The sequence below is a fragment of the Typopeltis vanoorti genome, chromosome 15 (assembly GCF_054136105.1).
Source record: "Typopeltis vanoorti isolate ZY-2024b chromosome 15, IOZ_Tvanoo_1.0, whole genome shotgun sequence".
NCBI lineage: Eukaryota > Metazoa > Arthropoda > Arachnida > Uropygi > Thelyphonidae > Typopeltis > Typopeltis vanoorti.
The window spans coordinates 4,616,233-4,760,411 of NC_143563.1; the positions used below are offsets into that span (position 1 = coordinate 4,616,233).

The following is a 144,179-nucleotide window of genomic DNA, read 5'->3' on the forward strand; positions in this document are numbered from 1 at the left end:
TTTTTTTTTATCAGTCAAACCATTCTCTTGTACTTTTACTTTCATTATCAACTGTATCACTTTTAAACTCACTCTCGATGCTATGTTTTGAAATATTTAATGTTTGGTCTCCCAAGCAGAGTTTCGGTTCTTTATTATTCATCCATCACCCCACTCAAGATTGGTTAACAGCCTTCTTATTCCGAATACTCCTGGCCTTTGTGTACATGAAGTGCAGAAATCCCCTAGCCCCCCCACCTCTATTTTGACGTCTTATACTAAGTAACCCATTTTGCTTTGTTATCCTTCGTCCTAACTCAGGCATATTATACACATTCTTACACTTAACTGCCTCACTTAATAATTTTCTCAAGATCAATGTGTGGATGAGAGCTAACAGTCGGATACTGATGTAGATAGCAATGATTACTTCATCAGTGGTATATTATTCTTGTAAAAAGCAAGTTGTATTCCTAAAGGGATAAGAAGTGAGTGATGTGCAAAGAATACTGAGCACTCTGGACGTCAACATGGCAGTGGAACTGGTTGATATTTTCCCATTTGTTTTAAGAGAATATGCAAAGGAACTGGCAATACCATTACATAAGGGTGTAGTGGGTAATGGATTAGGATTCATGAAAAAAAAAAGAGGAAACTTTTTGTTCCCTTGTTGCAAATACAACAAATCTGAAACAACCTCGAAACGCGTGCACCCCTTTTTTCTTGCGCTTCTTTTTAGACAGAAAGAGAGATCAATGTGTGGATGAGGTAATAGTGATGGTTGGTTGGAATGATTTAAGAACTGTAACTTGAAAAGCAAAGTTTGGGAGTAATGCTAGAGATTGCGATGTAGAAAAGTGTGAAGGGAAAAAGAAGAGTAAGTGTACTGCCTTAAGATGACACTGTAGGGTTGTGAAACTCTAAGAATAAGAGGGATGATTTTGTGAACTTGGTAGAGAGTCTGTCCGAAGTATCTCGGTACCAGTGACAGACGTTTCACGAATGATAACATGACACAAATAGAAGTTGAAGGGCAACATATTTCAGATGGATATGAAGAGGAAAGGCAGTAGAGGAGGGCTACTTATGATGGGATAGGTTCAACTTAAGATATAGAACCAGGAGAGAAATGTAACCTATGCCTTTGAGGGAATATGTGAATCTCCATCTCTTCTGTTCAGAACAGAATACTCTAACATACTACTGATCAATGAATAGAAGAGATGGAGATTTGAGAGCATTTCCCATTCTTTATTCTTATTCAAAATGCATGATCGTTATGGGGGTCTTTCAACCATGGTAATATTGATTGGAGGGAGGAAACTACATATAAAAGAATTCAATTTCTGCAATGTTCAGTGACAAATGATAGAAGTGATGAGAGGCTGAAACTTCGGATATGGTTGTAGTTAGATGGTATTAATGTGACCGATATGTTTTCAATAGGCTTAGTGAGCATTATCCTGTGGGCTCCACTTGCACAACCGCAAGGTAAGTAATTATGGTACACTTAGAAGCCATTGTAGAACAATACGGCAAATAGAAGAACTTAAGGGCTGTCAGTAGTGCATGGGATATATTTAGGGGCTCGTTAAGCAACGTTTGTTAGCAGCAGTGGAAAATTGTAAAATGAGGAGGATAAATAGATTTGGGATGGAATGAAATGAACGAAATCAACGGGGGGGGGGTGGAGATGGGAAAATACGTGAAAAAAGAGGTGAAAGCGGTTGTGTGGAATATAAAGCTCGAGTTAAGAAAGTGATAAGCAGAATCAGGAAAGATAAGATCAGAGGTAAAAGAAGATCTCCTTTCTTAGTCAGAAGAAGAAGAAATGATTGATAAATATCCTTGAGAGGTGGAGCGAACAGTCGGGTACTGATGTAGATGACAATGATTACTTCATCAGTGGTATTCCTAAAGGGATAAGAAGTGAGTGATGTGCAAAGAATACTGAGCACTCTGGACGTCAACATGGCAGTGGAACTGGTTGATATTTTGCCATGCGTTTTAAGGGAATATGCAAAGGAACTGGCAATACTATTTGCATGAGGCTGTAGTGGGTTAAATGAATGAATCAAATTATAGAGAATGTGTATTTCTTCTGTAATTGGTAAGATTTCAGAAAAATTAATAAGGAATTTTAAAATGGGGGGTGTGTAATGTAAGGCAGTGGTTCCCAAACTTTCAGTACCTACGAACTCCTTTAAAAAAATTTAATAACACCGACGTATCCCTCTTAGGCAGTCAATTTGGGAGAAATTATATTTACTAACGACAAATGCACTCGCTCGTGGCTGCAGGTTGCAAAATAGAATAAATTTTTATTTAATAAAAATGCTCTAAATAATTTTTTAATTATAAGAAAATACAGAAGAATATGCATAATATTAAAGGCTTTTCTGGTAATAAAATTTAATGTAACAGATTATATATTTCCAAAATTTCAATATTTTGTTTTTTCTTTTCCCCTTCTTACAATGGCTCACGTGCAAATGAAAGGTTTTCCAAGCAACGATGGAGCACCACTGATCACTTTGTGGATCTCATATTTATTTATTGGACATATGATAAAAAAATGGGGAGGGAGAGTTCCTAGGAGTACATTTTTTCCCTGGCGAGTGGGATTTTGCATAATTTGTCGAGTTCTGATTGCAAAAGTATTTATTGTAGAAAGTTTTTTACCTTGGATATATACTATGTTAAAGATACCAAGCAATTTTATAAGCTAGGTTTTAATCCTTTTTCCCAAGTAAGCAAACAGACAAGTAAGTCAAGTTTGCGCCTGCACGTAGTGCAAGTCTGAGGCAACTCGTGGTAAAGGTGGAGTAAGATCTGATCACTTTCCCTTGGTATTGCCCCTAATGCAAAGCACATCGCCTTGCGGAGATGTATGATGCCATGCATTGAAGGCAAGGGCCACTACCCAGATCGGTTTCGACCTTTATTGAGGTCTCATCAGTTGGAGCCAGACCATAAAAATGCCAAGGGTGAAGTAATGCAGAGCTTATAATTTTACCTAAACAAGGTGTTTTGACCTTATTAAATAAAAATCACCGGATGAGAGTAAGATGTAAAATTCTTTTTACCTTGGGTTTGGGTAGTAGCCCTTGCCTTTAATGCATAGCATCATACATCTCCGCAAGGGGATGTGCTTTGCATTAGGGGAAAATACTAAGGAAAGCGAGCGAAGCTTACTCCACCTTTACCACAAGTTGCCTCAGACTTGAATATGTGCAGGCGCAAACTTGACTTACTTGTCTGTTTGCTTACTTGGGAAAAGGGATTAAAACCTAGCTTATAAAATTGCTTGGTATCTTTAACAAAAAAAAAGGCATTTATTTTTTAACATTTGCGTTATAATAAATTACAAACAAGAGAAGCATTTTTTTTCCAATTAAATACATTTTCAGTTATACGAATCCAGTATACATATAGTAGAGACAAAAATTATGAACTGGCTACAAATAGCCTGTTTTTAGCCAGATTAAAAGTTTTAAGATATACAAAAAAATATGTCAATTAAATATTTTAATTATTATTAGACAGCATTTCACTATTTCTCAGTAATCAACTTCACAACTGATAAAAAAGTATTATCCACATCCGCGACACAATCGCGATTAAACATGCATAGATGCACGCATGGATTGTGAAACTACAATTTTAAGATACGAATGATTTCGAAATTTGGCAAAAAGTTCCGAACGCATGGTTCTAACGATTTGAATTGAAACTTTTAATGCAAATACACATAACATCCGCTGAATTGGAAAACTGTATGTAGATTTAGGTAAACATCACTTACGCAACATCTGTACAAAATACTTCATCACGTGTTCTAGACAACTGTTTAAGAATGCTGCTCGACAGCAATCAACAGCAATGATCACAGTGGAAAAAACGAAGGATCTTTCTGAGTTTGATAAAGGGCTTATTGTAGGTGCCCGTCTAGATGGAGCCACGATTTTGAAAACAGCAGAGCTGACTGGCTTCTCAAAAGAAGCGGTATCCCACGTGTTTAATCAGTGGAAAAATAACTTACTTGTATAAAAGTGGAACTGTGGTCCTAAGACAGTCTGTCAGGAACGAGATCGGCGTCGTCTGAGAGGGCATCTACAGACAAAAAGAACTTCTTGTGTGCAGCAACTGGCCGAAGCATTTAATGAACGTTGTTCCCAACCCATAGTTCACCGAACTATGCGCATGGAATTGAAGAGAATCTATACTGACCTATACGGAAACCACTAATTTCTGCAAAGACCCGGAAAGTTCATCTACAGTGGTGTCAGGAACATCGTGACTGAACACTGGAAAAAGAAAAGTCGTGATGTCTAACGAGTCACAGTATACCTTATCCTGTACTGACGTACAGGATAAGGTATACTTTTTTTTTGTTAAAGATACCAGTTCGGCAGGAGATCCATGAAACAATGAACTCAGCTTATCTTCTAAACCCAATTAAAAGTTCTACACCGTGGTGTCATGGTGTGAGGCATGTTCTGTTGGCATGGAATGGTTTTTCTGATATTGCTGGAAGGTCAGGTGTCCTTCAAGGAATATCTGAACATTTTTGCCAATCAAGTCCTTCCTGCAGTGTTGACATTTTATTCAGCAGGTGAGGGCTGTTTCATGAACGTGTGAACTGGACAATTCGCCACTGGAAAATGGTACTCTGGAGCAAGAATCAAGGTTAACTTGTTTCCTGTCTGATGGCAGGGTATGGAGGAAAACTGGTGAACACTCGTTTTCAGAGTGTGTTCTACACACATGGTAACAACTGTGTACAATTCAGTGTGGGGTACTGAATGCACTCAGCTGGTTTGGAGTGGGACCACTGGTCGTTGTCCATGGTTCCATGAAGGCAGTTCAGTACCTTGATATTCTGGCTAATCAGATGCTGCCTACACTGTGGAGTTTTTATGGAACGGAACTGTGTTACTATGAAGACGACAATGCCGTCTGTCACAAAGCTACAGCTGTTTTGGAAGATATGAAGAGATGGGTATTAAACGACTGCCCTGCTCTGTGCAGAGTTCTGACTTCTACTCCACCAAACACCTGTGGAACGAATCGAAGAGGCGATTGTGGTCCAGAGCAGCACGTCCTCGATCTGTTACTAAATTAAGAACTGCTTTGAAGGAACGGAGACAAATTCCACCTGATGTTTACCACACATGGGTAGAAAGAATCCCTCAATGGGTGTAGGAGGTGATTAAAGCCAAAGGTGGACATACCAGATATTAGGGTTTGCCTGCTGGTATCAATTGTAAATTGCTCGGACAGTTATTGGTATAGTGTATATTCTCAGCCAACCAGACAGGCAATTTTACTTAGTGCAGGCCAGGTTGGTCGAATGCTTATCGTATCCGCTCTCCAGGATACGTGTTCGAATTCTGCCTAGAGCATGGATGTTTGTGATTTTTTTTTTCTTCATGCAAACATATACACACTCTCCCACTATAGAGTTACTCACCAGGAGAGTAGACCCAAACTTCCCGCAATGGGAGAGGCCTTCAGTGGGGACGATACAGGCTGAATAATAACATTAGCAAAGGTAATCAAAATTTGAAGGGGAGGAGAATAACCCCTAAAACCCTTAGCATACCCCCAGGGATACACTCGCCATACTTTAGGAAACAGTAAAAGACTGTATAATGAATTGATCAAATGAATGAGGACATTTTTGGTTATCAGCATAAATTTGTAAAAGGACAATTTTTTTTTCATGTGTCCTATCCACGAAAAGCTTATTTGTAAACCTATAGTAGATAATAAATTACACGATAACCACGGTAATTCGCTTTAATGAAATGAAAGTACAGATATTTGACACTGTTTCCCTCTTTTCCAACATTCCATTATCTGACTGTTAATTTACCATATGATGATTATCCTCTTGATATTGTAAAGATTTTTGAATTGATTATACATTAAGGATGTTTCAGCTGGAAAAACAAGATCTATAAGTTGAAGGTACTGCCATGAATTAGCCCTCTGTCTCCACCTTTGGCAAACTAATTTTTGAACCATGTAGAAGATACCTTGTTCTCATCCATTTATCCCAACCCTCTTATTGGTTCTGTTATATTGATGATATCTTTGCTATTTGTCCTCATTCGGAAAATGAACTTACCACTTTCCTACAGCAGCCTTCACCCACACATTCAGTTCACCATGGAAAAAGAAAAGGCTGGTAGTCTACCATTCTTGGACATCCGTCTTACACACACAGCCTCCGGTGTTTATCGAAAACCTACCATTACTGGCAGATACATCCATCAAAAATCTGTTCATCACACCTCTCAAAAAAATTGGTGTTATCAAGTCCTTAATAGAGCACATAATATGTGCTCCTCTCCCTCAAGTTTACAAGAACTTCTGTCAAAAAGTTAATAGAATTTAATGGTTACAACTCCTATGTTACAACACCTCAGTAATCTTCAACAGACCGCAGGGTTCCAATCCCTTATACAGGGTGTCCGAAAATTCACGCAAGATTTAAATTTAGCGCCATTTGTGCGGTAAAGTGTTGCCAACGAGAAAAAAAAGACAGCGTGACAGCTGACAGTTCAGGGTTATTAAAAATGGAGCGCTACACGAAAGAAAAACGCTTGAATGGATTATGGAACTACAAGTGGATGCTTATTTTTCGAACAAAATCATCTTCAGCGATGAGGCTCATTTTCATCTTGATGGCTTCGTTAATCGACAAAATTGTCGCATTTGGGGTTCAGAAAATCCACGGGTGATTGTTGAGAAACAAATGCATCCACAACGTGTCACTGTTTGGTGCGGATTTTGGGCTGGAGGCAGCATCATCGGTCCATTCTTCTTCGAAAATGCGGCTTGTTAGGCAATAACAGTTAATGGTGCTAGCTATCGCGACATGATAATCCAGTTTTTTGTGCCTAAATTGCAAGATATGGATGTGGACGACATGTGGTTTCAACAAGACGGTGCGACATGCCATACAGCCCGAGAAACAATTCAATTACTGCATGAGTCATTTCCTGGTCGTGCAATTTCCCGTTTTGGTGATCAGAATTGGCCGCCCAGATCATGTGACTTGACGCTGTTGGACTTTTTTCTTTGGGTTTTTTTGAAGTCTAAGGTTTATGCCAACAAGCCAACGCCCACCAACGCCTTGAAGGAGGAAAGTGAGCGCTGTATCAATGAAATTCAGCCACATTTATGCAAAACGGTCATGGAAATTTTCGACAAAAGAGTGCGTATGTGCCAGCAAAGCCATGGAGACCATTTACCCGATATGCTGTTCCATGCATAACCCTATACTGTATACTTTATGAATCAATAAGAAATTACAATTTTTAATTAAAAACCTGTTTTCTATCAAAATTACTTCTTGCGTGAATTTTATTCCTGTATTTCTGGCATCTCGGAACCGATTGGTAGAATTTTGAAGTATCATCTCATTCCCACATTTTCCGATTAACAAATTTTCTCGTTTGTTACCATCTACAAAAGACAAACTGGCACCTCTGTCATTAGCTGGCATTTGCCAGATACCGTGTGAATGTAATCAAACATACTTTGGACAAACAGGCCGTTCTGTGGAAAAAAATAAGTAAGCAACATCAATATTATATCGATTGAATACATGAAAGCTCTAAAGTCTGGTTTGGCACAACATAGTATCGACACTAAACACAACATCCAGTGGGATAAAGCTCGTCTTCTCCATAGATGCAGGTTTAAATATGAACGCCTTTTTAAAGAAAGCTGTGAAGCCCTTTTACATCTGAAAAATCTGAATCAGAAATTCTCTCCCCCCACAAAAGTTTGGGAGATTCTTATCTTACGTAACTATCAAAAATAGTTTAACACGTTCATTGCCAATCACGCGATATCGCGCGATGCGAGTTCTCACCAAACAGCCGATCACGCGTTATCGCGTGGACGTCGCTAACTAAATGAAAAAAAAAATATAAAAAATTTGGCCACCATACGAAATTCCAATTTTCAGCTTGGCAATGAAAGTGTTAATATTTTTAATAATATTATTTATTAATACTAATTTCTAGCATGAGACAAGTTTTTAATTGGTAAACCACCAACTGTTGTATGTACTTTGTAATTCGGTTCCTTTGTTTGGATAAATTTAATATTTTGTACGCAAACACAGAAGTGGAGAAGGCATTTTCATCTGTGGCAGGCCGCTGAAGAGAGACCATTCTTAGTTTCATTATAGTAGGCAACTAGAGGAGCTTTTTTTTTTTTTTTTCAAACCTTTCTTCAACTGGTCCCCAAATTTATTTAATCTCTGATATGGACAATGTGTTTTCCTCCTAGAAATTCGATTTTTTAATCTGCATCTCGAAAGAAAATCGACCAAAGAACTCACGCTATTACGACCATGTAAGTGGTGGTATGCTTTAGGGAGGCAGTTTCCTGCAATACTCGCTCCAAGAAAGCTTTGATTTATTGATCATTCGGATTCGCTATCAGTAAATGCTTGAATTATGGAGACTAGCAGCAACTAGTCTTGAATTAGTAAGGAAGGTGCTCACACACTCTCCTTGAGGAATAAAATGCTTTTCTTTATTCATTTTGAGGAAATGAACCAATATACACACACACAAAGTGAATACACAGCAAAAATGTCCAGGCATCAATAGTCCATACAGCATTAGTGGTGGGCGAGTTAACGTGTTTACTTGCCAGTTTACTGACATGTAAATGGTGCAAAATACATGACTTATCAGAAACTGGTGGAAAGTTTAAAAAGGGATAAAGCAGCAATTCGTAATTTAGGTACTACTAAAATACTCTGGTGTCCATAAGCTAATGAACTGCATTTTCATCTGTATATGAAAAAATTTTCAACTACAGCCAAATTGGGACTTAATTTTATTGCCAGCATGCCACTAAATTATGGCAAGAGTTACAAATTTCCTAAGGATGTACTTAAGGAATTAATGTACAATGCTTACAAAAAAAAAATGTGGAGTGACATTTCATTATGGAATATGTCCACCCCGAACCAAGATGCAACTCTCACAACAGTATGCCTGACACAACACTGATTCAGTTCTTGAAGCTAACTGGCCAACTCCTCCTTCAGCGCAAGGAGGCCTTTTCTGGAGGGAAATTTTGAGGAGCAGTGCATTTACCTATTGAGTCCAAAAACATGTTCTATGGGATTGAGATCTGGAGAGCATGCTGGCCATGCAATTCAATTGATATTCATGGTCTCCAGAAGTATCTCCTGCTCATGCACAATGTGGTGTGGCATTGTTATCCATAAAAATGAATTCTTCACCTACAGCACCATGAAACAATCAACCCTGATGTTCAAGAACTTAGTTGCATTATCATTCATCACCAGTCATAATCCCTTTTTCCAGCACTTGTAGCTCTGTGAGTCTTAAGCATAATGCAACCTCACACCATGACCCCAGCACCACCATATATCTCCCTTGTGATGGTAAACAGTACTACTTCCACACTAGATCAAGTGTCATCCAGAATTAGAGGAAAGATTAAAACGAATGACCTGTAAAGAGCACATCAGCCTATTGGTGTCTTGTCCAATTTTTATTAGCTATGGATAAACGGGATATACTGTTAATCAGACACCTTTTATCAATAACACTAGTTCCCTATCCATTCCCGTTTATTACAGTTTGCATAGTAGAGTTCCATGTGGTATCCTGTCAAATGCCTTTGCAATTCAGCAGTATCATTGTGAAGCCATTCCCTTTAACTCAGTTGTTACTCTATTATAAACAGGTATCGTTTTATGTTATATAATGTTGCTCACTATGTTACTAATACGTGTTGTTTAGTTTATTTACAATGCAATTTAATAGCTTGCTAACATTAATACAGTTTGTTTTTAAGTCTCCAGGATATTTTTCTTGATAAGTAAAACACTAAAACAGATAGGCAAGGTAATTAAGAAAATAAAATTAGTTACTTATGTCTCTGAGAGCTCTTTTAAATAAAATATTTTAACTGATATGAAAATATAAAATCTTAAGCATAAAAGAATTTCCATAAACCAAATGTCAGCCAAACAAACTTTTATATATTTAGAATAGATGTTTGGATGTTTAAGATGAAAATTTGTTATCTTAAAGACATTCACAAGCATTCATGTCAGTTGGTTGGAGAGTGGATACACTATCCCCGTTAGCCAACCAAGTTGGTCATATTTATTTCCATACCTGTTTTTGAGAATAGATTCACTCAACTCATTTTTATTAAATGTTTTCTGAAAGAAATACTTTTAAAGTGAACATAAAATATAAAGAAATTTTGATCTTTTAAGTTGAGTGAATTTATTCTCAAAAACAGGTATGGACAACAATTAGTGAAGGTGCGGAGGCTTGAAAATGTGCCGTGTTTGGTCTCTAGAGAGAATTTCTAGAGGAGGACGTAACCTTAAGTCCACCTAAGGAACTGAATATATTTACCAATTTTCATGGGAGGAATTCAATTCAATTTCTTTATAATCTCTTTTCATCTCATTATATATCAAAAAACCTTTCACAAGATGCTGGCAAAGGATGTGCTCTATCAATATAAATGTAACTATCAAATTTGTACTACCAATTACATTTCTTGTAAATAGGGGGGGGGGGATACTTGAACAGAAAATTTTAAGCAATGACACAAGTTGGTGTCATTTATGAAAAGGCCTAACATGCTAGTATCAGTTATAGGAGTAATATTTTATTGTCCCACTTTATTATATAATCTAAAGAAACTTATCATTTATACACACAAACTGTGTTTATTCAACATATATATATATACAAATTTTATTACACTTTTTTTTCTCAAAAAATGATGCTTTGATTACTGCTATGTAAGATCATTACAGAGAATGAAAATACTTGATACATACATTTCAAGGATTACTATATGTGCACAAATACTTGGAATGCCACAATCAAAAATCCTTCTAGTAGTATAGTTTTTTTTTAGTAATCAGATTTCAGGAAATTTATTTACAGAGGCATCTTGAAAATGGCAAACAATATACGAACAGCACATGTTGTATACGAACCACACAAAGTCCTTATAAACAAGAAAAAAATTTGGAGTATGTACGTATACTATACATACTAACTGCTTTTCTGAACTGTGCTTAAAACAAATTTTTTTATAAACAAAGTGACAGCATGTAGATAATCGCTTTCAAAACAGTTAACCTATTGAAATTTATTGATGGGAATCTATCCAAGATATGGCAATAATATTTTTAAATACTCCAAAAAAAAAAGTACATCTGTTAAAGATTTCAAATGATACCAGTTTGCACAAACCCTGAAAATTATAAAAAATAAAACTATCTTCAAACATTAATAAAATAAGTTAAAAACTTTCTTTTATACAGCAATAAAACATAAAAAATAATTTTTTCTTTACTTACCAAATTACAGTTATATACAATCTGAATGTCCATGCATATGCAATCACTCACATACAATTACTAAATCAATAAATGCTCACAGTACATATTATGAACCACTAAACGACTATACAACTAATGAACTTCAGTGAAAAGTCCCAACTAATAGAAAGGTGACTGTTTTTGATTCCTGAAAAAAATATAAAATTAAGAAAAAAAATTACTTAAGCAACTAGTATCGCTGACACCTCACTAACATCCTCAGCATATATAAAAATTATATATGCATAGTACCATACACACTACACCATGCAAAATGCAAGCAGAACAGTTAATGGCCATAAGTCAGTTGTCAACTCCCAAACTGAGCAGTGTACAAAAATTTAACATTTGTTATGCGAGTTATAATACAATTCCACTATTCTGATTAACACATTCATTATGCTGGGGTGTCTCTCATACATTTTGCCACTGTGCACAGTGAATATATCAAGCATTCTATGATACTTCTCACAACACCATTCTTTAAAAGTGATTTGAGTTTTTTGTTTTCTTTTCTGAATCATTGCATAAATCATGACTGCCAAATTCCAATCTACTTTCAAGCAACTTTTGAGTGGTATGAAAATAAGTTTTTGGCTATAACTGATGTGAAATCTTTATTTTAACAAATAATTATTCTGACATATTTCTAATAGATCCCTTAGTGATAGTAATTTTTTTCCAGATGCAAATTTTTTAGAGCACTGAGAGCAATTAGAGTTGCACTACTGGCCAACTTCTTGCTATACTGAATTTCAAAAGATGATGGGATTTGACATGGAAATATTGCTGAATTTTTGTATACATGCAGAAGGATAAAAGGCCTGAGTGGCTTCTGAAATAATTTACAGAAGTTATAATACACATTGACAATTTAAGGAGTAATATTCAAGAATTATAATTTTAATTTTTATTTTTGCTATGTGGCAAGAACAGGAAAAATTATCATTGAAAAAACCACAGTGAATGCGGAAGGTAGAAAACTGCCAGACAAGCAATTACTTTAGTAAGACATCTCAGGGATTTAGTAAGACATCCAGATAAGTAGACAACACCTTGACGCTCTATAGAGACAGTGTGGCTGTTAAAGGCAGGTCTTACTTTATGTTTTATAATCTGTTCATGTTTTATAACAGAGTGACTGCAAAGCTGGATAAAGGAAATGAATATACTGAAATACCTCAGGATTTTGCAAAAGTATTTGATAGGATTTTAAGAGAGTGAGCTGAAGAGTTGTGATAATCACCAATAGGAATTGAGGTAGAACCATGTAACTAACACATTATTCTACATATTCTCCACGAAGTGTTATATACACTTGTTACAACACTGCTGCATCATTTGTAATCCTCTGAAAAAAAAAAAAAGAGTATTTTCCTTGTTAAACAAACCAGTCCTCAGCTGCAGATATGACTTCATCATCTGTGGTTAATTTTGTTCCTTTCAAGTGTTTCTTTAAATTTGAGAATAGGAAATAGTCAGATGAGGCCAGGTCTGGCAAACAGGGTGGGTGAGGCAGACATTGAAAGCCTAAGTTGTGTATTGTCTGTTGGATTTCATGAGCAGTGTCAGCAGGTGCATTGTCCTGCAAAAGCAACACACCTCTGCTCCATTTCCTGTGGCATTTTTCCATCAGTATCTCCTTCAATTCCTTCAAAGCTGTGGAATAAACTGCTGCTATAACAGTTCACCTTGTTTGAGGTAGTCGGCAAGGATTACACCATCCACATCCCAAAGACAATGGCAAAAACCTTCCCTGCTGACTTTTGGGTTTGGAACTTCTTTGGCTGTGGAGAACTGCTGTATCTCTACTCCACTGACTGTTGTTTGGTCTCTGGGTCATGGTGGTGAAGCCAAGTTTTAACAGCACAATACGAGCCAAAAAATGTGCACCTGATTTCTCAAAATGACCCAAATTCCCTTGAGATGATAGCACACATTTTCTCTTTTGGTCAACATTGAAACATTTGGGGGACCCACTCCACTGAGGGCTTCTGCATGTCCAGATGTTGGTGGATAATAAGCACAACCTTTTCTCTGAACATCCCCAGTCTTTTCAATGCTTTTAGCTAGTATTGATCTATCATGAAGGATCATGGCATGCACTGCATCAATTGTTTCAGGTGTGATCACTGTGAAGGTCTTCCTGATCTGAGGACAACATATATTGTCTCAGGATGCCCAGTTTTAAACTTGGCCATCCATCTGGCAACTGTTGGATATATGCTAGGGCATAGTTCCCTAAAGCCTCACACAAAGTTTGGTGAATCTCAGTTGCAGATTTTCTTGCAGCATGAAAAACTTGATGATGGCCTGTACTCTGTATCTTAGAATCTCTTCAGAAACTCTGACATGTCTTATCATCATCAATAGTGTTCTGTCTCTTGACAGGTCCAATGGTATAACTCAGTAGATTCTCTTCCTCCAATTTCCTCTGTCTCTTGCTTCCTTCTTCATTTCCTGATATCCTCTTGTGCCCATTATATCATCAAGCATCATTAGTCATCTCCTTCCTCTTGGTCACTTTCCTTCTATCATTCTTTTCAGTAGGCTGTCTTCTCTTAATACATGTTATCCAGTTATGCTTTCTTCTTCTTATGGTCTTTAGTAAATTCCTTTATTCTTCAACTCTTTGTAATACTTCTTCATTGGTGATTTTTTCAGTCCATTTTATTTTCTCCATTCTTCTTCATAACCACATTTCAAATGCCTCCAACATTTTAGCTTCTTTCTTCCCAATTGTCCATGTTTCTGATCCATATAAAGTCGTGCTCCAAATATAACACTTAATAAGCCTTTTCTTTAGATTTTTATTCATTTTATTAATAAACAAATTTTTTTTGCTATGAAATGCATATTTTTCTTTGTTAATTCTTTCTTTTATTTCCATGTCACATTTTCCATTTTCTTGTATTATACTACCAAGGTATTTATATATATCCTAAAAGAAAGAGAATAAATAATTACAATTTGATGAAACATGAGTGTTAAAGGATTTTAAGATATGTTCTTTCTTGCGGTTATATCATTTGCTTTAATAACATTTTTGTTCAAGATGTTTATCAGAATTTGTCAGCCTTATCCTCTCGTATTATAGAGGATTTGTGTACAAACTAAAAAAGGATGTATTGTTACACCTGATATCTTAAGAATGTAGAATTCTCAGCTATCATGGTGTAACATGAGGAGCAAATAAATTAAGAACCCTGCATAAAAGCTATTAGATGAATTATTTAAAAGTAAAGGAAATATTCTTGCATCCAATAAAATATATAAAATATAAAGGTGTTTGTTGAACTAACTAACAAAAAAAAGGAATATATTAATGTTGTAATATGATATAAAAGAGAAAATTTAACTAAATAAGACAGAAAAGGATTAGTCATAAGAGATGGTATGTGAGAGGCTAGAGATTAAAATATTAAGTTCGTAGAGAAATTTTGGAAAGGGGATTAAGTTAGAGGCTAGCAAAAGGAAAACAACAGACTATCGCTCAGGGCCAATTCCCGGATTAAGACATCATTATGGGCTCACCGACCAAAGGACGTTTGGCAGAAAAACGCCACCCTAATTGGTCGGTGAAGTAAAATCAAGTAGGGTGCAGAGAAACGAAGTTATAGAAGGTGCCGTTAGGAGAGCAAGTATAAAAGGGTTGGAACCCCCTTTATAATTGTGGCCCAATTTAGCTATGCCATACTTAGTTATGCTGTACTGCATACTGTGTTAGTTCATATTTCCATTTTGCCTGATGTAGTGCATTTTTTTTAAAAATATTCTGAAGAAGTTATTGAAGTGCTGATGAAACTAGTCTATTTAATAAATATAACTTATTACACTTTTAATTCCCAGTTTTCAACAAAGAAAACTGCTATGTATTTTAGTCCTAAACACCATGACATATGTAATAAAGAAATTTAATTTAGGACAAAACAAATCTAGCATGATTTGCACAGTAATGTTCAAAAGGATATAGATAAATATAATTATTTGAGAATTCTTTTAATGTCACAGCAGTGCATTGGTTGAAACATTAATAAGCATATGGACATATTTGTCCATATGCTTATTAATGTTCATCAACAGTTATCAAAAGTGAGATTGTCTGAATGACCAAGACATCCAATTCAGTCATTATCTTCAGGTGATAAGATTTCTATAGGAAGTACCATTGGTTTGGACAGTACAAACACTCCAAACATATAATAGCTAAGTCCTGCAGTTACAAAGACTGTTATAGCAAGCCACCCATTGTAGCTCATAATAATAAGCATTAGAATATATCCCATTGTAACTTGCACAGTATACAAAGAGGCCTGAATCAAATGAAATTTCATCCTGAAAGTAAAAAGAAAAATCAGTTTTAAAAACCAAACATATATATGGGCTATAAAAACATAAGGTATAAATAAATGAACTTATTATTACATTACTGTTGATGATAATATCCTGGGATTGGTCTAGGGCATTTCTAGGTCCAGGAGTTTAGGGGAATTTCAAAACAGGAAATCAGTGTCATTTTCCATTTCACATCGAAAAGGCAAATTTAAAAAAAAAAAAAAAAGATTAAAAGTCAAATGACTCCAAGATACAAATTGCAAGATAAATTAAGCATAACTGAGGAAAAAGTAATGTGAGAACAGCAATGACATTTTTAGAGATCCAGTCATAAAATCAAAAGAAAACACTTCAGATTAACAGCCAACAAAACATGAAGTTATTTGAAAGTGGGGGGGAAAAACTCTCTGTGATAGACTGAATTTAAAGAAGCAGCCTAGAAAAAGAAGAAACATTACACAAAGTTCCTGGCAAGTAAATAAGAATGTATCCTTGGAAATTGGTAAAAAATTCAGGATAGCTAGCTAATATGCAGTACTAGCTAAATAAAAAGTTTAGCTAATTACATTTAAAAACAATTGCAATTAACAATAAAGTGGGCAATAATGATGTTGAAAAACAGAGTGATTTACAGTAAGGTGGCAAGCAGGACTGACAGCAAACAAGCATGTGTGACTAGTAACAAAATAACAAGAATGAATGATAGCAAAAAAAGGATGCAAGATTAGAATGCCAAGTTGGTGAAGATGAGGTGGATGCAGTGTAAAATTAAAAGAATTGTAGATATGTATGGAAGAGTGAAAAAAACAAAACAAATGGTATGAAAGAGGTAAAGAAAGATCGGTAAGGGGGTGTATGGCAATTTGATTATTAGAGGGGTGGTAAATGAGAAGATGCACAAGGTGTGTTTTTGGGAGGTAAAATGAATAGAGTGATTGAGTCACTGAATATGAGGAATAAGTGAGCAAAAGAGTTGGCACTTGTGGTAGGCACAAACGCCTTGACTGGGAACAAGGAGAAGGTAAGATTGGATATCAGAAAGTTGTTATGAAAGATAAAATATAATAGTTGATAGGAAAGGTAGCCAGTGTATTGCCCAGGTACAACAGTTATGAGATGAGCAGAGAGCAAGAATTATGAATATGTTAGTAGGAATGTGTGAAGAGAGAGGAGTACAATTTCATTAATGTGTAGAATGAGTCTGAAGGAAGAACTGAACTGTATGATAAATTAAATAAATTAAATTTAAATGATGGACTGCATTTATATACAGGGTGTCCCAAAATTCACGCAAGATTTAAATTTAGCGCCATTTGTGCGGTAAAGTGTTGCCAACGAGAAAAAAAAGATAGCGGGACAGCTGACAGTTCAGGGTTATTAAAAATAACCACACGCAGCGAAGAGAGTTCGTTGAATGGATTATGGAACAATAACAAGTGGATGCTTATTTTTAGAACAAAATCATCTTCAGCGATGAGGCTCATTTTCATCTTGATGGCTTTGTTAATCGACAAAATTGTCGCATTTGGGTTCAGAAAATTCACGAGTGATTGTTGAGAAACAAATACATCCACAACGTGTCACTGTTTGGTGCGGATTTTGGGCTGTAGGCATCATCGGTCCATTCTTCATCGAAAATGCGGTAAGGCAATAACAGTTAATGGTGCTCGCTATCGCAACATGATAATCCAGTTTTTTGTGCCTAAATTGCAAGACATGGATGTGGGCGACATGTAGTTTCAACAAGACGGTGCCACATGCCATACAGTCCGAGAAACAATTCAATTACTGCATGAGTCATTTCTTGGTCGTGCAATTTCCCGTTTTGGTGACAAGAATTGGCTGCCCAGATCATGTGACTTGACGCTGTTGGACTTTTTTCTTTGGGTTTTTTTGAAGTCTAAGGTTTATGCCAACAAGCCCACGACCACCCACGCCTTGAAGGAGAAAATTGAGCGCTGTATCAACGAAATTCAGCCACCTTTATGCAAAACGGTCATAGAAAATTTCGACAAAAGAGTGCGTATGTGCTAGCAAAGCCGTGGAGGCCATTTACCCGATATGCTATTCCATGCATAACCCTATACTGTATACTTTATGAATCAATAAGAAATTACAATTTTTAATTAAAAACCTGCGTTTTCTATCAAAATTACTTCTTGCGTGAATTTTGGGACACCCTGTAGTTTTGGTGCAAGTAATATGAAGAGACTGCTGCTGGAAGGGAGAGTAATGAGTGCAAAGAATGAATCTGAGCAAACAAGAAGTGATGTGAAAGAGGAAGAGTAAGGAAGGCGAGATTGAAGTGGTACTTATGAAGTGGGTAGCATGAATGTAGAGAATGAGAGAATTGTGAATTGTGCTCCATTTTTTTCTCAGTAACACAAGTGTTGTTCAGTGCTTTACAGATTCATTGCTGCATACTGTATTACTTTGGGTTACCGAGAACGGGAGGTCACAGTCAGTTGGGAGTATTGGTGGCAGAAGAAAAGATAAGTGGTGCTTAAGGGTCAAAGCTGTATAACTGAGAGGAGACCTCCACATAGCCTTTAAAGGAATGTGGAGAACTGACCAGGGCTTCTGACCTAATGTGCAGTCCTCACCTTCTCGTGGTGCACCCTGTTGAGTATCTACCTGGATACTAAATGAAGGAGGATGGGCTGACAATTTGGGATTTAGCCGACTAAATTGTGTTCTTATTGGCTTAAACCAATATACAAAATGATGGTACTGGCTGGGGTGTCGCCCAGGTACACAAGGGCCCCCACTGTTTTCACCAGGGAACCAGGGCAAACAGCGAAAAGTCAGCTACTGGAACAAATCTGAAAGCACACCCCAACTCAACATCACCAGAATTAAAGATCGGTACTATCAACACAAGAAACCTGAATAGCAAAGAAATGGAGCTGGCTGAGGAATTAGATAAGTACCAGATCGACATAATAGGGGTGACTGAAACAAAAAAGACAAAAACTGGTGAGATCTTTCTGAACAATAAATACAAAATGTTACATTCAGGAAATGACAATCAAGAAAAAGGAGGAGTAGCCATAGTATTCAACACAAAATACGAGGCTAATCTTCTTGAATGGCAGGCAGTCTCAAGTAGAATGATGTGGGAAAATATCAGATTGAACAATGAGACTTATTTGTGTCTATGGTCCCACAGAGGGTTCTACTAAGGTAGAAGTGGAGGAGAGAGCAAAGCTAATAATAATGGCAAATACCTGTTGGATTTCTGCTCAGGACATGGACTGGTTATTACTAACACCATGTTCCAACATAAAAATGTGCACAAATTCACATGGAGAGAAAAGGCAAGGAATAAGAAAAGTCTCATTAACTATGTTATTGTTGATAGTGATGTTTTCTGCCTGATGTAGGACACCAGAGTATACAGGATTTGAAATTGGAAGTGATCACTATTTAGTCTTGAGCAGGATAAACCTGAATTTCACATTGAAAAGAATAACATGTAACAAAGTTTTAAAGCGAATGGAAGTTAAGCAGCTCTCAGATGTGAACTGTAGACTAAAATACACAAAGCTTATTGAAGAAAAAATGAAAGAGTTTGAGAACAGGAACCAAACCTTGAATTTTAGTGGTAATCCTTGAAGAAAACCTTGATTGATTCAGCCAGAGAGGCATGTGGTGAGGTTGTCTACAAGGACAAAAAAAATCAGAACTCCATGGTGGACACAGGAAGTTAAAGAGGCAGTGAAGGAAAAGAAGAAAGCATATCAAAAGTTCCTAGCAAATAAGTCAGCATTTGCTCTTAGAGAGTACAGAGGCAAATATTAAGAAAGCTAAACACACTGTGTAAAACTAGCTAAACAAAAGTCATGGGAAGACTTTGGTAAGAACATAGAAAAGAAATATCAAGAACGTGGCAAGATATTCTGGAGGTTGTTGAAGAAGCTCAGAAATGGAGGAAAGAGTACTGTAAAAGGAATTAGAGATGATAAAGGTTACATGAAAACAAGTGAAAAAGATATCCTTGAAGTATGGAGTAATTACTTCAAAAAATTGCTAAATGAAACAAGCAGTGATAGCACAGTGGTAAAAAACACTCAACAGGCATACAGTCAGGAATACATATCCATACTTGAAGTAGAAAAAGCCGTCAAAGGCTTGATGAAACAAGCCTGTGGAAAGGCAGCAGGAGTAGATGATATTCGACCAGAAATGCTGAAGTATGGTAGTATAAAAGCCTTACAGTAGCTGAACTGCATACTTCAGAAAGCCTGGAGAGAGGAGAGAATTCCCGATGATAGGAGTAGAGCTCTAATATTACCCATATATAAAAAGGGAAATAAAACTGAATGTGAGAATTACAAAGGTATTTCTCAAGTAAATTTATGCAAGTTTATTTGAGAAACAGTTGAGAAGAACTGTGGAAGAACAAGCTGGATTCAGGCCAAATAGAGGCTGTCAGGATCACATCTTCACTTTACAGCAAATAGTTGAGAAAGCATGGAAATATAACAAAGATCTGTATTTAAGTTTTGTTGATCAGGAAAAGGCATATGACAAGGTGACAAGAGAGAAGCTATTCAATATGCTACAGTTATATGGTGTCAATGGGGCATTATATCAAGCAATACTTAGTCTTTAATTGGGTTGTAAGTCAGCAGTTAGAAATGAAGGAAGTACAGGAAAATGGTTTAATGTTAAATCTGGTGTGAGACAAGGATGTACATTATCCCCTCTGTTATTCATTATCTATATGGATCACATTATGAAGTAAAGTGGTATTAAACATGATATCAAAATTGGAGATGTTAATGTCAGTTCTTTGCTTTATGCGGACGATGTTATACTTCTAAATAAATCCGCTACAAGTTTGCAAGATTCCCTGAATAAATTGAATAACTGTCGTAATAGATATGGTATGAAGGTCAGCAATAAAAAGACAAAGACAATGAAAATAGGTAGAATCGTTGAAAATGTCAACTGCATTGTAAACAGAGAACTTGTGAAACAAGTAAAAGATTTCAGCTACTTAGGCATGATTTTTAGTGAAGATAATAAATTAAATATGGAAATAGACAACAGAATCAGCAAAGCTGGTATGGTAGGAAGTCAATTGAATAAATTCATATGGAATAAGAGAGAAATTAGTCGGAACACTAAATTAGCTGTATACAAGACAGTGTTCAAACCAGTTTAACTTATGGATCTGAGAGCTGGGTCAGAAGTAAAACACTTGACCAAAGACTAGAGACCGCAGATATGAAAGAGTACTGAGAAAGATTAGAAGAGTGAACAGATGGCATCAATGGCAATATCATATTAAAAACAAGGATATTAGGAAAGAACTTGACATTGTCAGCATCCAGGAACGTGTTAGCAGAGCTAATTTCATGTGGTATGGTCACTTAAACAGAATGGGCAAGGAAAGATTAGCAAAACAAGTGTTCTCTGCCAGATTGGCAGGAAAACGACCCAGAGGAAGACCACATGAGATTTGGATTGATATGGTACAAAGTGCTTTAGACAATAGAAATATAAATCTGATAATGTTGGAGTCTTGACAAGTAACAGACTGATTTGGAGGAAATTGTAGATAGGAAATTAGTAATGATGTAAATTTTTCATGTAGTACTATCATATCCTGTACACCCCTTGAGGGTACATGTCAGGAATTTGATAATGATAATGAGAAAAGATAAGTTATTTGGTATAGATGAATATAGCATTTATATATATGTATATATACATTTAGCGTTTATATAGCATTCATATATAATTAACGATTACTTTAGTAGTTCTTCGGCAGTAAGGAATGATGGCGGATTCAGCTGCAATCGCAAATGGTGTGTCACCAAGTCTTCCGCACATTTAAGAACTCAATTATAAGTAATATATAAGAAACTTTGTGGCATGCAGTTCTTGAAGCATGTATGCGCCTCAGAAGTTGGATATATGACTGGTGAGAGAGGGGGGGAGGGGAGTGCGTATGTGTGCAAAATGCAGGCAGTGGGAGGAAATAAATGAAATAGATATCTCGATAACTGACCAAGTTGCTCCAGGAACGGGAAATGAATATCGGAAGATGAGTAGTGTGATAGGAGTGAATGAAGAAAAAAAATATGAATGAGAAAATAATAGTCGATAGTGTGGAAGGCGTGAGTGACTGTGAAAGTTTCGGAGATGGTTTTGTTTGGGAGAATGAATTTCGATTAAGAGTGACTGACTTGCAGAGAGAGATAGATGAGCTGAAAGAGGAGGTGGAATGTCTTGCGAATGAGATGAGCAGTATGAAAGATGAGATTAGGGCAATGGAAGAGATAAATGCAAGGCAAATCAGAGTAGGAGAGAGTGTGTTTTGGGAAGGATAGAAGAGGAGAGAATGGAAACAGTAGGGGGGGGGGAGAGAGAGAGAGAGGGGTATGGGAATGCTAGAAGAGGAGAGGAAATGAGAGAGACATATGGGAATGATAGAAGTGGAGAGAATAGATCAAAAGACTCCATATGAGTCGAAAGACTCATCATTAAAATAATTTTAATTATTTTAATACAACAAAAAAAAAAAATATATACTGTATATATATTGGAATAAAATATTTATTTCTCTATTTTGGAAAACCAAAGTTAGAAAAACAACAGATTGATTACAAACTCACAAGTTACAGGAAATGCTGGTTGATTAAAAAAAAAAAAAAAAAAAGTTAATGTGAAATTTGGCATTTTTTGGACCTCGCAATATTTTCATAGTCAAGTTCAAGGCCACTTCTTCATAGTCATGAAGAAGTGGCCAATCGCAGACAATCATCCAAATGATCATTTGTAATTTGGTTTCTTAATTGATTTTTTATGACGGTCATATTTGAAAAAGTGGATTCTGACAAGTATGTCAATCCGATACATGACAGAATTTTTCGCACAATATCAGTTAATATTGGGAATTTTTCATGTGCATACTTCCAAATGACTTCGCTGTTTATTGATTTTAAATGTAAACTATTCTGAATGTTTATTATCTCAAGTTCTACTTCAGCTTGATTTATATCAAACAGCCCACTAATTTTATTTGAAATTTCTGTGATGTTCAAGTTTTCTTGAAATGGATTATTGATAAAAGATACAATCATTTCAGTTTTATTAAAATCTTTAAATCTTGAATTTATTTCTTCCTCAACTAATTCTATTTCATGAATAAATTCTTTTAAATTATAGTGAAACATTTCTTGATTTTGTTCAAAAAATTTTAATATATATGGGAGATGTCTCAATTCACGGTCATTTATATTTTTCTTTAATAAAAGTAAGTATTGTTGGAAAGTTTTTATTGAACTTAACATGTTGACTAAATTTTTATTATTACTTTATTACATCACACCTCCAGGGAGTCCAAAGACTCATCGAGGGAGGGTATCTACTCTACAACTCCTCGTCTCACTACTCCACCAACCTTCATCTACCGCCAGTACTTTCACAGACAATCACAAACATCCATGCCCAAGGCGGAATTCGAACCTGCAGCATTTTTGGCTGGAGAGCAGATATGCTGACCACTCAGCCAACCAGATCTCTAGCTTGTAACTCTAAATTTAAATTGCTTATTTTCGTACAGAAATCTACTAAAAATGATAAGTGTAACAACTATTTTTTATCACTCAATTGTGGATAAATATCTCCTTTTTCATCAAGAAATTTTTTATATCGTTAATTAATACAAGAAATCTTTCTAAAATTTGACTTCTGCTGAGCCAGCGAGCATTATTGTACAGCAGAAGTTCCCTATCATCATCTGCCTGTAATTTAAATAACCGCCGTTGCAGGGCTTTTCCTCGAACAGAATTTATAATTTTAAATGTAATATCCAAAACATCTTTTGTGTTTAATCTTTTATTACACAGTACTTGTTGGTGAATAATAAAGTGGTATGTTAAAAAATCTCGATATTTGTCATCGTTTTAACATAAAGAAATGAAGCCTGATTTATTACTTATCATTGCAGGAGCACCACCAGTAGTAATAGACACAAGTTTAAAAAGCGGAAGTTTGTGTTGTTTCACAAATTCATCAAATGCCGAAAACATGACTTCTTCCCTAGTCCTTCACAATAATGGTATAATTTTCAAAAGTTCTTCTTTACTTGAATAATCTTGAAATACCATTAACTGAGCAATATCAGTGGTCATTTGATTCATCGAATTGTAATGAAAACGCAACACACTGGTGAATGTCAGACATTAATCTGGCCTGGAAACTTTTCTCCGGCAATTGGAACTCTTCCTTTCGGCAATTTGAAACCTTGTCTGTGGCCTAGAAGTGGTTTCTCTCTAGCGATGTCTCGAACCGAGAAGTTCCTTTCTGGAAGCAGGAAACTCCTCTCTCAAGCAACGTGGATCCGGGCAGTCTCTCTGATGCCAACTCTGGACTGGGCGGCCTCCTCTCTGACAGCAATTCTGGAAACGGGACCCCTTCTGCTTGCTTCAGTCCCTTTTTATTAGGCCTTCTCTGAGACCTCACATTTAGTTTGGCAACCCTCAAAGAATCGGTATGAGTCTTTCATCTTATGTTTCAAGTTCGGCACGCCTTTTGTTCTCCTCCGCTTTCTTTTAATTGTAAGTTGCCAGCCATCGGAAAGTGAATGTCAAACTGGTGAATGTCAGACATTAACCTGGCCTGGAAACTTTTCTCTGGCAATTGGAACTCTTCCTTTCGGCAATTTGAAACCTTGTCTGTGGCCTAGAAGTAGTTTCTCTCTAGCAATGTCTCGAACCGAGAAGCTCTTTTCTGGAAGCAGGAAACTCCTCTCTCAAGCAACGTGGATCCGGGCAGTCTCTCTGATGCCGACTCTGGACTGGGCGGCCTCCTCTAACAGCAATTCTGGAAACGGGACCCCTTCTGCTTGCTTCAGTCCCTTTTTATTAGGCCTTCTCTGAGACCTCACATGAAGTTTGGCAACCCTCAAAGAATCAGTACGAGTCTTTCATCTTAAGTTTCAAGTTCGGCATGCCTTTTGTTCTCCTCCACTTTCTTTTGATTGTAAGTTGCCGGCCATTGGAAAGTTGTTTGAACTCTTTCTGACTGACTTCGGAGAAGTTTACACTTGGAGCCTGCAAGCCTTTCTCATACATACAAGTTTCAATAACAATCTTTCTAATGTCGCCATGTACAGCTTTGGCAAAAAAACATTGACTTTGTTTTTAACACTCTAACATATTCTTATTAAAGCAGTATATACGTTAGCTTCAAAAGAGTTATTTACAAAAACATCTAATACAAACTATACCAAGTTTATTTTTTTTACAATATTCACATGGGACTTAACCTAAGTAAAAAAATGTAATGTGCTTTGGAATATTTAATATTTAAGCTTATGATGGTATTCACTCGGCTCGCTGTTTGACTTCCACTGATCCAAATTAATTCATTTACCTGGACTTATAAAGAAAATTACTGATTTGACAATTTTAACGAAAAATAAATAAACAGTAGAATACACTTAAAGCGAATTAAAAATAATACAAAATAATGATAAATAAAATATTATGTTTTCAGTTTTAATTAAATTTGTAAGTAAGGAGAAATGCACAAGAGATCGACCAAAAATCACTTTGCAATCGACCAGTCGATCGCGATCAACAGGTTGAACACCCCTGCTTTATACTAATTCAAGGAGTATTCGAAATAAAGGAGATGAATTGGTGGCACTGATAGATTCAACCAGGCGAAAGATTATTGGGATCTCTGAGACATGGTTGACAGAGGATGATATAATAACTGGAATTGAAGTGGCAGAGTACAGCATTTTTCAGCAGAATAGGAAAGGAAAACGTGGTGGCAGGAAAAAGACCCGGGGAAAGACCATGACATAGGTGGATTGATACAGTAAAAAAGAGCCTTAGAAGATAGAAATATAAGATCTGATAATGTTGGAGTCTTGACAGGTAGTAGGTTGATTTGGAGGAAAATTGTGGATAGAGGTTAGTAATGATGTATACATTTAAGAAGTACTATCATATCCTCTACACCTCTTGAGGGTAGATGTCAGGAATTTGATCATGATGATGTTCCCACAAGCTGGCCTACTATGGACAGACAAGATCAGTACTATCCACATGAGAGAACATAAAAAACTACATTTGCAGTCTATGGTCAATATTGTCCATGGTTTGCAAACCATGACTATGGTCAAGCTGGCTTTGCATACCGTGCTTTGGACAGAGCTCACAGAATCAATTGGAAAAAGACTATCATGCTCCATTGAGGTAAATTTAGAAGAGAAAGATTGCTTCTTAAAAATCAGCATAATTTGAATACATATGGTTGCATAAAACTTCCCAGAATATTGAAAAACACTAATACTTCAAGTTCCCAGTGTTCATAGAAGGCACCCTACTTCACGATTGTAGTCATTCATCCATGTGTTTCATTTAGTTTTTTGCTGCCGTGTGTGTGTGTATGTGTGTTACAAGGCTCATATTGTAATCACTGATGATGTTTCTGTAACTGAGATGAAATATAAAAATTCAATACTATTTTTAACCCTTTCTAATGCTGTGTCACTTCATTAAATTTTTAACATGAAGAATATCAATCCTACATCCTGTATATTAAAAAATATCCCATAAGTCTTGTTTCCACCTTTTACATAGATACCATTTTGAATTTGAGCACTTATTCAAAGCGAGCACCGAAGGACTTCAACTTCACTCTGGCTTGATCTGTATTGAGAGTTTCTCCACTAATCAAACATTTGGGAAAGTCTTATCCTTATTAGTTATATATGATACTTTTTTTGTATACATAAATGAAGCTATGTACCAAAGCTTTATAGATCTGGAAAAGGAACATGACAAGGAGCCAAGAGAAAAGTTGTTAAAAATGCTACACTTGCAAGGGTGGTCTGAAAAGTTCTTGGCCTAACAATGAAAAAACGAATTTAATATTTCAAAATTATTTTTCTTTTTCAACATAATCTCCCTTAAGACTAATACATTTATTCCAGCGATGCTCCAGCACCATTATCCTGTCCCTGCAGTGGTTCTCAGTTTTTGATCTGCTCTGATCAAGCAAGGCACCCATCTTGCGCAAAGCTTTTTCATTTGCAATTCTTCATGTAAGTAAGATCTGTAAAATACCCCTCTACAGCTTGATTCAAAGAAAAACACTGACCAGCGAGGAAGAGTTTTAGTTTAGGGAAGAGATAGAAGTCAGAGGGAGCCAAATCTGGGGAATAGGGCAGATGTTCCAACAATTCATAGTGCAGATCCCTTAATTTTCCCATTGCCAAAACACCTTTGTGAACAGGTGCATTGTCCTGATGAAAGTTAATTTTTTCATCCAGTCTGATTAAAAGACCAGTTACTGTTTTACCCTTTTCAAGATGATTAATAAACAAGATGCATTTAGCATTCCAAAACACCTTTGCCATGACTATTCCCGCTGATTGTATCGACTTTGTCTTCTTTGGCACTGAACAACTGGCTTCTGTCCACTGTTTTGACTGCTGTTTGGATTCTGGTGTGTAAAAGGTGAATCCAAGTCTCATCCATAGTAATAAATCAATGCACAAAATCAGTTTTATTCTTGTTAAAATGCCCCAAGCACTGTTCAGAGATTTTCATGCGAGTGCGTTTTTGATCTGCTCTGATCAAGCACGGCATCCATCTTGCGCAAAGCTTTTTCATTTGCAATTCTTCATGCAAAATATATCCTATTCTTTTGAAATGCTTATAGTCTAAGCAAATTCATGCACTTTGACTCGTCGGTCACGCAATACCATATAATGTGATCAATGTTTTCTGGTGTTGTTACACTTTTTGGACATCCTTCACGTGGATCATCTTCAAGGCTGGTACAGCAATGTTTAAACTCAGCTCATTTCTTAATTGTCAAAAACGAAAGAGAAGAGTGCCCATAAACTTTTATGAACTTGAATGAATTTCTTTTGCTATTAAACCTTCTTTTCAAAGTTTATTACCACACGATACTCAATTTTATCCATTTCAAGGGATACAGACAATGCTTTTGCTTCAGACAGCTGTATAAAACAAACTACTTGATAGAATGACTTGCAATTTCACATGGATGCTTATGATAGATGTTTCCATCTATGGTCGAAGCCGAGAACTCAGACCACCCTTGTACAAGGTGTAAATGTTTTTCAGTAGTAAGTCAATTTGCAATTGAAGTAGGTATAGGAAGATGGCCTAATGAATGGTGCACATTATCGCCACTGTTATTCATCATCCGTATGAATCATATTATGAAGAAAAGTAGCATTAAACTTGATATTAAAATTGTAGATGTTAATCTCATATGGTTCAACATCTTTCTCAGTATGCAGTATGATGTTATACTCTTAAATAAATCCAATACAAGTCTGCAGATTCTTTAACTAAACTGAACAATAGCTGCAATAAATTTTGTATAAAAAATCACAATATAAAGACAAAGACTATGAAAATAGGCAGAACACTGAAAACTTTAACAGTAAACTGAATGGTAAACATATAGAACAGGAGTGGCGAATACACTGCATGCATGCCTCAAAGTGAAATGCATATGACATCACAGTAGTAAACAGCTGTATTCATATAGTGATTTAGCTACTACGTATAATAATTCATCACAATGTGTAATTACATTTTTTATGAAGGATTTTATTTTAATAGTTTTATTAAAGACATTTCAAATTTTGACTAAACCCAAATTGCAGCTGCAACTATGGCCAACCTTAACTTTCCAAATTACATGTGTGATTTCTTTTCTTACACGGGATATACACGCATTTGTAATCAGATAAGATTTGGCATTGTTCGGACAGGAATATATCTCATCTTTCTAATGTTCTCTAGCTATTGAAGTTGAAAGTTTATTTTTCACTTGGTTAGAGTATAATAAAATTAGTTTACTCCTTTATCCAAGTGTGAGCAAACAAAGTTTGTGCCTGAAAGCATCTTCAGGACTGGGGTAAGGTGGTACAACACCAGGGAAATTCGTTGCAAAGGTGGAGAAAGATACCAACACTCCTATCTCATATGTATAATTATCCTACGTATAATAATTCATCACAATGTGTAATTACATTTTTTATGAAGGATTTTATTTTAATAGCTTTATTAAAAGACATTTCAAATTTTCTTCAGACAGCTTTCTTCAGGACTGGGGTAAGGTCGTACAACACCCCTGGTGTTGTACCACCTTACCCCAGTCCTGAAGATACTTTCAAGCACAAACTTTGTTTGTTCACACTTGGATAAAGGATTAAACTAATTTTATTATACTCTAACCAAGTGAAAAATAAACCTTCAACATCTTTCTCTAAATCCAGAGTAATTTATTAAAAAAGGGTGGCACACCATTTGGCAACTCCTATGGGTAGAGATGACCTGCTAATGCTTCTGCCTGGTATCTCCACTTGGGCCTGGCTCCCACTGAAGAGACCTCAATAAAGGTTGAAACTAGTCTGGGTAGTGGCCCTTCCCTTATCTCCACTTGGGCCTGGCTCCCACTGAAGAGACCTCAATAAAGGTCGAAACTAGTCTGGGTAGTGGCCCTTCCCTTATCTCCACTTGGGACTGGCTCCCACTGAAGAGACTTCAATAAAGGTTGAAACTAGTCTGGTAGTGGCCCTTCCCTTAATGCATAACATTAGACATATCTGCAAGGAGATGTGTTTTGCATTATAGGAGAAACTGAGATAGGAGTGTTGGTAGCTTTCTCCACCTTTGCAACGAGTTGCCCTGGTGTTGTACCACCTTACCCCAGTCCTGAAGATACTTTCAGGTGCAAACTTTGTTTGCTCACACTTGGATAAAGGATTAAACTAATTATATTATGTTCTCTAGCTAACGGTTTTCCTGATTATAGATCTTTCATCTTCTGTTTTCATTGCCCACCTTAATTTTGAAACTCATTCTAACTCTGAATACTTATTCTAAAACTTTGATTTCCTGCAAGTCAAACCACCCATACAGTGAAGTCACTTTCCTTGGTGACTAGTCCACAACTTCAAATGACCCCCCCCCCCCCGCAATACTGCCCAAATTGGAAGAGAAGCTGAAATATATGCTATAAGCAACAAATTAATGTAAATCATCCAATAAACCAGAATACCAGATAATCCATTCTGCACACCAAACCTCTCTCCTTCAAATATACTGCTGAAGTTGCCTGTCTTTGGCTTAGTAACTTGAACCATAATCTTTTACAAAATCTTTTTTCATCTCCAGCAAATGCCCATCTCAGCCTTCTGTAGTTGGAGCTAGCATTGCACTAGCCAAATGGGATGACCACTTGGATTTCTACCTCTCATTTTAACAGATTACTGTTTGAATTCTCCAGATCAAAATACCAAATTACAGAAATTATCCATGTAATTCTGTAACTTGGTGGTGACAAAAAAAAAAAAAAAGAAAGAAAGAAAGAAAGAAAAAGAGTACAACAAATTACAAGTGGTTTGAAATGAAACTCCAGCTTCATTCTCAGCCTACAACTACAACAATTAACAAGTTTAATGTGAAAGAACTAAAATCAAAAAATTTAACCTTGCCTCTTGTTAATGGCAGTCATGTTTTTAGTCCCTTGCAAAGGAAACTGAGTACAATTTCCCATCTTTCTGTCTGTAATCCCATCTCTCTTCACCACAATAGCATCACTGAAACAGCCTCTAAATCATTCTTCGCTACCATGCTTCACACAAACAACCAAGGTACATTACCCTCAGATGAATACCCTAAAATTACCATCAGATGAATTCTTGTAGCTGTTTGTAAGAAAATATCAGAAAATTATTGAACAATCTAGATACACAAAAAACTTCTGGTCTTGAACTGAATTTAAAAGGTACAGTCCAGAACTAATACCTGTTCTATATGTCTACACTATTATACTCAGCAAGCATTCTGCTCTACAGTGGAAAAAAGTCTATATTTAGCTAATTTCAAAAAAGCAGATAAATGTCTGCCATCATTTCTCTTTTTTACCACCTAGCAACCTATAGCCCTCAGTCAGTATGCTAGAAAAAAAGGAAAAAGTTATCAACAGTTAACTTATCACCTGGAAAACCACCAATACAGATTACATTGTTCAAGATCACAGCAGACTGCTCCACAATTACTATCCTAAGGTCTGCTTTTGAAACTGAGTAGCCAGTTTCCACACTGGTCATTCACTGCATATAATGGAAAGTATGCTCTTCAGATTTAACCAATGTAGATATGTCTTGAGGCTCTGTTATATTACCTATTCTCTTCCTAATATACACAAATGATTTCCCATTGCATTCAAAGTCTTATCCATAGTTTTGCTGAAGATATATTCATAAATTGACAGTTTAAATAAATTTTTTATATCAGTATATCAACAAATCACTATCTACATGCATATAGAAGGAATTCATACTACATGTGCATGTTTGGTACTATGGTAACTGTTAGCCAATGATATAGGGTTTGTCCCATAATTGTATATTTTAGTCTGAAAAAAAAATCACTATGCAACTAAGTATTATTGTCTTTATTACATAAAATGGATTTATTTAATGGTAAATTTTAATTATTATTATTATTTTTATATCAGATCCACATAGACAAGTGGTTTGTTGCACATTCACCTGAGTTTTTCAGGTGGCTTCTGACAGCAAGGTTAGGTAGTGAGGGCTAGAAGATAAGCTACAGATCAAGAGTAAAAACATTCACACTGCTAATTATTATTAGCTAATGGGTCCCTAGGATCTCCTAAAACCATCATCTATTTTTGAGAGGTCAGTCATGGTTTCAGGAGAGTGATGGGTGAGCAGAGTGATGCCAGTAAGTTAGCCTTTTCTTTGGATGATGATGTTACAAAGACATCATTTGGACGTGTGAGCAGCAAAACATGAATATGCAAAAGCTAGCTTTGGCAAGGGACCAAAAACTTATTTGAGATCACAGCCAAAGCAACTAAGGCTAAGTGTGTGTGTGTGTGTGTGTGTGTGTGTGTGTGTGTGTGTGTGTGTGTGTGTGTGTGTGTGTGTGTGTGTGTGTGTGTGTCTGGTAACTATACATGTTCTTCTGGCTAGTTTTCCTGTCACCTCTTTGTGATACAGCAAGGGACTAGAAACCATCTTCTTTACAGCAGGAAATTTTGCAGCATTTGGGTCTTTTAAAATTTCATTTAGATTTCTCAACTTTTGTGTTGTTGTAAGTTGGAATGTAGGCTTAATGCAATGTTAGGATTTTGGCCAGATGCATGCAATATGCTATTTTTTTTTTTCTTGGATTGTCTTTGTGCATTTGGAGAAATATAGATTGATTAGCAGTTATTGTGGGTTGATTAGAGATGAAGACCTTCATTCCAGTAAGAATTGTTTCTATGATATTGGTGCAATTGGAGAATTATAACATGATTAGTAGTTGTTCTGAGTTGAAGACCTTCAAGGTAAGTAAGAAGTATTTCTGTTATTCTATTTGAGCAGGTGTTATCTGTAGAATATAAACAGTAGTTGAACCATGGAAAGAAGGATAAAAGTCACACAGAATGTCACCCTTAGAATGCTGAAAGACACAAGATCAAATGACTAAGTGAAGGTTGCTGTACAGTGAAGGAAATGTGGATAAGATTGAGGCCAGAATTATGGTCTAACAGCTCCCTGCAACATAGTTGGACTTTTTCCAAGTGCAATCTGGCAGAGCAACTAGTAGTAGGATTTTTGGCTAAATGCAAATCAGGAGACATTCTGCTGGAATAACCTGGTGGTAGAATGTCTCTTGATTTGCTACTATAAGGTTCAGTCTTGAGCCCATGCTCTAAAGACAAAACATGACAGCTAATTACTTCACATGCCTTGATGAAGGAAGGTGGTGATGGTTTCATTCATTACCTAGAGAAATGTTTAAATATCTAAGACCTAAAGGTCTAGCTGGCATTTCATTTAACAAGAGAAAATATGCTTTTACAAATGCAGTAACATACTCACTGGGCTGCAAGTTCAAATCCAAAGCTTGCCTGGTTGGCTGAGTGGTTAGCATACTTGCTCTCCAACCAACAGGTCAAGGGTTCAAATCCTGCTGAAAGGATGGATGTTTGTGATTATCTTACTGATTATCTTACCTTGTGTACTGCCATAATCTTTGATATGGAACAGTATGATCTCTGCTGCCCTTGCACCATTAAAACCATAAATCATCATCACCAAATCCCAAAGTGGGTATGGATGTTTGTGAATGGCTTTAGGTGCAAGCTGAACTTCATTTCCCACCAAGACTGCCATCATGCCTATTAGATGTCTGAAATGGCTTGAAAAAGTTCCATATTTGATCTCTAGGGAAGAAGGGGTTCCTCAGCACTATGACATTACAACCTTTTGTGGATGGGATTCACATAAAATTAAAATAAAAAATAACACATTCAAATAAATGTGCTGTTTTAATGAAACAAGTCAAAGAATACCTCAAGAAGAAATTAATTTCAATCAGCAAGCAATATCTGATAATTCTGTTGTTCTCTGGTGAATTGAATCACACAAAATACTTGTCCCCTCTCCAAACTGTCAGGATACATTTCCTGTTAGAGATGTGTGTATCCAATATTTTGATGATAAAATTCTTTAGTGTTTATGTCGGGGCATACTATACAAAATATATTATTAAACTTTCTATAATAACAAACAGATTTGAGGCTTTAGTGTCAGCTATTATGTAAGTTTCCTCAGGTGCCCTAGGGATATACACACTCAAGTTTGAGAAAAACAGAAATAAACAAAATACCATCAAGTTAATTTTGTAGCTTTATAAATGTTAACAATATTTAGAGACTAAAATAACTTTCGTGTTATCAATCAATGACTTAACCCAAATCAAGAAAAATAATTTCTGGCCTGGATCACCAAGTGGATAATGTTCTCACTTCAAACAATAGGTTGTGGATTTGAATCACACTGCATGCAAAATGTTTCTAGGTGGGAAATGAATTTCTGGCTGGTGCAAGATTGCAATCCTTTCTATTGGCAGTCTGAAGTAACTTGAAAATATTGAATGTTTGGACTCTAGAACAAGGTTTCCCTAGTATGTAATTATCAGCACACCCATTGGTTAATCTTGACAGCAAGAAAAACTATTGGTTAATTCTTTTATTCTTCTCATGTGTGGAGATTATAAACAAGAAAGAATAACAGAATTAACCAAAAATAGCTTACTCTTTCATTCATATTGTAAAATAACTACTTTTTTTTCATGTACAGAGATTAATTAATACTATAGTTCAGAGAAGGGCAAACCTTTAAGGGTGCACAGAATTTTGCAATATATCATTTGTCACATATGCATTTTGACAAAAAAAAAAAAAGGATGAAATAAAAGACATTATTTCAAAGATGCTTTAAATAAAGGTATTAAAATAAAATCCTTCATAGAAAAATGCAATCACACATTTAATCACAATTTGGTTAGCACATCTCACCACTCCAATTTCAAACAAAACACTGCATGAATGAATACAGCTGTTTACTGAATGGTGTCATGTCATTACATACCTGGTAGAGAGAGAGAGAGAGAGAGAGAGAGAGAGAGAGAGAGAGAGAGAGAGAGAGAATGGGTGTGCACAGGCCATAATTCAAGGTGAATTCCTGAAGAGATGTTTCACAATTTGAATTTTTTTTTTTTTTTTTTTTTTTTTGATGTTCTGAATTTCTCATGCCCAAAAATATTTGTATGTGTGCTACTCTGGGCACAGATTTCATCACCCTGATCTAGTTTCCAATAAGTATTCATGTGCAAATAATGCAAGCCTTACTTTTTCCATTTCCAGGAAGAAAATCCTTGAACCAACAAGGAAGTTTCTGATCTTGACATGTCAGATCCACGCCGAACATGTAGCTGACCATCCTTCCTTTGCATAACTTCTGCAACACGATGCCTTAGTGTTTTAACACCTTCATATAGGAGAGTAAAGACTGCTACACCTAAGCATAATCCCAGCATTCCTTGAAAATATATGAAAGCATTCAAAGAGTTCATATTAATAAGCAAATAAAATACATCATCAATAAAATACACTCGTGCTAACTACTTAGTCAACAAAATATATTTGTGCTAACTATAATTTCGTAACATTTGCAGACCTCAGATGATAACTGAGGCTATAATAAAATAACACAAAATATGAATAATTTCTAATTAATTTTTCCATGAAGAGTCAAATAAAAAGTCTATAACAAAGTCCCTTGCAAATTTCCAATCAGAAAGTATTACTCCTATTCTCAGCAAAATAATTGAAGATAAAGATAAAAAAAAAAAAAAAAAAAAAAAAAAAAAAAAAAAAAAAAAAACTGATTAAACAACTATCTACTGACTACCAAAGGAAATAAATCTCTACACTCCGACTTTTTATCACTTGCCAAATCATTTATGATATCAATTTCCTGTTCCTGTATTAGAATATTACATAATTTTGCCTCTCAATCAATAAGCATGTATATATGTGAACACTGACAAGTATCATCATCATCATCAAATTCCTGCCATGTACCCTCAAGGGGTGTACAGGATATGACAGTACTACATGAAAAAATTACATCATTACTAACTTCCTATCTACAATTTTCCTCCAAATCAGTCTGTTACTTGTCAAGAAGCCAACATTATCAGATCTTATATTTCTATCGTCTAAGGCACTTTGTACCGTATCAATCCACCTATATCTTGGTCTTCCTTTGGGTCGTTTTTCTGCCAACCTGGCAGAGAACACTTGTTTTGCTAATCTTTCCTCTCCCATTCTATTTAAGTTACCATACCATCTGAGATTAGTTCTGCTAACGCATTCCTGGATGCTGACAATGTAAAGTTCTTTCCTAATATCCTCATTTTTAATATGATATTGCCATTGATGCCATCTGTTCACGCCTCTAATCTTTCTCAGGACTCTCATATCTGCGGTCTCTAGTCTTTGGTCAAGTGTTTTACTTCTGACCCAGCTCTCAGATCCATAAGTTAAAATTGGTTTGAACACAGTCTTGTATACAGCTAATTTAGTGTTCCGACTAATTTCTTTCTTATTCCATATGAATTTATTCAATTGACTTCCCACGATACCAGCTTTGCTGATTCTGTTGTCTATTTCTATATTTAGTTTACCATCTTCAGTAAAAATTGTGCCTAAGTAGCTGAAATGTTTTACTTGTTCACAGGTTCTCCATTCACAACACAGTTGACATTTTCAATGATTCTGCCTATTTTCATTGTCTTTGTCTTTTTATTGCTGACCTTCATACCATATCTATTACAACAGCTATTCAATTTAGTCAGAGAATCTTGCAGACTTGTAGCGGATTTATTTAGAAGTATAACATCATCCGCATAAAGCAAAGAGCTGACATTAACATCTCCAATTTTGATATCAGGTTTAATACCACATTCCTTCATAATGTGATCCATATAGATAATGAATAACAGAGGGGATAATGTACATCCTTGTCTCACACCAGATTTAACATTAAACCATCTTCCTGTACTTCCTTCAATTCTAACTGCTGACTCACATCTCAAATAAAGACTAAGTATTGCTTGATATAATGCCCCATTGACACCATATAACTGCAGCGTATTGAATAGCTTCTCTCTTGGCACCTTGTCATATGCCTTTTCCAAATCGACAAAACTTAAATACAGATCTCTGTTATATTCCCATGCTTTCTCGACTATTTGTCGTAAAGTGAAGATCTGATCCTGACAGCCTCTATTTGGCCTGAATCCAGCTTGTTCTTCACCAAGCTTTTCTTCCACAATTCTTCTCAACCGTTTCTCAAGTATACTTGTATAGATCTTGCCAGGAACACTCAGTAGGGAAATACCTCTGTAATTCTCACATTCAGTTTTATTTCCCTTTTTATATATGGGTACTATGAGAGCTCTACTCCAATCATCGGGAATTCGTCCCTCTGTCCAGGCTTTCTGAACTATGCAGTGCAGCCACTGTAAGACTCTTATACCACCATACTTCAGCATTTCTGGTCGAATATCATCTACTCCTGCTGCCTTTCCACATTTCAAGCCTTTGATGGCTTTTTCTACTTCAAGTATGGATATGTATTCCTGACTGCATGCCTGGTCAGTGTTTTTTATCACTGTGCTGTCATCACTGCTTGTTTCATTTAGCAGTTTTTCAAAGTAATTACTCCATACTTCAAGGATATCTTTTTCTCCTGTTTTCATTTCACCTTTATCATCTCTAATTCCTTTTACAGCACTCTTTCCTCCATTCCTAAGCTTCTTCAACAACCTCCAGAATATTTTGCCACCTTCTTGATATTTATTTTCTATATTCTTGCCAAAGTCCTCCCATGACTTTTGTTTAGCTAGTTTTACACACTGTTTAGCTTTCTTACATTTGTCTCTGTATTCTGTAAGAGTAAAAGCTGACTTATTTGCCAGGAACTTTTGATATGCTTTCTTCTTTTCCTTCACTGCCTCTTTAACTTCCTGTGTCCACCAGGGAGTTCTGATTTTTTTATCTTTGCACACAACCTCACCACATGCCTCTCTGGCAGAATCAATCAATGTTTCCTTCAGAGTTTGCCACTGAATCCCCAAGGTTTGATTCCTGTTCTCAAACTCTTTCATTTTCTTTTCAATAATATTTCTGTATTTTAGTCTACAGTTTACATCTGAGAGCTGCTCAACTTTTATTCGCTTTAAAACTTTCTTACATGTTATTCTTTTCAATATGAAATTCAATTTTATCCTCCTCAAGACTAAATAGTGATCACTTCCAATTTCAAATCCTCTGTACACTCTGGTGTCCTGCACCAGGGAGAAAACATCACTATCAACAATAACATAGTCAATGAGACTTTTCTTATTCCTAGCCTCTTCTCTCCATGTGAATTTGTGCACATTTTTATGTTGGAACATTGTGTTCGTAATAACCAGTCCATGTCCTGAGCAGAAATCCAACAGATATTTGCCATTATTATTAGCTTTGCTCTTTTCTCCAAATTTTCCCAAAATATTTTTGTATGTCTCACAATCATTTCCTACTCTACTATTTAGATCCCCAACAAGGACCAACTTTTCATTTTTCATTGTGTCAGTTGCTTTTTCTAAAGCCTCAAAAAATTCCTCCACTTCTACCTTAGTAGAACCTTCTGTGGGACCATAGGCACAAATAAGTCTCATTGTCCAGTTCCCCATTCTCATATTTGCCCACATTACTCTACTTGAGACTGACTGCCATTCAAGAAGATTAGCCTCGTATTTTGTGTTGAATACTATGGCTACTCCTTCTTTTCCTTGATTGTTATTGCCTGAATATAACATTTTGTATTTATTGCTCAGAAAGATCTCACCAGTTTTGGTCTTTTTTGTTTCAGTCACCCCTATTATGTCGATCTGGTACTTATCTAATTCCTCAGCTAGCTCCATTTCTTTGCCATTCAGGCTTCTTACATTGATAGTACCGATCTTTAACTCTGGTGATGTTGAGTTGGGGTTTGTTTTCAGATTTGTTCCAGTAGCTGACTTTTCGCTGTTCGCCCTGGTTCCCTGGCGAAAACAACGGGGGCCTTGTTTAACCGGGCGACGCCCCAGCCGGCATGAAATTTTGTCATGTTGTACCATCATTCTATATTTTGGTTTAACCAATAAGAATACAATTTGGTCGGCTAAATCCCAAATTGCCAGCCCATCCTCGTTCGTTCAGTATCAAAGTAGATACCCAACAGGGTGCACCACGAGAAGGTGAGGATTGGACATTAGGTCAGAAGCCCTGGTCGGTTCTCCGCATTCCTTTAAAGGCTATGTGGAGGTCTCCTCTCAGTTATACAGCTTTGACCCTTAAGCACCCCTGCCACTGACAAGTATTCATACATAATACTATCACATCAACCTCCATGAGGTCAGCAGACTCATGGGAGGTTCACCACACTAACATATTTATCATAACGAACCTTAGAATCCTTAACATTCCTAGCATTTACAACACATCCTGAAAATGTGTTGCACTCACCCACATCCCTCTTTGCCACACCTTTACACAACTTCTAGGAATAGCCTCTCTCTCTCTCTCTTATCCCACTCATTTTGTTTACTCTTTTCATAATCCCCTATGTACTGATTCAAAAAGTAAATAAATCTCGCTAACTTAGACAGCTCTATCATATATTTTCTGCTTATGCATCAAGTTCTGCAATCTATATTCTCTCTACCTCACTCTGTTATACATCCCGAGAGTCCTGATACAGAGCTTTGGTCACTTGTCTCTGAATGTTTTCCAGTGTTTCCAAATTACAAGGAAAACTATAATAAGTAGGTGACCAAATATGGGCATAGTCAATGGTTTATATCATATATTGACTATTATGCTACCGAGGGGGACATCAAAATCTGAGGTGGGGCATGATCCAAAAAACACTGCTGTATGAGGAGGAAACACTAGAGCTGTTGCACATGCTGAATAAGAATTCTGCAATTCTTATTTCACTGATGGGATATCAGTGAAATAAGAATTTGTGCAATGGTAATCCCATTGCACAAGGGTGGTGCAAAGATTGATGTATCCAACTATCAACCAATCAGTATCTCAGGATGGTAGTGAAAATTTTTGAAAAGTTATTATTATTATCATCATCCAGGTCTCCAATGGAGTCAAAAGACTCATAGTGGGAGGTCATTTTTATGAACCCCCAAAGCTTATCATACCACTCCTTGAACCTATTGACTGTTCCGGCTCCAACCACTCTCTCTCTCAGAGAATGCATTCCAAGGTTCAACCACCCTCCATGCAAAGAAACCACTCCTCACCCTCTTGCGCACAGCCTCCTTTCGTAACTTCCAGGGATGGCCCCCTTGTCAAGTTGGTTAGGGCTTTCATTCAGAAATGGGATTGCAAAGAATCTCTACTTTGCAGTGAACAGCATGGATTTCCTAAGGGAAGGTCATGTTTTAGTAACTTGCACATGTTCTGTAATAATGTTAGCACTGAGTTAGACAAGGGAAATAGATACACCATGATAGACTGTTGCATAAATTGGAGAAAATGAGTTTGGGTTATTCAATATTAGAATGGATAAGACAATGGCTGACTGATAGATATCAAAAAGTTGTATATGGGATATGTGAATCTGTAAGATTCAAGGTAACCAGTGGTGTACCACAAGGATCAGTACTTGGTCCATTGTTATTCAATATATACATTAATGATACTGGGAAGGATTTGACAAGCAACATACAACTATTTGCATGATGCAAAGATAGGTAAGAGTAATCAGGAATGCTGCTGATATGCAATACTTACAGAATGATTTGAATAGGCTGGAATTGTGGGAATGTGAAAATGGCTGTCAGTTCAATACATGTAAGGTCATCACTTTGGTGGGATAAGGTATCCAATATTGTATTATATTGGTGGGATTATGCAGACACTAACAAATAGGAGAAAGAGGACTTATTGAGACATGCACTTCTGTAAGGATTATACAGAGTTTCAGTGGATGGAGTTTTTTTGTTTTGTGGAGGGTGGGGAGGGGACGTAGGGCTGTCCTTGGGGGGGTTAAGGGTGGGTGCTGTGGGGAAGCAGTGGGGTGGGATTTTTCTCTCATGGATCGGTGCATGATTGGAATGGACTGCTGCTGTTGGGTGTTGTGTGTGTGCAGGCAGTGTGGGCGAGTTCAGGTACAGGTGTGGCAGCTGGTGTGAATAGTGTGGCCTCCCTCAATGAATTCCTAACTCCCTGGAGGTTTCTCTTAATAATAATCTAGGCGTTGATACTCCTTTGCTAACAGAAAAAACTGAAGATTAAAAGGATATGAAAAGAAAACTAAAAAAAAAAATATTTCTGATATTTTTGGAATAAGAACTGCAAATTAAGTACATAACATACAGCGTTATTAAGTTTATAACATACTATAAATTTATTGCATAAATATATAAAAAATAAGTAAAATGTATATGGTAATTTTAATAAAAATTTTAAACAAAAATATCTTACAAAAATTTATATAGCAAATATCTTAATAGATGTAGTGAAATAAATTTCATTAAATAAGTAAGCTGATTTACACACTAGATAAATGTGTAAAAGTCTGAATATTACAAATTTTTAAATGTGCCACATCTGTTTGTCAGCATAGCAGTAATGTGATGTGCAGTCTTTGCAACACTTATGTGTACTCTACACTACATTGCACTGTTAATCACCACCCCTAGATCCAAATCTCATACACTTCCTGATTCCCAGCTCCATCAATACAATATGCAGCCTTATGTTGCTGTACTCTAAAGTGCACCCATTAAAATATACAAAAATAGCAGATTCTTCTGCAATTACCACTGAATCATTCAAAATTATTTCAATAAGCTGGTTATATTTAATCATTTCTATTATCCTTCTCAAGGAGGTTTCTGTTAACTTATTAGTAGGACAAATTTTGGCATGATGATGAGTACTGAAAAGAGCTAATGATAGTAATTTGTACAAGATGCAGTGGAACAGTTCAGTGATTAATTTGCTATTTTGTATTCCTAAAGAAGTAAAAGAAACTGAATTTGGAAGTAAGTCTTCACTCGCTTCCATTCCCCCCGCCCCACAAAAAAATGAGTTCAAAATACTAGCCGGCCTGGTTGACCGAGTGGTTAGTGTATCCACTCTCCAGCCAAAAGGCTGCAGGTTTGAATCCCACTGTGGGCATAGATGTTTGTGATTGTCTGTGAAAATACTAGACTAGTGGTGTAGATGATGCAGTTCACTATAGCTGGTGGATTGAGTTGTGGAGACTGAGAGTTGTAGAGTAGGTGCCCTACCTCAATGAGGCTTTGAACTCACTGGAGGTGTCACGTAATAATAACAATACTTGTAATCTGGACACTGGATAAGAGCTGTATAAGGAGACTTCAAGTGTACCAAGAAATTGACAGTAATTTTGACTTGGTTATTTAATTACAATAACTCTGGGAAGACCAATGGAGTGGAAGGAAGATAAAATAATGCCACTGCATAATTGGTGGTACAAAATCAGATTAAATTATAGGACAATTTGCTTTTTAGAAGTAGTAATCCAAGTTTTGGATTATTGAAGTGGACAGAAGAGTAACTATGAGAAAAATTCTAGAGTATAAAAGCAGCATAAAAGATGACAGCTAAGTCTCTCAGTGCTGTGAGACACCACTTGTCAAAGATGATGCAAAGTTGAAGAGAATTATCAGAAATATAATGCTTTAGCAAGATTTGAATCAACCACTGACATGGCCAGATTATCATGGTGTTTCAATTTGATGCAGCTTTCATAGATGGAAGGCTGCATGCTGTATCAGACGAGGGATGGTGCTCATAGTTCACTTTTTTATAGCAGAAGAGATATAAGCTCTTGTAGTGGACAAATGCTGAGGGTCCACTGTCACTTTGGCAATGGACAGGTAAAAGAAAAAAAATCCTAGATTGCTTTTGCTGAAGTAGTGAAGACAACCCAGGATTTGTTTTTTTTTTTTAATCATAATTCCAATCATGAATATAAATATTTGAAACATCTGGAGTGGGAAGAGGGTTAGAGATCATACATATACAGAACTCCTACTCTTAAACAAAAGTAGCTTATTTGTTCTAGTCACCAAATGTACTATTTTCAAGCAACTTCATCAAGCCCCCAATAAAAGGTAGTTTTATACCAGATGATAAATATCCTCTACAACCCAAAATAAGTCAGCCATTTACAAGTAGAATTGAAAAGGTGATTGTTCCCTTTCGTACAATGGGCTAAGAGCATACAAGCTCTGTAGATAAAACATAACTTTTTCAGGCATCCATATATAAGGTGGTCTTACAACAGGCAAATGAAATTCATCTCCCATCTAAAGGCAATTGCAAACATCCATTCATGCCCACAGCAAGATTTTAATCTGTGAGCTACTGAATGAGAACAAATGTATTATCCACTCCAGCTAACCAAGCTGGCAAGGTAATTTCATGCTAGGGAATTCAAGTTATGAGAGTAGAGCGACAAAATGTAAATGATAAAATAAAGCACCACACATATATATATATATATATAAAACGTAACAAAAGGTATAGAGTTTGTTGCTTTGGTCAATATATTAGGACCTCATATTGCAGGCATTAGTGACTTGGCTATCAGGATCAAACATATTAACTGCCCACACACGGCAATAATGTGCTACAGGTCTTGTGGCCTTTCATCTGTGAATCAGATATATGTATGTATATATATATATATATATATATATATATATATATATATATATACATATAAAACTGGTACAGAGTGTAAAGGTTACAATATTTTTAGGAAAGATGGACAAGATAGGAGAGGAGGGGGCATGCTGCTAATGCTATCAGATGACTTGAATCCAGTTGGTGTTGAAATCTATGATTGTAATACTAGTAACAGTTTTTCATGTGGCAGCGAGTCTGATGGCATTTGGTGTGGGTGAAATCTAACAAGATCAAATATATAGCAGGGTGTTGTTGCAGACCTAGAGGATCGGTTGCTAGTGATGAAGAAATGCATCACCAAATAAAGACATTGGGTATGAAAAAAGTAATCGTAATGGGGAACTTTAATTAAATTATCCAAACATTGGGTGGGTAATAGTAGTAGTAAAATCTCACAAGAAGAATGTAACTGAATTTTGAGCTGAGGAACTCAAGGTTAAAGAGTGTTAATTTGATTATAGTGTCAGAAGTTTCAGCTAAAGATGCAACTATTCTGCCTCTAGTTTGTGACATTGATCATGCAGTACTCACTTGGGAAGTGAGTAAGTTCCATTCAGAAAAGGTTACATGCTGAACTCAAAGCAGGAAATTATGACTAACTGAGGAGTATACTGGATTCAATGCTATGGTATTGGTTGCTGGATGGGAAGAATATTATTATTAATATTACATGATACCTCCAAAGAGTCCAAAGACTTATCGAGGAAGAGCACCTACTCTACAACTCTCAGTCTCAACCACTCAATTCACCAACTACAGTGAACTGAAACTACCATCATCATCTACTACCCACCAGTGCATGAGAAGCCTTGAAAAAATATTTAATTAATGCAATATCAGAATGTGTCCTGAGAGTTCAAAGAATAAATATGGTAGGAGTCAAATGTGTAATTGTATCAAGAAAGAGAAAAGAACCTGTAATAAAAACAGAGAAGATTCCACAGGAGTGGAAAGAATGTATGGTAATTCCATACATTCCATGCATAAGGATAGTGCAAAGATAGATGTATCCAACTATCGACCAATCAGTATCTCAGGAGTGGTGAAGCTTTTGGAAAAGTTATGCAAGTTAGGACTAGCATTCAGAAATGGGAATCTCTACTTGCACTGAACAGCATGGATTTACTGAGGAAAGGTTATGTTTTAACAACTTGCTCAATTTCTATAATGTTATCATTGAGCTAGACAAGAGGAATGGATACATCATGATACTTTTAGATTTTGTTAAAGCTTTTGACAGAATGCAGCATGTAAGACTGTTACATAAATTGGAGAATATGGGATTGAATTATAAAATATTAGCATGGATAAGAGGATGGCTGACTGCCAGATAACAAAAAGTGGCATATGGGGGATGCGAGTCTGTAAGATTTAAGATAATCAGTGGTGTACCACAAGGATCAGTCCCTTCGTCCACGTGTATGATAATGTTGGATCCTACTTCTTCTCAATCTATACTTTGGATCCGACATGATTACTATTACAATGTTCTTAACTAGTTGACAGGTTGCAAGTTGATTTCTAATTCAAATATAGAGAAAATTTATATTTATAGACTGCGCCACTCTATATCTGAATTAGTTCAAGAATTGAAGATAAATCAACCCTCAACTATTTCTCCTTAATATATATTCTGGCCGAGTATATTTAATTAACTTACTTCACCAGCTTTGGTTCAAATATTTTATGAATGGTGCAGTAAAAGAGAGATTCAGGCAAAATACAACTTTTGATTAACAACAACAAACATTTAATTTTAGAATCACAAATTTTATACTTAACTTCAAATCACTAATTAAGTTATTAGAAACACTTCAGCCTTCCTGGCAATACAGTCATACAAACTCAGACAATGGTAATTCTGCTATCTCTATTACAGTTTTCTCACAGTTCTTTAAGTTCCAAATACAATAAAATTGCAGTAACACCTCTTCACAAACAAACACTTTTAATTTTACACTTCAGTTAATCCTCCACAATAGTTATTGTTAATATAAGGAAATTCTAGGATGAAACTCACACACTTCTCTGTATAGAAATATTAATGGTTGGAATAATCTTACCGATAATCTTTTTTCTTCATCTACTTATACGTAAACACTTTTTATAACTGTAAACACTTTAAACAGTATACGGCACTCATTAAATAAATCTTCTAAGCAATAACTGAATTAATCGTCGGTCACTATACACATAAACAAACGTTCTTGCATGAAATACTACTAATCACTTATGAATTAAGGCAATACACAATAATTCCTTAACTTGAGGTTTTATATGCACAGCTGATCATTCTTCCTGCATTCATTTAATTCTTTAGGCAATATATTTCTAAGCACAGCTAACGGTAAACCTCAACTTTACAGCCTCTACTATTCGCTAATAACTCTGTGCTTTGCTTCAAGGTTCTGTATGTCCTTTAAAGGTCGGCCTTGAAATTGAATCTCAACTCAAATATCGCTAGTCTATTTAGTAGTCACTCAGCTGTCTTTCGTAGCTATAATTGTTATTCTACAATTTATTAGCTAACCGCCTCTCGACTAGTAGACTTTATTAGCTGCTTGAGTGACTTGCCGACTCGCTATTATCGCACTGTGATTGCCGAATGCTCTGATTCCAACCTAATGCCAATCCTCTCCTTTCTTTCTCTAATCTATCTCTCTTAATAATCTAATTTCCAGCGTTCTTCCCTTTTATATCCATTCTTCCCACCTAAATTATTCTCATGATTTCTTTCTAAAACTCTTTTCAATAAACCTTCTCCTCACATGGTGTTCCAAAATGTGCTCGCTCACTTACATAAGTCTCCATGACAACTAAACAAAATATAATAAAATTGAGGTATTGCATAACGCTAAACTTCTATAAATAAAAATAAATAGAGAATATTAATATTTCAATTAATGTGCAGTTAATTATCAAATACAAGTTCTTATAATATTAACATAGTAATAATTAAAATAGCTTAATATTTAATACAGTGTTTTCATTATTAATACATATATCTTTGATTAAATAATTAGATATTAGACAAAATTAAAGTAGTTATATGAATATTAAATTATAAACAAGTGATTTACATTAAATAATATTTACAAATGTAGCCTTTGCCATGGCGGATTATGTTGGATTCTGAGGAGAGTATTAATAATTTAAATTTCTCTTCATTCAGAATCCAACAATAATAACGAACTGAGCAGAAGAGCGATATTATTGAATGACATATTGAAAGTTTATTTTTCACTTGGTCAGACTATAATAAATTTAGTTTAATCCTTTATCCAAGTGTGTGCAAACAAAGTTTGCGCCTGAAAGTATCTTCAGGACTGGGGGAAAGTGGTACAAAAACATTTTGTATGGTACAACACAAAAAGTGGTGTTGTACCACTTTGCCCCAGTCCTGAAGATACTTTCAGGTGCAAACTTTGTTTGCACACACTTGGATAAAGGATTAAACTAAATTTATTATAGTCTGACCAAGTGAAAAATAAACTTTCAACATCTTTCTCTAAATCCAGAGTAATTTAATAAAAAGGTGGCACACTGTTTGGCAACTCCTATAGGAGGAGATGACCTTGCTAATGCTTCTGCCTTGGTATCTCCACTTATGCCTGGCTCCCACTGAAGAGACCTCAATAAAAGTCTAAACTAGTCTGGGTAGTGGCCCTTCCCTAATAATGCATAACATTATACATATCTGCAAGGAGATGTATTTTGCATTGTGGGAGATACTGAGATAGGAGTGTTGGTATCTTGCTCCACCTTTGCAAGGAGTCGCCCGATGTTGTACCACTTTGCCCCAGTGCTGAAGATACTTACAGGTGCAAACTTTGTTTGCACACACTCGGATAAAGGATTAAACTAAGTTTATTATTGAATGACATAATAGCTAGAATGTGTGACAAGAGACGACTGGAAAATGTGGATGCTTGGAGTGCATTTGAGGACAGAGAGGAATTGTATGCAAGAGACCACTTACATTTGAAAGAGGAAGAATGTAGGCAACTGGAGAGATTGCAGTTCTGAAAAAGTCAGTGTATCCCAGGGAGGATGGTAGCAGGGCTGGCCTCTTGTGGGAATGGGTACTTGGGAGAAGGGGGACGACATCAAGTAACACGGAGCCCAGTGGAGAATAGAGGGATAATGCTGGGTATAGAAACAATGGCATTTACATGCTATATACTAATGCCTGGAGTATCCGGAATAAGGGAGAGGAATTGGTGGCGCAGATAGCATCAGTCTGGCCAAAAATTATTGAGATCACTGAGACGTGGTTGACAGAAGAGGATATAATAACAGGAATAGAAGTCGCTGGGTACAGTATTTTTCGGCAGAATAGGAAGGGAAAGCGTGGTGGTGGAGTACTGCTTATGATAAGTGACGACCTATGTCCTCTAAGAGTGGAGACTTTGGAAGGCAGTGACACTAATGATTTTGAAAGCATATGGTGTGAGGAAGAGGTAGGCAAGACAGGATATTTAGTGGGGTGTTGCTACAGATCCAGGAGTACAGAGGGTGGGGACCAGGAAATGTTTAGCCAGTTGAGTTTGGCAAGTGCAAGAAGAATGATTGTTATGGGAGATTTTAACTACAGTAGTATAAACTAGGGAGAAGAAGATGCATGTTGCAATAAGGGAATGGAATTTCTAGAATTCTTGAGGGACAAATGTCTTAGGCAACATGTAATAGAGGGAACAAGAGGTTCAAGAGTGTTGGATTTGGTTATAGCATCAGAAGAGTTGATAATAACTGAGATGACATCTCTCCGACCAGTTGGAGAGAGAGTGTCTATATGGTTTTGACTTGGAAAATGAACAGACATGCAGGAGTATCAAAGAGATGGGAACATATGTGGAATTATAAGGCAGGTGATTATAATAGTCTAAGACATCAACTTGGGGAAGTTTCATGGAGGGAGGAATTGGAAGGCTGGGATATCATTAGTGCGTGGGAAATTATGAAAGAACATTTGTTAGCAGCAATGGTAAGTTGTATACCACGAGTGAACAAGAGAACACAATTTGGAGTAAAGTGGATGACAAACAATATTAAACAGGAATTGCATGCGAAAAATAGGCTGTGGAAGAGACATAAGGAGACAGGAGAATAGAAGAGAAGATGCATGAAGAGTATAAAACACAAGCCAGAAAAGTGACTAGTATGGTAAGGAAGATGGAACTGGAATATGAGAGGAGATTATTACTAAAATCCAAAGAAAATCCGAGGGAATTTTTTAGATATGTAGCCAGTAGGAGGAGAAATGACTGTGGAAGAATGATATTGTGGGATAAAAATGGGAATAGAGTGACTGATGCAGCAGACATAGTAGAATTGTTCAATGAACACTTTCTTGGAGAATTTCATCCTGGAGGAGTCAGTTTAATGCTAGAGGGATAGGGCAGGTTCAAGGTTTAGAGGTACAGCAGGAGAGTGTGTTTCAAATACTGAGTACTCTGGTTGTCAGTAAAGCTATGGGACTGGATGGTATTTCACCACGAATTTTGAGAGAATGTGCTAGGGGAACTGACAGTGCCTTTGACCTGGCTTTTCAATTAAAGTCTGGCTGCTGGAAAGGTGTCCATGGAATGGAAGGATGGTAAGATAGTGTCACTGCATAAGGGCAGTAGCAGACTGGAAGTGTCTAATTATAGGCCAGTTTGTGTGTCATCAGTAGTTAGTAAGATCTTGGAGAAAGTAGTGAAGGACTGTATACAGCATTGGGCAGATGAGTGTAATGTTATCTGTGAGAGTCAACGTGGATTTGTGAAGGGGCACTCTTGTTTCAGCAATATGCTAGCCTTTTATGATAAAGTTACAAGAGCATTAGATGAGGGGAAAGACATATACTGCCATTTTCTTAGACTTAGTGAAAGCAGTTGACAGGGTGCCACATGATAAGCTGATATTTAAGTTGCAGCACATGGGTCTGGATGTCAGATTGGTAAACTGGATTCAGGATTGGCTGTCTGATAGGTATCAGAGAGTTGTGTATGGTGGAGCAGTTACCAGGAGGCAGAGGGTCCCACAGGGTTCAGTACTAGGACCTATATTGTTTAACCTTTATATCAATGACATAGCCAGTGGATTGCAGGGGGATATTCAGTTGTTTGCGGATGATGCGAAGCTGGGAAGGATTATTAGTAATAGTGCAGATGTGGTAGCCCTGCAAGAGGATTTAAATAAGCTAGATAGATGGGCAAATGAATGGGGGTGTCAGTTTAATGCAGCAAAATGTAAGGTCTTGAGGTTTGGGAAACATCGATGGGTTGCTGCATACTCTATGGGAGGAGTTATACTGAAGGAAGTAGGGGAGACAAGAGATCTGGGGTTGATGATTAATAGAAACCTGAAGTTTAGGGGACATATTGCAAAGGTGGTGAAGGTAACACAGAAGATTGCTGCAATACTGAGAAGGATGCTGACCTGCAGAGATAAGAGTTATCATTCCGTTGTATAAGACCCTGATCAGACAACACTTGGACTATTGCTCTTGGATTTGGTCCCCAGGATTTGAAGGAGATAAATTAACTGTTCAAAGGGTACAAGGGCGGATAACAAAGAATGTTTCAGGACTGTACATCTCTGTACAGTCCGCACATTCCTGAAACAAAGATGGTTTCAGGAATATGTGGACTGCAGAGTTTGGTGGATAGAAGAAGGAGAGGTGATATGATTGAGACTTTTAAACTGTTGAGAGGTGGTTACAGGGTTGACACTGCAGAGTTCTTTTGCTTGGTTGAACAGCAGGAAAGAGTGATGACAAGAGGCCATACCTGGAAGTTACGAAAGGAAACTGTGAGCAAGAGAGTGAGGAGTGGTTTCTTTGCATGGAGGATGGTTGAACCATGAAATGCATTGCCTGATGGAGTGGTGAGAGCGAGAACGGTCATTGAGTTCAAGGAGTGGTATGATAGACTTTGTGTTTCTTAGGAAGGACCTCCCATGATGAGTCTTTTGGCTCCATGGAGGCCTGAATAATAATAATTATTATTATTCAATCTGTACATTAATGATATTGGGAAGGCTTTGGCAGGAGATATACAGCTATTTGCTGATGATGATGATGCAAAGATAGGTGGGGTAATCAGGAGTGCTACTGATATGCAGAATGATTTGAAGTACTTGCAGATTGACTTGAATACTGGAATTTTGAGCAAGGGAATATGGATGTCAGTTCAATGTCAGTAAAGTCATTCACTTGGTGTGATTAGATATCCAATGTTGTATTATATTGCTGGGATTATGCTAGAAGAAACTGATCAGGCTATGGATCTTGGAGTGTTAGCTGGAAGTTGAAGTTCAGGGATTATTTGATGTTGAAACAAACTTTGACATGTAAAGATAAGGATGTCATTTTCGCATCTTTACAAAGAGTTGATAAGACCTCATTTAGACTACTGTGCACAGGTCTGGTCTCCATTGTGGTTCTGATATAATGGAGAGTGTTAAAAAGGATATCAGTAATCTTCATAATCAGTATTCCTCAGGATTGTGGAATACTGATTATGAAGACAGATTGAATATTTGTAGACTTCAGGCATAAGCAAACAGAAGAAAGAGGGATGATATGATTGAGACTTACAAACTTCTGAAAGGGTTAAACAGGATTTCAGTTGATGTAATTTTTCATTTTATGGTGGATGGGGAAAGGACAAGAGAGTATATTATTATATCACACCTCCAGGGAGTCCAAAGACTCATTAAGGGAAGGCATCAACTCTAGAGCTCTTCGTCTCACTACTCCACCAACCATCATCTAACACCAGCGGCATCTACTGCCAACTACCACCACTAGTGCTTTCACAGACAATCACAAACATCGATGCCCACGGCAGGATTCGAACCCACAGGCTTTTGGCTGGAGAGCGGATACACTAACCACTCGGCCAATCAGGCCGGGTATCCTTGGAAGCAATGCCACCAAGAAGGTGATGAGATCTAGATTTTTCTTTAAGAGTGGTGCATGATTGATATGGATTGCCATTGGATACAATGTTGAAGGAATTCAAGAATAAATAGCTGGTGCATGTGGTATGTGGTTTCCCTCAATGAGTCCCTGCCAACCTGGAGGTCTCTCATAATAATAATAAGCCAGCAAACCGGTTAGCATATCTGCTCTCTAGCCAAATGGCTGCAGGTTCGAATCCCACCATGGGCAAGATATTTGTGATTGTCTGTGAAAATACTAGTGGTGGTGGTGGACAGTAGATAGCAATGGTGGAATGAGTGGTGGAGATGGAGAGTTGTAGAGTAGGTGCCCTCCCTCGATGAGTCTTTGGATTCCTTGGAGGTGTCATGTAATAATAATAACATCAATCCCACACAAACACAACAGCATTACATGCATGAGCAAGAGATTAGAGAGAAGAGAAAAATCTGCTTTTCTTGAAGAGCTGGGAGTTGTATTCATTACAGAAAACAGAATGGGGAAGATTGAATCTCAGCTTCCAAAGGACAGAAATATAAAAAATGAAGAAAGATAATGCTTACTAATTAACTTAAGGAAATTACAACGTACAATAGAATATACATTAAATTAAACTTTAATATATTTCCAATATTTCGGCAATGTCACATTGCTATCCTCAAAGGGAACTTACAATAAAGACAGGTGCACGCAGGCACTAAACACAGTAAATGAGAAACGAAGCGAGGAAGCTATGGTTTTCCTAAAAGTCCTGATGGTGCCCCCTAGCGGGCTATGTAGGTATTCTTGCTTGGCTGTTGGGCTGAAGGTCTCCTGATGCAAGCCTCCCAAATTTGGGGCAGTCTCATGCAACCAAATTTGTTGAGGTTTGGCATGTTTCTTAGGGCTGAGGCTGATTCCATGAATAGTCTTTCAAATTTAAACATGCTACGGTGTATTATTGTGGCTTTCTTCCACCATATTCTGTGGCGTGTATCCAGAGCATGGTCTGCAAGACCTGAGTGGTGTACTGGTGAAACTGGATGTAGTCCTGTGTTCTGAAATTCTGATATTCGCTGTCCTGCCTGTTTGGCCAAAGCAGGACAACTTACAGCTGCAAGGGACCTGGTATACACCAGGTAAATATTGGAAATATATTAACGTTTAATTTAATTAATGAAATAAAGAGCCAAAAGGCTTCACTTTGGCGATGTTAAAATTATTTAAATTAAGGGGATATTTAATCCCACATTATTTCAAAGCTGAATAAGAAAACTCTAAGATAGAAATCAATGAGTTTCATGCCGAATATAGCAAACTATAAAAGGTCGGCGAGTCCAAGAGTGAGCAAACACCTGGGTGGTACAATACTGGGCAACTCATTGTAAAGTGGATAAAGCTAGGATCACTATTCTTAGTATTTGCCCTAATGTAAAACTCATCCCCTAGGAGATGTATGTTGTTTTACATTAAGGGAGATAGGTCACTACCCAGACTGGTTTCAACCTTTGAGGTCTCATCAGTGAGTAGGTAGACCAAATAATACCAAGATTATAGTGATAATAGCTTTAATACTTTGCAATATGAGTTGTCAAAAAGGTGCACAGATAAATTAATGAAATAAAGAGCCAAAAAGGCTTCACTTCAGCAATGTTAAAATTATTTAAATTAAGGGGATATTTAATCCCACATGATTTCAAAGCCGAATAAAAAAACTCTAAGAGAGAAATACTCTAGATAGAAAAACTCTAAGATAAAATTCGGCATGAAACTCTTTGATTTCTATCTTAGAGTTTTTTTTATTCGGCTTTTAAATAATGTGGGTTTAAATATCCCCTTAATTTAAATAAGTTTAATTTAATGTATATTCTATTGTACGTTGTAATTTCCTTAAGTTAATTAGTAAGCATGTATAACGAACATTTAAGCCTTTCTATGAGACTTACTATCATCCACGGAGATTCCCTCACATGCAAGGCCCACCAATATGGTAAAATGAAGCTGAAGCTATCAAGACAACTGAATCGTCTGACTTTCCTAAAGCGCTGCCAGGATAATCAGGTAATCCCAAATTGTGTTAAATTCAAGCACCATTTCTTTTCACAAAAGGCTCTCCAAATTTATAACAGTGCGAGCCAAGCTCTGCTACGAGAACAAATTGCAGCCACACGCATTCTCCTGGCTGATGCTAACACAGCTATTCAAGCGCTTGATGGAGAGCTTTCCAGCATGTTAAATCACGAGCTTTGGTCAATTTCATATGATGTCTCATGCACTGTGGCGAATAAAGAATTCGAGAAAATACGGGGTCGACATATCAAGAAATTTGAGAAATTAAAAAGAACTCGATCTCCGAATCAAAACTTCCAACCAACACGGTACTCAACCTTTCTTCAGTTACTCTGAAGCATGAAGCACTCAACGCGCTTTCACGTGGCCACAACTTCGCCATTGCTCCCAGAAAAATACCGCCGAGGATATTACGATCCAAATTGAACACGGGATCTGCCACCTTCCAAACCACATCACCAACAATATTAGACTAGATGTATCTTGTGTTCTCTCCAAAACAAGATCGCCAAAAACCAACATATCCAATAAGGAATATAAAGCATTGCAGGAAATGAGGAAAAACAAAGAAATAATAATCACCAAAGCAGATAAAAGAAATGCCACTGTAGTACTCAATCAAACAGACTACACAGGTAAGCTTAATACTCTATTATTAGATCGGGCTACTTACCTCCCCATTGAATACAATCCCACCAACTCACAATTAGAAAACTCCACAGGCTCCTTAAGAAAGTCACTTCTTGGCCTGTAGAAGTTACTAACAAATTAAAACCATATAACTCTAAACCCCCACCCCCCATATATATGGACTCCCAAAAATGCATAAAGAAAATGTGCCATTACACATAGTGGATAGTATTGGCAATACACCATCACACATAAAAAAAAAAACTCAGCCCACTTCAAAGCCAACATAGAAAACCTTACACTCCAACATACTGACATAATGGTCAGTTTTGACATCTCCTCCTTATTCACAAATTTCCCACTCAAGGAAACCTTAGAACTAATCCAAGCTAATTTCCTCCCGATATCTCAGCCCTATTTCAGTTCACAATGAACTCAGGCTATTTTATTTGGCAGGGAAAATTCTACAAACAAATAGAGGGAACAGCCATGGGTTCACTACTCTCTCCACTCCTGGCCAATTTCTTTATGGAGATCTTTGAAGAGAAAGCCTTAAACTATGCCCCACAAAACCAACCATATGGCTTCACTACGTCGATGATGTGTTCGCTATTTGGCCACATGGCTCTGATACACTCCTCTCCTTAACACACTTAAACAACCAACACCCCAGAATCAAGTTCACCCTGGAAAAAGAGGAAAACAACAGCCTCCCTTTCCTAGACACACTAGTCACCAGCCAGCCTGATGGAACCTTGGTTTTCTCAGTTTATAGAAAACCCACCCATAGAGGCAGATACATTCACCAACAATCCCACCATCCCCACCTCACAACAATATGGAGTTGTTAAGCACTATAACAACAGGGCTAAACTAATCTGTTCAAATGACAATGCCCTAACCAATAAACTAAATCACATCCTCAACACTTTCTCAGCCAATGGCTACCCCCCCAAAAAAATCCAAAAAAATACTGAAACCAGTAAACAACACCCCCATCCCCCTCACAACAAGGATTACTCTAAATCCATCACCATTCCCTACATCTGAGGCACCTAAGAAAAAATTACCAAAATCCTAAAAAAACATGACATGACCTCCTGTTACAGACCATATAGAAAATTGGCATCCCTTATCCACTCCACTAAAGACCAACCACTCCCCCTAGACCTACCTGGTGTATACCAGGTCCCTTGCAGCTGTAAGCTGTCCTACTTTGGCCAACTAGGCAGGACAGCGAATATCAGAATTTCGGAACACAAGGACTACATCCAGTTTCACCAGTACAGCCACTCTGGTCTTGCAGACCATGCTCTGGATACACGCCACAGAATATGGTGGAAGAAAGCCACAATAACACACCGTAGCAAGTTCAAATTTGAAAAACTATTCGTGGAATTAGCCTCAGCTCTAAGAAACAAGCCAAACCGCAACAAATTTGGTTGCATGAGACTGCCCCAAATTTGGGAGGCTTACCTTCAGCCCAACAGCCAAGAATACCTACATAGCCCACTAGGGGGCACCATCAGGACTTTTAGGAAAACCATGGCTTCCTCGCTTCATTTCTCATTTACTGTGTTTAGTGCCTGCGTGCACGTAATTTCCTTAAGTTAATTAGTAACAATATATAACCAAACGTTTAAGCCTTCCTATGAGAAGAAAGATGATGAGAAGCTGATTCAGTGAGAGCTTGGAGCTGAACTATACATGGCATTGTTCATTAGAATTGCTTATAAGACAAAATCAGTGATGTGACAGATATAAATACACCAAGAGGACTTGATCAGTTTTGATCAGAGGATGGTGATAAGCAGGAAATGCTTAGAGACAAATTAGTTTGGCAAGTGCAAATCGAGTAATCATTATAGGAGACTTCAATTATAGTGATATAAACTGGGTAAAGAAAACAGCATATAGTAATAAGGGAAGTGAATTTTATTTCTTTTTGACATCAAACCCACAGCCTAAAGGACAATTGTCTTAGGCAGCATGTGGTGGATGAAACATGAGGAGTTATTTGGGATTGGGTGACAACATCAAAAGATCTGATTGTGACTAAGATAACATACTTGCCCCCTGTCCCCATCATACAAAGCTTTGATTTCTGTACTCAGATCTGGTCAATGGGATTTGCAGGGGAAGAAAATAACATTGAAGAGGGTGTAGAGACAGATAACAAAAATTATACAATAATAGTTTGCCTTTAGGGGAAGTGAGTGCATCTAGTGTGAATGAATTTAAGGAAAGGTAGACCAGCTGGTTTAGATGATTTATACCCTCCCTTGTTGAGTCCTCGACTCCCTGGAAGTCTCAGATAATAATATGAGGTCTATACAAAGTTCATTATGAGAATATGAAGAGTGCATGCAGACTGCAGAGTTCAGTGGATAGAGGGCAAAGGGAGATATGATATTGGAACATTTAAGCTGTTGAAAGATTATTATTGTATTAAAATTGAGGAGATTTTCATATGGTAGAACGAAGGAAAGGAGCAAGGACAAGGGACTATCCCTGGAAGCTGAAAAAGAAGGTGGTGAGTAAAAGGATAAGAAGTAAGGTTTTTGGATGGAGAATGGCTGGAGCATGAAATGCATTGCCTGAAAGGGTGACGAACATGCAGACTGTGGCTGATTTTAGAGAGTGGTATGATAGACTTTGTGCTGACTAGTGTTGACCTCTCATGATGAGTTTTGTGACTCAGTGGAGGTAAAAAAAAAAATAATAATAATAATTAGTAAAAATATTTTTCAATGTATGAAAAGATGTAGAAGTAGGGGTGTGCGAGTATTTTTTTAATTATTTTTTTGCATGAGGAGCGGTTCCATAATTGGAATGTCTTGCCAAATTATAAGTGAGGACTACAAATGAATTTAAAATGTAGCATGACAATTACTGTGGCATTTAAGGTAAATCTTCTTTCACTATGAAAGTTCATTGCTAGCAGGGTGTATTCTCCCAGAAACTCAGGTTTTTCATCCTACATATAGACCAATCAGCCTTCAGACCACAAGCAATTTACAGATAAAAAAATTACAGTTGTTGGTGATGATGGGTGGTAGATGGCATTGATGGTAGTAGTGTTGTAATTAGGAGAATTAAGTAGTAGTGGAGAGGATGAGATGTATTTAGTGAAGTAGAGTGCCCTCCCATGATAAGTCCATGGACTCCCTGGAGGTGTCATGTAATAATATGGAATTGTCTACTAAGAAATACTATTCTGCAGCTAACCTTCTTAATTAAGTCACTCATGTTTAAACTAATACAGTTATGTTGTTCCATTCACACTCACCTCATGCTTGCTATATATTGTATTCTTCTGATTAATCACTTCTATAGCTAGCAGAAGTGATATAATCTTTTTCATCAAGGTTGCCTTGTACAAGAGAATACACTTTCTCACAATCCAGATTGTTCCTGATTATTGAATTGTTCTGTACTAAATCAGCAGTAGCTTCACCCCCCCCCCATCCACAGAATTATAATCTCTGTTCAACTCCTCTGTTCAGCTTTTTCAAGCTCCCTGTTGTGCAATCTCACTAATATAATGAACCATGAGGATGGATCCTATAACTCTGACATTTAGAAACAATGAACTGCAATCCCAAAATAAAATGAAATAATCATCATCATGCCTATCAAGTATTTAGGCCTGGCATTAGAAGTCATTGTTGAATCTCTTAAGAGGACATCCTGGTTTTCTTTTTTTCCTAATGGTTTGTAATGTAAGGCTTGTTTTGGTATTCTTTCTGTTGTCATTCTTTCAACATGTTCCATCCATTTGTGTTTATTTTTTTTAATTTTTTCTATTACTGATTCCTGGTTTAATTCTTTCAGAATTTCTTCATTCTTTTGTGATCAAATAGAGAATACTTTGCAGTTTTTCTCATAAACTTCATTTCAGCTGTTATTAATCTTTGTTTGTCTTTTTGTTTTATTGTCCAGATTGTATCATCATATGCTAGATATATGTATTGTCCAGATTTCACTTACATACAATAGGCCTGGTAGGGCTAATTAGTTAAATGAATTCACCTGTTCTAAGATCTCGTTATTTATTACTATTTTATTTCTTACTGGATCTTGTCCTTTAAAGGCCATCATTTTTTTATTTTCTGTTGATATTATCATTCCATAATCTCTGCTCATAATCTCATATGCTGCTATCTCATTTAAAATTAAAATACCTTTCTGTAAGTTTGCTGAAATGGGACATCCCTGTCAGACTCCTTGGTTTAGATCTCTCGTATATAAAATGAAATAATTACAAAATAAATTATAATTCTAACAAATATACAGAAATCTAAGCACAATTTGATTCAATAGTACAAAAATCAAATATCAAAATTGCCTTAAAAGTATTATAAATATTCAAATATTAATTATTTAAAATAATATAAAATACATAAAATGCAAATCTCAATCTGTTTCTAAATGCACTTTATACGATTAAAGACATACCAGATACTGATGAAATAGTGAGACCTTTGACAAGAAAATCTTCAACATGACAACTGAATTCCAAGTAGGACCCATGCATCTGAAACAAGAGTTATTAATCATTTGTTTAATGTAATTTCTCAAAGTTAATTGTTATTCTCAAAAACTTAAGACTGCTACAATGTCATGTTCATTCAAATCCAATGCTTATCAAATCACACTTGAACTCATTTACACATACAGACAATGCATTCCATTAATCACCTTGCATATGCTCCTCTGTAAACAACTTCAAAAGATGACCATTTCTTTCTTTCTCCCTCTCACATCACTCCATAGATAATTTTGTCTGTATTAATCTGGTATAAATCCCTCACCAACACATTTGTAATCCTTTCGCTTCTTTCTCCCATTAGCTTGCACAACTTGAATCCAGATGGCATTCCCTCAATTTCTTCTCAAATCCATCATTCTAAAGACTAACACCACCTCAGACATTCTTCTTTGAATCCTTTCCAAAATTTAAAAGTTTAAATCAGATTAACCATGATATGTTGAAATTAAATAAGTGGTTTAGCAATAATGGTATTAAAATTAATACCGATAAAATGAGATATATGTATTTCACGTTAACAGATCAACTAGATCACACTATAACTATAAAATAGCATGAAACTAAGTGTAGTGTAACTAAATGTAGTGTAGTGTAACTAAATGTAGTGTAGTGTAACTAAATCTAAAATTGTAACTGTAGCTTAGTCAAAAAAAAAAAAAATCAGTCAAGTATTTGGGTCTCCATATCAACAACAATCTGAAAGGGAACTCTGTCATTTTTAATAAATGAGTTCAGGTTCATAATTAACAGAATATATGTTTAAAAATTTGTAAATGCAGCATTCTTAAGATACTTATACTATTCTTGGGTATTTCTCACTGCAATATGATATCATCTGTTGGATTGGAGATTACAACAATCTGCTTTCTTTGATATGAATGCAAAATAGAATAATTAGAGCTAGAGCCATTACTGACTTTGCACATTCAACTTACAACCTATTTGCCATTCATAATGTTATGTCTTGTTTTTTTATTTCTCATTTGTATAATGCTATTTGATTTAGTGATCACCACTCTTTCCTCTACCTTATTATATATGTTGGCTTCTGTTTCTATCTTTAACCCTTATACATCCCTAAATCGTCTGCCTAACACTGAGTATATGATCTTACTGCTTATCTGACAATTTCTAAATTTTGGGCCCCCAGAAAATACCTATACCCTGATCTCTACAAGTCATCCACATTCGCTCAGACAAATTTATTTCCTGCACCAGCCTGGGCTTTAACGACAGAGTCAAACTCAGCCTAAGGATGGTTATAGAGTATCAGATGCTACTAATATAATTCGCTTGAAATCAGAAGCCGTAGGTTTTCTCTTTTGTCTGTTTGCAGTCGTGCCCCCTTTCCTTTCTTACTTAGGATGTCCCCGTGCATGTATATGATCACGAGGTTCATATTTTTTATGAAGGGTCTAGGTCAGTCAACATGGTTAGAAAAGCAAGCATGGAAGGTAACAAACAAATTTAATGAATTCATAATTAATTACAATACAAAGACAAAATTGATATTTATGCTAGATTAAAACTCTTACGTTTCTCTCACTTTCTCATTCTTAGATAACAATGGATTTCTTAATCTCTATAATACTATTCCTTTAACTTATCAAATATTAGTTTACAACTTAATAGGAGCCGGCTAGGTATTTGGCACATTATTAATCTCCCTCAAGTAGGTCACGACAGAATCTCCAGTTTCTCACAGTTCTCAGAATTCAGTCTGATGGTATAGAGTCATTCACACATATAATAATACTTCATGTTTGTCCTTATCATAAATTCGAGTTACACTTTCTTCCGTTTCTGTTAGTCAAGTTCTCTAAAGGGCTAGAATATGTAAAAAGCTTATCTACACTATCTTAGGTTCTTTTGGGATTTTCTCCGTCCTTCCTTCTTACGAAGTTCTGGCTGCCTTGGTTCTGTTGCCACATGGGAATCACGTGCTCTCCCTGGATCGGGTGCTCGGTTTCTTTACTAAGGATTTATGTCGATGTCAATGCTATTCTTTACTGACAGCCTGCGTTCAAGATTTGCCATGTTCTGTAGATGTGCCATACTGGGATTTCTCGGAGATCAGCTCTTAAAGATAAGAACTGAATCACGATGACACTAGAAGCACACGGTGAGAATACAGGAACAAACAAAATGGGAGCATTTCAATCCTGTGATTGAAATGCTTCCATTTCAATTGAATTGAATTGCAGGTTTTATACTATCCCCAAGAGCGCCACCTTTCCGAGTTTGATCTCTCCTTTCGCCCTTCTGATTTGTCCCAGACTGGGTGACTTCAACATTCTTCATACGGGGCTTTCCAATTCCGGGAATGCATGCGTCTTGATGTTTTCTTAGAGGTAGCACCCACAGACGCTTATGCTGCTATTGTAGTATTGGGCAACCTTTGCCCCTTCTTACTGAATTATTGGCATTCTTTCACGTGTAGAAATTCACTGATAATTACTTTCATGTGAGCCCTTTTTATGAACTACACACTTACTACAATACAAACAGTTCTTATTCTAATTTGCCAATTGTTATTTCTTTTAAGACATAGTTAAATTGTGCCAAATATAAGTATGCTCATTTAATGGATATCTTGTGTCAGACTGGAAAAGTGACCTCATTTAGAGTGAGGTCGCCCATTTCAGATCTGACAATAATATTTTGCCATTACAGAAACTATCTTTATTGCCAGAACTTGCTGGCAAAAAAAGGAATTTTTCATAAATCCTTTGAATACCTAGCAACAAGTAGTTACAATAAACTCCCAAACAAAATAAAGTCAGTAACTTCAGAACATGCTTCCAAATATATCTAATTATGATTCTCGTATATTACAAGTATATACCATGTTACGTAAGCTCTCATAGATAAAGTCACTGAATTCGGCCAATTTAATTTTTATAGTAATGGATACAGTCCTTGGTTACACATACTGTACAGTTCCTTATATTTTCTTTTCATGTTTATTATCTTGTCTTTTCCTTAACATATCAGTCTCTACATTACTGTTTAAGTGGTGATATTATACAAGTGGTTATATCATATTTATAGTATTACGTTTTCTATATTCCATTATCATTTGTATAGTGTAACAAACATCACTACTGAATTCATATTTCCGAATTTAGGGACACAAAACACATGTTGAAATGATTATTTTACTTATCATCAGAAGGATACATGTGTATAGAAACCAAGCAACATGCTCTTGCACTCTATAAAGGTAAATTAAATCTATGATGTTAATCTTTTTCATAGCCTGACCTCTAGTGATAAAATAAAAATAAAAAATTTTTAAATAAATAAATAATAAATAAATTAAATAAAAAACTACATAAACTTTGCTAAAGTCCTCCTGTACTAATATTACTAAGATTCTTCTGGATATGTACATTTCAGATTGTTATACTACAATTTTCTTCTTGACTTGTACAGTTCAAGTTACTATTGAATGTTAAGGGAAGAAAAAAAAATAAGAAAAAGAAAAAAACTTAAAGTCTCCTTGTATTGAGATTTTTCTTTGGCTTGTTCTAGTTGCTATAAAAGTTGTAAATGGGTCCTCCACATCCTTGGAATGGTTAGACCATTTTTGTTCAGATTGGATTATGTTTGAGCATTTCACATGCTTCTTTAAATTTTCTCTTGAACCAGGTTTTGGTACCTTTCCAATCAATTCTGTGGTATGTTTGGAGTGTGTGATCAGAAAGGCCATTTTTCCAAAATGGAGTTGTTTAATGTGTTCGTCCTTCCTAACTGGGATGGTTCGCCTTGTTTCCCCTATGTATAGTAGGTTACATGTGCATTGTATTTTGTAAACCCCTGGGTGGGCTAGGTGTGGAAGAGGATCTTTGGAAGAACTGAGGTGTCTTAATTTTGTCGGGGGTTTAAAGGCGGTTTTGATGTTGTATTTGTGTAGTGTTCTGTCTATATTTTTTGGAAAATTGAATGATGTTATCATTTGTACCACTTCTTCAGTCAATAAATTTTCATTCATTCATTAATTCAAAAAAAATTATCTGAATGTCCAAAATATCAAATAACCATTTTATGCACAGTAGTCCAAATGTAGCCTGATCTTGACCTGGTATGGTGACTATATAACCTCTACTTTTATACTTGAATGTTTCCCAGTATCATTATCTGTTATAGTTTCTTCACTATAGGTTCGTATGACATCCTTTAACTTCTCCACTTCACAATACATATAATCCCACCACAGTTTTTTACATTTGCCTTCTACATTTTGAAACATATGCTGCACTAATCATTATTAGTCTCACTCACTTGCCCATGCAAACAGTCTATTCAAATTCTTCTGAAAAACCAGAACAGTTTTGTTCTTTGTAGCTCTCCTTAATTTTACATCATTTGCAAAATAATCAGATGCAAAATAATTTTACATCATTACAAAATAAAGTTTAAGAGAAAATTTCATATTTTCTCTTAAACTTTATTTAATATCATTCAGTAGTGCACTCGGGATTTAATTTTTTTGGGGGGAGGAGCACTCTTGGGTGCCGAGTTAAGTATACGATTTGAGAATACACACTACACATTGCATATAACCTATGACTGAGCATCTGCAGTGATCACCAATACATGATACCCATGATCTCCTTTGGCCCGGCTCGGGCAAACGAAGTAGCGCTCGGTCCAATGGAGTAATACTTCGTCTGCCTCGCGTTCAACAGTGGCCGTGATTTCCGAGAGCTATAGGGTATTCCCACTTTATGTGATCACTAATTCATAAGTAGTACAGAAAGAAAAGACATGACACAATATAAATAAATTTAAAAAAAATTTAATTAGGAAAAGATTTTTGAAAAATTTTCTAGTGTTTTTTCCCTTTTTTTAGGGGGGGGGGGAGGAGGCCTGGTCCCTCTCCCTGGGTGTGCCACTGATATCATTAATGTATAAGTTAAACAACAATAGCCCTTTGCATATCCAAAGGGCTATTGTTGATTATTCCACCCATTGCTAATTATTCCAATCAGATAGCTAACTCACAGATTATTCAACCATATTTGTCCTAATTTTGAAATACCAGCTTGTCAAGTGGCAACCTAACAAAGACCTTTGCAAAATGTAAAATCAGATATCTTCATGAGTCATTGCAAGGCTACCAAAGAGCAGGTGAAGTACAATACATAGCATCTTTCTATCAAATGTTGACCCTCTCCCTTGTAATAATGTAGCCTATTTCTACAAAACAGACAGAAACTGGATTCAGCTTTTTTTTTTTTTTTGCGATGAAGGGTATTTGCATTTCCCCCCTTGTCCAATATAGCTGATCTTTTGTCATATGTAACTTACTAAAAAATGACCTCCCCATTAACAAATCCATGCTTACTCTCCCTGATAACCCAGTGATTATCAACATAATGACTTACGACTTTTCCACTTGCAAAACTGCTCTTAAACATGCATGTCAGAGGTATCATTAATTCCTAAGAACGTTCCATTAAAAGACAGTATGTCATCAGGTCTTACTGCTTTGTTAATAATTCTTCATATGCCTTCCGTTCATTCACCACTTGATACCACCTACACTTAATTTTGTATTATTCTGCTCTCATCAGTATGAAATATCTTGAATTATTCATTAAATATTATATTTATATCTCCTACAGTAGTTACCTGTCTACTACTACTACTATCAACTAATATCATTGCAGAAGAGCTAAACTAACCTTTATCATCATCATAATGCTAATTACAGATATAGACTATATTGGTCTATTACAGTCTCATTATTACTATTACCTTAGACTCATCGAAGGAGGCCCTAAACATCATGTCTACAAAACTATTCAACATTCTCACAGTATCTATCACACCCTGCACCGTCATAGCACCCACAACAGACTCTGGCAGCCCACTCCACTCACCCACCACTCTAAAAGTAAAGAACCCAGCTCTAATACACTTGCTAACCACACTCTTGCCCAGCTTCCATAGATGTCCCCCAGTTCTCCCACCACCAGTCCTGATCTCAAAAATATCCTCCGAATTAATCCCATAGAAACCCCCCAGCAATTTGAATGTCTCAAACATACCCCCCCCTTTCTGCCTATCAACCAACCCCTGCAACCCACAAATCCTCAACCCGTCCTCACAAGGCCCACCCCATAGACCTGCTATCATCCCGGTCGCCCGCCCCTGGATCCTCTCCACCTCCTCCACATCAAGAAGAAACCCAGGTGACCAAATCTGGACACAGCAGTCGAGATGAGGTCCCATCAAGGCTCGGTACAGAGGAACAATAACCTGCCCGTCTCTGCTTGTCAAAGTACTCCTCAGCAACCAAGTGATTTAATGAGTCGATTTAGCCACTCCTGCAATGTGTCCCCTAAACTTCATCTTCCCATCCACCAACACTCCAAAGTGTCTGGCCCCATCAATCCCCTGGAGCACAGTTCCACCAATGTGGTACACTGCTGCTAATCCCTTCACCCCAAAATGCACAACCTTACACCCTCTCACATTAAACTGACATCCATTCTCCCCAGCTCAGAACTCCAATCTATCCAAATCATCCTGCAAGATTTTGACATCTTCTGCATTCACTATTGCACTACCCAACTTTGCATCATCAGCGAACAAATGAACTGTTTCTCTTAGATCCTTCCCTATATCGTTCATGAACAAATTAAACAGCAGTGGTCCAAGAACAGAACCCTGAGGCACACCACTAGTCACAGGCCGTCTTTTGGATTCTACTCCTGAATAAACAACTCTCTGATATCTCTCCATCAACCACCCACCTATCCATCTCACCAACCCTATATCCATTCCCATATGTTGCAGTTTAAGGATTAGAATTCCATGTGGTATCCTGTCAAAGGCCTTAGTCAGGTCCAACAGTATCACTGTAAAATTATCCTTCTAACATCCTCTTTTGAGGTCTACCCAGCTTTCTCTTTTGAAATGGTTTATATTTTATTATTTCTTTAGTCTTTTAAATTTCTTAAATCCAATTTTGTTTGTAAGTTAGCGTTGTTTTTCAAGTTTGAATTGTATTCGTTATATTGTTTATTTAGGGGTGACCAAGAAAATTACTGATAGTTTGGCTGGCATGTTTCCAACTAATGTCTTCTATATGTCCAGGCCGTTTATTTTGGTTTATATAGGAGAGGGGTCTAACCAAGCAGTCTAGTGAAATGATTTTATGAAAAATCTGGCTACTGAGTGAGGGAGGGTGTTATATTTTACATATTATAGTAGGGTGCTTAAGGGTCAAAGCTGTATAACTGAGAGGAGACCTCCACACAGCCTTTAAAGGAATGCAGAGAACCGACCAGGGCTTCTGACCTAATGTCCAATCCTCACCTTCTCGTGGTGCACCCTGTTGGGTATCTACTTTGATACTGAACGAACGAGGATGGGCTGGCAATTTGGGATTTAGCCGACCAAATTGTATTCTTATTAGCTTAAACCAATATAGAAAATGATGGTACAACATCACAAAATTTCATTCCGGCTGGGGCGTCGCCTGGTTAAACAAGGCCCCCATTGTTTTCACCAGGGAACCAGAGCAAACAGTGAAAAGTCAGCTACTGGAACAAATCTGGAAGCACACCCCAACTCAACATCACCAGAGTTAAAGATCGGTACTATCAACATAAGAAGCCTGAAGGCAAAGAAATGGAGCTAGTGAGGAATCAGATGTACCAGATCGACATAATAGGGGTGACTGAAACAAAAAAGACAAAAACTGGTGAGATCTTTCAGAACAATAAATACAAAATGTTATATTCAGAAAATGACAATCAAGGAAAAGGAGGAGTAGCCATAGTATTCAACACAAAATACAAGACTAATCTTCTTGAATGGCAGGCAGTCTCAAGTAGAGTGATGTGGGCAAATATCAGAATGGGAATTGGACAATGAGACTTATTTGTGCCTATGGTCTGACAGACGGTTCTACTAAGGTAGAAGTGGAGGAATTTTTTGATGCTTTTAGAAAAAGCAACTGACACAATGAAAAAGGAAAAGTTGGTCCTTGTTGGGGATCTAAATAACAGAGTAGGAAATTATTGTCAGATATACAAAAATATCTTAGGAAAATTTAGAGAAAAGAGCAAAGCTAATAATAATGGCAAATACCTGTTGGATTTCTGCTCAGAACATGACTAGTTATTACTAACACCATGTTTCAACATAAAAATGTGCACAAATTCACATGGAGAGAAGAGGCAAGGAATAAGAAAAGTCTCATTGACTATGTTATTGTTGATAGTGATGTTTTCTCACGGGTGCAGGACACCAGAGTATACAAAGGATTTTAAATTGGAAGCGATCACTATTTAGTCTTGAGCAGGATAAAACTGAATTTTGTATTGAAAAGAATAACATGTAAGAAAGTTTTAAAGCGAATAGAAGTTGAGCAGCTCTCAGATGTGAACTGTAGACTAAAATACACAAAGCTTATTGAAGAAAAAATGCAAGCGTTTGAGACCAGAAAAAAAACCTTGGAGATTCAGTGGCAAGACTTGAAGAAAACCCTGATTGATTCAGCCATAGAGGCATGTGGTGAGGTTGTCTGCAAGGATAGAAAAATCAGAACTCCATGGTGGATAAAGAAAGTTAAAGAGGCAGTGAAGGAAAAGAAGAAAGCATATCAAAAGTTCCTGGCAAATAAGTCAGCTTGTGCTCTAAGAGAATACAGAGACAAATGTAAGAAAGCCAAACACTGTGTAAAACTAGCTAAACAAAAATCATGGGAGGGCTTTGGCAAGAACATAGAAAATAAATATCAAGAAGGTGGTAAGATATTCTGGAGGTTGTTGAAGAAGCTTAGAAATTATTATTATTACCCAAGACCTCATGGAGTCAAAGACTGATCTGGGAGGTCCTTTTATCACACACACATCTCATCATACCATGTCTTAAACACACTCAAACTCCTTGCAGACACCACACTCTCAGGCAAGGCATTCCAATCATTCACAACTCTGCACGAAAAAAAACCTGCCTCTCACTCCCCTACTCACACCCTCTTTATACAGTTTCCAGGGATGACCTCTGGTTCTCTCCTGATCTCCCACTATTCTCTGTAGAACTTCTCCACCACTGATCTTATAACAACCCCTTACCAACTTGTAGGTCTCTATCATATCTCCCCTCTTCCTTCTCTCCACCAGACTCTGCAAATTACATCTTCTCAATCTTTCCTCATACTCAACATTTCAGAGGTCAGAAATGGAGGAAAGAGTGCTGTAAAAGGAGTTAAAGATGATAAAGGTTACATGATAACAGGAGAAAAAGATATCCTTGAAGTATGGCGTAATGACTTCAAAAAATTGCTAAATGAAACAAGCAGTGATAGCACAGTGGTAAAAAACACTCAGCAGGCATGCAGTCAGGAATATATATATATACATACTTGAATTAGAAAAAGCCGTCAAAGGCTTGAAATGTGGAAAGGCACAGGAGTAGATGATATTCGACCAGAAATGCTGAGGTATGGTGGTATAAAAGTCGTACAGTGGCTGCACTGCATAGTTCAGAAAGCCTGGACAGAGGGACAAAATCCCGATGATTGGAGTAGAGCTCGCATAGTACTCATATATGAAAAGGGAAATAAAACTGAATGCGAGAATTACAGAGATATTTCCCTACTGAGTGTTCCTGGCAAGACCTATGCAATGATACTTGAGAAACGGTTGAGAAGAATTGTGAAAGAAAAGCTTCATGAAGAACAAGCTGGATTCAGGCCAAATAGAGGCTGTCAGGATCAGATCTTCACTTGACGACAAATAGTTGAGAAAGAATGGGAATATAACAAAGATCTGTATTTAAGTTTTGTCGATCTGGAAAAGGCATATGACAAGGTGCCAAGAGAGAAGCTATTCAATATGCTACAGGTATATGGTGTCAATGGGGCATTATATCAAGCAACACTTAGTCTGTATTTGAGTTGTAAGTCGGCAGTTAGGATTGAAGGAAGTACAGGAAGATGGTTTAATGTTGAATCTGGTGTGAGACAAGGATGTACATTGTCCCCTCTGTTATTCATCATCTATATGTATCACATTATGAAGGAAAGTGGTATTAAACATGATATCAAAATTGGAGATGTTAATGTCAGCTCTTTGCTTTATGTGGATGATGTTATACTTCTAAATAAATCTGCTACAAGTTTGCAAGATTCCCTGACTAAATTGAATAACTGTTGCAATAGATATGGTAAGAAGGTCAGCAATAAAAAGACAAAGACAACAAAAATAAGTAGAATCATTGAAAATGTCAACTGCATTGTAAACAGCGGACCTGTGGAACAAGTAAAACATTTCAGCTACTTAGGCACAATTTTTAGTGAAGATGGTAAATTAAATATGGAAATAGAAAACAGAATCAACAAAGCTGGTATGGTAAGAAGTCAATTGAATAAATTCATATGGAATAAGAGAGAAATTAGTCAGAATACTAAATTAGCTGTATACAAGACAGTGTTCAAACCAGTTTTAACTTATGGACCTGAGATCAGAAGTAAAACACTTGACCAAAGACTAGAGACTGCAGATATGAGAGTCCTGAGAAAGATTAGAGGCATGAACAGATGGCGTAAATGGCAATATCATATTAAAAACGAGGATATTAGGAAAAAACTTGACATTGTCAGCATCCAGGAATGCATTAGCAGAAGTCATCTCAGGTGGTATGGTCACTTAAACAGAATGGGTGAGGAAAGATTAGCAAAACAAGTGTTCTCTGCCAGGTTGGCAGGAAAACGACCCAGAGGAAGACCAAGATATAGGTGGATTGATACGGTACAATGTGCCTTAGACGATAGAAATATAGATCTGATAATGTTGGAGTCTTGACAAGTAACAGACTGATTTGGAGGAAATTGTAGATAGGAAGTTAGTAATGATGTAAATTTTTCATGTAGTACTATCATATCCTGTACACCCCTTGAGGATACATGTCAGGAATTTGATGATGATGATGTATATTAGCAATGTCATGGTACTGCTTGAAACTATTTTGTTTGTCATAATTAATATTTCATCTGTAGTTCCACATATACCACTTAAACTGCTGAAAACTGCACACTCTCTCCCCAATTTTGTTAATCTATAATAATCTAAACATTTTTTTTTGTTTTGTTTCAGTTCCCTTACTATCACATAAGAAATTTGAAAAATATGATTAATGACAACATACACTGTTAAAAACAGTAGTAGTAGTGATTCCCAGAGTTACCTTGGTGACCTTGACTCACTTTAATGACACTGGGGGAAAGAAAAAAAAAACAAGAATTGGAATGACATACATTTAGTCAAAGTGTATCATGTCAACATAAAGTTAAGTAATATAATGCAACTGAAAGTAGTGTTTGAATTGCATGTGTTCAAATGCAACCATCAAATATTTTTAAAATGAATAAAAGTTTCTGAATGATTGACCTATAAAATACTATCTGGTGAAATCCAGGAGTAATAACTTCTTGGCACAGTTGTGTGCATGTCTAATATTGCAATAAAAAAAAATATAAATGAAAAAAAAGAAAGCAGTGGGCTGAATTATAATAATTCTGAGGAATTTTATAAATACTGTAACTTAAGCATAAAAAAAAATAAAATAAAATAAAGAAAGAAAATGTGCATTGCTTTCACAGACCAGGAAGCATGCACAACATTTGTATTTATTGTGGAACTACTAGGCACAAATATGGGAAAATTAAATTACATTTGATCTTTTTTTTTTTTTTTTTTTTTTGTGGCAGAGATAAAGAAACTTGGGAATGGGTCTTAGGAACACTAATTAACATAGTATAAGTTCTCTGGAATGTTTGATATATAATAATGTCACATATAAGTTGTGATAGCATAACTTACTGCTTCTAATCTTAATTCCAGCACTGAGTTACCTCCAAACCAGGGATAGAAAGATCTTGAAAATAAGCTAGATCCAGAAAGTTGGCAATGAGGGAAATATACAGACAAACATAACCAAAAGAAAACCTGATCCATAAAATAATCAAAATGAAACAACGTATATTTATCCATATATGTAGAATGAACATTGGGAGCAAATTAAAAACACCACTGTTTAAGATGATTGAAGGAAAGAACAAAAGAAAAATACCAAACAGAGAAGGTGGTGATGACATCATCAAATGGTGAGGAAACTCTGTACACAAACTGAGTCATCTTGCACAAAACAGAATGCAATGGAAAAATCTGGTCAAGATTGCATCAGACACCTATGGGTGTTGAACCCATGGTTGTTGTTGATCTTGCACTTTCTCTTTATAAGGTCTGGTCTTCCATGATTGCTCTTTTGGTTCCATTTAACTTCAATACCTCTTCATTCGTTTTTTTCTCATTCTCATAACAGCTATTGAGCTGAGTTCCAAAGGAGCGGAAAGGGTAGAGTCGTTTGTTCCTGCCTGCTTGTTTCACATGTGTTTTAACCAATTTAAGCTCTAATCATTTTTCTTGCAGTTCATTCTGTGAAGCTTATGTAAACTGGCTGTAAAGCATTCCATAATCACTCATCTTATGGTTCTAAGCATATTCTCAGAAATCTTCAGTGCTCTCTTATAGCATCTCAAAAGCCTGCAATTTCCAGATTATGGACTTCGTATATGTCCACATCTCACATCCATAATCCTTTCACTCACCAAACCAAATCATCAAAAATAATTCAGTCATTATTCTGAAACTAACATTCTATTCCATTGATCTCAACTTCATGCCCAACAGCCTCACAGTCATCACGTGTACTAACATTTTGTACCTCCTTCTGGGGTGGGCAAACTTCCTCTGTTATCATTAACAGTACCATATCTTCTCTTTTGTTCATCCTATCATCGCAAAAGATGCTGTATCCCTTCGTTTTCCTCAGATTAACTTTTGTGTAATCCAATATTATTATTATTAAGAGAGACCTCCAGGGAGTCTGGAACCTATCGAGGGAGGTCATACCATTTGCACCAGATGTCATATGTTCTTGAATTCATGCTACTTGCACACACACATCTAACAAAAATCTAGCCCTAACCCCCTTCTTGACAACATTCATTCCCAACTTCTATGAATGCCTTCCATAAAATGGAAAATTCTATCAACTGAAATTCTGTTTAACTCTTTCAAAAGTTTGTAAGTCTCAATTATATCACCCATCCTTCTCCTGTTTACTAGTGCCTGCACCCTACAAATTTTCAATCTGTTTTCATAATCTGCATTCCACAATCCTAATATCACTTCTGACACTCCCCTTTGCAATATTTCCACAGAATCACAATGGAAACTAGGAGACCAGACTTGCATGCAATAGTCCAAATGAGAAGGAAATGATGTGGAGGTCTTATCAAGGCCTTGTCAAGAGGCAAAATGACTTCCTTATCTTTACATGTTAAGGTTCATTTCAGAATTTCCATTATTCTCAATTATATTTACAATTTTAGCTATATGACCCTCGAACTTCAACTTCCTGTTAATAAAAGTCCAATTTCATCAAGCATAATCCCACCAATATAATACGCCATTGGATATCTAATCACATCAAAGTGCATGACTTTATATTTAATAACATCCAGCCTATTCAAATCATTCTGCAAATACTGCAGAATGATTTGCAGAATCAGCAGCACTCCTGATTACTCTATCTATCTTTGCATCATCAGCAAATAGGTGTCAAGTCCTTCCCAATGTTATTAATGTACAAATGAAATAACAATGGACCAAGACTGCTCCTTGTTGAGCCACACCACTGGGTACCTTGAATCTTGCAGATTCAAACTCACAACATACCACTTTTTAATATGTCATTAAGTCATACTCTTATCCATGCCAACAGTTTATAATCCAATCCCAGATTCTACGATTCATGCAACAGTATTCAGTACTGTATTCTGTCAAAAGCCATAGCAAAATCCAAAAGGATCATGGTGTATCCATTCCCCTGGTCTAGCTCAATGGTTGCAAAATAGAGATCCTGTGTCAACCCATTTCTCAATGCAAACCCTAACCAACTTTTCCGATATATTCACCACCACTCCTGAGATACTGATTGGTCAATAGTCGAATACATCGGTCTTTTCACCACCCTTGTGCAATGGGATTACCATACTTCCACTCCTGTAGAATCTTCCCTGTTATGAGACTCAAATTATATAGCCTGGTCAAGGGAATAGCCAATTCAGCTGAACACTCTTTTAGCATGTGTGCTGATATCCCATCAGTTCCTACTGCAGAGATCTTATTCAGTTTGCGCAACAGCTCTTGTACTTCCTCTTCATCCATGAGTTTCCTCATACAGTGAAAAGGTAGCAGTGAGTTCAATGTTGTATATATCAGGTTGATAGTTTTTAGCAAAATGGCTGCTTGTTAGTTGAACAATCACTTCTGCATGAATTTTCTCCCACATACCATCTGCATTCAGTAGAGTTATTTTTTTCTCAATTTCATTCTTTCTTTTACTTGCAGCATAATGACAGAATTATTTTTGGGTTCGATTTAACTTGCAGAGCCAGTTTCTTTTCATACTCTCACTTAGCTATCTGTACAACACTTGTGACTGTTCTGGCCTCTTGCTTATAATTATCGTAACTGACATTATCTTTATGCAGATGATATTCCTTCCACATCCATTTCACTCCTACTCTATTCTTCAAACTCTATGGACATATTTTGATATTGCATCATTTAAGCAGTTTTTAAATACTTCCCATGCACTGTTGACATCTTTCCCATCCAGTCTGATACCATGGCACAGAACCCAGCTTACCCCTCAGGTGGTCATAATTTCCTTCTTTGTAGCTCATCATGTAACTTTTTATGACACTATAATCAGATCTAACACACTATGACCATGAGCTCCTTCTGTCACATTCTGCTTGAGGAAGTTGTCTTGCAACAGCTCAATAAATTCAGTTTCATTCTTCTTGTGTAATTTCATAGCTACCCAATCGATGTTTGGATAATTAAAGTCCCCCATTATGATTACTCTTTTCATACCCATTGTATTTATTTGTTGATGCATTTCTTCATCACTAGCACCTGATCCACCAGGTCTGTAACAACACCCCACTATGTATTTAATCTTGTTACACTCCACCTCACACCATGTGGCTTCAACCTCACTGCCACATGGAAAACTTTTAGTAGTATTGCAGTAACAGGTCTCAACTCTAACTGGATTCAAGTCATCTGTTATTAGCAGCACCTCCCCCCCCATCTCTTCTCCTATCCTGTCTATCCTTCCTATAAATACTGTACTCTTTGCACTCAATACCAGTCTGTATGTCTGCTTCTGCCATTAATGAGAGCCAAGTCTCATTAATGCCTATAACATGAGGTCCCAACATATTAACCAAGGCAACAAACTCTACTCCTTTGTTTCTGATACTCCTAGCAATCATGTACAGACATAATTACCTGCATGCTTTTTTGCATATACTTGTTTGTGGTCTGCATGACACAGTTCGACAACTTACAGATCTCTGTTCCTATTAGTTCCTTATTTATGCAGACATTGTTACACACGCTTAATAGGTCCAAACCGAACAAACACAGAATCATTCTCCCTTCATAATCACTTCCATAATAATAACCATTCCCATTATTAACAAAGTTACCTAACATTGTTAGGTAACTTTGTTAATAACATTATTACACAGATTCTCACGATTCCTCCCATCAGAATTTATTTTCCCCGATTCTGTGTTAGGTCTTATATCAATTAATAATTTTTCAAGACTCCTGATGCCAAATGCATTGAAGTGCAGGTGTCATTCCTCTTATACAAATCCAATATTCTCTCAAACTCACTACACACCAGTAGTGCACTCAGGATTTAATTTTGGGGAAGGAGGGAGAGCCGAGTTGAGTAGACGATTTGGGATTACACACTACGCATGGCATATGACCTATGACTGAGCATCTGCAATGATTGCTAATTCATAAGTAGTATAGAAATAGAACACATGACACAACATAAATTAAAAAGAATTTTAATTAGGAAAAAATGTTCTAGTGTTTTTTTTTCTCTTTTTGGGGCCCCTTGGGCCCCAAAGAAAGAGCCACAAGGGCCCCCTTTCTTTCCCCCAAGGGGCCCCTTCTCTGGGTGCAGCACAGCTACACATATACAATAACTCCCATTTTTTCTACTCAGACTATGTACCAAATCACTTGCCATCACAGCCCTTCTTAATTCATTTTTATAATATACTTACCATTTTCACTTTCTCACTCTACACTCTCACCTCTTGCAACAACCTTTCATACTCTCTCTCTCTCAGTATGAGAGAGAACATGCAACAACTGTTCATGTTCTCTCTCATACTGAACTTATAGCTAGCTAAGTAATTAGTACCTATTACAATCTCATTAACTTTTATTTTCTGTTTTTGAATTGCTTCCATTATATTTTAATTTTTTGCACCAGAAAAATGACATTATAACCTGCTCATCAATGGCATGTTTGATGATAGAATCACTATATCAAATAACATCCATCAGCTATGCCGGTCCAGAGTCTGGATAAAATTTGAGGAGAATGTGATGGTGACATACTTCCCTATTAAAAAGGCCTAGTGGCTGTTATATCATCATACGCTATAATAAATAACATCCTTCTTTTTATAATCAACTTTACTTACTAAGTTTTTGTTATTAAGCACTAACTTACCTGATTCCATGCTTTGTTTTCCATTTTGCTGCCGAACTTTTTTTTAATTCTCTAAATGTGTTCCTCTAAGTGGCACTCGACTTTTTGTAGTTCCCTCGTCACCTGTCTAATAATCTGCTTTAGCCTAGTGATCTTGGAGGTTAAATTATTTTCAATATCCTTTTTAATATTGTCTTTAGTGGAGAAAACCTTGTTCACTACTTTGCTATCCTTGTTAGTGTTTCATTTCTTCTGTTTTTTGGTGCCATTTTACAACTGTATTTAATATTAAAATATTACAATAAAAATAGGTTATAAAGACTACATACTCTAAAAACATGGAAATCTACTTTGATGCACGGGTGCTAAATTACACTGACCACAATATAACCTCGAACCAGACTTCCTTGTCTAATATCCTTGGGAAAACTCTCAACCGATGCCATAAATCTTCATTGCCCTTTTGATACTTCTTGCACTAGTATACAAACATAATTTTACCCATAAATAGTTTTGTTTGTCTTTAATCTCTTCTTTCCTCACCTGTCCAACACTGCAAATTTAATCCTTCCTATTCTTATAATTTTGTACTTCCCCAGGTGCTGGGTCCACTGAATTTGAGGCTCTCTTAACTATATATTTTATAACTTCATCTTCTTTCGTATTTACCCTCTTTCTCTTGTCATCACTCATTTACCTTCCTCTTATCTTTCACTTGTCTATTCTCTTTAGTCTTTCTCTTCCTTAGCGATATTTTATTGTGCTTCTGTGCATGTTCTCTTTCTCTCACTCATTCATCCAACAAATATATAAAACCAAATCTATTCAAATTTAGCCCACCACTCAAACTACCCCAACTCTCCTTCGTTCCACATCTACAAACTGTACACTTTGTCTCACACAGTTCAATTAAACAACTGAATATATATAAATAAATTAAAAAAAAGAAAAAGAAATAAAAAGTTAACTTCTGATCTAGAGGACATGTTAGCCTACTCTATAAACATCACACGTAACACTTACATATAAGAAATGCTGAGGAAATGGCATCTCCAGAAACTTCATTTCCTCCAGATAACAGAAGTACCAAGATGAGAATAAAATATTTATGTAATATGCATTATTGTGTACAAATCAATAAGCTCTGCCTGATGACTTTATAATTCAAATGCTACTTTAAATGCATTCTCAAAATATCTTAAAGTAAATGTGAATTAAAATTTAAAGGAGACAGAGTAACTAAAGAAAATATTTTGTAAAATTAAAATCTGAATTAAATTCTTATTTTAAGCTCAACAAAAGCAAGTAAGAATGGCCAATCTCTCAACAAATTGATTCTGCCCCTGCGTCACGTTTAATAAATGTGACGCAGGGGCAGAATGGGCGAATGCCGCAGGCGGAAAAGTAAAAGGGCAGAAAACTAAGAGTTTAGGTTACAATTATACTGGAGGCAGAAAAAATTTTTAAAAAAATATTAAATTTATATATACATATTTATAAAGATAATTATATTTTATTCTAATTATATAAGCTCCAAATAATTATTTTCATTTTGATAATCCCTGGGACCAGTACTGTCAACAGGGTGTAGTACAGAGGCAGCCTGCCTCATGGCTCTGCTTAACACTTGGGCGCTCACATCTGATCTGACAGATACATGCTAATTGTTCACATGAATATTCTTTAACCTATCTATTGTATAGGTTGAAGGTCATGAGTAGTTGCACATAAGTATATTAAGAGTGCTATTTTGCACTTTTGTTGCTGTCAGTTTGGTTTAACAGGTGTTATGCAAAGATTTGTGATATTTGACCCTGCAAAGGTCCCGGCAGATACTTGCTAATTGACATAGATATTTTATTCTATAGGTTAAAGGTCATGACTAGCTGCGCGTGCGTATGTTATGAGTGATATTCTGCACTTTTTTTTTGCTATCAGTTTGGTTGAACACGTTTTTTTTGTAAAGGTTTGTGATATTTGATAGTAAATTGTATATATACCGCGATTATATACCGCGAGCTCCGATGTCAGTATAGCTGACATCGGAGCTCAGGTTGTTGTTTTCACATTGTTGTTCATATGCTAAACAACAATGGGAAAATACGGTGCAGAATATTTATTAGAAATGTCGTAATGCAGTTACTGTTAGAACAAATAAAAAGGCGTCCAGAAATCTCTACAGGTCTGAATAGGCCTTTACACCTGAAACTTCATTAATTTCAGAAACAATTTGAAGGAAATTCTAATGACGACAGAGATACAGCTCCCTTGACAAACAGAAAAAGATGTTTTATGTGCTATGCATCTAAAATGAGTCACTTATCAAAATATTTTTGCAAGCATTGTAAAAAGTATTATGCTTTCCGCATAGCAATATTGTTTGCGATGTCCTTAACTGTTATGACAGTTTTGTAAATCTAACTATTGAAGATTCTGATTAATTAATGTTAAATGCATTTGTTTAGTTTTATTTTCTTTCATTATTGATGTTTGCTTATTCTTTACATTTCTTTGTTTCAATAAGTTCTAGATTGTAACTGAAAATAAATAAACTATCATGTATTACTGAAATAGAGAGCCAAAGGTTTATTTATCATACATGTCCTCTAGAACAGCGCTTCCCAAACTGTGGGCCACAGTCCCCTTGGGGGCTGCAAGTTTTGTTGAGGGATCCGTGAAATAATGAAAACAAATTTTAAATGTTTTAAGACTAAGTAGTTCTTTTTTTTGTTTAATCTTAAAAGAAATGCATTTAATTTTTATTATTTATTTCTTTTATGTTATTTTTTTATATTTTAATGGAAAAAATCGCACATTGGTGTTCGTTAACAAATTTTGCTTCCGGTGTATTTCGGCGTTTAATGAATATTAGTAAATATATGCTTATTCATATAAGTTTCATTTCAAAGGTATTGATAAGAAGCACAAAAAAAGCTTTACATCCATAAGTTTGGGAAGCACTGCTCTAGAAGATGTGCTTTACATATATGGAAAATACTAAGGAAAGTGGTCTGGGGCTTGCTCAACCTTAACTACAAGTTGCCCATAAGGCACTACTTATACTTGCCGCCGAAACTTTTAGTTGCTATATATTCGGCACGAAACTCTTGTAGTTTCTATATTCGGCTATGAAATAATGTTGGATTCAATATTCACTTAATTTGTACCATCATGTATTATATTTGCAGTGTTTTTTCTTTATGTTTTTTGCATTTTAGCACATACTAGTAATGAATGTATCTCTCAGATATACTGAGTCATATGCTGCAAAATTACTGCTGTGAGCTGCTGATTGTTAATAAGGGCACTCGTTCAGCCGTGTTACGGCAACAATACTTTACAAAACTACAGTTTTGTAAAGTATTGTTTTTTATTTAGTAAACTGCATTTAGTTTACTAAATAAAAAAAAGGTGCCATTTCTCATTGACAGTTAAATATGTGCTTATTATATTTTGTTAATAAAAAAATTACAATCATTACATACTAAACTAAACATTTTATTATTATTATTATTATTATTAAACAAGACCTCATGGAGTCAAAGACTCATCAGGGAGATCCTTTTATCACACACACAGCTCATCATACCGTGTCTTAAACACACTCAAACTCCTTGCAGACACCACACGCTCAGGCAAGGCATTCCAATCATTCACAACTCTGCATGAAAAAAACCTGCCTCTCACTCCCCTACTCACACCTTCTTTATACAGTTTCCAGGGATGACCTCTGGTTCTCCCCTGATCTCCCACTATTCTCTGTAGAACTTCTCCACCATTGATCTTATAACAATCCCTTACCAACTTGTAGGTCTCTATCATATCTCCCCTCTTCCTTTTCTCCACCAGAGTCTACAAATTACATCTTCTCAATCTTTCCTCATACTCAACATTCCAGAAGTCAGAACTACCTTAGTCAGTCACCTTTGGACCCTTTCCAACATCTCTTCATCCTTCTGAAAATCCGGTGACCAAATCTGGGCACAATAGTCCATGTGTGGCCTAATCAGAACCTTATACAATGGAACAAGAATCTCCCTACTTCTACACGTCAGTGTCCTCCGCATCATTCCCAGAAGTCTTTCTGTTGTCTTCACAATTTTGGCGATGTGTCCCCTAACTTTTAGATCCTTATCCCCTATCACCTCAGATCTCTTATTTCCTCTACTTCCCACAATATATTCTCACCAAGCATAAATTCTGCATCCCATCTTTGTTTTCCAAATTTTAAAACCTTACATTTTGCAACATTGAACTCACATCCCCATTTGCTTGCCCAATCACTCAATTTATTCAAGTCTTCTTGCAAGGCCACAACATCTTCACTACTCTTTATGGTTCGTCCCAACTTTGCATCATCTGCAAACAACTGAATATCTCCATCCAAATCTTCGCCAATATCATTAATATACAAGTTAAATAGTAATGGCCCTAAAACAGACCCCCGAGGCACTCTACTAGTGACTTTCCTTTTCCTGGATATCGCACCCCCATACACAACTTGTTGATACCTATCAGATAGCCAGTTTCCAATCCGATGCACTAATGTAATATCCAACCCAATCTGCTCTAGTTTGACTGTCAACTTATCATGAGATACTCTATCAAAAGCTTTTGCAAAATCCAAGTATATTACTGTGTATCCTTCTCCTCTGTCCAAAGAAGCAGTCACTTTATTGTAATAAGTAAGTAGATTACTAAAATATGACCTCCCTTTAGCAAATCCATGCTGTCCATCAAAGATTATACCATTGTTGTCAACCCAACTCTGGATCCTCACCAGAGGTCCCACCTTACATTCCAGGCCACCTACTACCGCCCTTAGAGGGCGCTCCACCTAGATAGGACTTTAGTGTCACCCACGTGGTTGGGCTTAGTATTGTAAGTTTTTGTGTGCATGTTACATTAATTGTTTTTGCAATCCCCGTAGATGTCCTAGTGACTAGGACGTGGCGGTGAATTTGAGCTGTGCAAAAGAAAGTGATTTTTAATCGGTGAATAGTCCGCTTTTTTCCCCGTTTTTCTACGTTTTTGAGTGCTAAATTGTTTCTCTGAATACGAGCGTACTTCAGTGGTTGTTTTTTGAAAGTTAGTTGCTGTCGCAATATAATATATTTTCGTACCGTCGGAATCGAATGCGTAACGGTGGAAGACAAAACGAAGCGAAGTTACTGTATTTAGTTATATTACATTTTATTTAATTATATTTAGTACTTAAATGTTCTGATGTTTGTACTTTTTTTCCCTCTTATTTATTAATTGAATAATTATTAAAGATTACGCTACTCGCCAGTAAGGAATGATGGTGGATTCAGCAGCAGTCGCAAGTGGCGTAATGCCAAGTCCTCCGCCATTTAAGAACTCAATTATTAGCAATATCATAAGGGACTTTGTGGCATGCAGTACTTGCGGCATGTATGCGTCTCGGGAATTACATATGTGGCTTGTTAAAGAGAGTGGAGAGCGTATGTGTGCAAAATGCAGGCAGTTGGAGGAAATAAGTATATTAGATATATCGATATCTAACTTTGTTGCTCCAGGAACGGGGATTGAATGTAGGAAGACAAGTAGTGTGATAGGAGAGAATGAGAAAATAATAGTTGATAGTGTGGAAGGTCTGAGTGACTGTGAAAGTTTAGGAGATGGTTTTGTTTGGGAGAGTGAAATTAGATTAAGAGTGACTGACCTGCAGAGGGAGATAGATGAGTTGAAAGAGGAGGTGGAATGTCTTGTGAATGAGAGCAGAAGTATGAAAGATAAGATTAGGAGAATGGAAGAGATAAATGCAAGGCGAATCAGAGTAGGAGAGAGAGAGAATTTAGGGAGTATGAGTGAGAGGTATGGGGGTGCTAGAAGAGGAGAGAATGGAAACAGTAGAAGAGAGGGAATGAGAGAGAGGTATGAAAATGCTAGCAGACGAGAGTTTGAAAACAGTAGTAGAGACAGAATGAGAGAGAGATATGGAAGTGCTAGAAGAGGAGAGAATGGAAACGGTAGGAGAGATGGAATGAGAGAGGTATGGGAATGCTAGAAGACGAGAGGATGGAAACAGTAGTAGGAGAGACAGAATGAGAGAGGGATATGGAAGTGCTAGAAGTGGAGAAAATGGAAACAGTAGGAGAGAGGGAATGAGAGAGATGTATAGGAGTGCTAGAAGAGGAGAGAATGGAAACAGTAGAAGAGAGAGGTATGGGAATGAAAGAAGAGGAGAGAATGGAAACAATAGGAGCGAGGGAATGGTAAGAGGTATAATGTATGGCGACTCAATGATCCGTGGTGTTCAAGATAGGATGCATGAGGAGTGTTTGCCAGGAGGAACAATAGAAAGGATGGCTATGGCAATTAAGAGAGGTGAAAGGGTGGATGAGATGATTGTGATGGTAGGAACGAATGACTTGAGTGGTAATGTAAGTCGGGCAGCGAGAGATATGAGATTTTTGCTCGAGACTGTACGGAAGAAGACAGAGAGAGGAAAAATAGTGTGCATGTTGCCTAGGTATGATAATGATGAGCTGAGCAGAAGAGCAGTGATATTGAATGGCATAATAGCGAGAATGTGTGACAAGAGAAAACAGGTATATGTGGATGCTTGGAGTGCGTTTGAGGAAAGAGAAGAATTGTATGCGAGAGACCGTTTACATTTGAATGAGGAAGGTCGTAGGCATCTGGAGAGATTGCTGTTCTGAACGAGTCAGCGTGTCCCAGGGAGGATGATAGCAGGGGGTGGCCTCTTGTGGGAATGGATACTTGGGAGAAGGGAGACAATGTCAGGTAACACTGAGCCCAGTGGAGTCTAGAAGGGATAATGCTGGGTATAGAAACAATGGCATTTATATGCTTTATACTAATGCCAGGAGTATCCGGAATAAGGGAGAGGAATTGGTGGCGCAGATAGCATCAGCCTGGCCAAAAATTATTGCGTTCACTGAGACGTGGTTGACAGAAGGGGATATAACAACAGGAATAGAAGTCGCTGGGTATAGCATTTTTTGTCAGGATAGGAGGGGAAAGCGTGGTGGTGGGGTACTGCTTATGATAAGTGATGACCTATGTCCTCTAAGAGTGGAGAATTTGGAAGGAAGTGAGACAAATGATTTTGAGAGCGTATGGTGTGAGGTAGAGGTAGGCAAGACAGGATATTTAGTGGGGTGTTGCTACAGACCCAGGAGCACAGAGGATGGGGACCAGGAGATGTTTAGACAGCTAAGTTTGGCAAGTGCAAGAAGAATGATTGTTATGGGAGATTTTAACTTCAGTAGTATAAATTGGAGAGAGGAAGATGCATGTAGCAATAGGGGAATGGAATTTCTAGAATTCTTGAGGGACAAATGTCTTAGGCAACATGTAACAGAGGGAACAAGAGGTTCAAAAGTTTTGGATTTGGTTATAGCATCAGAAGAGTTGATAATAACTGAGTTGATGTCTCTCCCACCAGTTGGAGAGAGTGACCATATGGTGTTGACTTGGAAAATGAATAGACATGCAGGAGTATCAAAGAGACGGGAACTTATGTGGAATTATAAGGCAGGTGATTATAATAGTCTTAGACGTCAACTTCGGGAAGTTTCATGGAGACAGGAATTGGAAGGCCGGGATATCACTAGTGCGTGGGAAATTGTGAAAGAATATTTGTAATCAGCAATGGTAAGTTGTATACCACGAGTGAAGAGGATGCAATTTGGAGTAAAGTGGATGACAAACAATATTAAACAGGAATTGCATGCGAAAAAGAGGCTATGGAAGAGATATAAGGAGACAGGTGAAGAGATGCATGAGGAATATAGCCAGAAGAGTGACTAGTGTGGTTAGGAAAGCGAAACTGGAATATGAGAGGAGATTGGCCCTAAGATCCAAAGAAAATCCTAGGGAATTTTTTAGCTATGTGGCCAGTAGGAGGAGAAATGACTGTGGAAGAATGATATTGTGGGATAAAAATGGGAATAGAGTGACTGATGCAGAGGACATAGTTGAATTGTTCAATGAACACTTTATTGGAGTATTTCATCCTAGAGGAGTCAGTTTTAATGCTAGAGGGATAGGACCGGTTCAAGGTCTGGAGGTACAGGAGGAGAGTGTGTTTCAAATACTGAGTACTCTGGATGTCAGTAAAGCTGTGGGACCGGATGGTATTTCACCACGAGTTTTGAGAGAATGTGCTAGGGAATTGACAGTGCCTTTAACGTGGCTTTTCAATGAGAGTCTGGCTTTGGCAAAGGTGCCCAGGGAATGGAAGGAAGGCAAGATAGTGCCATTGCATAAGAGTGGTAACAGACTGGAAGTGTCTAATTATAGGCCAGTCTGTGTGTCATCAGTAGTTGTTAAGATCTTGGAGAAAGTAGTCTGGAACCGTATACAGCATTGGGCAGATGAGGGTAATGTTATCTGTGAGAATCAACATGGATTTATGAAAGGACGCTCTTGTTTTAGCAATATGCTAGCCTTTTATAATAAAATTTCAAGAACATTAGATGAGGGAGAGGCATATACTGCAATTTTCTTCGACTTGGCGAAGGCATTTGACAGGGTACCACATGATAAGCTGATATTTAAGTTGCAGCACATGGGTCTGGATGTCAGATTGGTAAACTGGATTCAGGATTGGCTGTCTGATAGGTATCAGAGAGTTGTGTATGGTGGAGCAGTTTCCAGGAGGCAGAGGGTTACAAGTGGGGTCCCACAGGGCTCAGTACTAGGACCTATATTGTTTAACCTTTATATCAATGACATAGCCAGTGGATTGCAGGGGGATATTCAGTTGTTTGCGGATGATGCAAAGCTGGGAAGGATTATTAGTAATAGTGCAGATGTGGTAGCCCTGCAAGAGGATTTAAATAAGCTAGATAGATGGGCAAATGAATGGGGGTGTCAGTTTAATGCAGCAAAATGTAAGGTCTTGAGGTTTGGGAAACATCGATGGGATGCTGCATACTCTATGGGAGGAGTTATACTGGAGGAAGTCAGGGAGACAAGAGATCTGGGGGTTGACGATTGATAGAAACCTGAAGTTTAGGGGACATATTGCAAAGGTGGTGAAGGTAACACAGAGGATTGCTGCTATTATGAGAAGGACACTGACCTGCAGAGATAAGAGGGTTATCATTCCGTTGTATAAGTCTCTGATCAGACCACACTTGGACTATTGTTCTCAGATTTTGTCCCCAGGATTTGAAGGGGATAAATTAACTGTGGAAAGGATACAAAGATGGATGACAAAGATGGTTTCAGGACTGTACAAGGATAGTTATGAGGATCGGCTGAGAGAATGTGGACTGCAGAGTTTGGTGGATAGAAGAAGGAGAGGTGATATGATTGAGACTTTTAAACTGTTGAGAGGTGGTTACAGGGTTGACACTGGGGAGTTCTTTCGCTTGGTTGAAGCGGGAAGGAGTGATGACAAGAGGCCATCCCTGGAAGTTACGAAAGGAAACTGTGAGCAAGAGGGTAAGGAGTGGTTTCTTTGTGTGGAGGGTGGTTGAGCCGTGGAATGCATTGCCTGATGGAGTGGTGGGAGCAAGAACGGTCAGTGAGTTTAAAGAGTGGTATGATAGACTTTGTGTTTCTCGGGGGGGGGGGGGACATCCCCTCGATGAGTCTTGACAGACTTTATGTCTTAGGAAGGACCTCCCTCGAGAGTCTTTTGACTCCTTGGAGGCCTGAATAATAATAATAATAATAATAATAATAACTTAACCACAACACTTGACACAGAGATAGGCCTATAGTTTGATGCTTGAGTTCGATCACCTCCTTTATGAAGTGGCACAATCTTGCCCTCCTTCCACTCTTTAGGAACTTGACCAAGTGCAAAACTAATATTAAAATGAGGTGTCAAATCATCCACCAATTGGTGAAAGTGACCATGAGGTGATTACCTGGGTGGTTGCCAGCAGTACAAGGTCCCCTGTGAAAAAAAGGGTATATGTGGAACTACAAGGGGAAAAGCGTTTAAAAAATGAAACTACAATTGATCACCAGCAGCTAAAATTACTCAAAAAAAGAACAAGAACACTGGATGCGTGTTTTAAAACGCATAATATCAGTTATTAAATTTCCTGCAAAAGAAAACATAGCGTTCAGAGAAAGTTCAGACACTCTATATACAAATAATAATGGAAAATTTTTGAAACTGATTGAATTATTCCCCGAATTTGACAGCGTATTACAAAAACATGTAGAACACATAAAAAACCAATGAAATTCACGTTCATTATTTAGGGAAATGTATACAAAACGAAATCAATATATTGAGTAATGAAATTTTTAAAAAAAATTGTATCTAAAATAATGAATGCTAAGTATTTTTCAATAATTATTGATTGCACCACTGATATTTCTCAGCAGGAGCAAATGTCTTTAATTGTAAGATGTTTCTATAAAAGAAAAAAATGAAGAAACTCAAGATATTATACAAATAGTGGAAAGATTTCTAGATTTTATTAAAATAAATAAACAACAGGAAGTGGTATGACTGAAGTAATTTTAAAATTATTAGAAGAAAAAAACTTAAATATTCAAAATATCCGTGGTCAGGGATATGACAACGGGTCAAATATGAAGGGGAAGAATGCAGGGGTACAAGCACTTTTAAGGAACAAAAATCCTAGAGCATTTTTTGTTCCATGTTGTACGCATTCCTTGAACTTGGTATTGAGTGATGCAGCAAGCTGCAATGTAGATATGGTTTTATTTCTTGACATTATTCAGTCAATCTATAATTTTTCTTCATCAAGTCATCGATGGGAAGTTCTTCTAAACCACATCCAAAATTTTACTTTAAAACCTTAACATGACGAGATGGTAAAGTCGTGTTGAAGCTGTAAAAGCAATACGAAATCAAGTAAAAGAAATACATGAAGCTTTAATTTTCATCACAGAAGATGACAGCTTAATTGGGCAACAAGACATTAAAACAAAATTGGAAGCTAGTTCGTTAGCAAAAAAAAATTAATTCTTTCAAGTTGATATTTGGCACATTTGTTTGGTACGACATTCTAACTGAAGTCAATGCATCTAGCAAACAATTGCAAAATATCTCTTGCAATATTATGAAAGCCTTGAAATCATTAGATGTCACAAAAAAATTCTTCATGTCATACAGAAGCAAAAATAATTTTTTGAAAGTTAAGCACCAAGCCCATAACTTTGCTCTAAATATTGGGTTAAATACTGATTTCCCAACTAACAACAGCACACGAACTCGACATGTAAAAACTCAATTCGATTATGAATGTCCTGACGAATCAATTACTAATTTTGAGCGGCAGTTTCAAATTAATTTTTTAAATGTAATTCTTGATTCAGCAATAACAACTGAGAGATTTGAACAGCTAAATAAATATGAAATCAATTTTTGGGTTTCTCTTTAACGTTGGTAATTTAAAATTTGATAATGATCCAGTAAAAAAAGCTTGTTTTGACTTAGAAATTGTTCTGTCTGATGGTGATCAAAAAGATATTTCAGCAATAGATTTATTAGATGAATTAAAGATATTGTCTCGGAGGATATCAAATAATTATTCTCCCAAAGAAGTATTAAATTATATTTGTGCAAATAACTGCATAATTATTTTTCCTAATGTGTACACATCACTATAAATTCTTTTAACAATCCCAAATACAGTTGCAAGTGCAGAGCAAAGTTTTTCTAAATTAAGACTTATTAAAAATTATTTGAAGTCCACAATGTCCCAAGAGAGATTAGATGGCTTAGCCACTTTATCTATTGAAAGTAACATAGCCGAGACATTACATCTAGAAGAAGTAGTCAAGTGTTTTGCCAAAATTAAGGATAGAAAGGTTTCTTTTTTTAAATAATTAAAACTGTTAATTCTTGATTTAGATTTTTTTATATTTGTTTTGTCATATTTAACATGATTTATGTAGTATTTATAAATTGTGTTAAAATTATGTACTCGTATAATAAACAAAAATATTTTTTTTATTTATTAGTATTATTTATTTATTCACTATATGTGTGTGTGTGTGTGTGTGTGTGTGTGTGTGTGTGTGTGTGTGTGTGTGTGTGTGTGTGTGTGTGTGTGTGTGTGTGTGTGTGTGTGTGTGTGTGTGTGTGTGTTAGAAATACCAAGCAATTTTAAACCTGGTTTTACTCCATTTCCCAAGTAAGCAAACAGACAAACAAGTCAAGTTTGCGCCTGCAAGTGATGCAAGTCTAGCTGATCCTACAGGTAGTGCAAGACCAAGGCAACTCATGGTAAAGGAGATAAAAAGATGACAAGATATATTTAAAAAGATACTACTAGTTTACTAGTTTCGTTGAATAGATCAACATCCTCAGGTATCACAATCAAAGAAGTATATAAAAAATTACAGACTTAAAATTTTAATAACAGAACAAGTATAAAAAGACAGTAGCGTGTTTGAAAAACAAATGTGAGTATGAGTTCCAAACAAACGTATACTACGCACTGTCGCGAGTATGCCAGTACTGAACAGAAGCAACGTGTGCATCAGAGAGATTGTAACTCAGGCTGTTGTTGATATGAGAGGAATCTAGAGAAATTTCCCTGGATTCAACAATCTTTCTTTTGAGTTCATCATAGCACACATGAATGTTAGAAGTCTGAGTTGGCGGCCTTCATCTGAGTTAGCTGAAAAGAGAACGTGACTAGAGAGAGCGCTAGCTCTAGTCCTGTTATAGGAGATATCTCTACAGTGTTCATCCAAACATAGAAGGATGGATTTAGCAGTCTGTCCATAGTATGGCTTTCCACAATCACACAAAATCTTGTACACTCCTGGAAACTGAGTAGGAAGATGTTTCTGTTTATGTTTGCTTAGTAATGAACGAAGTTTAGGAAGCGTAGCGAAGCAAGTTTTGAAGTTAAATTTCTTGAGAATCTTGGCCAGTTTTGGTGAAAGAGAGCTGATGTAAGGCAAGGAGATGAAGGCTCTTGGGGAAGAGGGATCTTCAGAAGTAGTTGAGTGCCTGGGGGAGGGAAATTTGTCAATTTTCTTTGGAGAGAAACCATTGTTAATAACAGTCTTTTTAAGAAAAAGGAGTTCATTTTCAATTTCTGTTTCTTCTGTAAGTAATGATTTGGCTCGGTGAGCTAAGGTGGAAATAATACCACATTTTTGTGGGGATAGTGATGGGAGGAAGCATGACGGTATCTATCAGTATGAGTAGGCTTTCTAAAAATTGAGATTTTAATGCGATCAGCACATCTGGTAAGTTTGAGCTCTAAAAAGGGAAGGCAGTCTTCTGTTCAGTACTGGCGTACTCACGACAGCGCGTAGTATACGTTTGTTTGGAACTCATACTCACATTTGTTTTTCAAACACGCTACTGTCTTTTTATACTTGTTCTGTTATTAAAATTTTAAGTCTCTGTAATTTTTTATATACTTCTTTGATTGTGATACCTGAGGATGTTGATCTATTCAACGAAACTAGTAAACTAGTAGCATCTTTTTAAATATATCTTGTCATCTTTTTATCTCTCGGTAACAGTCATTAAAGCTTTTTCATAATATTCCAACCGAGTAAAAATGAATTCTATAATATATATATATATATATATATACACACACACACACACACACATATAATTTTTATATATACATATACAATTTCGAAGGGCAGAAAAAAAAAATCTTGCCCACACTCACAAATTTGCTTGGGCCGGTGCTGTGCACAGATGATCAGAGGGATAAATGATCACAGTTATTTACTTACTACAAAAAATTTTAACAGTGTTTCATTTGAATTAAAAGAACAATACAATTCACTGCAACCAGCTAGCAAATTACCATTAGGAACCTTATAGGACTGAAATTCAATACAGTACTCTGCCAATGGTAAAACAGATGTCTGCTTGTTTGGCCTAGCAGATAGCATACCCACTCCCTAATCAACAGAATGGACAGAGTTTGAATACCACAGTGGCATGGATTTTTGTGAAAGACTTTACATGGTAAACAGTTTATTTAATGTGAGATGACCCACTTCCTTATTAGAGACCTGAAATAGCTTGAATAAGTACATGTTTAGTGTGTGGTTAAGGGTTTCTGGATGATATAACCCTTAACCCACTCATCCATAGTATTAATACTACATGTTTACAGGTTTTCATGGGCTCTCCTTAAAAAACATTATTATTATTATTGTTAAGGGCAACTCCAAGGAGTCCTTAGACTCATCGAGGGAGGCCCTAAACATCATGTCAAGAACAACTATTCAACATCCACACAGTATCTATCATACTTTGCCTTGAACTCATTCACAGTCATGGCACCCACAACATACTCTGGCAGCTTATTCCACTCATTCAGCACTCTCCAAGTAAAAAACCTAGTTCTAACACCCTTGTTAACCACACTCTTCCCCAGTTTCCATGGATGGCCCCTAGTCCTGTTCTGAAATATATCCTCTGAATTAATCTTATAGAAAACCTTCAGTAATTTGAATGTCTCAATCATATCACCCCTTTTCTGCCTATCAACCAATTCCAGCAACCCACAAATCTTCAACCTGTTTTAATAAGGTTCATTCCATAGACCTGCTATCATCTTGGTCACTCACCTCTGGATCCTCTCTACCTCCTCACCAATCAAGAAGAAACCCTGGCACCCAGATCTGGGCACAGTAAAGATGGGGTCTTATCAAGGCTCGATACAGAGGAACAATAACTTGCTTGTCTCTGCTTGTCAAAGTATTCTTCGGTAACCAAGTGATTTGATGAGCTGATTTAGCCACTTTCGCAATGTGTCCCCTAAACTTCAACTTCCTCTCAACCAACACTTCCAAATCCCTGACCTCGTCAATCTCCTGGAGTACAGTTCCAGCAATGTAGTATACTGCTGCTAATCTTTTCACCTCAAAATGCATAACCTTACACTTTGCCATATTAAATTGACATCCATTCTCCATCCTGCAAAATTTTGACATCATGACATGAAAACATTATATACATACTTTTTTAAAAACATATTTAATTGCTTTAAATAAAAAAATAAAAATAAAAAAAATTATGAAATTCAGAAAATCCCACATATAGCTGTAAGAAAAGTACAACCCAGTCTATTATTATTATACGGGAACCTCCATGGAGTCCAAAGACTCATTATAGGAGACCCAATCTACCCACACAATCTATCATTCCTCTCCTTGAACCCATAAACAAAGCAATCACAACTGACTCTGGAAATCCAATCCACTTATTCAACCACTCTCCAAGAAAGAAATCTAGTCCTCACACCCCAACTAACTACACATTTATTCAACTTCCAAGGGATGAAATTGAAGATGAAGTCAGGCTTAGAAATGTTAAAAAACATACGCCAGTATAATCCTGAATCAGATTTGGTCATCTTTCATTAAAAAATTGATACATGCAGACCTTGGATGCTCTCATCATGTCACTAACCATAAGGATTAAACATAAAAAACACACATACTTTCCACTGTAGTCATTTTTCAAAATTATCTGCTAACGTCATCATTATTTGATCGCTGCTAAATTCAATCATATAATTCACTCCTGATGAAGTGTACAATAAAGATACACAGAAGTAGTAGAGATCTAAATACAATTGTTCTATCACTCTCCTTTTCCTTCTCCATGCGAAATCAATACATTGAAAAAATATTTACAATAACATTTTCTTCTCAGCACATGCTTGTTGTTCCTACATGTTAAAAGGCATGTGTTTAATTTCTTAAATAGAAAAAAAGTGCATTTGTTAAATTCAGAAAATTCCACAAACATGCTAACTATAAGATATATAAAAGGAAGAATGACTGTGATGGAACAATTCTGATGAATGCTGATGGTAGGAAAGTGAGTGAAGTAGACAAAATAGTTGAATTACTTGCAAGGATGTATGATCAAAGTAGGATACTACAAGAACAAGAGTGGCAGTGATTGATGTCAAAGGAGAGGCAGATGGAAAAGTGTACAGGTTATTACAGAACCTTAATATGAATATATTAAGGTGAACCTTAATAAGGTATCAGAGAAGTTTGTTAAAAGCTCAGGAAGGGGAAATAGCAATAGTATTACTCTATGAAATATCAGCTTGCATATTAATAAGAATGTGCCAGTGAACTGGTAATGCCTTTGACCAGACTGAGTCTCAGCTCTAGTAGCCCATAGTTCTAGGCTTATATACAAAAGGATACAATACAGGAGAAGTAAATTATTAGCATCTCAGGTGTGGTGGTCAAGGTATCACAGAAGTTTGTTAAAAGTTCAGGATGGGGAAATAGCAATAGTATTACTTTATGGGGAGATTAGTTCATGGTTTCACGAAAGTAGGGTTCATGCCACAGTAATTTTTCTACTATTTACAATATAGTACAAGCTGAGCAGGACAAAGAGAATGGCTACACAATAATATGCTGGACTTTTGACAAGATACTGCATAGAATTCTATTACCTAAATTTAGACAGGCAAATGGGGTTGGATATAAAGTCAATGGCATGGATAATAGATATTAGAGGGTAGCTTATGGAAATGCAGAGTCCAGGAGAAGTGGCTAGTATTGACTAGTGCAGGGTTTCTCAAACTTTTTCTACGATGGAACACTTCACAAATCCTGAAATGTTCACGGAACACCTTGGTTATTTTGTAATGTATTAATTAATAATTAATTGGCAATTTAGCTTATTTTATTGTTAATTAATAATTGATAATTAATTATTAATTAATAATTAATTAAACATCGACTAAACCATCATTAAATTAATTTGTGCTGATTTTCATTTGACATATCCCATTCTGATCACCAAAAATTTATAATATTATTATAAGTACTTACGAGTGAATGCAGACTTTTTCTCCTGTGTGCTGGTTTCGTAGGGTAGGTAAATATAAATAAAATAAATGAGTAAATCTAAGCGTTAAGAAAAAAACAATCATTTATTGTCAAATGCTAATTAGTAAAAACAAAACACATAAAAATAGTGAAACATGTATATTGCAAATTAAGTTCTTAATGACTCCGAAGTTTTGGGGTCTTTGAATTACAAATTCTTTTGATATCAGGCACAATATTAGAAAGTTGAATTCTCATATTTGGTGTAGCGTCGAGTCTGTTCCTGAACTTTGATTTGGTTGCAGCATAATATGAAAATCCTGCCTCACATTAATATATGTTGTTATAAAAGGAAGTGTAACTATAACACTTTTTTTGAAAGTTAGTCAAGTGAATTTTAATTTATCATCCTACATGTTTCACCGATTTTTGCTATCGGCGTCTTCAGGGAATACAATTGGTAAGCTATATGAAGGTAACAGACTAGGTTTTTAACTGACAGTTCTAATTCATACAAAATTAGTATTGTGCGAGACAATGCACGTGTCTTGGGAACATGATTTATTTGTTGCGAGACATAATGTAATTGGCATGAAAGTTCATTTCTCTGATGTTTAGTGATCTGATTAAAGCTTTCCAAATTTCCATTAGGATTAGACCTTGATTCTTATTTAGGTTTCCTGTTGAACGGGCGACCGTAGCAGCCTCCTTGAAGGTTCTGGAATGGTAATTCCCTTCTATATAAGGCATATGACTCTTATCCACTCAATCAGATAGTTGGTAGAGGCAAAGAAAGGCCTGAAATATCGTGTCTGTTGTTTCTGACATATCCTATGTGTTCCTTCTGTCTTGTTTCGAAGCTTCTAGAGATCTGACCAACGTAACTAACACCACAGGAGCGAGGTATATTATATACTCCATAGTACTTGTAGAATGGATGAAGGTCTTTGGGTGAAGATGTTGATGACTTCTACAACTGGAATATTTGTAAATAAAGATGTGAAGTCAAGGCTTGCTAGTATATCATCTTCAGAGATAGGGATGTTTTTTAATTTATAAATAAAATGTTTTGAGTTTTTAATATAAGTATCCGAGTTGTGAATGTGTTGTTGTAAAGTCTTGGCTAGATATTTAGACAGTTGGTAAGTAAAAGAATAGATTCCATCAACTATTGGACGTAATGGTATTCCTTCTTTATGTATTTCAGGAATGCCATACAATCTTGGAGTCAACAAGTGCATGGATTTTAGCTTTCTTGTTAAGTCTATAGGCCAGTTAGTAATTCCACGTAATAGTTCATTTGTGTCGTTATGGTTTTTTTGAGTAGGATCTGTACTGAGAATGTTGTAGACAGACGTGTCTGATAATAGATTTTTAATTTTTTCTTCTTTTGTATTTAAGATAAGAGTATTGTTGCCTTTGTCAGCTTTAAGTATGATGATGTCTTTATTATTCTTTAATTTGTGTAGTGTTCTTCTTTCCATTTGGTTACAGTTAGGAGATCTTGACGGAGCGGAAAAGATAATGCTGCTTTTTAATCTTAAGTCATTAGCTATTGGGTGTGGAAGCAATGAGATGACTTTTTCTAAGTTGCAGATGAACTCTATTTTAGGAATAGTAGTAAGTTTTAAGGCAACATTGAATCCCTTTTTGAGAACTGAGATCTCAAGTTTTGTTAAAATGTGTTTAGATAGGTTTATTATCACTTTGTTATCTGGTAGAGACGGTTTAGAGTTAATATAATTATCATACAGCAAGTTGAATTTATCAATTTGCATCTTTTTGCTGTAACTAAAGGTTTTGGCATAACTGTTGCTAACCATATTATATACCAACAAATTTACTCGTAAATACCTTTCCAAATTTTTTTAAAGTTCATACATTAACCAAAGTATTAATAATTAATTATGGCATAATCATAAAGAGTATTAGTGCACTTATGTATACGGTGTGTCATGTTGACAAATATAAATTACATTTTAAATTAGTTATCAATCACTGGGCTAATGAAATCTTGTAGCATGTCGTAGTTTCTTCAGGCAAATATTATTAAATTAATTTGTGTTGATTTTCATTGACATATCCCATTCTAATCACGAGATATATTTATAATATTATTATAAGTACTTACGAGTGAATGCAGACTTTTTCTTCTGTGTGCTGGTAGTTTTCCCCTCCTTTTGTACATCCTGGAGATTTTTGTAGGCTTGAGGTGGATGACTCACTATCTGTTCTATCACAAACACCTTCAATAAGAGATTTCTTAATGACAAAATTAAACAAACTGCCTTGTCTCTTATTCATATTAGATTTTAACTCTGTATTCCTATTGCTTTTAAAAAAATCACGGCACTCCGGTTTCAGAATAAGCACTTACACACTGCAATACGAACTTGCAAAAAAGTATTCAGTAGTAATAGATTTGAGAACTGGATACAGACTACCTTGATCTTCAATTTCAGTGGAAAAATTTTCTTTATACTTCCCTGCTGATTGGTCACTGACATTTGCAACACAGATATCATTTCCTTCAGTTCTGAGAACAGACGATATGACCAATTGTTGTAATGGGCTTGCAGGCAATTTTTATGACCTGTCATAAAGAGCAATATTCCCTTTCCCAAATGTTGAAAGGTTTCGATCTGTGAAAATTAACGATACACAAATGTTATTAGTTGTTCTGGGTCTGAGTGTTTCGACATATTCTTGAATATTATTCTCCCCAGAATATTTTTATTATAAAATATTTATTCATGAAAAATGCTTAGAAAACTAAAATGACAAATTCCAGAATTTCTCGCGGAACACCTATTTACCTTCTGCGGAACACAGTTTGAGAAACCCTGGACTAGTGACTGCTGGTGTGACACAGAACTCTGTACTCTAACCACTACTATTTAACTTGTACACTAATGTTACAGGAAATGATCTGAAAGGAAATATTGTTATTAGCTGATGACACAAAATTGTATAAAGCAATATTCAGAGATGTAGATATCTTGCAGAATGATGTATATAGATTGAATTATAGGATGAAAATAGCTGTGTATACTACACTAATGGAATTGCATGGGCAATAAGAAATTAATGAAGCTAGACATTTTGGGATGCTAGTGGACTGAGTTAATATTCAGAGGTCATATTACAAAAGTAGCTGCAAAAGGAGTTATTGAAGAAACCTGGTTATTGAAGAACAAACTAACAAGCAGAGATAAAGAGGTTATCATACCTCTTTATTATAACACTCCATCTGGACTACAAAGATGTGGTCAACTGGGTTTCTTATTTAGAGATGTGGAAAAGATCCAGAGACAGGTGAGAGATTGTGGCAGGTCTACAAGATGCTCCATATGAGGAAAGATTGAAGATCTGTGGGTTACCTGGTTGATAGGAGGAAAAGGAGGTGGGGGGAAATATGATAGACATCTCAAATAGAAATATGAAGTTACTTAAAAAATTTATAGGATGGAGATGGAGGAAATTTTTCGTTATATGACTAGTGTAGGAAGAATTAGATGTCATCCCTAGAAATTAGTGCAGAAAGGGCGTGAGGTACCTTTTTTTTTTTTTTTGCTCGGAGAATGATGAATGACTTTAAAGTGAACTGTGACAGGTATATACTGTGCAATTGATGGTTATATAATAGTTAAGTGAAATGTTAGTGGATCTCCAGACAGACTATGCAATTAAAAATAATAAATCTCGGTCTTCGACAACAATTTATTCTCCTATTATTGGTTTTATTATCACTGGTTATTCGTACACCAAGCGCCAGAATTAATACGAAATTTACCTACTGAAATAAACATATGTAAGATGCTCCTCGCTGTTATCCATTAGTATCATTCCCATTAAGAAATATCCTCCAGTTAATACTTCGACAAAACATCCAAACACTGTATAAATACAAGCTTATAAAAACTACATTTATGAAACGAATAAAACACCAAAATTTTAATATTAAAAGTTATCCTTCAGCCAGTTACAGAATATGAAACGGAAATTAAGAGTACACATATGACCATTTTGTTTACTATAAGCTGTATAAAAACTAAGTTAGTTGCATGGTCGACTGGAGTGAACTGTCAAGCCATGATGCAACACGAAACCGTTTTTAATTTTTAGTTTACATACTTACCTTTAACTTTTTTTCTTTTTTTTTTTCCTGAAAATAAAGCGCAACAGCACAACACGTTTTCTCACGTTATCTTCTACATTCTAATTGTATATTGACTAAATTTCTCTTCACTGGCATCATTCAAAAGGATGAATAAGCGTTTTAACCAGGTGATATTAAGCAGATATTATTCACGATGCAAGCTTTTCTATAACTAAAACCGGTAACACACACTCTCTGAACGGCTGCGCACACCTAGGATTTCGCTACATAAACAACCACTACAGTCTTCAAAAATGTAGCAACCCGCAGCGCCATCTCATAAGCATAAGGAAGAAAGGTAAAGTACGTTTTCTCCATCCTTCCTGTAGCAGATATCGTTAATACAAAAACACGCAGATTTAACCATTTGAATGATAACGCGAATGGTGAGGATGTTAAAGAAATAAAGAATGTTTAAATAAAAATTCTTGTAAATAAGTCGGTCTCACAAGACTGAGGTCATGAATAATAATAATTATTAGTATTTTATCCGCTAATAATAATACTTTTTATTATTATAATTTTTAATTTTATAAATGAATATTTTATAAAATTAATACTACTAATACTAATTTTATGAAGTAATAATAATAACAATAAATTAGGAAGAAATAGGTAAATAGAGAATACCACAAACTAATTTAAAGAGGTCCTGGACAATACAGTTGGAAATGTCAAGTATAATAATAATAATTTGATTTTATTTAATAATTTTATTGGAAGTTGTTGTTTTATATACTTATACATAAGACGTTTATTTTCAATAATCATTTTATAGTTTTATGTGCTCGATACAGTGCATTTAATTATGAAAAGTTATTATTTTAATGTATTATTTTTTATTAATGCATTAATCAAATAAAAGTATAACGTTAATTAATGTATTGTTTTTACTGTTTGTTATATAAGACCATCAAGATCATTTTATTCTTGAGTACATGGGGAGACCATACTCCTACTGGGCGTGTCCCTCGAGTGGCGGATAAGGGAAGCCCCAATGGGCTACTCTGAACAAAGAATAGGAGCCGCGGACCAAATGCTGCAGCAGAGGAATGACAGGCCAGCTGATGACAGATTTGCCATAAACCCCTATAAATCGGAAGATCCAAATAGAGAAAATGCTTTTCTTAGATGACATATGATAACCAATAAAAATCTCACATCAACAAGAAATCAATCAATTTTATACAGCAAGATTTCAGAGCTGATATAATAATTTTTAATTAACATGATAATTGTTCTTCAAAATAAAATAAGAAGATAATACTTTGAAGAAAGAGCCTTATTACGTTTATAGTAATTTTACTAAATCTTTATAGTAATTTTATTTTATTAATTAATGCTAAGTACTAGAGAAGAAGAAGAAGAAAACAAACTGTCGTCTTAAACCGAAAAAAAAAAAAAAAAAAAACAGAATAATTCTTACTCTAGATGAAAACACAATCCGGAAAGAGGATTACATAACTATAAATCTACCAAATATAAATAAAGAAATACGGGGATAAAGAAATAAAGAAAGAATAATGTCCTCCAGTTAGTACTTCTCAATTTTCCATAACGAAATAACATATTAAAGCAAAGATATTGCCCATTTCAGTATTATGTATTATGAAATAGAGAATTCAGGACAAAGTTAAACCAAGTCTTAGTATGCTGTCACTTTAGGAAACTTTGGCATCTTCTCAAATAGTCTTGCCTCGTTACGAAATATAGAGTGTGTATGTGTGCGTAAATTAAACAAAATTCTTCTTCTTTTCAAGGATCAGGCAGCTGCCTGTTTTGGCTTTATTGGTCTTTCCATCTTGTTGCTGATCTTCCCCCTCTGTCTCTTTCCCTTTTATCTATATCTATCCCCTCTTTTGGTAGCCGATATTTTCCATCCTGGAATTTTGTGCATCCTTTAATGGTTCTTAAAATCTCATCTCTTCAGCTTGTATTTTACTTTCGTTTTCTTTTTAAGCGTCCATGTTTCTGAAACATACAACAGAGTGGGAGTGGCCATTACTTTATAAAATTTTAGCTGACTTTCTCGTCTTTTTTTTTTTTTTTTAAATTCAGTGTTCTTTTAATTATTCCACAGATTTTCTGAAATTTCTTTATTTTTTCATCTACAGTATACCTTTATCTTTTAAATATGTTATTATGCAACCTAAACTGTGTCATCTCTTTTGTTATTTTATTATCTATAACTATTTTTGGTGTAACATGATCCTGACTTTTAAATGCCATGGCTTTTGTGAAATTTTTATACCGTATTGTTGGCTTATTTTGTTTAATTCATAAACTGATTTTTGAAGGTCATCTTCATTGTCTCGTAATATAGTTAAACATTATTAAACAGAATAACAAAAATATTATTGAACAAAATAATAATATAAATGTATAATACGTAAATATATATATATATATATATATATATATATATATATATATATATATATATATATATATATATATATATATATATATATATATATATATATATATATATATATATATATATATATATATATATATTTATGTTTACACAATTCCCTGTCTGAGTTGTGTTTCAACCTTGTGCGAGAGTTTTTCTGCTTTGCTGGGTTTTGTATTTTTATTATTCTTCTTTATTACTTAAATCTTAAATTATTAAAGTCTAAATATTTTAAGGCTCATGGCTCATTCTTCAAATAATACGCTAAGTTCAATGTATAGTTTTTTGGTGTTTTGCAATTTTTATTTGTTGTTCCCTCTTGTTATGCGCCAGAAGAAGTGGTCTATTGCACGAAACTAGTCGTGCAATCTACTTAAAATAGTATTTTTACTTTTATCTCTCGGCTTATGTATTAACAAAGCACATCGCCTCCAGGAGATGTGCTTTGCATTAAGGGTGAACATTAAGATTAGTGATCAGAGCTTATTCTACTTTTACCAAGAGTTGCCTTGGTCTTGCACTTTGAGGGTCAACTAGACTTCCAATACATGCAGGTGCAAACTTGACTTGTTTGTCTGTTTGCTTACTTGGGAAATGGAGTAAAACCAGGTTTAAAATAGCTTGGTATTTTTAACATTTATTATACCCAAGGTAAAAAACTTTCTACATTTCTATAATCTCTGTTCTGTTGTTGTGGGTGCGATTTATTTTTTTTAAAGTTGGTTCTTTTCAAAAAGTATTCGAACCAGTTGTGGGGTTTTCCTCTTATGCCTACCGCGTCGATTCTTCTTCTTCTTCTTCTTCTTCTTCTTCTTATTATTATTATTATTATATATATATATATATATATATATATATATATATATATATATATATATATATATATATATATATATATATATATATATATATATATATATATATATATATATATATATATACACATTAGGACATTTCAGTTAAACTCTAGTTATAGTTACATTTGTATACTGATTTTTGTTTGGTTAATGAAATGCTTATAGAAAATTGCTGCTTCTTTTCTTTGTATTTTTCTGCTCACCTTCTTTCTATACTCGTGTGTATATATTATAGACTTATCTTTCTTACACTGACTCGATATACTCCGCTTGGAATGGAAAGGTCGATCTTAATAATATTTTTTAATTTAATTTATTTTTTTTAAATAATTTATTGGTTGCTAAAATATTTACATATACAACAAACATCTTCAGTGACATTGCAACTTATAATTTTACAGAATTCAGCACTAAGTGCTGCATTTCGTACATTGGATTTCTATTAAAATGTTTAATAATACTTTTTTGCCTTTATATTATGTATTTACAACACATGTTCTTCCAGTATTAACAATGAAGATTATATAGAATTTTTTGTATAATTTTTAATAATAATAATAATAATAATAATAATAATAATCGACGCGGTAGGCATAAGATGAAAACCCCGTGGTTCGAACACTTTCTGAAAAGAACCAACTTTAAAAAATAAATCGCACCCACAATAACAGAACTGAGATTAATTGTGGCATTTCTCAAGGGAAAATTCTATCGCCATGCCTTTTAAATAATTTTATAAACAATCAGTCCGAGGCACAGGTATACGATTTCATCTGACCGTTACGTAGATCACACACTACTCACTGTCATACACAAAGACTCATCATATTTAAAAACAAACCTCAACTTAATCACTGATTGGCCCATGCATAAGTCTACCTTAATAAATAGCAATAAAGTTTAACTGTAACATTTTTGGAGCATGCGCACTCCTTGAAAGTGCATGCGAAAAACTAAATACAATGGCTGAAACGGTGTCTGGAGGAGTGATAGGTGGAAAATGTGCATCGGAGACCGGCATGATGGTCGTTGTTGCGAAGAATGTTTTTGATTTCAGTGGTGATTAGTGAGTTTTAGATTTTGTGAATCTTCTTTAGATAGCGGAGTAAAAGATAAAACTTTGACTTTTGATGCAATTTTCCGGCCCTTGCCCGTTCTCTTCGCAATTATATATATTTCTCGGGTAAGCATATTTGAATACTTTTAAACATGAACAGTTTTTAAGTCCCGACAACTTTGTCCAATCTCTGGATAAGAAGCTGGCGCTCGACCTCCTCAAAAAACTGTTGAAGAAATTTGAGGTACAGTGGCCAGGGTTTCTAAACCTATATTCAGCGACAGATGACTCCACAGAAGGGGACAACTCAACATCAGGGGAAGAAGGGAAGATGAACCTGATAATCTCTGCTCCCACAGACCATACAGAAACCCATGCTTGAAAAAAGCGTAAAACAGCAGAGACTCAGGTAAACGAAGGGGATGGAAGAAGATGCCTCCAACATTCAGCTCCCCACGCCCATCAATGCAAAAATTCCCGCCAATTGTACTACGGGAAAAAAGAACGATGGACGGCCCTCAGGCCTATTATGCAAAACCACCAAATTGCCTAATCATGGGCAAAAACCGTAGACGACAGAGTCAAAATCCAGTCTACCACAGTAGGCGACTACAGATACCTCACAAAAACCATGGATGAGTTAGATATTAAATATCATACTTATTCTCTGAAATCAGAGAAAAACCTAAAAGTTTTACTCAGGGGAGTAACAGAAAACATCTGCACAGATGAAATAACTGAAGACCTCTGCCTCCACGATCTCCCACCTGTCAAGGTCAGCAGAATGTTACGGGGCTACAAGAGTCCAATGCCCCTAGTACTCGTAGAGATACCTAACCCACACAAGCACATATACAACATAACAACGATCTGTGGTGTGAATATCACAACTGAACCACTAAGGAAAAGAGCCTCTTCGGACCAGTGCCACAGATGTCAGAAGTACGGACACGCACAGAAACTCTGCAGAGCAGACTACAAATGCCTCAAATGTAGGTAAAACCACCCCACAGCAACCTGCTCAAAACCCAGGACCTCACCAGCCAAATTCGCGAACTGCGGGGGCCCCCACCCGGCAAACTACAGAGGCTGCAGTCACTACCCTAGAAACAAAACAGACAACAAAAGGAAACAGATCTCTCAACCCTGTCCTCAAGCATCAGTGTCGGCAGCTCCCCAGTTGCCTGACACCCAACAAAAGACAACAAAACACTAGCTCTCACAAATGGAAAATACCAACAGTCTGGAAAGCCACCGTCGAAGCAGGACATACGTTGAAGTAGCCCGCTCATGCAAAGATATACAGCAGGACCAAATTCTTCCAAACATGACAACAGTCATCACAGCCTCATTGGCAAACATGCTTCAAGACTTCAGTAAATCAAACCCCTCCCCCCAAACTCCACAAAAAGATTTCTAAAAGAAACTCAAACCATCTTATCAATACTTGTTAATGAACAAAACTAGATTACTCCCAGACTCACTACAGATCGCTGCTTGGAACGGTAATGGCCTAAAAAAAACAAGACATTGGAGCTTCAAGAATTCTCTCACAGATACAACCCTGACGTCATCCTAATTAATGAAACTCATCTAAGACCTGCAGACAATCCAAAACTGAGAGGCTACACACTATACAGAAACGACCGACTGGACTACAGAGGTGGTGGTACACCCATATTTATCAGGAACTGCATCAGGCACAATGGAATACTCACCCCCCCCCAACCTCCAACCTAGAACTCACCGGTGTCGAAGTCCACACAAATTATTACTATTATTATTACTATTATTACGGGCAACTCCAGGGAGTCATTAGACTCATCGAGGGAGGCCCCAAATCATATTCATCACAACTATCTGACATTCATACAGTATCTATCATACCTCGCCTTAAACTCATTCACTGTCACAGCATCCACTACAGACTCATGGAGCGCATTCCACTCATTCACTACTCTAAAAGTAAAGAACCCAGCTCTAACACCTTTACTAACCACACTTTTGCCCAGTTTCCATGGATGTCCCCTAGTCCTTCCACAACCAGCCCTGTTCTCAAAAATATCTTCTGAATTAATTTTATAGAAACCCTTCAGTAATTTGAATGTCTCAATCATATCTCCCCTCCTCTGCCTATCAACCAATTTTTGCAACCCACAAATCCTCAACCTGTTCTCATACGGTTCATTCCACAGACCTGCTATCATCTTGGTCACTCGCCTCTGGATCCTCTCCACATCCTCCCCATCAAGAAGAAACCTAGGTGACCAAATCTGAGCACAGTAGTCGAGATGAGGTCTTATCAAGGCTCGATACAGAGGAACAATAACCTGCTTGTCTCTGCTTGTCAACGTATTCTTCAGCAACCAAGTGATTTGATGAGCTGTTTTGGTCACTTTTGCAATGTGTCCCCTAAATTTCAATTCCCTATCCACCAACACTCCTAAATCTCGTGCCTCATCAATTTCCTGGAGCAGGGTTCCACCAATGCAGTAAACTGCCTCCAATCTTTTCACCCCAAAATGCATAACCTTACATTTTGCCACATTAAACTGACATCCATTCTCCTTAGCCCAGACCTGCAATCTATCCAAATCATCCTGCAAAATTTTGACGTCATCTGCATTCACTATTGCCCTACCCAACTTCGCATCATCCGCAAACAAATGAACTGTTCCTCTCAGATCATTTCCTATATCATTTATGAACAAATTCAACTGGAAGACTTAAAATCTACGCCGCTTACAACTCCGCCGCTAAGACCCTGCTATTTTCTGACTTGGATGCTGTACTGGGCATAAATGAATCCATCATCGTCACTGGGGACTTAAACTCCAAACATCCCTCCTGGAACAGCAGAACCACAAATAAAAATGGCCGTCTCCTCTTCACCTACACAGGATTAAACAACGCTGTCGTAACAGGACCCACCGAACAAACCCACCACAGCCCAACTGGCACAGCCGACATCCTAGACATCGCCATCCTACACAACATCAAATACCAGTACAGCATTCAAGCACTGAACGAATTATCATCAGACCACAACCCAATCCTACATCCCTTACGGAACAAAGACCAGTCACCTCCCCCCCCCCCCAAAAAACCTCCATTGTCTGGGAGAAACTTAGGAAAGTGCTACCAGAACACATTGGTCCGGTTCCCCATATAAAAGCCAAGGAAGAAATACACATGGCAATAAAGAACCTCACCAATCAAATCAATAAAGCCATAACAGCAGCCACAGTATCCGCGATTACCCACAAACAAAACCTTCTCCCAGAAGAAATCATTGATTTAATAAGGGGAAAAAAACAGACAAAGAAAAAGATGCCACAACACACGTGTTCCCCAGGACAAAACAGCCCTCAACAGATTAAACAAATCAGTCCGAAAATTTCTCCAGAACCACAGGAATCAACAATGGAACAACAAGCTCACTTCCATCTCCACAGCAGATCATTCCATATGGAAATTCCTAAACAACCTCAGGAACAAGCGCAAATCCCCCCCCCCCTCTCCAAGCAGAACAGCATACTCAAATGCTGACAAAGCCGAAGCCATAGCAAGAAACCTAGAAAAACAATGCAGTCCTGCATATGAGAACCTAAACATCAGCCATGTATACAAGATCCATCGTAAAGTCAGGTTCACAGTAAATCGTCCTGATGACAATCCAAGCCCTATAATGCCTACCTCACCTACCGAAATAATTGGCATCATCAACCATCTCAAGATCAAAAAAAGCCCCAGGTCCCGACAGCATCACTAACATCCAACTTAGGGATGACAACAGAGAAAATCATCCTAATCAGACTCCAAGATCATGTCAACCAACTAAATATCATTCCACAAGAACAATTTGGCTTCCGTCAAAATCACAGCATCACCCAACAGATCCATAGACTGGTAGAATACATCACCACAGGATTTAATTGGAATCAGCACACTGGAGCCATCTTCCTAGACATCTCGAAGGCCTTCGATAAGATCTAGCACCAAGGCTTCCTCTACAAACTTATCATCGCTAACCTTCCACTAAACATGATACAAGTGATCAACTCATACCTCACCAACAGGAGGATGCAAGTCGAAATCAATGAAACAGTCTTAACCGAACGGAAAATCCTTGCTAGAGTTCCTCAAGGATCACTGCTAGCCCCGATCCTTTTCAACATCTATATTGCAGACATCCCTCAAAATCCTCTCACACCCACCATCGCCCTTTATGCAGATGACACGGCTATTCTAGCCAGATCTCGCCAACCACATCTCGTTACCAAAAAACTACAAGATACCATCCTGAATATAGAAAAATGGTTTAAAGACTGGCGACAACAATTAAACCCCCAGAAAAGCAAAATGATACTCTTCATAAGAAGACGAGCATCCCCCAAAGGAGACATCACCCTGTTCAACTCTAAAATTCCCTGGAAAACTGAAGCCAAATACCTCGGAATAATTCTAGATAAGCGATTATGCTTCAACAGCCACATCAAGAGCACATGCACCAAAGCTTCAAAAGTTATCGCCCAGCTATACCCCTTGATCAACAGACACAACAAACTAAGCTCAAGAAACAAAATTCTACTCTACAAGACAGTGATCCGTCCCACAATTATATACCCCTCCCCAGCCTGGAGCCAAACCTCCAAGACAAACATCTTCAAGTTACAAAGACTACAGAACCAGTGTTTGCGAATGATACTGGATGCCCCGTGGTTCATCAGGAACGCCCAGATCCACCGGGACATAAATATCCCCTAGATCTCTCCACTACTACGCTCCCTAGCAGAAAAATTCTTTATGAAGACATCTACGCATCCAAACCAACTAATACAATAAGCCGGAAACTTTGTCGGTAATGACCACTGGAAACATAAAAAACCGAAAGCCATCCTAACACTCAACGACGTATAACCACTTTTACCCACTCAGGGCGAGCTAAAATAGCTCACAAATATCTCCCATCACTGCTCCCGAAAGTGACAGCAGGGAATATAAAAAGCGTCAAGTATCACCCTCTGCACCATATATATCCTGCGTCCTGCGTCATAACATTTTTATGCGGATGATATGGCAATTCTTAGCAGATCACTCAGGCCGAATATAGCTACACAGCGCTTACAAATTGCAGCAACAAATGTAGAAAACTAGTTCAGAAAATGGAGAATAACTGTAAATGCCGATAAAAGCACTGCCATTCTCTTCACGAGAAGAAACGCATCTCACTTCGGAGAAGTTAAACTTTTTAACATAGCTATCCCATGGAGATCTAGCACCAAATATCTAGGCATTCAACTTGATAACCATTTAAACTTCAACTCCCGCATAGTTTATGCATGCAAAAAAAGCAAACTCTGCAATTGTGCAACTCTATTCTCTCCTCAGTCGAAGAAGTGAAGTCAGTATTGAAAACAAACTACGGATCTACAAAACAATTATCAGACCCACGTTAACTTACGGATCGCCGGCTTGGGGTCACACTTCCCCCACCAACATCAAAAAGCTACAAGTTATTCAAAATAAGTGCCTCCGTATGATTTTCAACGCTCCGTGGTTTGTCAGAAATGCTCTCTTACATCGCGATGCCGATATTACAGATATTCCCACGTTTCTCCATAATATTGCCACTGCTTATTTTGCCAAAGCAGCTGTTCATCCCAATCAACTCATTCAAGAGTCATCTAACTATGACGAACACGTAGGTGGAAACATAGGCGCCCGAAAGCTGCTCTGCTCTTCGGTTCAGGCGCCCCCGTACAGCCCTAATTAATGTGAGCCAGGTGCTCACTAACTTCTAATATAAGTTTGTTTCATAGCGATGAAGGGATCAGAATCCATGGGATTGAAGTCCATCAAGCCACATAAGTTAACAGTCCAGTCATAACATTTAGACAACCTCGGATGGACAATCTCTCACACATCTCACTGAAATGCCATACTACACATTGCGCAAGAGAAGAAAAACCTGTCCTTGCCCAACAATCCAGGAAGTTATAAACTTCAAATAGTTAGGCCTGAACTTTGACTACAATATGCAATGGAACACACACACATATTAACTATATATTTAAAAAAAAAAAAAAAAAGCCTATGCACTACTTACAAGACATATTACCTTTTACCTTCAAATAATAGGAAAAGTCATCATAAATCCCTAGGTGAGTCTATAGTGACATGGAATATCTTGCTATGGTTCTGCACAACAATACATAATAATAATAATAATAATAATATTATTATTATTATTATTATTTTTTTTTTTATTACAGCAATAATAATCATTTTTAACACAGTTTATTATCTTTCAAAGAAATTAGATGAGTGTAGGGTACATTTTGTTAGATGTTATTAAAATTATTATTATTAGGACAATACAATATTACAATTAATATTAAAAAAAAATAATAACTACACTCATTGCAAAATAGGCTGATGGCAACAACAGTGACTGAGTGTCAAACTAGTATCCCCTCCCCCCTTTTTCATCCATCAACAATCGACTTCTGACTCTAACAAATGTTAGCCCTTACGCTATAATGCTAAGACTACTTTTCTAGATAATACCGAAAGACAATAACGATTCCATATCAAATCAGATCTGAGCATATAACATACATTACAAGGAATTATAATATTTCACGTGGAAAAGCAACTCGTCAATTCTGTTGCAGACCTACTAAATAAACTTCCATACGGTATGAAGAACCTAACTTCGTAGGCTGCCCCTAAAGAAAAGCACTTCATGTTCCCAATGCTCATCACGCGACAATAACAATGCCTAATATTAAAACAGCCAAAAAAAAAAAAAAAAAAAAAAAAAAACCTTTTAGGTACAGAGCCGCATTTACCATTAGGCGCAAGATGGGAACCTCATTTTAAACCTTACTCCTCACAAAGAAAACAATAAAAAAAAGCAGCGTAGTTATAATTGCAAAATAAAATACTTATTTTTAAATATTAAATTCATAATATAAAAACTAGAGGCCGCTGAAAAATTTGTGAGGCTTCCCGCTTCCATTTGAAATACATTGTTCTTTCCTTAGTTTCTCAAACTTCAGATATCCACGTACCCCTTCTTAAATTTTCATTTATTACCAAGTACCCCTAATTAATAAATTAAAAATAAATTTATTAATTAAATAAAAATAAATAAATAAATAATTAAAATAATAATTAATTAATTAATTAATTAATTAATTTTATTAATTAATTAATAAATTTAATTAATTAATAAATTTATTTAATTAATAAATTTAATTAATTATTTTAATTAATAAAATATTAATTAAAATATTTTTTTTAATTAATTAATATTAATTAAAATTACTGATAATCCTTCACGCTGAAAAAGCTGTTAATGAATTAATTAATTAACAGTTTCTTTGGGTGCATCGTCAAAGTCATCTACGCAAATTGAGTTATATTCTTTCCCATTATTTCAAGCAAAAATTACCAGTAATTTACAAGACTTGAGATACGCAGATCAGCTATCAAGAAGTGCATATGATTGGTGCGGAATTAACAAAAGATCGCGCGAACCAAAGACAAATTGGCATTTCAACAGTTGAGTTGAAATGCCAAATCCCTTCGACCGAATTCCAGAATATCTGAAACACATTCACTATATATTTCTTAGTTTTAACACGTTAACGATGGGGGGGGGTGTCAAGCAAAACCATATGTTCCACCGGCAACATATGGTTTTGCTTGGTCTATACAGCTGTTTCTGTTGGAGAGGGGATGTGATTCATTAGTTAGTGCCGTTTTATCCCGGTTGTCGCTAATTGCACTGTTTGTTGAAAAATATAATGACTCCTTTAATTATGCACAGCCGAAAATTGCCACGTACCCCATAACGACCTTTCGCGTACACCCCGGGGGTATACGTACCACACTTTGAGAAACACTGCCTTAGAATATAAAACTAACAGGAACTCTGTATTGTAAGTGTACCATTTCTTTGCTGGAAGTATATACACGTCCAGCAAAAGCTGGATAATATTCTGTCCAACTGCTGAAAGAACATGGATAAGAAGTGTAGTTTGACCGTCATCATGTCCATTAGAAGGTGAGATAATCCTTCACGCTGAAAAAAACACTTAACTACATTACCTGGCATACGTAGTAGCTACGTTCTGTGGCCTACATCAAGAAACGCAGGTGCTTGCCGTTTGCTCGGTAACCGGAATCTAAGTTATATCAGACTAAATACCTATGAGTTATATTCATTTTGCTGCTTGTTTTTATCGTATAATTATAGTTTTTAATGCCAACGCAAAATAAGAAATCCTTTCATACTTTCTTCATTTCATATTGTATCACTTTGAAAGATCAATGTCACTATCAATTTTTTTGATAATTATTTTAATCGCCAATACATTTTAAAATTCTCCAAGAACTTGATTGAAGATAATTATTTCTGTCAAACAATTATTTTATAAATTCATGAAAATCCGAATCTAAAAATGAATACAGCCTCCATCTGTTCCAAATTAAGTTTCCTGTTTTATTCATAATCTTAGTTCGAAGGTTAGTTATCATACGTAAATCTTGAATTATACATGTAATGCATATTTTTTATAACGTAATCTGTTGGTTTTTGCATTTCAACTTTCTTGGTTATCCCCCGAATCACTCACTACAAATCAAAATAAACGACTGTTATAAAGTCAACTGTTATCTACATATTCTCAGCTAATTTCGATATAATGCGGCAGCTTTGAAGTAGCGATATTTTCCCTACAGTTTATCTTTTGAAACATGTGGAAGTGCATGCGTCAAAATGAAATTTTATTTCCAAAATTTTCATAACAGAATTATTTCGCCTTTAATGGCTAAATCCCCACTCCTAAAATTATCACCACACACACACACACACACACACACGCAAATACTACTAGATAAGATGTGCGCACTTTCTTTTTGTTTGAATTCGTTATATTTCCCAAGTAATTTCATCCGCATACAGACAAATCGGCCCTTCAGAACACACGCAATTTACAGACAAAAAAATACTAGTTGTGGTGGACGGTAGATGGCGTTGATGGAGATGATTCGAAGTAGTGGTTCGGTGTAGTGGTTGAGATAGTTATAGGTATCCTCCCGCGTTGAGTCTTCGGACTCCTTGGAGGCGTCAGGAATAATAATAATAATAATAATAATAATAATAATTGTACTGTTGCAGTTTTAAGCAAAAGACAAAGACATAGAATTTCTGATAAAAATATCATTGGATATAAATTAAAAAGACTCACAATCGGAAACCCCTAGAAATGCAGTTTAATACCATTTATTTTCATAAAAATAAATAAATAAAAAAATAAAAAAATCGTTCCTAAAATTGAAATGTCCGACCCATATAATCTTATTTTGCAAGGAAAGGAAGCAAAATATCATATTTATTTCAATAAATGTTATTTAAAAAATATAAATATTTGACATAATATTTCCAATGCAAACAAACATTTTGATTATTTATTTTCCCACATGTGAAATTCATTTTTATTTGTGAAGAGACCACAATAAGTAAATTGTGCAAAAAAAAAAAAAAAGAAAAAGGGTCAATCCAAGAAATACAGTGCACATAACTACAGTAATTCGTTAACAGCGAGGAGGGGGGGGGGGGGTAATTGCATTTTAGCAGATAGAATGCTGATGAAACTTCATCAGCATTCTGCCTTTTTATTAGGTCAAAGGGATTTTGAGTATATTTGTGAACAGATATATTCAACATAACTTAGCCAATTTTGTTGTAAAAAGTGCCACATTTGAAGAAATATTAGCGGCATAACAATAAAATAGCAAAATTCATAATGCTTCAGAATAACTTGATGATTTTGATAATATCAAAACAAGATGAGACACATCTGTAGAAATCTATTATTATTATTATTATTATTATTATTATTATTATTATTATTATTAGAGTCCTTTTAATTATGAACTTTAATAAATTTGTATTTTTGTGTTTTTAAATAAATAAACTCATTTTGTCACAGATGGTTTTCATAGGGCCACCCTGACTTTCAGACTATTGTTCTTCTCAATATTGTAAAAACTCGATTGTAGCTTAAATATTCCAAAGCACATTACATCGATTTTTTACTTAGGTCAAGTTCCATAAGAATGTTGTGAAAAATAACCTTCTTTGTCTCTGTATATTTTGTATTAGATATTTTTGTAAATAGCCCTTTGGAAATTAACTGTATATACTTCTTTAATAAGAATATCTTAGAGTGTTAAAAACAAAGGCAATGTTTTTTGCTGGAGCTGTATGTAATAAGATCTACATGGCGGTATTAGAAAGGTTGTTTATTAAATTTTGTGTGTATGAGAAAGGCCTACAAGCTCTGCACGTAAACACCTCCGAAGTCAGTCAGAAAGGTTCAAACAACTTTCTGATGGTCGGCAACTTACAATCAAAAGAAGGCACAGAAGAGAACAAAGAGCGGGCTGAACTTGAAACTTAAGATGAACGAATCATGCCGAATTCTTCCGGGGTTACAAACTTCGTGCGAGGTCTCAGAGAAGGCATAATAAATGGGAACAGAGCCAAGCATATAGGGCTTCCCGGATTCAGAAGTCGCTAGAGAGAGAGAGAGAGGGCTTCCCGTTTCCAGACGTTGCCAGAGAGCAGCTTCCCAGTTCCAGTCTTAAGAGAAGGCTTCGAGTTACCGAAAGGAGATGTTCCAATCGCCGGAGAAAAGATTCCAGGCCAGAGAGGAATCCCGGTTGACAGTTGGCATCAATTCGAGTTAGTGGAGGCTGCAGAAAAAGGAGGCAGTTGTCCAGGCATTTTTGGCGAGCCCAAGCAGAGGAGAAAAGGTGAGACAAATTACCCGAAGCACCTTCGCTCGGAAGTTTTTCTTTTCGCCTTGGGAGAATAACTTTTTGCCAGAGCTGTATATGAGTACCTCAGGGCACAGCTCACAGTCCGCTATTTTCCCGATGAGATATTTCTGAAGCCAGATATCCTGAAGGAAGCTCAAGATATGAGATGAGAGAATTGCCTTAGAATTTTTTGTGCAAGACCTTTGATTGAATGTGCGATACAGAGCTTTTGTAAGTTATATACCTTTGTTCAATTCCTCTTATAATGTGTTTATTTGGACAATTAAGATTTAGATTAACAGTAACAAGAAGTGTCATTAAGAGAATCTATTGGCATATTTGAAGTTGATGCATTACAGTTTATTAAAGTAACTTAATAGCGAGTTAGATAACCTCTTTGCAAGTATACTAGAAGTTTAATAAGTGGAAATTGTAAACAGAGTAAATACGTTTTTGAGTTAAAGAAAGTTTTTGCAATCATTTTGAAACATGTTCCAGAGACAACAGAGGTTATTTTGTGTGCTGCTGCTATTTGTATTAATTAGTTGGATAAGAGCAGTTTCTATATCACATAAATAGAGCATTTGAATATCAAGTTTATTATTACTTATATATTAAATTAATTTTTCAGTTAATTTTTTCGTGCATCAAGATTCTAGTCATTTTATGGTAAAATGGCGAGTAAAAAAGTGAATTTTAGCGAGCATAACAAGTTATCATTACTATTAATTGCCTCTACGTTTTAGCAAAAGCTGGAATTACCGTAAATTCAAAATTTTTATTTTTAGTGAGAATATCTGAACTTTACAGTTCATGAAGTTCATGAAGTTACATGAAATTTACAGTTCATGAAGGGTATGAATGAATTGAAAGGAGATAAGTTTTTTATGAGAGAGGACTTGAAAGTATTGTTAAAGGTAGCGAAAGAAAAGAGTGACAGAGTTAGAATGGTGAGTCTGTTGCCATGGTACGAGAGAGAGGAGTTTAGAAGGAGGGCCATAATCATAAATGACTCTATGCATAGGTGATGCAGATGGTGTGGTGTGGAATTCATGGACGTGTGGAATGAGTGTGATGGGCAAAAGGATTTATACAAGATGGATGGCCTGCATTTGAATGGATTTGGTGTGTGGAGACTGGAAAAAGTGTTGCTGAATGAAGTGAAAGTGGATGTGCAGAACCAGGGAAACTAGAACTTTCAAGGAGGGGGAGAGTGGAGATGCGAACATCAGTGAGACGGTTGAGTGTAAGAATGTATATAATGTACCTGAGCCAGTACTAAGGAAAAGAAATCAGAATGGAATAGTTACAATAACACATCAAGATAGGAGTGGGACAAAGGGACTTCTGCATTTCATGTATACTAATGCCAGGAGTATTAGGAACAAGAAGGAAGAATTTTTGGCCTTGATTGGCTTTCCTGGCCACAGGTTATTGGCATTAGTGAAACATGGCTGACGGAAGATGATATAGTTAGTGGAATAGAATGTGTAGGTTATAGTGTGTTTAGGAGGGACAGAGAGAATAAAATGGGGGAGGAGTGTTTATTGATGATAGCTGATGAACTGCAGCCAAGGAGAATAGAAGTTGTATTGCAGGATAGAGAAAAGTGCTCATTTGAGGCTATTTGGTGTGAGATTGAGACTGGCAGAACAAAATATACAGTTGGGTGCTGCTATAGACCAGGTGATGGAATAGATGGTGGAGATAGTATGCATAAACAAATTGATGAAATGAGTGGAAGGAGGGTAATTATTATGGGGGATTTCAACTATGGTGACATTGACTGGAAGGAGGAGAGGACACATGTCAGGAAGGAACTGGATTTTATTCAGTTACTAAGGGATAACTATCTGAGACAGCACATAATAGAAAAAACTAGGGGTTTGAGAGTGCTTGATCAGGTAATAGCATCTGAGAATTTGACTGTAATGAATTCCACATATACCCTGTCTTAATCGAAAATTCCACACCATTAGCCACCTCCCAGGTTAGCCACCTTATGATCACTCTCACCAATAGGTGGCAACATGGTCATAAGGTGGCTAACCTGGGAGGTGGCTAAAGGTGTGGAATTTTCGATTAAGACAGGGTATATGTGGAATTACCGTGCTGGCAAGTATGACAAGCTTAGTAGATTGCTTGGATCAGTGCCATGGCATGTACAACTGCAAGGGCTGGATGTCGATAGAGAATGGGAAGTGGTCAAGGAGCATTTGCAGGAGGTTATGGCTGATTGTATACCTAGGGTCTGAATAGTAAAACAAGTAGGGGTTAAATGGATGAATATCACCATTAAGCTTGAGCTGCAAAAAAAAGAAACAATTGTGGAGGGAATTTAAAGAGAAAGGTGACCTGCAGGCACATGACCGGTATAAAGCGCTGGCCAGAAGGGTAACTCGTGTGGTAAGAAAGGCAAAAGCGGATTATGAAAGGAAACTAGTTATGCAAGATAAAGAGAATTCCAAACAGTTCTTTCAATATGCTGCAAGTAAAAGAAAAACTGTACACGGCAATATGATCTTAAGGAATGCCGATGGCAAGGAGGCCACTAAATCAGTTGATATAGTGGAATTACTGAATGAGCACTTTGCAAGAGAATATCATCCAGGTGGTGACATTGAAAGAATGGATAACATATGGAACATATGAGATTGGATAAAGGGTTGGTGAGATGGATGGGTGAGTGGTTGATGGAGAGATATCAAAGAGTAGTTTATTCAGGAGTAGAGTCCAAAATACGGCTTGTGACTAGTGGTGTGCAGCAGGGTTCTGTTCTTGGACCACTGCTGTTTACTTTGTTCGCTGATGATGCAAAGTTGGGTAGGGCAATAGTGAATGCAGAAGATGTCAAAATCTTGCAGGACGACTTGGATAGATTGGAGGTTTGGGCTAAGGAGAATGGATGTCAATTTTATGTGACAAAATGAAAGGTTATGCATTTTGGGGTGAAACGATTAGTAGCAGTATACCACATTGGTGGAACTGTACTCCAGGAGATTGATGAGGCCAGGGACTTGGGAGTGTTGGTGGATAGGGAGATGAAGTTTAGCGGGCACATTGCAAAATTGGCTAAATCAGCTCATCAAATCACTTGATTGCTGAAGAATACTTTTACGAGCAGAGACAAGCAAGTTATTGTACTTCTGTACCGAGCCTTGATAAGACCTCATCCTAGATTTGGTCACCTAGGTTTCTTCTTGATGGGAAAGAGGTTGAGAAGATCCAGAAGCCAGTGACCAAGATGATAACAGGTCTACGGAATGAACCTTATGAGAACAGGTTGAAGATTTGTGTTTGCAGAAATTGGTTGATAGACGGAAAAGAGGAGATATATAATGGAGACATTCAAATTGCCGAAGGGTTTCTATAGGATTAATTCAGAGGATATTTTTGAGATCAGGACTGGTGGTGGGAGGACTAGAGGACATCTATGGAAGCTTGGCAAGAGTGTGGTTAGTAAGGGTGTTAGAGCTGGGTTCTTTACTTTCAGAGTGGTAAATGAGTGGAATAAGCTGCCAGAGGCTGTTGTGGGTACTATGACAGTGAATGAGTACAAGGCAAGGTATGATAGATACTATGAGAATGTCGAATAGTTTTGTGGATATGATGTTTAGCGCCTCCCCTCGATCAGTCTAAGGACTCCTTGGAGTCGCCCGTAGTATTAATAATAATAATGATATGTTCCAATTTTTACCTTGATTAGCAAGCTTAATTTGATTACATTTAAATTCTTTAAAAAAAAAACTTTTATCCTTATAATAAATTATTATCATACCTAAAAACGAGACTTTTTGTGGTAATGAGACCATAGGTACTTTATTAATATAATCCCGCCTACTAGTTTCACTAGCGACTATCTAGCTTTGTCAAGGCTGACCGGTACACACAGAAAATATGAGAGAAAACAGAAACGTTGCTAACTATTAGGCAGTTAAGTTTGAACATATGCGTGACAATGCGTGCATGTGTTGAGAAGCTTCAGTCAGAATCATGGATACGTGCTTGTTTGCACACGTGTTACATGATTTTTCGCGTATTGTAGTTCCGTTAAACTGAGTGAGTTGATTAAGATTTTCTATATATATCCTTCAGTATGGCACCGTGTTTTCTGTTGAGGTTGTTACCCGTTCTTAATACCACTGCTGCTTCCTTGAAAATTCTGTAACCGTGATCATCAGACTGTGCTGTTGTGATTAACATCCCCAACATGCTCCTTCTGTCTGATTTCCAGGCTTCTTGAAGTTTGCCCAATGTATGAAAGTCCGCACGTACATGGAATTCTATAAACACCTGGATATTTGAAAAATGGTACACTGTCTTTAGGAGATCTTAACACTTGTCTGATGGTAGTGGTAGGCTTAAATACCACTCTGATGTTGTGAGATTTTAACATTCTCGCTAATGTTGAAGAGACTGAATCTACATGAGGGATGACTACTGTTGAATCGTACTGGGTGACTGTTCCTTGTTGGTGGAGGTTGTCTTTATACAGGAACATGTTTATGATGTTTGTTCCAAAACCATTCTGCGATAGTGTTAGCAGTTTTTCATTTTACTGTTACACGTTTATTTTAACAAACCAAGATACTACTGTTTCTATTTTTGTATTTTTTTAAGCTTTTAACGTAATTGTTTATTTTATTTATATATTTATTTTGGATTTAATAAATATTTATTTCGTTTTGATAGATTAATACACATAATGATGCCAAGAAAATTTGAATCCGGAGCTAGTAAAAGAAAACGACTCAGAGAAAATGAAAAACTGCTAAATAGTCCAAAGGGGGCAATTTTGTCTTTCTTGCGTTCTGAAAATGAAGAATTTCGTAGAACTGGAGTTGTACTTCACAGTTCTCGGAATGAAAACGAAACATTGGTTTCATTATCAGGAGGAGATGAAAGTGAAAATGAAGAACATCAAAATGATGTGGAAAACATAGAAGGAGAGAAAGAAGTAAATGAAACAAATGAAGAGGATTCTGAAGAAAATTTTCAATCGGAGTCTGTACTTACCAGCGAGCAAGCTATCTCTTATCCTACCGATATAGCAGTGTAGCCACTTACTATTAATGAACAGTTTGTCGAGCATATTTTAATAAATATGCCCCAGAATGTTGGTGAAATCGAAAATTTAAAAAAAGAATACACAGAACGCAATAGAATATATGTCAGAAATGGAAATATAATATATGTTTGGCAACTTTTAGACAGAATGATCAATATTAGCTATGAGAAAGCCTTTACAAAAAGCAAACGAAACCAAATTAAAAAATGTAACTACCTTTATGCAAATCATATTAAGTCTAAACCTTCTCTTCCAGACAACAAAGTTATTTTCAATTTATCGGATTACGTATTAACTAAACCAGGGATCGCTATTCTCAAAAATGGTTTCAACTTTGCGATAACACCTGTTCACATACCTAAAGTGGATATCATTTGTAATATAGATAAGGCAATCTCGTCGTTACCTCGACACACAGCCAATGAATGACCTTAGATTAAAAAGTATTGCCATCCTCTCTTCCTCAAGAACTCCCAACACAAACTTCACCCCTCTGGAAAAAAGAATTATGCTTAATTGAAAGAAAAAGAAAGATATCATTATACTCAAAGCGGATAAAGGAAACAGCACAGTGATCTTAAACACCAAAGACTACGAAGATAAACTTAGCTATTTGCTATCAGAACATGTCTGTTTACCATGTCCGAGTAACAGATCCAAAGTTAAAAAATCATAATGATACGCCACATGGTTAACTGACCAACAGAATTAATTAAAAATTGAAGTCGATGCATCCTCTAACTCCTAGACTATATGGCGTTCCTAAAGTTCACAAAGATGGAGTTCCATTACGCCCTATTGTGGACGGTATCAACTCTCCTACCTATCTGTTGTCTAAGCACCTCGCAAAACTCCTACAAAAACATATCCATAATTCGGATACTTATATTAGAAATTCACAACATTTTGTAGAGAAATTAGAAAACATCTCCATCTCCGAAAACGATCTACTAGCCAGCTTAGATGTCCAAACTTTATTTGGACATCTAAGCTGGTGGAATCAAAAAAAAAAGATGACTTATTTGAATTCTTAAACATCCCTGTGGTAGAAGTCATCAACATTTTAGGTACTTTGTTTCCACAAGATATCGCTTCGCTGTTCAGTCATTGCCTAACATCAAACTATTTTTTATGGAAGAAAACCATTTACCAGCAATTGACTGGCTTGGAAATGGGTAGCCTCCTCTCACCATCTTGTGCCGATCTTTTCATGGAAGATCTTGAAATTAGAATTTTATCTCAAGTAGACCCCAAACCCACAGTATGGTGGAGATATGTGGATGACATCTTCATTGTGTGGAACCAAAAAAAAAAAGATGACTTATTTGAATTCCTAAATAAGATCAACTCCTTTTACCATTCAATCAAATTCACTCTGGACCCAGTTTATAGAAAATCCACGAATATAGGATGTTATTTACACTTCAGCTCCTCCCACCACATTTCTAAAAAACAGCATTGTACATATGCTAAAGAAGAGAGCTGTCCTGATTACAAGACCAAAAAGATCTCCAAGACGAATTGACATTGATATCCAACAACCTCATCTTGAATGGCTTCCCTGGAGACTTGTTAACAAGATTCTGTTGTCTGATCCACCACAAAGACAACAAGAAGACATTCAATATATTACCACAATCATCATTCCATACGTGGGGACAGCCTCTAACAAGGTTGCTAAACTCCTCAAACCACATAAAATAAGAGTGACCTTTAAACCTAAAGATACAATTCGAAAACTCTTAAGATCTCCAAAAGACTTCCATCCTTTCTTTAAATATGCTGGAGTTTACAATATCTCTTGCTCTTGCGGATTAAGTTACATCTGCCAAACTTTAAGAAGCCTTGAGATAAGACAGAGAGAACACATCGGATATGTCAAAAACAACAGACGAAATATATCGGGCTTATCTTCCCATTTCTCCACAACCAACCATGTCATTGAGTGGGATAAAAGCTGTATCCCTTACATAGAAGAGGATTGCCGCTCTCTATTTTTAAAGAAGCCACAACAGTCGCCCGTTCTGTAGAAAATCTTAATAGGAACCAAGGTTTAATCTTCTCCGAGATCTGGAAGACCCTAATTAGATCTTTAAACACACAAGAAATGAACTTTAGCACCAACTATAAAACGTTCCTAAACAACAACAAGTGAAATCATGTACGCGCCACACGTGTATTGCACACGTTCAGTGTTGTTTTGTAATTTATAATTAGAATTCTGTTAATGTCTGTAACAGGTTTTGTTAGCTTTACTTCCTCTCATCAGTCCTGTACCCTGAAGATGCCAACAGCTCAAGTTGGTGAAACTAGTTGGTATTAAAATAGTTTTTCTCAGATACTTGATCAAGATTTCCCAAATAGTCAATTTACATACGTAAATATATCACATTTTACTGTAAAAAGGCGAATGGAACAAAGGAGAAACGAAGTGTGGCTAATTTTGTCAGAAACCAGCAAAGCAATTTACTGCTTTGTTTGTAAATTGTTTTCTAAGTCAAATAATAGCTTAATGAAGGGTTTAATGACTGGGGAAATATAACACGAACCTTATGTGATCACGAGCATTCTACTGAGCATATACGAGCGATGTGCACATATCGCAAAAGAAAATCAAGTTCAGTAAATAGTCGAATTGATTCTGAATTGATCAAGCAAATACAATCTAAAGAAAATTATTGGAGAGAGGTTTTAAAAAGAATAATAGCTACCAATAAGTTACTGAGTAAACTAGGGCTAGCATTTAGAGGAAATGCAAATGATATTTTTTCTGATTCTTGAGGAAATTATTTATCGTTTTTACATTATTTAAGTAAATTTAATGATTTTTTTAAACATCACATGAAAATGTACGCCAACTGTGGCTCTGGCAGATCAAATTATCTTTCTTACCATACTTGTGATGAATTCATAGCGTTAATAGCTTAAAAAAACAAGAGAAACATTAATATCAGAAATTAAGGAAGCTGCTTATTTTGCAATAATACTCGATTCAACGCCAGACATCACCCATAATGACCGACTAGCTATGATATTTAGGTATGTTGCCGCAAATTCTGACATAAGAGAAACATTTATCGGGTTCATCAGTATTACACAACATAATTCCTTATATTTAGAAGAGGTAGTGTTAAAAAAATTAGAAGAATTATCTTTGGATATAAAAATGTGCAGACGGCAAAGCTATGATAACTCTGCCAATATGAAAGGTATCTGTACAGATTGACAAGCTAGGCTGAAAAATCGTAGTCCCTCTGCACCATTGGCGCACCCAGGATGGGGGCCAAGGGCCCTGCACCCCAAAAAAAGAAAAAGGAAAAAAGACTAGAAACATTTTCAAAAATCTTTTCCTAATTAAAATTATTTTTTATTTTATTTATGTTGTGTCGTGTCTTCTATTTCTAGACTACTTATGAATTAGCGGTCACATAAGGTGAGAATACAGTCTGACTCTCAGCAATCACGGTCTTCGTTCGCCTTGCGTTCACAACAAAATAAAACAGTGACCTGTCGTTATTATGCATTGAATCAGATGTAATGGACTCGATCAATTATGCTGACATTATAGATATATTTGCTAAAACCAAAGTCAGGAAAAAAAACTTTTAGTTATTAATTTTTTTATTTAAATTTGAACTGATTTATTTTCATACTTTTTTTAAAATGCAAATATACCAAAGTTGTATTGTGTTATTAAAATGAGTTATTATGGAAATATTGACTTTTATTTTCAATAAACTAAAAAAATGCTTATTTTTGAGGCCCTCATAATGATGTTGCGCCTCGGGCCTCCAAAAGTATAAATGCGGCCCTGTTTAGGCAGGAGATGAATTTCATCATCCCGCTTATTGGAGGCCTCAAGTGGCTTGATAAAGTTCCATGTTTGGTCTCTAGAGCAGGATTTCCGGAATATGTAAAAAATAAATAAAAAATTCCAAAGATATCTAGAATTAATAAAACTTGCAAGGAAAAAAATCCTTAGCCCATCCACTCCACGGTAAAAAATATACTATAGGTGTATAATAACCTTTTATGGGTGGGAATCACAAATAAAAAAAAAGTGTAATTATATTCTTATTCATCTTCACAACAAGCCATACATCGGCTCGAAAGATATGAACAAAACAAATACACTGCCAATGTATTGTCCCCACTGTTACCGTTGCTATAATTATGTATAATTTAAAAAATAAAAATAAAATTGATGCTCTCAGCATTGTGTATAAATGCATCAGAGAGGTAATTATTATAATATCTTAATTGGAAATATATATATATATATATATATATATATATATATATATATATATATATATATATATATATATATATATATATATATATATATATATATATAAGTATTGAATTAGGCTAGCAATGGGTCAGTTCATTGACTGACTTATTCCAAGTTTTTTTTTTTTTGGATGTTATTTAATTCCTTCCGGTTATTAGAAACCAATTAATGAAAGTTGGTGTAGATGATGGAAGTGGTGAAGATGGAGAGGCGTAGAGTAGGTGCCCTCCCTAGAGGAGTCTTTTGACTTCTTGGAGGTGTCACGAAATGATAATAATAATTATATTCGACAAATATTGAATAAAATTTGAATTAGTAATAAGCCATCAAACTGAAGGTCTCAAAGCATTCACTTCACGCCATTACATGATTTTTTTTCCCACTTGATATTTTAATTAAATGATGGATTGATGCAATAATACTGATACAAGCATTTTTTCTGAAGTTGTGTTTTGTATCGCGTTAATGTCTGTAAACTTATAACGAAACAATTTTGGGGAACTCACGTTAGCCCACATTTATGGGGAGATTGCGGGAGGGATTGGAAAACAGTGAATAAAACAAATAGAAGTGATGACTGCAAATGAAAGTGTTAGCGGTGGTAAGTTGCTTGTGACTTGAAATATTCAAAGATATAATAAGCGAGCTTCGATTTCTCCAACTCGAGATCGGACTCCCTCGAAAAACAGAGACAGCTATTTGTGGGCTGGATTACTCGCAAGGCAGATTTATCGCCGACAAACAAACGAGGATTTCAGTTCGTTCACCCGCTTTCAACGCAAGGCGAGGCACTCAACTCATCAAGGCGGCTACGCTTGACCGGTGAACCTTGCATCGCAGCTCACGAGACAGCCACGGCAAAAAATGCTTCTCATTCCAATGGCGACATACATCAGGTGGCGCGTTTACCTTCTTTTAATTTCGGTTAAACGCTTTTTTTTGTTATATATTTATTTCGCGCACTGTTTATTTACCTGCGTCACTCTCACAACTGGTGCAGCTTGTACCGGATGTCGCTACGTCTGTTTACCTGAGAAGCAAACATTCTCCTCCCCCCCCCCAGCCCAAGGATCATTCAACATTTTCAATAGAGAAAGTGTTGGTTAGCCCATTTCTTTTACTATTTAATTTAACAACTGAAAAATAAAATCGAATTTTTTTCCGAACCGATTTAGAACCTGTGCGTTTCCAAACACGAGCTTCTCCTATCCACCAGCTTGTCTGAGCGTCAGTGGCAAGTACAGCCTCATTCTTTGTCGCTCATAAAAAAAAAAATCAACTGGGAGGTAAATCCTCCGCCCCTTCTGTGAGACCATCTAACTCAAGTTATGTATCCAATCTTGGGGTTTTACCACCCACAAAATAAACAAACGGGCATAGAACGCGTGCAATTAACAAACATAACCAGCTTGCCTCATTCCCTTAGCTGCTTTTGTCATTAATTCCAATCAATCCGATGCTTTCAAAATTCCCTCTCGTGCTGATGGGAATCGAACCCTAATCTTTCCAACCAAAGGGCATCGTCTTTACTGAGCGACAAGTGGTTCTATCATAACCAGCTAAAGTAAAATATAATTAAATTGCTTTTAAAACAAAGACCCAAAGAAAAGTGCACACTTTAAGCGTTATGTGATTATGTACTTAACGACTGACTATTAAGACAGTAGATATCAACCGAGCAACCAAAGCTGATTACAGATATTGCAGGATAGTTTGATTTTTTTTTTTTTTTATCGAGATTATGCGTACAATAAAGTCGAAATTTTTGAAGATATTCATCTGATCTTTCTCACTCCCTGAGTTTGTGTATCGATTCTCCCATGAATGTAGGGATGACGTAGCCATTTTGCGTTTTCGCCTGCATAGTTCTTCCTTCACATTAATGGCCTTCTCTCACTTACTTCCAATCGCATTCATCATTATGTTTGGAGATCACCGTCTTGTCAAAGGTCAAGGAAGGTAAAGTGACTTCTCTTCGTTTGAGATGCTCAAATGATTCGATCTACAAGATCTTCCATAACCAATATTTTCAATGCTGATCTCCATTTCATTCTCGAGTGAGATGAAGACAACCACGAACACATGTCTGTGTCTTATTTCTCACAAGGAACTTCTCCATTTACCTTTCTTGACCTTTGATAAGACTGTGATCTCTATGAAGAGATCACATGAAGAGCCTGATTGCTCTTTATAGACTGACAACCATAATTTCCTTCCTGTTTATGACCTGCGTCTTCACCAGGCACAAAACAATATGTCATTTAGAGATAACCTGTTTTTCTCGTGCAATTAATCCGCCTTCAGCGGCTTTGTATGCGGTTTAGAGTTTAATCTCCCTCTTAGAGCGTAGTTAGCGAGATCCTCTTCATTTGCACTGGCACGAAACATAGATGAGGGAAATGTCAGTATTCATCCGAGGGAGGTATTTCCCGTACATATCTTCTAGTTGACAAACAAAACGAGTGCTGTGCTCTATACAGCAGGCAAGCGCAGGCTGCTAATGTAAGCTGTTTCCAATATTACCATTCCTTTAATCGACTTTCTCCATTTCCCCATTCAAGTTTACCTCAAAAGTAAAGCGAAGAAGACAAACAGGAACGCTAATTAAGAAATAATTTGATTGCCGCTAGTGTTCGTGGACTAACGGCATCTCACAGCCTCTTATCGCTATCACTTGCGCAAAACTACCCATTGGTGAGTGCTAAGTTGGTCTTTATTTCAGAGTCCTGGAAAGGAAGCCCATGGAGTTGAATCATCCTGACCTGCATCCAAATGAAAGTTATAAAAGTCAAGTTATTTTGTCCTGTAATTGTCAGGATACATTATGTTGCTATAGTGACAGAGCAGTTACTTAGCCTTAAGAAACAAATGGCTTTCATCCTAACAGACATTTTGTAAGTGCTCCTTGCAAGAGTAATTTAACTATCTCATAATTTTCTTAATATGCACATGATATTTATAAGTTAAATGCGTTAAGAAAGCCTAATAAGGTTGCATACTGCTGCCATTGAATCAAACAAGAAATCAGCTCGTATAGATTCTGTTTACATCACAATCCTTTAAAATCAAACGTCACTCAATATTATGCTTAAATCTAAACGGGCATCCAGTTACATTAGCGTTCTGTTCCTAAAGTATCCTCGAAATCTGCAGCTGAAATGATATTAATATAGTTTTTCCTAGAAGAAGCGCATGACATCCATAGCCATAGGCTCAGAGAGAATGGAAGTAAGAGACGGGTCATTCGTTCATTTATTCTTCCACAGCCGTTCGGTTTCAGCAAAATATTGTCCATGGATGATAGCACACCCCGCAGAGGGGTGTGCTATCATCCATGGATAATGTTTTGCTGAAATGACCACAATCATTCCTCCCATTTCCTGCAAGACTTCATGAACCCAAACTATTCATCAACATCCATTCATAGTTCCGCTCACATCCCATCTGTTCTCTGGAACAGATGGAACGTGAACTAATTTTGATATAGTAAACAGACTAGGTCAAAAGATCCCCCTCCCCCCGTTTTTTTCTCTTTTTTTTTAAGACGTTCCCTGAATCAAAGCATTAAAATTGTCAGTTAAAAACTGATTTACTTCAAATTCGTACTCAAATTGTGCTTTGTTCGTGCAGTCAGTATGGTAGATGTAGCATTACGTGATTCTGTTGCAACAACTGCCGTGTTTCCGTCATCCCATGACTTCGTGCCTGCCATTCATGTAGCAGCAATGAGACGTGAATACTTTTATTAACCCAACCATCTCGGCTAGGTCAGCTGAGAAAAAACGAAGCGAAGACGTTTATTTATTTATTTTATTTATTACTTTCCCAATTCGAAGTGAATATTTTATAGAAACCTAAAGTGAATTTTAAACATTTAAAATATTTTAAATGTTCAATTTTATTTAGAATTTTTAAAGAATACTTTAGTAAAAGTATATTTATAAGTGGCTGCGGCTTCGCGAATAAAAATATATTAGAACACGAAGACAGCTGACACAACCTTTTGTGAAATAATTGAAACGATAGATAATCAAATGTATGGGATAAAAATAATAATGTTATTTTGAAACAAATGTTTCAGAGAGAGCTCGTGTCTTCGTCTGTAATCTTGAAATATTTAATGTTCACTTAAACGTTTTGGTTCTACTATTCACGTTATTGATGGTGGCGCCACTGGTTTATGCTGATTTTATGTATTACGGGCGTGACAATGACTTGGCAAGTTTGAAATGTCGCTTTCCGTTTATTTAAAGTTTGTTACGCTCAAGTACTATTTAAATATGCGTAATAGCTGAGATAACTAAAAATCATTCTGTCCAGTGAATCCAGATTTTTTTAAATTATTAACTTATTTTAATATTTCTTAGAGCAAAATATTTCCAGGTGTTGATTCATCGGCACTCGATATTAATTAATCGGCCTTGAACTAGTTATCTGACAACGAAGGAAGGGTTAAGGAAACATCGCCATGGATCACGTGACAGACGCATGCGGTCAGAGAAACAAAATCAATTCTCATATCGACCACGCATCGCGGTTGATACATTTTGAGAACTGATTTAGTTTCTCGGCCAATCTGTCCTTGAGTGGTGTACCCAAGGCTTATTTAATTATTAATCACGCTTCACCTGCTGCGAAATGATATCTGCGTTGCTTCATCACTTTAAAGAAGGAAGGAAATCGCTATATAAAGAAACAAAGTGGTTGGTAAAATATTACTTTTCAAGCGAGTGCTTCGTGCATGTTTATTGCTGTAATTTTGCAACGTCAGTTTACAGGTTGCGCTGTTTTCATTTTGTGCGAAGGTGCCATGATAGGGAAAACGTATGAATTGCTTGCCTCGGATGACTATACTCATAACAAGATTCGCTGTTATTTCTCGCAAATAAAAAAAAAAAAAAAATTGCTCTCATGCATTATTGTTGTTATGGTGTGCTTCAACGTTTAACATATAGAATATGGTTTAGTTTCATAAAATCTATGTTTTTAGGGTTTCTTTTTTGTTTTTGTTTTCTTTTTGTTTCTATTCTTCTTTGTTTTTAAGATATTTTTCATATTCGCAGAGAGGTGCTCTCAGATTTTTAGTTCGTCTTGCTTGACTTATTCGTCATTTAGTCCCTATGACAATCTGTTACAATCAGTGATTCAAGAGATTAATTAATTGAGCTTAAGAGTTTGTCTTGTTAAATTGATCATACGGTTATTTTCAGATGCCAATTGCAGTATGCTCCTTCTACAACAGTTTGGTAAGATCAGTTCGTCACTTTTTAGAATTTTCATAACAGAAACTATCAGAGTATAATAGCGTAATATTTGCGGATGCTCCTTAAAAATAATTGGCTTTTCTACAATGTTCATTAGGCAACACTCTCTGGTCCTTACACATATACAGTACTTTATTTGTCAAATCCAACCAGGGCCATCGCCAGATTAGATCGCGCCTGATGCAAACAATTAAATATCGCCCCTGATGGATTATAAGACAAAAATATAAGAAAATCTCCAATCGCTATTTTGTTTTAATTACAAGAGAAACATTAATGCAAAGCAATTACATAATAATATTAATTAAATATTTGCTCTACGAGGATCTCGCACAATAGAACTGATTATAAGCTCTTCAAATTTAAATTATTATTATTATTATTACGTGACACCTCCAGAGAGTCCAAGGACTCATCGTGGGAGGGCACACTACTCTACTTCGCTAAATACATCTCATCCTCTCCACTGCTACTTAATTCTCCAACTACGACACTACTACAATCAACGCCATCTATCGCCCATCACCAACAACAGTAACTTTTGTCTGTAAATTGCGTGTGTTCTGAAGGCCGATTTGTCTGTGCGCGGGATGACAAACCAGAGTTTCCGGGAGAAAAAACCCTGCTACCACCGTATGAGATCGGCTAACTCACCTTCAACTGAAAAAGCTCATATAAGGATTCCCCTCGTCACTACGAGAATCTTTTCCAATCGAAGGGCGCAATGTTCCGCTGTTCTTCCAATTGCGCTACGGCGAAATAATAAGCTATGTCCGGCTCTCTCGATATAGTTGCTAGACCAACCAATCTTTCTTGGGTCAATGCTGTTCGCAAATAATTTTTAATCAGTTTAAGCTTGGAAAAACGCCTTTCCGCACTTGCTACGCTAACAGGAATTGTTAGCGTAGCGACGGCGCTTACCGCAATATGGCTGAACGAGCGCCCTTATTAAACTGCGCCGTGAGGCAGGCAGCCTCTGTGCTACACCCTGTCAACGGTACTGAATCCAACACACACACACACACACACTGGGGCATGTAGGAAATAAATCACATCACCTCCTGGTAGGGTTAATATTGGAAAAAAAGCAAAAAAAAATAATTTTTTATTGGGTAGCCAGCTGTTTCTCTCTAGTCTTTTGGCGCATGTAATAATAAATAGTTTTCTCTTCATATTTCTTTATTCATACAGGTATTGTCAGTACATCACCCACCTGCTTTCTCATAATACATAAATAACCCTCTCTCTCTCTCTTTCTCTCTCTCTCTCTCTCTCTCTCTCTCTCTCTGCCGACAAATTATCCCTAGTTTTGCTGTTGATGGATTGCACATTCCATTTCTCCTACTCATATGATTAACCTTACAGTGCCCAAATGTCCCTGGCATCACATCTGTAATCAGTGTCCTAAACAATTCCAGACAATTTGAGATTTCTCTTCTTGGAATTATCCTGACATCAAGCCTCTCCTGGCATAAACACATCACAACCATTGCCTCCTCAGCTTCTAAAAAACTAGGCTTTCTCTTTCACTCAAGACGTTAATTCAACCTGAACAGCTATTAAACTTATATAAATCACAAACCTGCCCAACTATTGAATACTTCTCTCACATTTGGGGTAAGGCTCCCTCAAAATGCTTGATTCAATACAGAAGAGAGCAATTAGACTGATAAATGACCCATCTCTCCAACTCACCCCCCCCACTTTCACACAGATGATTGTCTCTGCACTATGTGTCTTCTAAAAATATTTCCACGTCAAATGTTCATCTGAAACAGCATCAATAATTCCTCCACTTAGTACTAAGCACGTTGGAACACGTGCAGCTGCTGCTCAACATTCTTTCACAGTGCACCTTGAAACCCACGTAACAAGTTTCTTTTCTTCCTCCTTCATCTCTGCAACTGCTGTATACTGTGGAACGATTTTTCCCTGATGTGTTTTTCTCAAGGAATACAATATATACTCATTTAAATCAAATGTGAACAAGTACCTTCTTTCCCAACCCACTACCCTCACACGGTACTAATGTACTGTAGGTTGATCAACCAACGTCTCGTGTATGAGCTAAACATAAAAAAAAAAAAAAAAGATAAGAAAAGAAAAGAAAACGAAGATTTCTTGTCATTGTTCAATTGGATAATGGCAAATTTGTCACCTTCAGCATTTCCAAAATACAGTTTTTGTTTTTGTTTTTTTCCTCGCAAAAAAAAATAAATAAATAAAAATCTTAGGTCACCTTCCTCTTGCTTTCATAAAACTCTTCAGGATCAAATCTCTCTTCTTGGACTGACATTTATCATTTATGGAAGCAAATGCAAAAAAAAAAAAAAAGATGCCATCCAAATAACCATCTGTTTCCGCATGCCCCTTTCCTACAGATACCTGTATCAGTGCTGATCAATGGAACTGTCTTTCATCATCATCATCATCATCATCATCATCATCATCCTTCCCATTCCTGCTAAGTCTACGATTAAGACGAGCCCCAGCTGCCCAATATCTGCTTAGAGTTCAGTTGAATAACCCACCGACTCTGATATTCCGACTCATTATGCATTCCATCTGCTTCTGTCCTTTGATGAACCTCCACCACGAAGTATCCGCTTAAAGAATTCAATCCGCAGTTCTTTAAAAAGAACATAAACAGATTCCTTTTTCTTGGTGTATAATTTAAGATGCGAAGTGTAGAAAGCAAATTCTTCAAATTCAACGACTTTGGGATGGTTTCACTATTTAAAGAACACCAAGAAGAAGAATCCAGCCTGCAGTTTCGAGACATAGCAGAGATGAATATATGTTTAAGTGCCCTTTCCTATCGTTGCCAGAAATCAGTTCATGAAAAGTCCTGCAGGATGGGATGATGGCACGTGGTTTACTGGTTTACAGAATGAAAATGGACGCGCTCTACTGTACTCCTTACAGTTGTGGGTGAGATGGAGGACCAACTAGCACAGCAATGAATAATTTAGAGAACCTTGCAAGGATTTGGGACTGAGATTTTTCTAGAATCTCACCGAGGAAAAAATATAGCAAACGTATATTTTTGGGGTGTTCAGAGAAGTATATTCGTCATTTTTCTGAAATATGATGGTTGAAATTACTGAAGCAAAAAGATGTAACGCCACGAAGCTTGGATGTTATGTCTGTTTTTAAATGCGCGTGCTCTCCGGCCGATCCCGTGGGGTTATCGAAGGCAGTTGCCAATTAAAGAAAAAGTGAGAAATTGCCTTGAAACTGCTCCTGTCCTAGAAAAACGTCTTGCAATAGGTTAAAACTGGGAGTGGAAATTCTCTCCTGGGACTGGTATTTTAGTGAGATACAGAAATGGCTAGATTTATCTGGTGAATATTTCTTAGAGGCCATTTTTGCTGTCTGAAAAATACCCTCCTGCCCTCAATAAAAAAGACACACAAAGAACACTTATTAAGACAGCCTCGCCTCTTTTTGTTGTTCAGAGAAGAACTAACAATTCCTCTCTGAAGTCAGACGTGGCAGCATCTAACCATTATCCAGTGCATCATTGTCAAATTATTCAGCAATAATAAAAAACTAAAATAAATTTGACGAAGAAAATCAGACCATTTGCATGGGCAAATATGCGAATCTCCCGTCAGACTTACATATTGCAACGTACACTGCTGCTAGATGTTAACTTAAAATTCTGTAGCCAAACAATTTTGTCCGCATTTTTACTTTCTTTTATATTTTTAGAATTTTCTCACACGAACTATTGTAAACACTCTGTTACATAGTATTGTGTGACGAATCAATGTTTTAACTTAATGTTTCAACTTTAAGCTGTAATCCTTGGAAATGTGAAAGCTGTTTGAGGATTAGATGTACACTGGAATGAAAGAAAAAAAAAGAACCGCTATATCTGTGAGTGCAGGTTGAAGATGAGTGTCCACTCTCTTTGGAGAAAAGCCAAGGGATTGTGGTTGGCAATGCAGTTGAAATACTCTCCTAGAACTGACTCAGAAAAGCCGATGAGAATGTTTGTGAAAGGATTTAAAATAATAATTGAAAAAAAAAAGTTAAAAGGAATACACAGATAGATAAAACATTGGTTCTTTTTCTCACCATATTATTCTTAAACGATGAGATATTTCTATTTTACACTGCAGTTTCTTCTACTTCGAAAAGTCAGAAGAAACTGCAGTGAGATGTAGTGAGCCGAAGGTGCCAGTCCGTGCAAATAAAAATTGCTTTCGAGTCTCATGCGGCTCTAAACTGTAGAAACATCGGATTATAGAACAACAACGACGAAAAAGGAAAGGTAAAATAATTATAGGAAACATTTTGGTTTCAGTTGGGTCAAGGCCACTGTTCTATAAACATCAGTTAAATTTTGTGAGTTCTTCAGGATGGTTTATCTGTTTGGCCCATTGAAAGGTTCCGCCTGCGTACGACACCGTTATAACTCTCCTTCAGTAGAAAAAGCCCTTTCAAATAGTTCTGGACGGATTCGACTCCAGGTCTTTATGGGAAACCGTATTAATGTTTAGAAATATGTTATGCGTAAAATTAGAAGTGTGGCAAAAAAATAGATTACTTTTTACAGAAAATAATCGAAATGGCGAGTCCAAACAAATAAAAAATTAAAAAGAAACAAAATAAAGAAATAATTAGAGAATTATCTGCAAGGCAGTGGATAACCAAATAAAAGCAGAAATCGAAGTAATGATCTGGATTGAGAAATAAAGTAAAGAAAAAATCATCACATTTATTGAAAGGAAAACGTGATCTTAAAATTAAACAGAGCATATGTGACAATATTAAGAGAACACACCCAGCAGATAACCAGGCTTCCACTTATTCTGACAGACCACTTGTGCGGGAAAAGAGTTTCGAATAGTGTTGTGCAGAGGGCGCGCGTAAACATGAGACCGAATGGATATCTGTGTAGAAAAGCTAATTCCTCACTCATCACCACATTCTGCGGCTTGAAATTAACTTTCTGACCTCATCAATTACGAACAACACCACCAAAAATAACACTCGTAGGTTTGAGTTTATGATCTGTGACAGTCCAAAATTTTATTGCCACAATTCATTTGCTATCTTTGCCGCAAACGAAATGTGGTAAAGGCAGCAAACGAAATATATATATATATATATATATATATATATATATATATATATATATATATATATATATATATATATATATATATATATTCTCATAATTCATTTTATTATTAAAACGTTTTAATGACTGATACCGAGAGATAAAATATACCATGTCATCTTTTTATCTCTCGGTATCAGCCATTAAAACTTTTTAATAATATATATATATATATATATATATATTAAGAGAACATACCCAGGCAAAGAACCCACCAATATATATATATATATATATATATATATATATATATATATATATATATATATATATATATATGTATATATATATATATACACATCCATGTGAAATTGGAAGTCATTCTATCAAATAGTTTGTTTTTTACAGCTGCCTGAAGCAAAAGTGTTGTCCATATCCCTTGAAATGGATAAAACTGAGTATCGTGCTGTTATAAAATTCCTTGTAAAAGGATGTTTAACGCCAAAAGAAATTCATTCAAAGTTCATAAAAGTTTATGAGCACTCTTCTCTTTCGCTTTCGAGAATTAAGAAATGGGCTGCCCAGTTTAAACGTGACCATACCAGCCTTCACGATGATTCACGTGAAGGACGTCCAAAAAGTATAACAACGCCAGAAATTTGATCAAATGCACGATATGTTATTGGATGACCGGTAAGTCAAAGTCCGTAAAACTACTGTGGCTATAAGGCATTTCAAAAGAACGTGTAGGCTATATTTTGCATGAAGAATTGCAAATGAAAAAGCTTTGCGCAAGATGGGCGCCGAGCTTCCTCACAGCAGATCAAAAACGAACTCGGATGAAAATCTCTGAACAGTGCTTGGAGCGTTTTAACAAGAATTAAACTGGTTTTGTGCGTCGATTTATTACTATGGATGAGACTTGGATTCAGCATTACACACCACAATCTAAACAGCGGTCAAAACATTGGACAGATGCCGGTTGTTCAGCGCCAAAGAAGATAAAGTCAGTTCCATCAGCAGATATCGATGATTTGGGATGCTGAAGGCATTTTGTTTATTAATTATCTTGTAAAGGATAAAACAATAACCGGGGAACATTATTCCGATCTTAAAACCAGATCATACAAAAAAAATTCGTGAGAAAAGACCAGGTTTGCAGAAGTAAAAAATCACCTTTCATCAGGACAATACACCTGACCACAAAAGGCGGTTTGGCAACGGAAAATTAAGGGATCTGCACTATAAATTGTTGGACCATCCACCTTATTCACCAGATTTGGCTCCCTCTGACTTCTATCTCTTCCCAAAACTAAAACTCTTCCTCGCTGGTCAGCGTTTTGAATCAAGAGGTGATTGCAGTCTTCTAGGGGGTATTTTGCAGATCTTACTGAGAACCACTACAGCGACGGGATAATGGCACTGGAGCATCGCTGGAATAAATGCGTTAGGCTGAAAAATAATTTTTAAATTATAAATTAGTTTTTCATAGTCAGGCCGAGAACGTGTCAGACCACTGTTATAATATATATATATATATATATATATATATATATTTTTTTTTTTTTTTTTTTCCCAAGTAAGCAAACAGACAAATAATTCAAGTTTGTCTGTTTGCTTACTTGGGAAAAAAGGATTAAAACCTAGCTTATAAAATTGCTTAGTATCTTTAACACACACACACACACACACACACACATATATATATATATATATAGTTCGTTTGCGAATGTGATATTGCGAATGTAAATGCCGAACTAAAAGTAACTGCAAATTTCCCAACGACAGGAAATATCTGTCAAGGCAGTTGCATAACTGTGATATAATCGTGAATATTTACGCTAAACGTCGCAAAATAAAATCACAGCAATAATAATCTCAGTACGTTACAAGCTCGAAAGCAGGCCCTTAGAAATTTCGGGTCATAGCGTTTGTTTGATTGGCCCTACAAACGCACTGCCTATTTAGAAAAATTAGGGGGAAATATAACCGGTGGCGGCTCCTTGAAATCGTGGGAGTGCTACATCTTTCGAAATATACATACACACTGTAAGTACAGTGTATACGTGTCTGGAATAAAATATCAAAATTATGGTAAAAATTAAAAAAAAAATAAGCATGAAAAAATATTGTTTATTATCGATAAAATTATACAGTTTGGTATAATTCAAAATTATTAAATATGAAATCCATTATCATATTCCCAATAATGCTCTTAAATAAATTTAATTGTAATGTCCAAATATTTAAAGAGACGGAGTAAAGACAATAAAGACGATAAGCACTACAAATACTCCACTACTGGCGCAAACTGACAACAGTGGAACTGCGTGACGGACAGTGTCGCATTAAGCTAATAGCTCGCATCTCACTATGACGTGCATATGCTTGCGCGCGTAGCAATATGACACTGTGGTAAACACAATGCTGCTAGCGCCCTCTTAAGTTCTACAAGATGGATTTTCATTTTTATTTTATACAAAATAAGAGATGATAAAATTAAATATTGCAAGCAAATATAAATAAATTAATTAATATATTTATATATCGAGAAAAATTGGGAGTGCTGCAGTTCAGCAGTGCCTATGCACGAGCCACTCATGAATATAACAAAAGAAAATACTTAACTTAGCCTAACTGATAGCCCATGTGGTGTGTATTTAGTTACAATTCTTTGATTGTTGGCGACCTGATGGGACATCGAGAGCAATTTTGCTATTTTGTTAGTCTTCTGCTGTGCATGAGCTTAGCTTAGGGATTTCATTTAAAAATAACACGTTTCCTGAGATACTCTAAGTAAATATATTAAATTATGTTAGGGAATATGAATGGTTTTGAAATTATAATTTCGTTAGTGTACTACTGTAATTACAGTATAACCATCTCTATATGATTACCCTCTTTATTTATTTATTTTTTATAATTTATTTATTTATTTTTATTTTTTTTTTTTTTTTTTTTTGTCTACCTCCATTTAGAGTTGCGCAGAAATTTAAGACTGGATTTGCTGTTCGTTAATGTTGTTGCACAAGAATGACGTCACTGCTGTATTTTATTATGGTTATTATCGTAACTCCAATTTTATTGCTGTGTGATGCTCATCTAGTTCATGCGGTCTACTTTCATCACCCGCCTCAATTTTTTAGTGTTATCTGGTTCGTGCTCTTCCAATTAAAAGCACTACGTTTTGAATGAGAGGAAGTTTCAAACTTGAACGTCTGTGTGACATTATTTCATTTTTAATGATGTCTGCAAATATTTTTTAGCGGACGAACAGAAAATAAAACAATCCTGTTCACGGTCCTCTTCTACGGTATCTTTTTTTGTTGTTGCAGTTGCTCGTAGAGCTTTTTTCCTGTTCATTTTATGCACTTTTACAATGCATTAAAAATATTTAATAGTCGGTAACTGCATAGTTTCCACCTTCCTTGACCTAGATCCCTCCCGCTTGTCGTTAGCTTGCAATAACATTTGGAAGATGCATCTTTTTTACATCATTCTCCACTGCGAAGTGGACAATCCTGCCAGTTACTTCTCGGTTTATTACATTTGACATCAATTCTACCGAGGAGAAGTTGCAAATTTGTTATACGTTTATGTAATGCGGGTGGGCTACGTAATTGATAATCTCTAACCCTGCTCTAAAGACTAAACACGGACCATTAAAAGCCAGTTCAGTTCTTGGTCCGCCTCATATTTAATAAATAAAATAAATAAATTTCGTATGATGATACAGCGTTCACCCTTTTTACAGGAGTTCACGGTACCATCTAGTCCCCCATATTTTATCCGGGCTCCTGAACCGGCATAGGCTGACGAATCAGACCTATGGCTGGGTCAGTATTCCTGACTGTAATCCGTGTGTGTCCTCGGACCGGTTTGCCTGCTTGCGGGATGCAAAACCCCACATAAACTAGGGAAAAAACCCTGCTGTCCACGCCCAAGACCGGCTAACTTGGCTATGGCTGGGAAAATCCTTGAGCTCCTCACGTCGTCGACGGGACTCGAACCTAAGACACTCCATCCCCAGGCATATGGTTGCGAAGTGCAAAGCCACTAGGCTAACCGCGCGGACATATTTAATGATCCCGAGGCAACGTGGGAACACATTTGGTGATTCCCTAATTGCCATTGAAAACATTTTGACGCAAAGGGGTAAACTTTCTAATTTTCTGGGTAGGTAATGTATTTTTCAGTGTAATTTCGCACCGTAAATATGGCCCTGTTTAAATTAACTTGACCAACCGCTTTGGAAAAGCTTTCTGTAAGTTGGATCCGGTTCAGAAGTCATTCACTCCTTAAGGTGTGCAACGAACTTCTCCTTAAGGCTCCGGGCCAATAGCTTTTTCTTAGACGTTATTTGGAAGAGAGATCGGATGACAGACTGAGAAGTTGCTTGCCAAGATTTATCGTACGTCTCCTCTAACTTCTAAGAAATGTTTACTAGTACTACCGGTTTTATTTAATTTTCAAAAAATAAAAGTCTTATATGCAATAAATCGTATTGTGTTTGTCTGGGAACGAAAGTAAATGAGTCACGGCCATCAGATTGCGATCAGAGGTGAAGATGATTGCCAGCATCTCCCTGAAGCGTTCTGTTCGGCAGGGACAAACATTGCTGCATTGCAGTTCCCCATTGCTAATGGGGAACGGGTCAGTTTATGTGTTCAATTGCTGTGTTACGATCGCTCAAATTATAATCTGAAGTGCTACTCGTTATCCTCTGTAACTACAGTCTAGAATACTTCGTAAACTGAGTAACGGTTTTGTAATGAAATCCATCTCCATTTTACAGCAGATCCTTTTTTGCTGCTTCCAAAAGCGCTTTTCTCACGTTGGAGTAGAGGGAAGGCACTAAATTCACGTTCGTTAAGTGGGATGAATGAGTTCGTGCAGCAATTCGCAAAATATCCTCTTTTTAATTCATAAATAAAGTTGTATCTTATTTATGAATTAAAAAGAGGATGTTTTGAAATAGGAAAGAAAAAGCTAAGCTATTTTTAGCAATTTATTGTATTTCCAAATCTAGAAAGTGAAACACGGATTATTTGAAAAGAATTCAGAGAGATAAAATTTCATAAACAGACAGCAAGAGTCGTTAAAATTATGTTAACACTTCATTACAACCAAATCCTATAAAGTGAAAAATGATATGGCTGACGTTATCGTATTTTTCATTTTTTCCTGGTTTTAAACATGGTATTGAGTTTGCAGAAAACACTGAAAGCTGAGATTGTGAATAGCAACATGAAATGCAAAAGTTGTTTCTTTAGCAACTATTAAAAATTCTTTGTCACTTGGATCGGCACCTTTAAAACATGACAATATCTTTGAGGAAGTTCTGCCGCTGCTAGACTAACGTAATGTTTCGCACATGTCAAGGGATTTTTTATGTCCGAACGCCCACCACGAGCCAAAAAAAATTCTGAAGAGCACTATTCACATTTCACTTTGTCAATATGACCACAAACGTTTTTCGAAAATCCTTTTTTAATTCATCCGTAAACACACAGTTTCTTTTTGGCATTAAATTAATTTAATGAAGTAAAAAAAATCACAAATAATACGCCGAAAAGAAACACCGACTCGCAATCTAAACTCAACTAAGATTGCGCATGCTCAACAATGACTTGCCACGCAGCGTACAGGTGAGAGTCAAAGTGGATTATTCGTGTTGCCTAATCGCCATTTTCCGAAGCTGCACTTTTAAATTTTTACCCAATAACCGGGACAAAATGACAAACTGGTAGGTACGCCGAGACAGTCCCGGTCAAACCGGGACGTATGGTAAGCCTAATAATTGGAATGGCTCGATTAACGCTTTAGATTACGAAACAAATGCACTGCGATCTAACGCTGATATTCATTTGCGCTTGTCATAGTACGTTACGTCATTAGATACACTGCCGCTTGGACAGTGTATCATATGTTTCCGCGCGTTATTTCTGTGAGATATTATTATTATTATTTGACACCTCCAGGGAGGATGCCCACGGCGGGATTCGAGCCCGCAGCACTTTGGCTTGAGAGCGGATACACTAACCACTCGGCCAACCAAACTGGCTCATATGAAACGTTTATTATTGGTGTTTGTTCGTGGTGATCTATTTTCGTGGTCTATTTTTTGTAAATCTTATTTTATTTTGTTAAAATAACATATAATTGTTTATTTATTATAGATACAAGGCTGAATGACGAGTGTCACTGTTGAAAATATAAAATAATTATATTCTTTCAATTATCGTTACACGAAACAAATGCACTGCGATCTAACGCCTATATTCGTTTGCACTTGTCATTGCTATTGATACGAAACTTATATTATTGGTGTTTGTTCGTGGTGAGGATGAAATATTTTTAAAAAAGCAATTTTTAATATGTAAATTTATTTATTAATAAATTCGTTACTGATTAGGAAAAAAAGATTTTTTTTTTTTTTTTTTGTATGTGTAGCACCCCCACTTAAAATTTTCACCGGCAGCCACTATTACAAACAGCCGTATTACATGTTTTCTGGAACTGAAAATTTGAAAGTGGATGTTAGGAGAAAAATGCTAATTGTTTTTCCTCTTGGTTGTGCAGTACAGCATCTGTTGAGGGTGCAAAGTTTTTTTAACGGAATAGAGACATTTTTATTCTAGTCTTCGGAAACAACAGACAGTAAAAAAATATCTATTCCTGAATAAAAAATGACTAGTCTGTGTATTATAAGACGTTGTTGATCTACAAAAAAATACCAGCATGTGTGAGATTGATAAGACAGACGAACTGCTGGTAGTAAAAAAAAAAAAAAAAAAAACTAATGAATGTAGGATTCTCGAAAGTGTATCGAAAATGTTATGCATAACAATTCCGATAATGATCGGGGATGTTATGTATACTGAGTCTCAGTAAACAAAATAAAATTCTTGGAAATCGGAGCGAAATATATACAAAGAAGAGAAATACACATAACATGGGTAACAAATTTTACGAAATGTTGGCTGCTCCATCAAACCATATTCATTCCTGCAATACTCTCTCTCTCTCTCTCTCTCTCTCTCTCTTCATAAGTTTTTTTTTTTAATTATGCCATCGCAAATTAACTTATTCATGTCTAGACTTTATAGGCTCGTGCTGTTCGCTCTACCCAGCAACTTATAGGACACACACATCACAAATGATAATTATTAATAATTCGTTTACCATTAATGAAAGTGTTTCTACTCACACTTGTTCTTTCCTATTCTCCCATGTCTTATAAATGATGGTTCACATATTTTCATCTTTGAGCATTTCAAATATACCAACCAAATAGAGCATTCTCCTTCTTTGTTGTTTTCTAATAAATCCTAAAACAAACAGATTGTTCTCCCACTCTATGCAGAAGTATTCAAAGTTATCCTGCAATTAACTGCATTGGACCAATTAAGATGAGCCCTGATGAGCTCTGTACTCACAAACTTTCATACATCGATAAAAATGCAATCATACGGTCATGTGCGTCTGCAGAAGGGGGGGGGGGGAGGCAAACGGGGAACTTCCCCGCGATGGAATAAAAAATTCCACAAATTATAATCGCAAAAGTGATTTTGCACCTTAGTCGCGGGACGCTTTTGCTGTCTTAAAATGTTATTATGGATCGGCCTGTTTTGGCCCACGGCGGGGTTGCCATAGAACACGTGTTTTATTGCAACAATAAAACAAGTATTCCTGTTTTTGGTTCATCTTTTTCTGATTTGCGAAAAAGATGTTCATTACTAAGTTCAAGGGATAATAAATCCCTCGTTATTTTAAAGCCGGGTACGAAACTTGGAGATCGAAACCTAAGAGTTTCATGCCGAAGAACTATCAGCGAGTCCAAGCGTAAGTCATCACTTGGGTAGTACAACACTAAGACAACTCGAGGCAAGGTGGAGCAAGCTCCGTCACTATCGTTAATATTTTCTCATAATGTAAAACGCAGCTCCTAGGAGATGTATTACTGTTTTAGATTATGAGGAGAGGTCACTACCCAGACCGGTTTCGACCTTTATTGAGGTCTCATCAGTGAGTAGGTAGACCTGGTATGTGGAGCTTGCTCCACCTTTGCTCCGAGTTGCCCTAGTGTTGTACTACCCAGGTGTTGACTTACGCTTGGACTCGCCGATAGTTCTTCGGCATGAAACTCTTAGATTTCGATCTCCAAGTTTCGTATCGGGCTTTAAAATAACGAGGGATTTATTATCCCCTGAAATTAATTTATGTCGCCACAAAAAATAGCCTCTTGGCTCTTATCGTAATGTTCATTACTGTTGTGAACAGTGACCAGCGTTCGTTTCCCTCTGTGTCTAGCGAATCAATGAGTGAAGTGTGAATTGCAAATTTATAGTGAAGCAAATTTAAACAGAAAAATACATTTTTAAAAGGTAAATGTATGTAATTTAATATTATTTTACTTGTTAGTGTTATGATTTTTTTTTGGCTTTTAAACTGAAATAATTTAATTTAGGATTAATTAATTAGTTGATTTTCAATAAAATATTCGGTCAATTTTTTATGTATGAAATTCTGCTAAAAACTGTATTAATTCCGAATAATTTTTCCCAAGAATAAAAGATCATTAAAATCGATGTAAAATGAAAATAATATATTTATAGTTTACATCGACAAATAATTACATCAAAGAATGCTAAAAAAGTAATTATTTAATTACATCAATAATTATGAAAATTTATTGATGTAATTATTTCTCTTCAAGCTTCTCCCCCCCCCTCCCCAGGAAACTTTTCTGTGGACGTCCATGCATACGGTCAAATTGACGTGAAATTTGTAGCGTGAGTTGCAAAACCCACATGACAGCACACCCCCAACCCAAATGGGCACTCGTCACCACTGATATATATATATATATATATATATATATATATATTAATAATAAATATAAATATATTAATATATATATTATAATATATATAATAATATATAAATATACATTAATTAACTGATATATATATATATATATATATTTTTTTTTTAAATATATATATATATATACCAAGTAATATATATATATATATATATATATATATATATATATATATATATATATATAAATATATATATATATATATATATATATATATATATATATATATATATATATATATATATATATAAATATATATATATATATATATATATATATATATATATATATATATATATATATATTGCTTGGTATATATATATATATATAAATATAAATATATATATATATATATATATATATATTGCTTGGTATATATATATATATATAAATATAAATATATATATATATATATATATATATATATTTATATATATATATATATATATAGCTGATCCCACAGGTAGTGCAAGACCAAGGCAACTCGTGGTAAAGGTGGAGCAAGGTCTGATCACTAATCTTAATATTTACCCTTAATGGGAATGTATGATGTTTTGTATTAAAGGCAAGGGGCCACTACCCAGACCGGTTTCGACCTTTATTGAGGTCTCACCAGTGGGAGCCAGGCTAGAAATACCAAGATTTAGTAATACAGAGCTTATAAGTATTTTACCAGAACAAGTAGCCATAAGGTGTTTTAACCTTATTAAATAAAAATCTCTGGAGGAGATATAAATGTAGAAAGTATTTTACCTTGGGTATAATAAATGTTAAAAATACCAAGCAATTTTAAACCTGGTTTTACTCCATTTCCCAAGTAAGCAAACAGACAAATAAGTCAAGTTTGCGCCTACAAGTGATGTAAGTCTATAAACACACACACACACACACACACATATATATATATATATATATATATATATATATATATATATATATATATATATATATATATATATATATATATATATATATATATATATATATATATATACAGGGTGTTCGGGATAAATTTGACATATTTATAATTAATTATATTTTTCCGTAAGTTACATGTATTAACACACACTTCTCTTCATTTAAAAGTTTGGACCCTTCTTCATTCATATACAAGATGTCAGAAAGGATGGATAGCTGGAACCCACCTGAATCATGGAAGAGAATAACTTGTATCATGATGATTCGTGCCCGCCATCAAAATAAGGATATTACGACTGCTGCCCAATGCTCCCTGAATACAGTAAAAACAATCAGGCATGAACTAGAGACTTGCAATGGTGACTACGAGGATGTAGCAAGAAGAAAGATCCCTAGCAGACGATCTGATTGCGTTCGTACAGCAGAATTCCTCGCAAATCTGCAGGAACAGGTGTTGAAGAACCCTGACATTGGAATTCGGGCTTTGTTCGTGGAGTTGCTAACTGTAGTCAAGCCCTGGATAACAAGGGTAGCCAATGGTAGGCCGTATGTATGGCAGCAGGATTCGGCCCCTTGCCACACCTCTGGGAAAAGTCAAAAATGGTTGTCTGAAAATTTCTACGACTTCACCAGTCCAAATGTTTGGCCTCCAAACTCCCCAGACCTTAACCCCATGGATTATTTTGTATGGGGCGCAGTTGAAAAAGACACCAATCGCACTTCCAGTAATACAAAAGCCCAGTTAATGGATAAAATTAAAACAGTTTTTGCGGCCCTTCCCAGGGAGACTGTAGCATCAGCTTGTTCGAGGTTCCGAAGCAGGATTGAAGCTGTGATCGATGCTAATGGTGGTTATTTTGAGTAAATCTTGTTGATAGTATTATAATTAACTCTGTCTGTAATGTTTTTTTGTCAATTCATTAAATTTAATAGATACAAAGAAGATTTTCTTTTTCCTTACGAAACTGTCAAATTTATCCCGAACACCCTGTATATATATATGACAGAATGATCATTGACTCGGTTAACATACATAGTTTTATGAAAAAATTGAATGACTAGAACCGAGATTTAAAAAGGTTTTAATATAAACACACTACTAGTTTCGGCCTGTAACAGCCTTCTTCAGGTGATATTATAAAAGAAAAAACACTAAACATTGAGGGTTAAAAGACTACGAACAACACAGACAATCTTTATACATAATTAGCATGAAAACGTTGTAGTTGTATTTGAAGCTGTTCTTTCGTTTGTTGCATTGTTGGGAGAGTGCGTACTTGCTGCATCACGTGAACGCAGAACATGATTACAGCTGAATGACTATCTGGGAGGATGTGGCTTAAGTTGTTATTTAGATGAACAGGATCGAAGATGATTTCTCTCGATTCCACAATTTTTCTCTCTATTTCGTCACTGCAACGGAAGATGTTTGTAGATTTTTCCAGCAGACTTTGTGACTTTGGTTATAATCATTAGGATTAGCCGAGAAAAGGATATGACTTGATAATGCACTCGCTCGCTGTTTCTTGTAAGTAATGTCTCTCATGTGTTCCTCCATACGCATTTCGACAGATTTGTCTGTTTGCCCGAAATAAGGAATATCGCAGTCACATAATATTTTATATACGCCAGGGTATTTGAGTTGATGATGACAAGGTTTTGGGTGGCTAATTGAGGAACGGATTTTGGAAGTGGAGTGAACAAGGTTCTGATATTGTATTTTTTTAGAACTTTTGCTAATTTATGTGAAACAGTACTTATGTAAGGAATAGATATATTGCTTTTGAATCTATTTGTTTCTTCTGAGTGATGTCTAGGAGGATTAAGAAGGAATTTGTTAATGATTTTCTTGGAATATCCATTAACTTCGAAAGAAGTTTTCAGATGGTTTATTTCTGTAAGCAGTTCATTTGGATCATCAACATAGAGCCCGTTCTCTTCTTGATGATCCAAATGAACTGCTTACAGAAATAAACCATCTGAAAACTTCTTTCGAAGTTAATGGATATTCCAAGAAAATCATTAACAAATTCCTTCTTAATCCTCCTAGACATCACTCAGAAGAAACAAATAGATTCAAAAGCAATATATCTATTCCTTACATAAGTACTGTTTCACATAAATTAGCAAAAGTTCTAAAAAAATACAATATCAGAACCTTGTTCACTCCACTTCCAAAGATCCGTTCCTTAATTAGCCACCCAAAAACTTGTCATTATCAATTCAAATACCCTGGCGTATATAAAATATTATGTGACTGCGATATTCCTTATTTCGGGCAGACAGACAAATCTGTCGAAATGCGTATGGAAGAACACATGAGAGACATTACTTACAAGAGACAGCGAGCAAGTGCATTATCAAGTCATATCCTTTTCTCGGTTAATCCTAATGATGATAACCAAAGTCACAAAGTCTGCTGGGAAAAATCTACAAACATCTTCCGTTGCAGTGACGAAATAGAGAGAAAAATTGTGGAATCGAGAGAAATCATCTTCAATCCTGTTCATCTAAATAACAACTTAAGCTACAACCTCCCAGATAGTCATTCAGCTGTAATCATGTACTGGCGTTCACGTGATGCAGCAAGCACGCACTCTCCCAACAATGCAACAAATGAAAGAACAGCTTCAAATACAACTACAACGTTTTCATGCTAATTATGTATAAAGATTGTCTATGTTGTTCATAGTCTTTTAACCCTCAATGTTTAGTGTTTTTCCTTTTATAATGTCACCTGAAGAAGGCTGTTACAGGCCGAAACTAGTAGTGTGTTTATATTAAAACCTTTTTAATTAAATCTCGGTTCTAGTCATTCAATTTTTTCTTAAAATATATATATATATATATATATATATATATATATATATATATATATATATATATATATATATATATATATATATATATATATATAAAGAATTACAAAAAAAAATAACAGAGACATGATAAAATACATTAACAGATCTAGTATGAAACAAGTACATTTAAAAGGAATGCGTGCTAGAGTTCCAACTGAAGTTGATTACGTGCGTGAGCTGGTATTAGTGCGCCAGTATTGGACAGTTTTTTTTTTTTTAATAACGAAACCCGTGGTGCGTTCATAATGAGAAGACACGTATAAACCACAGTGAAAATTATTTAATTGTAAATATTTCATCCTACGTATCTTAGGACATCATCAGTACAGTATTTAAACAAAATTAGGAATAACATACAGTTAGGGTGCATGATTACAATAGAATCTCATGAAAACGTGCATAACGTGCTAAAGTAGTACAACAACAACAACAACAAAAAAAAAAAAAAAAAAACGTTAATTATTTATCACAGTTTTGAATGATAATTTCCCATACTTTAGGAATAGTAAGAACGTCGTTGCGGTTGAGATTCCTTGCTCATGCAAATTATCTTACTTTGGACAGACAGGTAGGTCTGTTCAGAAACGCATCTCGGAACATCAAGACCACATGCGTCTTCTTAAACCGCAGAAATCTGGCCTCTCTCAACACGGAGTTGAAAATCCAAACCATAGGATCCATTGGGAAAAGGCTAAACTTTTACATAGATCTTTATTTAAACATGAACGTTTATACAAAGAAAGTTCTGAAGCCCTACTACACAGACCAAACCTAAACCGCAACGGCGTTCTTACTATTCCTAAAGTTATGTATCATACAAAACTGTGTTAAATAATTAACGTTTTTTTTTTTTTTTTTTTTGTACTACTTCTTTAGCATGTTATGCACGTTTTCATGAGATTCTATTGTAATCATGCGCCCTAACTGTATGTTATTCCTAATTTTTGTTTAAATACTGTACTGATGATGTCCTAAGATACTTAGGATGAAATATTTACAATTAAATAATTTTCACTGTGGTTTATACGTGTGTTTCTTCTCA

At 36.2% G+C, this 144,179-nt stretch overlaps 1 protein-coding gene across 2 annotated transcripts; it reads right to left on the bottom strand.

Annotated features, from left to right (window-relative positions):
- Positions 1–10,723: 10,723 nt before the first annotated feature.
- Positions 10,724–95,810, bottom strand: LOC150098318 (high affinity copper uptake protein 1-like). Of its 2 annotated transcripts, XM_090404824.1 has the most exons (5): positions 95,588–95,810; positions 58,200–58,446; positions 57,957–58,035; positions 34,466–34,655; positions 10,724–15,733 (listed from the first exon to the last, which is right to left on the bottom strand). In XM_090404824.1, the coding sequence occupies exons 3-5, from the start codon at positions 58,033–58,035 to the stop codon at positions 15,523–15,525; spliced, it is 480 nt and encodes a 159-aa protein (XP_090260950.1). In that variant the 5' UTR covers positions 58,200–58,446; positions 95,588–95,810; the 3' UTR covers positions 10,724–15,522. The 2 variants fall into 2 exon arrangements, with proteins under 2 accessions (XP_090260950.1, XP_090260949.1); XM_090404823.1 differs by lacking the exon at positions 58,200–58,446.
- Positions 95,811–144,179: the final 48,369 nt, after the last annotated feature.

Bases quoted from the DNA above. Each gene is read 5' to 3' on its own strand.
- LOC150098318 (XM_090404823.1), bottom strand. From the start codon at position 58,035: ATGCATGGGTCCTACTTGGAATTCAGTTGTCATGTTGAAGATTTTCTT. The intron at 34,656-57,956 runs GTATGTCTTTAA...TATATTTTCAAG, and splicing joins CACTATTTCATCAGTATCTG to GAATGCTGGGATTATGCTTA. The intron at 15,734-34,465 runs GTAAGGCTTGCA...TTTTACTTTCAG, and splicing joins TCTTCCTGGAAATGGAAAAA to GATGAAATTTCATTTGATTC.